The sequence below is a fragment of the Podarcis gaigeae genome (assembly GCF_964106915.1).
Source record: "Podarcis gaigeae genome assembly, chromosome: 7".
Classification (NCBI taxonomy): domain Eukaryota; kingdom Metazoa; phylum Chordata; class Lepidosauria; order Squamata; family Lacertidae; genus Podarcis; species Podarcis gaigeae.
In genome coordinates this window covers 3,742,094-3,881,915 of record NC_139683.1, presented here as the reverse complement: position 1 = coordinate 3,881,915, position 139,822 = coordinate 3,742,094, and the positions used below count along the sequence as shown (strand labels likewise).

The 139,822-nt window shown below is 46.0% G+C and overlaps 4 protein-coding genes across 4 annotated transcripts; 3 read left to right on the top strand and 1 right to left on the bottom strand.

Moving 5' to 3' along the window:
* The first annotated feature begins 59,246 nt into the window (after nt 1-59,246).
* PSCA (prostate stem cell antigen) lies at nt 59,247-69,354 on the top strand. The gene is made up of 4 exons (XM_083749502.1): nt 59,247-59,370; nt 62,935-63,064; nt 66,970-67,077; nt 69,060-69,354. The coding sequence occupies exons 2-4, from the start codon at nt 63,013-63,015 to the stop codon at nt 69,272-69,274; spliced, it is 375 nt and encodes a 124-aa protein (XP_083605628.1). The 5' UTR covers nt 59,247-59,370; nt 62,935-63,012; the 3' UTR covers nt 69,275-69,354.
* Nucleotides 69,355-85,938: 16,584 nt separating this feature from the next.
* Nucleotides 85,939-90,825, top strand: LOC310849019 (ly6/PLAUR domain-containing protein 2-like). The gene is made up of 3 exons (XM_083748739.1): nt 85,939-86,128; nt 88,540-88,659; nt 90,550-90,825. The coding sequence occupies exons 1-3, from the start codon at nt 86,077-86,079 to the stop codon at nt 90,759-90,761; spliced, it is 384 nt and encodes a 127-aa protein (XP_083604865.1). The 5' UTR covers nt 85,939-86,076; the 3' UTR covers nt 90,762-90,825.
* A 2,153-nt stretch (nt 90,826-92,978) lies between these two features.
* On the top strand, nt 92,979-105,025 carry THEM6 (thioesterase superfamily member 6). The gene is made up of 2 exons (XM_083749470.1): nt 92,979-93,777; nt 102,723-105,025. The coding sequence occupies exons 1-2, from the start codon at nt 93,268-93,270 to the stop codon at nt 102,834-102,836; spliced, it is 624 nt and encodes a 207-aa protein (XP_083605596.1). The 5' UTR covers nt 92,979-93,267; the 3' UTR covers nt 102,837-105,025.
* A 7,303-nt stretch (nt 105,026-112,328) lies between these two features.
* On the bottom strand, nt 112,329-120,524 carry LOC310849292 (ly6/PLAUR domain-containing protein 2-like). The gene is made up of 3 exons (XM_083749497.1): nt 120,222-120,524; nt 116,462-116,581; nt 112,329-114,367 (listed from the first exon to the last, which is right to left on the bottom strand). Exons 1-3 carry the CDS (start codon nt 120,271-120,273, stop codon nt 114,156-114,158), a joined length of 384 nt encoding a protein of 127 aa, XP_083605623.1. The 5' UTR covers nt 120,274-120,524; the 3' UTR covers nt 112,329-114,155.
* Between the last annotated feature and the right edge of the window lie 19,298 nt (nt 120,525-139,822).

The window sequence follows — 139,822 nt, the reverse complement described above, 5'->3', positions numbered from 1 at the left end:
GCTGGAGGGGAGGTTGGCCAAGAAGCAGAGCTGAGATAGGCTGCTGAAGAAGCCAGGGAGTCTCCCCCTCTGTGGTGACCAGCTCCCCTTCCCCTTGGTCTCCTAAAACATGCAGAGAAATTAAAAGAGCAGCGCAGTGATTGGTTGTGCACAGACACAGTTTGTGACAGATTGGGGATATCACCAGAAAGGATAAAGCGCTCATCTCACTTTACTGGCTGAGGGAGCCAGCGTACAGCTTCCGGGTCATGTGACCAGCATAACTAAGCCGCTTCTGGCAAACCAGGGGAGTGCACGGAAATGCCATTTGCCTTCCCGCCGGAGCGGTACCTATTTATCTACTTGCACTTTGACATGCTTTCAAACTGATAGGTTGGCAGGAGCTGAGACCGAGCAACAGGAGCTCACCCCGTCGTGGGGATTCGAACCGCCAACCTTCTGATCGGCAAGTCCTAGGCTCTGTGATTTAACCCACAGCGCCACCATCCTAGATGGCTTCAAAGGACGACTAGGCAAATTTGTGGAGGAAAGGGCTGTCGGTGGCTTCTAGCCCTGATGGCTGTGGCCTGTCTCTAAAGCTGGAGGCAGCAATGCTTCTGAACACCAGTTTCTGGAAGCCACAGGAGTGGAGAGTTTCCCTTGTGCTCAAATCCTGCTTGTGTGTTTCTCACAGGCATCTGCTTGGCCACTGTGAGAACAGGACGCTGGACTAGATGGGCCACTGGCCTGATCCTGCAGGCTCTTCTTATATTCACAACCTCTTGCAGTGACAACATGTCCTCAGCTGGCCCTGGATTGCCTCAGAATTATGAGCAGGCATCCCGTGTTTTTGTGTGTTAGTGTGTGTGTGTGTGTGTGTGTGTGTGTGTGTAAGCAGAAGAGAAAATATTTGTTGTCGCACTTGCTGCATCCGAAGTCCATTTTTCTTCCTTTTCTCCGCCGCTTCCCCACTGGATGCAGAAGCGATTTGATTTACATTGTGTTTAATGATGATGTATTGGTGTTAATGTCTCTTTGGCAGAAGCCTGGGAAATTAATTAGCATAGTGCTTGCTAAATGGAACGATGACGGTTTGCTGGGGCTTTTGTTCTCCTTTTCTGCCGGCTCCTTTGATCATCCGTTGTTTTTAATCTCATCATGATTCTCATAACTTTCCGGAATTAATCTTGCATATAGATTAAAGCTCGACGCACATTACTTGAGGCCAAAAAAAATATAAAAATGGTATTACCTATTAAGAGGCAGGAGGAGAGCGTGTGCACAAGTGACAAAGACCAAGCGCATTAAAATGTACGGTTTGCTGTCGTGGAGCCAGCTCAAGGTGGATCTGCCCCGTTAATTAAGGAATGGAAGAGCTTGGCTGCAGGATCAGACCAGGAGCCCATTAGTCCAACATCCTGTGTTCTCACAGTGGACAACCAGAGCCAGTGATGGCCAGGATCTGGAGTGGCTTTAGAAGAGGGTTCGAGAAATTCATTGAGGAGAAGACTACTGATGACCACCAACCATGGTGACTAGGCTCAGTCTCCACAGTTGGAGACAGCAATACTTCTGAATGCCAGACCTCCAAGTGTCCCTATTTTCCAGGAACAGTCCTAGATTTATAGAAGCCGTCCCGCTTTCTGATTTGATCCTAGAATGCCCCATTTTTCCTTAGGACATCCCTATCTTCATCTTAAAAAGCAGAGACATCACCTTGCCGACAAAGGTCCATATAGCTAAAGCTATGGTTTTCCCAGTAGTGATGTATGGAAGTGAGAGCTGGACCATCAAGAAGGCTGATCGCCAAAGAATTGCTCTTGAATTATGGAGCTGGAGGAGACTCTTGAGAGTCCCATGGACTGCAAGAAGATCAAACCTCTCCATTCTGAAGGAAATCAGCCCGGAGTGCTCACTTGAAGGACAGATCCTGAAGCTGAGGCTCCAGTACTTTGGCCACCTCATGAGAAGAGAAGACTCCCTGGAAAAGACCCTGGCGTTGGAAAAATGGAGGGCACAAGGAGAAGGGAACAACAGAGGACGAGATGGTGGGACAGTTTTCTCGAAGCTACTAACATGAGTTTGACCAAACTGCGGGAGGCAGTGGAAGACAGGAGAGCCTGGCGTGCTCCGGTTGGTCCATGGGGTCATGAAGAGTCGGACACGACTAAAGGACTAAACAACAACAACAATTTTCATCAGAGAAATATTGCAGCGTATGGAGCCAAAGAGATAAGGAACTATACAACCTTTAGAAGACATCTGAAGGCAGACATGTATAGAGAAACTTTTTAATGTTTAATGTTTTATTGTGTTTTTATATATGTTGGAGGCTGCCTAGAGTGGCTGGGGCAATCCAGTCAGATGGGCAGGAAATTATTATTATTATTATTATTATTATTATTATTATTATTATTATTATTGTTATTATTATTATTATTATGGACGTCCCTATTTTCATCAGAGAAATGTTGGAGGATATGACTTAGATGGCAGGCCACAGGCCACACACTTATTCTCTAGCAACTCACTGCCACTTCCACCCACCCTGCCCTCACCCAAACCATCCCTATTTTCATTGGAGAAATGTTGGAGGGTATTTTAACCTCCGTGGAGGTTTTTAAGCAGAGGTTGGATGGCCATCTACCATGGATGCTTTAGCTGAGATTTCTACTTTTCAGGGGGTTGGACTAGATGACCCAGGGGTCCCTTCCAAGATTCTATGATTCTATGAAATACCAGTTGCTGGAAACCAAAAGAAGAAAGAGGACTTTTGTGCTCAGATACTGCTTCTGGATTTCCCATAAGTATCTGTTTGGCTGCTGTAAGAACAGGATGCTGGACTAGACAGGCTATTGGCCTGATGTGGAAGTAAAACATAACCATTCAGGACTGCAAGTAACCTCTGATTTACACATGGGGCTCTATCATTTCCTGCATAGCCTCTGTTTCTCCCCATTGATCATTGCATTGCTGACATCGCCATTAACACTGCTATCAAGCCCAAGAGCTCACGTGGCAGTGAAGCATCACGTTAAGAATACACTCATCAAAATAATAAACTCAGCCAGCACGGAGTCCGGAAGGTGGGTCTAAGAGGGAATCAATATGTTTTTGAAACAGTAATTGTGAAAAACGTATTTGTCTGTAATAATAATGCCATAAATCAGAAGGCTGAGCCGAAAGGAGGAGGAAGAGCGTGGAGGAAGCCAGAAAATCAATTTCCTTGTCTCCAGTCACAGGTGGCCAAGGCTTAGATGTTATTTCTGGCTCGTAAATTAATCTGGGTTGGGATTTTTTATATATATATATATAAAAGTTTGGGCAAGAGGAGGGAGTGTGAGAGAGGGAGGAGTGGAGAGTGAAATTTGAAATATGGCAAGCAATAAGTCCCTGAAATAATAGCATTCCTCTACTGTGAGATGAGTGGGACGTGGGTGGCACTGTGGGTTAAACCACAGAGCCTAGGACTTGACGATCAGAAGGTCGGCGGTCCGAATCCCTGCGACGGGGTGAACTCCCGTTGCTCGGTCCCTGCTCCTGCCAACCTAGCAGTTTGAAAGCACGTCAAAGTGCAAGTAGATAAATAGGTACCACTCTGGCAGGAAGGTAAACGGCGTTTCTGTGTGCTGCTCTAGTTTCGGCAGAAGCGGCTTAGTCATGCTGGCCACATGACTCAGAAAAAACTGTCTGTGGACAAACGTTGGCTCCCTCGGCCTGTAAAGCAAGATGAGCGCTGCAACTCTAGAGTGGTTCGTGACTGGACTTAACTGTCAGGGGTCCTTTTTACTGTGAGATGAGGATGAAGGAGGCGTGGAGTTTTAGCACTTCTGAGCTATAGGAGCCCACCGCAAGGGAACTTGTGCACAGCTGCTGTTGGTGAGAAAAGCTTCAGACTCTGCATGCAGCAGACAACATAAAAGGTAAAGGGACCCCTGACCATTAGGTCCAGTCGTGGCCAACTGGGGTTGCGGCGCTCATCTCGCTTTATTGGCCAAGGGAGCCGGCGTACAGCTTCCGGGTCATGTGGCCAGCATGACTAAGCCGCTTCTGGCGAACCAGAGCAGCACACGGAAATGCCGTTTACCTTCCTGCCGGAGCGGTACCTATTTATCTACCTGCACTTGACGTGCTTTCAAACTGCTAGGTTGGCAGGAGCAGGGACCGAGCAACAGGAGCTCACCCCGTCGCGGGGATTCGAACCGACGACTTTCTGATCGGCAAGTCCTAGACTCTGTGGTTTAACCCACAGCGCCACCCGCGTCCCTAGCAGACAACATGGGTGGTGTCTAAAACAGCCTCCGCCAACTTGGTGCCTTCCAGATATTTTGAACTCCAGACTCCCAAGTCAGAATGACCAGTGATCAGGGATGCTGGGAATTCCAGTTCAAAACATCTGAAGGTTGCCAGGTTGGGGATAGGGTGCTCTAACATCTCCCAGGCTTTTGAGGGTTTTCTTCAGAGGGAAGTCAGGTAGCTGGTGATGGGGAAGAGCCGTCTCTGCTCCCCAGACCACGGAGGGCAGCTGGCCATCAGAGCAGGAAAAATTAGATGGCCACCAACTTGGATGGCTTTAAAAGAGAATTGGACAAATTCATAGAGGGCTATTGAGGGCTACCAGTCAGGATGGCTCTACTCTGTCAACATGGTTGGAGCAGAAATGCTTCTGAATACCAGTTTCTGGAAACCACAAGATGGGAGAGGGCTCCTGTGCTCAGATATTGCTTGCTGATTTCCCACAGGCATCTGGTTGGCCACTGTGGGAACAAGATGCTGGACTATGGAGGCAGAAAATGGACATTGTGGCTAATAGCCATTGGCAACTGTATGAGTTTGACCACCATCTTTGAAAGTCACCCATGTTGAAAAGGACATTTGAAGTGCAAGTGCCACATTCCCCATGGTTCATGGGTAGTAGGGGGGGGGAGAGTGTGGTGTCTGTAGGGTTGGGATGCGTCCGGGGAGACGGGGGGCATTTGGCAGGCCCACAGCTGGCTCCAGCCCTCCGGCCGCCAGCCAGGCGAACTCCAGTCTCCCTTGGAACAGCATCAATCAGCGACTCATAGCTTCAGAAGCCTTCAGAAACTTGGGCACGCTCTAATCAGCAGAGTGAATAACTCTTCACAACACAAGTGTTGGACAGAGGCATATGCAAGCATTTATTCAACAGCAGGACAAAGGAAAAACATGTCTGCTTCCCTTCGTGTCCAAGCAGCAGCAGGAAGCACAAAACAATACACAAACGGAAGTTCCCAGCAGACTGTGCTGGAATGTAAACAGACACGTGACACACAAGAATCCACATATCTGCTCCTCTTAGGGTGGAACAGAACTGTATCCTAACATGTAGTTCAGCTTTCTCAATATACCATATTTTTCCGTGTATAAGGCAATGGTTTTTTATTATGGAAAAATGCTATAAATTGGGGCTCGTTTTCTACACGGATAGTGCATAGGGGGCTCGGGTGATTGTTGGCAGCTGCGAGCAGGAGATTGTGAGCAGCGATTGGGCAGCTGATTGGTGGCTGCGGCAATGCCTGCTGACGATTGGCTGCTGCTGTGGCAATTGGGTGGGCTTTTGGCGGGCATACGATTGGTTGTGTTTTGTTTTGCGAGGTGTACAATAGTCATTGGCGTATAGGTGGGCGAGTGATGATCATTGGCAAATCCCCCCCCCAAAAAAAAAGCTCAACAACCTTGGGCAATCTCCCCCCATTTCCTTCATTTAGGGTCCCAAAAAATAGGGGTTGTCTTATACATGGGGGGCGTGGTATACACAGAAAAATGCGGTATACTTTCAGTGTTACAGTTTACAACCTGGCGCACGCACACTCAAAAACACATTAAGCCTTGCAGCATTCGAGGAACTTTATTAAGAATAAGTTTAATTATGATAAAAATGTGTATTGGCAATAAGTAATATGAATTTGAAATATGGAATAGGCGGGAGGTTGGGTCTTTAGTGTTAAGACCAATAGATGTTTTATTATTTGCTAATTATGTGTCTATGGTTATTCTTGTGTGTAATTTGGTATTTGTGTTCTATTTCTTTTTTTCTTGTTGTATCAATGTCTAAATAAATTCTAAAACAAAAAAAAATAAAAAATAAAAAAACCACACACATTAAGCCTAAAAGTGTGAAAAGGCCCACTTGTCCTCTCCTGAGATCCACGTGACTCAACCCTACGCATGTCTGCTCAAAATCCCCACTTCATTAAATGGGTCTTGCTCTCCAGTAAATGCTTTAATCAAGTTGCATGTTTGTGGGCCCAGGGTTTGTTCAATGACAGCCATTTTCCAGCTCAGAAGCAAAATGCCAAAAGGGAAGCGAAGCAGACATGAACACAAATAAATTACCCACAAATGAATTACCCCAACCCTGAAGGAAAACACACTCAAGGTATTTCTGGAATTCGCACAGAAAGCACTTCCCGTGGTACTAGGATGAAAGGGCTGTTAATAGCAGTAACGACACTCTGTACAGCTGCTTCCATTTAAACACTCATTAGTGCTACAATCCCACTTCTTTTACTAAATCAATATTTCCATCCTGTTATGGGCTTTTACCAAGCGAGAAAGGAATGAGTCAAATGGCAGGTCCTGAGAAAATCAACGTATTTTACCTCGTCTAAAACTTAGGGAATTGGATAGGATTCCATACACACACAAACAAATACAATTCACCTTACAAAGTTTGTTCTAAGTCTGGTCAGTGTGTGGATGAGGGATAGCCTTCCACGATGGATGGATGGATGGATGGATGGATGGATGGATGGGTGGACAGAAAATTTTCTCTATCAACTTTCCACATTCCATGCATCATTTTACAAATTTCTATTGCAACACCTCTTACATGTCTTTTCTCTAATCTAAAAAGTCCCAAACATCGCAGTCTTCCTTCATAAAGGAGTTGCTCCGCTCCTTTGATCATTTCACCTGTCCATTTCTGAACTTTTTCCAACTCTGCAATATCCTTCTGGACGTGAGGCAACCAGAACGGTCCATGATATACTGATGTCTTACTTTCTTCTTCTTCTTTGGCCATCCCTCGTAGCCAAGTAAGATAGTCTTCCATAAACACGGTCTTAACAGTGAGTCCGTAAGTGACTGTGGAGGCCAATTCTGGATCCACACGTGCTTCCACAGTGGGGACATAGGTTTCCGGGTGGAAGTTGATCATGGTGTGGATTTGCCAAGCGTGCCTTAGCACGTTTTTCTCTTTCATCCAGAGTTTGAGCGTCTCCAAAGTCAATGACACCTTTGGTAAAGGCTGTTCTCCAACTGGAGCATTCACAGGTCAATGTTTTCCAGTTGTCTGTGTTTATACTATTTTTTTTTTAGATTTGCCTTGAGAGAGTCTTTGAACCTCTTTTGTTGACCACCAGCGTTACGCTTTCCATTTTTAAGTTTGGAATAAAGTACAGTGGTACCTCGGGTTAAGTACTTAATTCATTCCGGAGGTCCATTCTTAACCTGGGACTGTTCTTAACCTGAAGCACCACTTTAGCTAATGGGGCCTCCTGCTGCTGCTGCTGCGCCGCCAGAGCACAATTTCTGTTCTCATCCTGTTCTTAACCCGAGGTACTATTTCTGGGTTAGCGGAGTCTGTAACCTGAAGCGTATGCAACCTGAAGTGCCTGTAACCTGAGGTACCACTGTAGTCGCTTTGGAAGACGATCATCAGGCAACCGCACAACATGACCAGTCCAACAAAGTTGATGTTGAAGAATCATTGCTTCAACACTGGTGATCTTTGCTTCTTCCAATACACTAGCATTAGTTCGCCTGTCTTCCAGGCTGGGTCACATAGTCTTGGGTAAAAGAGGAAGAAGAAGAGGAGTTTGGATTTGATATCCTGCTTTATCACTACCCTAAGGAGTCTCAAAGCGGCTCACAGTCTCCTTTCCCTCAATCTGTGAGGTGAGTGAGGCTGAAAGACTTCAAAGAAGTGTGACTGGCCCAAGGTCACCCAGCAGCTGCAGGTGAAGGAGAGGGTAATCGAACCTGGTTCACCAGATTACGAGTCCACTGCACTTAACCACTACACCACACTGGCTACTTACTGGGTACATAGAATCATGCATGAGCCTCACTATTTGGTGCTTGGAACAAGGTGTGTGTGTGAGTGTGTGTCTTTGTCTTGCTTCAATCATTGCTTGAGATTCCAGGCCAAAAATTCCTCCCTGTACACTTCATTCCACATTCCCTCAGACTTGTTGGCTTTTAAAACACATTAGTGACATTCAGCGTCATTTAAACAAGAGGAAGCTGCAGAGGTGAACACTACAGAAATAGCTTTGTCAGAGAGCCATTCAAACTCCCACTAGATTTTAAAAGGGGGGTGCAAAAAAATAGGAGAGCCCTGCGCTAACGACAATAGCCAGGTCTTCTGCAGTGCCCATGACAACCGTTCTGCTGTCTACACTGACTGGCAGAAGCTCTCCAGGGTTTCAGATCCAGTCCTTCCTGGAATTTGAACCTGAGACTTTCTGTGTACAGAGTAGTCCCTCTACCACTAAGCTATAGCAACTGTCAGCTGGCTACCCACTAGAGAAGGGAGGTGGAGATGCGTTGCCCACAAAGTCATCCATACCAACTGTCTTGCTGTCGTGAACTTTGATTGAGGTTGAATCCTAACAAGACAGAAGTACTGTTCTTGGGGGACAGGAGGCGGGCAGGTGTGGAGGACTCCCTGGTCCTGAATGGTGTAACTGTGCCCCTGAAGGACCAGGTGCTCAGCTTGGGAGTCATTTTGGACTCACAGCTGTCCATGAAGGCGCAGGTTAATTCTGTTTCCAGGGCAGCTGTCTACCAGCTCCATCTGGTACACAGGCTGAGACCCTCCCTGCCCTTGGACTGTCTCATCAGAGTGGTGCATGCACTGGTTATCTCCTGCTTGGACTACTGCAATGCGCTCTATGTGGGGCTACCATTGAAGTTGACCTGGAAACTGCAATTAATCCAGAATGAGGCAGCTAGACTGGTGACTGAGAGTGGCCGCCGAAACCACATAACACTGTTCTTGAAAGACCTACACTGGCTCCCAGTACGTTTCCGAGCACAATTCAAAGTGTTGGTGCTGACCTTTAAAGCTCTAAACAGCCTTGGTCCAGTATACCTGAAGGAGCATCTCCACCCCCATCATTCTGCCCGGACACTGAAGTCCAGCACCAAGGGCCTTCTGGTGCTTCCCTCACTGTGAGAAGTCAAGTTACAGGGAACCAGGCAGAGAGCCTTCTCGGTAGTGGCGCCCACCCTGTGGAACGCCCTCCCACCAGATGTCAAAGAGAAAAATAACTCCCAGATTTTTAGAAGCCATCTGAAGGCAGCACTGTTTAGGGAAGCTTTTGATGTTTGGTGCATTACAGTATTTTAATATTTTGTTGGAAACCACCCAGAGTGGCGGGGTATAAATAAATGTATTATTATTATTATTATTATTATTATTATTATTATTATTATTATTATTATTTCACTGACTGAACATTGTGTGGACGTTTGTTACAGTGAACTCTCAAGAGTTAACCAAAGCGATTCATTCTGGCACAGTCCCGGGAACTCTCTTCCAGTGTTTGGTGATTTCTGTGCAGCGAGATTTATGTGAAATGGCTTCTATTTTTAGAGCTTCCCTCCAGTGATCCATCTACATTATAGTACCTCTGGGCGTTCAGGCCATAGATTCTTAGATTATGAGCGAGCTGACATCTAATCTGCTAGTCTAACTATTTTGGAGATAATACCCACCCTCCTTCTCTTCTGTTCCACCTGAAACTAGCTTTATTATTAAGTTCCGCCTCGTTCCTAGGGGAACTCAGATGCGTTTGACGGCTGAGCCCCTGGGTGCTTGTTGCTTGTCTATTAGCTCACAACCTCTCTAAATCTTCCGCTTTAATTATTGCCTCCCGCTTTCTCTCCCCTCCTTCCTTTCTTTATTGACATTTTCACTGGAGGTTCATCTGCCAGATGGTGTCATCTTGCAGTGGGGGGGGGGGAATTACACCTCATTTGCTATCATTCAATCCCCAACAGAGAAAAACCTTGAATAGTGTCAAAAGGGAAATATGGAGCGCATCTTGGTGGTGGTGGCGTCCCAAGTCTTTGGCCAGGTGTGTAGTGTAGTGAATTTTAAGCCACCCTGTGGAGAATATGGTTACAGTGGCAAAAAGAACAGAACCCAACACTGGGGAAGAATGGTTAGGAATGATGGAGAAACTTGAAAAGTCTGTGTACAGATGGCATGATCTATGCCTGGTGGGGATGGTGATTGTGAACTGGTGGGATTTACAATGCTCTGGGGTCGGCCGGAGGCCCTCTCAGTCCCACTGACCTTTCTGAGCGTCCTCCTGGTGAGCACAACTCTGGAATGGCATGTCCCCTCATTCCAGTGTGCCCTTCAGCGACATAAACCAGCTTGATTTATGCACACTAATCTTCTGGCATTGCACAGCAAGAAGAATGAACCATCCGTAGATCTAAACAATGTTTTATTTACACTATATACAGACACAGAACCATGACGCGCTCTCTCATCCAGCTCCGAGAGAGAACCGGCAGGCAAAAGTGAAAGTACAGTGGCACCTCAGGTTAAGTACTTAATTCATTCCAGAGGTCCGTTCTTAACCTGAAACTGTTCTTAACCTGAAGCATCACTTTAGCTAATGGGGCCTCCTGCTGCTGCCGTGCCGCCGGAGCCCAAATTCTGTTCTCATCCTGAAGCAAAGTTCTTAACCTGAAGCAGGATTTTTGGGTTAGCAGAGTCTGTAACCTGAAGCGTATGTAACCTGAGGTACCACTGTACCTTACAAAGTACATACAGATAGGACTGTATCCAGTTCTCACACTCAGGGATGTGAATTACACCGATCACCAAATGCAACCTTGGAGGAGTAATTTGCTAGACCTTTGCTGCCAGCCATGACAGAGCTCTTGCCGGGATTTACCAAGGAACAACCCTATAGCTGTTTTCTCTTCACAGGTATATACAGAGGGCACAATTTAAACTTTTGTGCTCTTTCAGTGTACACGTAGCCCGCCCTACTTTTTCCAGGTATTTTTGTTTCCTGGGCTCCCGCACCTGTAATTTAGGGTGGAGGTAATTTTTGTTGGAAAACTAGCCCCCTCGGGAGAGGCTGGCCCCTCTCCCAGGCTCCAGGGGCTTGTTTGCCAGTGATCTACCCTGGCTGGCATCCCGGCAGTCCAGGAAGATCTTGATAGGCGGCACCTCCCTGCTTGAAAGGTGCACACCCCCTTTCCCTTGCATGCCAGCAGGAGAAAGAAGATAGTCAGAAAGTCTATTACATCTCTACTTTATTTCTGACTTTACAACTGTACAAAAACATGTCCGTTCACTCAGACTTCTCCGAGCGACTACGTCAGACTTCCTTCACACAAGCAACAGGAAGGTCTCATATTACACTGAGAACAAATCTCTGAGAAATCCCTGGAACATCCTGTCCCACGGTCAGCTCCATCATGTGATGTAAATATCCAGCAGCTTGTTCGCAGCTGCGTAGTACTCATATCTCAACAATTGTCTTCTTAAACGATTTCCCTACAACTACAAGATCCTGCAATTTAGCGATTAAAGAAGTCCTTAAAACGGACAGGCTAATGAAAGACTCTTACGCTAGCTCCTCCCGGCTTGCACAAATGCAAAGGGCAGATTGGCTATACAATTTGCCTGCTCAGACCAAGGTCACTTCTAGATGACTTGTTTACTCACCCTGACTTGGTTGTAGGTGTTTGTGGCATATGCATGCTATTCTGCGTTCTCCTGTGCCTTTTCCCATCACTTCCATTATTGCAACATATCCCAACTTTGGGGGAATTCACAGTTTGCTGTGAATGAGATCTAAATCAACTTTAATTGCACCATCTGGTTTTGCCAGCATGGGACTGAATCCTGCTTAAAAATAGCAACAGTCCAGAAGCACCCTTGGGAAGACCATGTGCTTTTTTATACTATTCCTTCCTTTTCGCTGTGACTTAGAATATACTAAACCGTTTTTATTTGTGTCATTGGAAAGACCCTGAGAAGCAGTGGCGTAGCGTGGGTTGTCAGCACCCGGGGCAAGGCAAGTAATTTGCGCCTCCTAACCCGTGGATTTGCGCCCCCTAACCTGTGGATTTGCGCCCCCTAACCCTACCCCCCATATGTTGTGCCCGGTGCGGCCGGGCCCCCCTGCACCCCCCACGCTACGCCACTGCTGAGAAGATAAGAAGAGCTGGTTGCTGGATCAGACCAATGGCCCACCTAGCCCTGTAGGATGTGAAACACAAAAGCAGTCAAGTACAACATTCCTAGAGTGAACATGTTTACACATGGGGAGGGATGTTTGTCCAGCCAGCAGGTAAACTTCCTGTTTCCTTCTGGGCTGGGACAGACTTCCTCTGCATGTGACTAGAGGTGGGTGTGGCCTCACCTGTGCAGGTAATGACAAAAGCACAGGGCAGGGCAGCCCTCTCTCTCTGTATGACTACTTGCATCAAAGAAACAACATCTACTGAGCCAAAGATGCCCTCTTGGCTTCCAGCCAAGAGAGGACAAAGGGACTGTCTTCTTATAAGAGAGATTCCAAGTGTATGTTACATTTCTAAGCTAAGTCTGCCTTCTGGGATCTGATTGTGAACAGAATGCGAGTAAACTCTTTTTATACTTTTGTAAAAGACTGTGTCGTCTCTTATATTTTATGAGGGAATAAGGGGAAATACCAGAACAGTTATTATAGAGGCTTTAGTGAGCCTGAGCAAACACAACCGCTGCAAGTTTAAAAGGGGGAATGTTACTCTGCTGAAATTGTGGAACTTGTTAACACAAGTTGGATAAGGATATAATCAGACAATATATCCTCTCCTGCATCCCTGAACATTCCCACAAGCCCAGCATCCAGGGGCAAACCAGATGCCTCAATAGGAAACCAGCAAGCAGGATTCGAACACTTCTGAGCTTTCCTACCACTGGTATGCAGAAGTGCCTTAAACCATGGGGCCCAAGCACAGCTAGTAGCCACCAATAGCCGTCTCCTCCAATAATTTGTCCAACGCCCCACTGATTACAGCGGAACTCAATTTCAGGTTTTTAAAGAAACCACCAATTCAGTTGGAATGATATATAGATTTTCCAAATGAAAAAAAATTAGTTCCATTTGTTACACCGGCTATTAAATTTCAAGTGTGTTCATTGATTCCTTGGCTCTTTAAACGGAACACACAGCAGCACAATTTGAAACTCTCCCATATTTCGAAACGCTTTCCATGCAACAATTTTGCTTTCACGTGATAAAGCCGATTGGATTTTCCCTTTATAAGCAAGTTAATATGATGTGATTTGGTGCACAGACTACAAAGACCCGCAGTGCCGTTTTAAATATTATTGCCGCGACGAAACAATGTCTCTGTCGCCTTAAGCCTTTTCTCGTCGTTTTAAAGAGCTGAGCTTCAGCAGTAGAAGAATGGAAGGAAACCAGCCAGACATTGTGCTGAAATGTCCTCAAAAGTTTGGAAGAGATTCAAGTGGGGAAAGGAACAAGAAAAGGATTGTTTCAGCTGTATTTAAATGTCTAGGGCTCCAACTCCCATCAGCCTCAGTCAGCATGGCCAATGGTGAAGGATCATGGGACTTGTAGTCCAAGAGGACATGTAGGGCAGTGGTTTTCAACCAGTGCACCATGGCACCCTGGGGTGCCTTGAATGATGGTCAAGGGTGCTGCGGGCAACACTGCTCTCCGTCCCTCTTTCCTTCCTTCCCTCCTCTGATGACTTTAAAACCATCTATCAAAAACCTCACTCTTGTGGCCAATCCCCACAACACCTACTCACTATGGGCCCCACTAAAGCAAACAGTCTAATTGGTCAACGTCTAAAAGATATCGAGCATCAGAACAACCTGGCCACTATAAGGAAATTCTGCCCATGGTATGTTCATATTCCACCTCTCCATTTTCATTCTCTGGCCCCATATCTGCACAGACTTATTATCCCAAAATACAGACGTGCTTTTACACTTGCAAGACTGGATGTTTTGCCATCTGCCGTACTTGAGGGTCGATTCCAAAAGATCCCACCTGAGAAACGTCTTTGCACCTGTGGAGATGGTAGCACCGAAACAGTGGCACACGTCCTCCTTTCCTGTGCCCTCTACAAAGACCTGAGGAACAAGATAATCACCCCACTCGTACTCACCATCCCAGGGCGCACAGCCACTGCCACAATGTCCTTTCTTCTATCAGATCAAAATGAGCAGATAACAGCAAAGGTTGCTAGGTTCATAGCAGAGGCAATCAGGATTTGTTGTTGTTTAGTTGTTTAGTCGTGTCCGCCACTTCGGGACCCCATAGACCAGAGCACGCCAGGCACTCCTGTCTTCCACTGCCTCCTGCAGTTTGGTCCAACTCATGCTGGTAGCTTCGAGAACACTGTCCAACCATCTCGTCCTCTGTCGTCCCCTTCTCCTTGTGCCCTCCATCTTTCCCAACATCACTTTTCCAGGGAGTCTTCTCTTCTCATGAGGTGGCCAAAGTATTGGAGCCTCAGCTTCAGGATCTGTCCTTCCAGTGAGCACTCAGGGCTGATTTCCTTAAGAATGGAGAGGTTTGATCTTCTTGCAGTCCATGGGACTCTCAAGAGTCTCCTCCAGCACCAGAATTCAAAAGCATCAATTCTTCGGCGATCAGCCTTCTTTATAGTCCAGCTCTCACTTCCATACATCACTACTGGGAAAACCATAGCTTTAACTATATGGGCCTTTGTTGGCAAGGTGATGTCTCTGCTTTTTAAGATGCTGTCTAGGTTTGTCTTTGCTTTTCTCCCAAGAAGCAGGCGTCTTTTTAATCAGAATAAGGGCCACTAACTGATGAGCAGATAAGAGCAAAGATTGCACAGTTCATAGCTGGGGCAATCAGAATAAGGGCCACTAACTGACTGCTGATTCAGGACTTTAAATTGTGCTCTTATATCAAATTTCCTTTTCTCCGTATACTGTAATGTTTTACTGTTGCTATGGCCATTGGCTAATGCGAATAAAGTTTTATCTATCTATCCTCTGATGCCCTCTTCCCGCATCTCTGTCTCCCAAAGGTTTGCTGCAGCAGCCCTGGTTACAAGCTCCCCTGTGATGGCCTGGGAATCCGATTCAGAGGCTGAACCGGAGGAATCCCAGTCTGTACAGGGGAGCTTGCACAGGAGGAGTCTGCACAGGTGGAGTGCTCGCCTTAAGGCCAGGAGAGGCGGGTCTCCTGGGAGCCGGGGCCGCCCCTGGCCTCAAAGAAGATAAAGGCCAGTCAGCCCGGTCCCAGGTGGCGGGAGCAATGTCGTTGAAGAGCTGTTTCGGCCAGCATCCAGTCCTGTTTCCCCAGAGTTCCTGTCCTTGCCCGGCTTCCCGCTGTGGAGCCCGAGGAGGACTGTCTGCCGACCCTCAACTCAGGTCCTGGACCTCGCCCCACGGTAACCTCCCCCCTGGACCAGCACATCCCCAGGCGAATGGTGCCTCTGGGGCTGGCCAGGGGGTGCTGGTTGCCAGCGAACAAGCTGGTGAGGAAGCCCAGCCAACCACTCCGCCAGCCATAGGTGTTGGGAATGGACAGACAAGTGGGAAGCTGGGCTGATGGGCAGCGCTGACCTTTCTTGAGCTTTCTGTGTGCAATGCCTGCCTGGGAGTGGAGTGCCGATGCTGAAGGGGAGCCGTTCCGCTATGCAGGCCTGGCAGTGCCTGTTGCTGCCCCTTCTGCCTGCTAAGGTAAGTATACCAAGAAAAAAGCACACCAAGAACTCAGGCCAATATAAGTTTCAATAGTGGGAGTGGTCCCTACTCACATATCAATTGTCAATTGTAACAAAAACTAATCCACTCAAAAGTATGTATTCTGACAAGGATTACAAACTCAAATAGAGATTACAAACTCAAACTCATAAGGATATGTATATCCAATTATGGATTAGAAACCAGTAAGTTCATGTTAGTCCATAGTCAGATTCGATATGAAGGTCTTACTTTCAATCATTGAGCAGAAGTCGGAAGTCAGTGATTGATCAGAAACCAGGACTGGGCCCTGTTTCAATGTAGTCACCTTCATCAGCTAATTTTTAAAGGGTCGTGTAAGTTTGAAGAATCCGTACAAATATATCCTGTTATTTTCTACGTTTCTCAGAGATAACAACTACGTGTGGGTAGATCAATGTGTATCTTCACGACCTAGGACCCTTGTACCTACGGCACCGCCTCTCCCAGTATGCCCCACGGAGAGCCTCAAGGTCCATAAATAGCAACACCCTAGTGGTCCCGGGCCCTAAGGAAGTTAGATTGGCTTCAACCAGAGCCAGGGCCTTCTCAACACTGGCTCCGGCCTGGTGGAACGCTCTGCCTCATGAGACCAGGGTCCTGCAGGATCTGATTTCTTTCTGCAGGGCCAGTAAGACAGAGTTGTTCCGCCTGGCCTTTGGCTTGGAGCCAATTTGATTCCCTCCCTCTCTCTCTCTTTTCTTTTTCCTTTCTCCTCCTGTGATGAGGCTGCATTTTAATATTTTAATGTTTCAATATTTTAATGTTGTATTTTAATCTTGTTTTTAAGTTGTATTCATTCAACTTGTTTTGATTATTGCTTGTTAGCCACCCAGAGCCCGACCTTGGCTGGGGAGGGCGGGGTATAAATAAAAATTATTATTATTATTATTATTATTATTATTATTATTATCATCATCATCATCATCATCATCATCTTGAGCTTTTCTGTACGCACAGAAACTTATATTGGCCTGAATTCTTGGTGTGCTATTTTCTTGGTATATTTAATAACAAGAACTCCAACTTATTTAATGCTAAGGTAAGTAAGCTGCTGCCCTCATGTTCACCTTTGGCCAGTCTCCGTTGGGCTGCTAAGACTGGGGGCATCCTCTTCCCAGGCCCCCAGGTGGAGGCGTGAGGAGGAACCACTCTTTGGGGCAGAGGGGCAGTTCAGAGATGAGGAGTGGTGGCAGCGGCTGCCTGAAGGACCCCCAAAGAGAGGGGAGAGGAGAGGAGGTTGGGGGAACACTCCACAAGAGAGGGTGTTTGAAAAGGGGTGAGGAGCTGCCAGTTCTGCAGGCAAGGGGTGACCTAACTGGGCTCCCGAGTCCCACAGAGGTGCCACAGAAAGAATGTAGTTGATCAAGGGCATCGTGGACTCAGAGGTTGAAAACCTCTGCTGCAGGGACACAGTTAAGCCACCCCTTTGAAAAGAGGCTACAGGTATCTATTGGTCAAAGCGGAAGAAACTGAAATTAGCAGATTCGCTGATCCCTATCCACAACACACGCTTTACCACAGAGGTGATGTTAAGTTGTGGGTGAACATATCAGATGACACAGCGATTCTTCAAACAGTTCTTGTTTATTCACAGGCCAGAACAGAACTGAACTGAAAGGTTCAGCCAGCCTGCTTATATTGAGCTCCACTAGAATGCAACAGTAACCATTTTCTGTAACTATCCAATCACTGAAAGTCACTTTTTATCTCTTATTTGCATATGTGGACCTATCTACAGTATCCCCCTGCTGGCCCAGGGTGAGAACTTCAGTACATAAAAGATGACTCCTTACCTCTCTCGCCCTGACCTAGTCACCTTGATCCATGCGACGGTCACCTCCAGACTGGTTTATTGTAACTCGCTCTACGTGGGGCTGCCCTTGAGACTGACCCAGAAACTCCAGCGGGTGTAGAATGCCATGGAGAGACTATTTACGGGGTGTTCGCCGTGGGATCACATTCATCTGGTGCTATACCGGCTGCACTGGCTCCTGGTGGAGTACAGGATCAGGTTTAAGGTCCTGGTTTTAACCTTTAAAGCCCTATACAGCCTAGGACCCTCGTACCTACAAGACCGCCTCTCCTGGCATGTCCCACGGAGGACCTTATGGTCTTCAAACAAAAACATCTTGGAGGTCCTGGGCCACAGGGAGGTTAGGCTGGCCTCAACCAGAACCAGGGCTTTTTTGGCCGTGGCCCCGATCTGGTGGAACGCTCTGTCACAAGAGACTGGGGCCCTGTGGGACTTGACATCTTTCCGCAGGGCCTGCAAGATGGAGCTGTTCCACCAGGCCTTTGGCCAAGGCACAGTCTGACCCCCTCCTTAGGTAATCCTCACAGAACTCTAGCCCAATGGTTGCCATTAATTTGACTCTGAATTTATTTTAGAATGAACTGATTTTAGAATGTATTTCAATTAACTGATTGTGATTTTATGTAAACTGTGTTACTTTTACTGTTGTTAACCACTCTGAGCCTGGCTTCGGCTGGGGAGAGCGGGATATAAATAAAAATTTATGATGGTGATGATGATGACATAAAATCATAAAAAGAGCCTGCTGTATCCGGCCCACAGCCCATCAAGCCCAGAATCCTGTTCTCACAGTGGCCAACCAGACGCCCATTATGGAAAACCAGGAATCAGGACCTGAATACAAGTTCCCTCTCCCCTCTTGCAGCTTCCAGTAACAGGTACAGTGGTACCTCGGGTCAAGTACTTAATTCGTTCTGGAGGTCCGTTCTTAACCTGAAACTGTTATTAACCTGAAGCACCACTTTAGCTAATGGGGCCTCCTGCTGCTGCCACACCGCCGGAGCCCAATTTCTGTTCTCATCCTGAAGCAAAGTTCTTAACCCGAGGTACTATTTCTGGGTAAGTGGAGTCTGTAACTTGAAGCGTCTGTAACCTGAAGCGTCTATAACCCGAGATACCACTTTATTCAGAAGCAGAGCAGAGCCCTTTGTAGCTAATAGCCATTGATAACCTTCCTTGCCGTGAATTTAGCTAATACTCTTACAATACAATCTAGGGTTAATATCAGAATTCTCAGGGGCTGCTCTCTTTATCCAAGCAGAAATCTGGGATTCAGTAATATATTTGACATTATCTGAGATTCGTGCAAGCGTGGATTCTGAGTTATGCCATATCTGCAGCTAGGCAAATTGTTACACAAGATTAGAAATAAAGGGTAAAGGGGACCCCTGACCATTAGGTCCAGTCGTGGCCGACTCTGGGCTTGCAGCGCTCATCTCACTTTATTGGCCGAGGGAGCCGGCGTACAGCTTCCAGGTCATGTGGCCAGCATGACTAAGCCGCTTCTGGCGAACCAGAGCAGCGCAAGGAAACGCCGTTTACCTTCCCGCTGGAGCAGTACCAATTTATCTACTTGCACTTTGACGTGCTTTCGAACTGCTAGGTTGGCAGGAGCAGGGACCGAACAACGGGAGCTCACCCCGTCGCGGGGATTCGAACCGCCGAGCTTCAGATTGGCAAGTCCTAGGCTCTGGGGTTTGACCCACAGCGCCACCCGCATCCCTTAAGATTAGAAATACTTACCTCTTATATAAACGTTGCATCCCCAAAAGTAAGCAGATGCATCGATGCATGCAATTTCTCTTTCTTATAACTGGAAAACCTGTTTGGTCCCTGAACTCCTGGCTGCCCATCACTGCTGTACAGTGTGCACATATTCTGCTCTTGTTCCTTTAAAAAATAACTGAAGAGGGAGAGCAATTCAGTCCGCTATTCCTCTCCTGCACACTGGAAATAATCGCATATAATATAAGTGCCACTGAGTGCAAATTTTTATCATAAGCATTTGTAATTTAAATTAAATCTGCAAAGGGAGAGTCGGCGGCAATGATGGGAAGAAGGAACTCGTAGCACCGAACTGTTCATTTCAAGCCTGTTATGTGTTTCAGCAAGACCGATAACATTTTAAATGTGAACATTGTTCCAGAGCCTTGTATAAAAATTAAAGCAGCTTAGCATTCAAGACTCCCTAACTGCTGGAATCGAGTTATTCTTGACAATGGAAAAATCAATTGGCATTCAAGTTAAAAGAGAGAGGAGAGGAATAAACAAAGCAATTAAAGACAAGGGGAACCGTTTGCATTCTGGCTGCAAATGATGATGACTGCCTCCCCCGTTGCTCTATTCTCCCTCCCCAACTCCCACCATCCTTCCTGGTGTCAAGGACCGACCAGTATATCAGCTGGCCTAGGGCTAACTTTTAAGGCATTTAATCTGCATCTGCCTGTTTCCAAAAAGAGATATGTTGGGGCTCAAGACAGAAGAGGAAGAGGAAGAAGAATTAGCCTTCTTCTCCAGTGGCAGTGAGTTCCACAGATTAGCTATATTCAATGCATGAAGAAGTACTTTCTTTTATCCATGATTAATCTTCCAGCGAAATGGAGGCAGTGAGAGATTTTACTTTCTTGGGCTACATGATCACTGCAGATGGTGACAGCAGTCACGAAATTAAAAGACGGCTGCTCCTTGGGAGAAAAGCAATGACAAACCTAGACAGCATCTTAAAAAGCAAAGACATCACCTTGCCAACAAAGGTCCGTATAGTTAAAGCTATGGTTTTCCCACTAGTGATGTATGGAAGTGAGAGCTGGACCATAAATAAGGCTGATCACCAAAGAATGGATGCTTTTGAATTATGGTGCTGGAGGAGACTCTTGAGAGTCCCACAGACTGCAAGAAGTTCAAACCTCTCCATTCTGAAGGAAATCAGCCCTGAGTGCTCACTGGAAGGACAGATCCTGAAGCTGAGGTTCCAAGACTTTGGCCACCTCATGAGAAGAGAAGACTCCCTGGAAAAGACCCTGATGTTGGGAAAGATGGAGGGCACAAGAAGAAGGGGACGACAGAGGATGAGATGGTTGGACAGTGTTCTCGAAGCTACGAACATGAGTTTGACCAAACTGCGGGAGGCAGTGGAAGACAGGAGTGCCTGGCGTGCTCTGGTCCAGGGGGTCACGAAGAGTCGGACACAACTAAACAACTAAACAACAACAATCTTCCAGCATTCTGCTTCATTGCATGTCCACAAGTTCCAGTGTTTGGAGACGGGCGTGGTGACTTTTTTCTACCCGCACTTCACTTTTTTAAATGCATCATTTAAAATTTCCTATCATGTTGCCTCTTAACTCACCTTTTCTCTAAGCTAAAAAGGTCCAAATGCTTGGAGCTGGAAGTGGCCTTGCCAGGCATCTAATCCACCCCCACCCAACTCAATGCAGGTGTTCCAGAGTCTAGAGCAGCGGTTCTCAACCAGTGGGTCCCCAGATGTGGTTGGACTACAACTCCCATCATCCCTGAGCTCTGGCCTTGCTAGCTAGGGGTATGGGAGTTGTAGTTCAACAACATCTGGGGACCCACAGGTTGAGAAAGGCTGGTCTAGAGCAGTGTTTCCCAACCTTTGGTCTCCAGCTGTTTTTGGACTACAACTCCCATCATCCCTGACCACTGGTCTTGCTAGCTAGGGATGATGGGAGTTGTAGTCCAAAAACAGCTGGAGACCAAAGGTTGGGAAAGGCTGGTCTAGAGCAAGGGTGGAGAATCCTTCCAAATGTTGCCGAACTACAACTCCCATCAGCCCCAGCCAGCATGGCCTAAAGGACTCATTGGACTGCCTTAGGCTGTGTCCTGCATATTTAGAGGCCTCCGGAGTCTCAATAGGTTGAGCCTGCAATGCCTGTAATTTGTCACAAGATGTCACTAATGTGCCATTTGCACAGCCGACAACTTTACGTCAGTTCTTGGTAGCAAAGTTAAGCATTTGCTCAGCGTGTCCTTCCTTTGTTTTCTAGGAAGGGGAGAAAGGAATTGAAATATACTCGGAGTCGAGAGTGGATTTCATGCTCTTTATTCAGCTCATAGTGGTGAGGAGGAATGGAAGTTCCCCCAGAATGTCTGCTTTATATACATTATTTAAACAATGGGCCCCACGTGATTGGCTAATTCCAGGACTCACCTATAGGCCAATCAGGTTGTGGATTCACTTCCACCTGGAGCTGGATTGGGTGGCTCCTGTGGACCAATCAGACTGCTGCATTCTGAATCCTATTGTTCTAGGACCAATCAGACTGCTGCATTCTGAATCCTATTCAACTCAGTACATAACAGGAATCATTCCACTTCTGTTTAAGGAAAGAATTAGTTTTTACACAACCAAGCAACAGGAAGAAAAAGCCAACACTGAGTACCTAGATGAGAAGACCTTTTATCAAGGCAGAATCCTCCGAAGGCTGCTAATCAGAGGCATTTTTCCATGAGTGAGTTGTAAAACAAACAACTAGTGCCCTGTGGGATACACAAAAGAGAACCAAACCCACATGGTTCTCCCCAATTATCATTCACCTTTTAGTATTCCAGGCACTTAGTAGGAGTCTCAAATAGTCCCTGACAGAGATCCATTGGCTTCTATCCACCTCCTTGGTTAGCCCTTTGAAGAGAGCAATTAAAGTCATTGCTAACTGCCTTTCAGCACTTTGGAGATCAGCTGAAAGGTTTTGTGCCAAGATCCAAGTCTCTGTCATCCCCTCCTTTTTTTCTCCCTTCACAAGCATCTCCTAATGGTTGCAGGAATTCTTCCCTAGTTTAATTAATCCTGAATAATTGGGAGGGACTATCAGACCCAAAAGAAGCAACCATCCCTTTCAAATTTAAAGCCTGCTTATAATTGTGCTAACACCTAGCCCTTTCCTCTTCCCCATTCATTCATCTACCACTCAACTCTAGTTTCCCCTCATTTGTCTAAAGCAGGGGTCAGCAACCATTTTCAGCTGTGGGCCGGTCCACCGTCCCTCAGACCATGTGGTGGGCCGGACTATATTTTGGGGAGCGGGAAATAAATGAATTTCTATGCCCTACAAATAATCCAGAGATGCATTTTTAAACATTCTACTCATGTAAAAACACGCTGATTCCCGGACCATCCGCGGGCCAGATTTAGAAGGCAAGTGGGCCGGATCCAGCCCACAGGCCTTAGGTTGCCTACCCCTGGTCTAAGTAACGAAACAAACCCCCATGTTGCAAAGAGAACGTCAGCAATGTCTAGGCAGCACAATGACCATGTACATATGCAATAAACAATATTTTATAGAATTCCTTCAAACCAAAACAAGTCCAAAATGAAATCTTTAGTCTCAAAGCCTCTGAAAAATCTTTAAATGAAGTGAGGTACCAGACTTTGTACGATGACAGACAAGCTGTGAAGCTTTGTGTATTCAGCAGATATGATGTCCAACACTGAACAGTGATTCCGGATAAAGACTACTGTTTCGTCAGCGTGGTGGGAGGATACAGAATTGCTTCATAAACTGAAAATAAATTTTTACAGACGATGACCTGCGTGCATCACTTTACAAAAATTATAAACTATATTACAAACAGTAATGAAAAAGGGTACATACCCCATCTTATTTTGAATGAATGAATGTAAATGAAAATATCAAATGCTGTGGAACAGTGCTCATGTAATAATGTAGTCACTGCTAAAGGTAAAGGTAAAGGGACCCCTGACCATTAGGTCCAGTCGTGACCAACTCTAGGGTTGCGGAGTTCATCTCGCTTTATTGGCCGAGGGAGCCGGCGTACAGCTTCCAGGTCATGTGGCCAGCATGACTAAGCTGCTTCTGGAGAACCAGAGCAGTGCACGGAAACGTCGTTTACCTTCCCGCTGGAGTGGTACCTATTTATCTACTTGCACTTTGACGTGCTTTCGAACTGCTAGGTTGGCAGGAGCTGGGACCGAGCAACAGGAGCTCACCCCATTGCAGGGATTTGAACCACCGACCTTCTGATTGGCAAGTCCTAGGCTCTGTGGTTTAACCCACAGCGCCACCCATGTCCCTGTAGTCACTGCTACCCCTGGTCGAAAGCAAGAAGGAGAGGATGAATCCTTTACCGCAGTATTCAGAATTCCCTCCAGCAAACCCCAAGGCCCCAAATTTAATCATGACTCCAGGAGCCCATGATTCCAGTCATTGTTACAAGCTGCTTCCATCCAGAATCACACACACACATCACGGAACGGTGTGAGAAGTGTTGGGACATTGAAAGTGACTCCAAACCAAGAGCCGCATCTTGTGCTCCCAGTGGCTGACCAAATACCAATGGGAAACCAGAAAGCAGGACCTGGGCATAAGAACACACACACCCTCCTCCTAGCATTCAGAAACATCGATGCCTCCAACTGTGGAGGCAGAGCTTAGCCTTTATGGCTGTTGTTGTTGTTGTTTAGTCGTTTAGTTGTGTCCGACTCTTCGTGACCCCCTGGACCAGAGCACGCCAGGCACTCCTGTCTTCCACTGCCTCCCGCAGTTTGGTCAAACTCATGCTGGTAGCTTCAAGAACACTGTCCAACCATCTCGTCCTCTGTCGTCCCCGTCTCCTTGGGCCCTCCATCTTTCCCAGCATCAGGGTCTTTTCGAGGGAGTCTTCTCTTCTCATGAGGTGGCCAAAGTACTGGAGTCTCAGCTTCAGGATCTGTTCTTCCAGGGAGCACTCAGGGCTGATTTCCTTCAGAATGGAGAGGTTTGATCTTCTTGCAGTCCATGGGACTCTCAAGAGTCTCCTCCAGCACCAGAATTCAAAAGCATAAATTCTTCGGCAGTCAGCCTTCTTTATGGTCCAGCTCTCACTTCCATACATCACTACTGGGAAAACCATGGCTTTAACTATACGGTCCTTTGTTGGCAAGGTGATGTCTCTGCTTTTTAAGATGCTGTCTAGGTTTATCATTGCTTTTCTCCCAAGAAGCAGGCGTCTTTTAATTTCGTGGCTGCTAGTAGCCATCAATAGCCCTCTCCTCCATGATTTTTTTTTTAAGCTACCCATGTTGGTGGCCATCATTGCCTGCTGCTGGAACAAGGTCCACAGTTTAACTAAGCATTGCAAAAAGTTGAATACAACCACAATAAAACATCAGTCCGGAGAGGCACTCAATTGTGGGGGAGGAGGGGAGAGATGCAGTTTGGAGTTTTGATGACAACAACCTTGTGCGGATGCTGCAAAAGACAAAGAGCACTGATCTTGCAAGCAACACCCAACTAGCAGCTCCCTTGGAAAAGGGGAATGGGCTGGCTGGTGATGGAGACTAATGGCAGGGAATGGGGAAGACCCCTGTGATCTATCAAACTTCCACTGAGATTACCTGGAATACAGCCCAGTCTCGATTCAAAATGTGCCCCCAAATTTAAACAAATTCTTTTGGAATAATTTCAGCAATAGCTTCCAAAAGCATTCCTTTTAACATGGGGGCCCTGTTCTGCCCAAGAAATTTGCCCAGTTCAGGATTTTGATTTTCTGTCCGTGAGTCTAACACTGTATCTCATCCTTTGTATTATCCAGTTCTTTGACATTTATTGAAGACTTTTTTTGCAAAAGCCTTAGCTGAACAACAGATGCGTTAAGAAAAGAAGAAGCAGCAGCTCTATTCTATCTAACGTTCCCTTCCCTTCTATTCACTTTAAAATAAACAGTTTTAATCCACTGGCTCTCTTCTAGAAAATCCTTAAAGAAGATTTGCATTGTGCTTTTAATTAATTTAGATAATTAATTAATATGTCATTGTATGTGCAATAGTTCAGCCTGGAAAGCGTGCCCACACAATAACGTACTTCAGCACAACAGCAAAAGACAGAAGCAGCAAAGTACACAGAATTCACTCAAGACTGGCAACCCACAAGACCCCACTCAGCTCCAGATCAAGAAGCAAGAAATGCTGTTTCAGAGCTTGAGACTTTTCTTTGCAGAGTTTCCCAGTGTTCATTAGTAAAAGACATTCCATTTTGGTTTCATGTAACCCACAAGATGTCTGGGACCTAAAAGCCAGCCAGACTGGGCGGCCACAGGATGCTGAAGGGAACTGGGAGCTAACAGCAGCAGGATTTGCCTGCAGGAAGGAGGAGGTCTCAGACCTGTGGAGAGCTGTATAAAGGTAAAGGTAAAGGGACCCCTGACCATGGCCGAGGGAGCCGGCGTACAGCTTCCGGGTCATGTGGCCAGCATGACTAAGCTGCTTCTGGCAAACCAGAGCAGCGCACGGAAACGCCGTTTGCCTTCCCGCCTGAGTGGTACCTATTTATCTACTTGCACTTCAACGTGCTTTCGAACCGCTAGGTTGGCAGGAGCTGGGACCGAGCAACGGGAGCTCACCCCGTCGCGGGGATTCAAACTGCTGACCTTCTGATCGGCAAGTCCTAGGCTCTGTGGTTTAACCCACAGCGCCACCCGCAACCCTGTAGAATCAAGTAATCAATTCAGTTTAGGTTTCGGAAGGGGCCATAGGGCAGAGCAGTTGCTTTGCATTTGAAAAGTCCAGGGTTCAGTCCCTGGAATTTCCTTGTAGAGCTGGAAGAACCCTGGAAGAACAGTCACTGCCGGTCGGAGCTAAACGAACCACTGGAGACCCAGGGTGGTGTAGTGGTTCAGAGTGGTGGACTCGTAATCTGGTGAACCAGGTTCAATTCCCCGCTCCTCCACATGCAGCTGCTGGGTGACCTTGGGCTAGTCACGCTTCTCTGAATTCTCTCAGCCCCACTCACCTCACAGATCCTGAAGCTGAGGCTCCAAGACTTTGGCCACCTCATGAGAAGAGAAGACTCCCTGGAAAAGACCCTGATGTTGGGAAAGATGGAGGGCACAAGGAGAAAGGAACAACAGAGGACGAGATGGTGGGACAGTGTTCTCAAAGCAACCAACATGAGTTTGACCAAACTGCGGGAGGCAGTGGAAGACAGGAGTGCCTGGCATCCTCTGGTCCATGGGGTCACAAAGAGTCGGACACGACTCAATGACTAAACAACAACAATCATATCTCCTTTCAGTCTCCTCTTTTCCAGACTAAATATACCTAGCTCCTTCAACCGTTCCTCAGAAGGCTTGGTTTCCAGACCCTTGATCATCTTGGTTGCCCTCCTCTGCAAACCTTCCAGCTTGTCAACATCCTTCTTAAATTGTGGTGCCCAGAACTGGACACAGTATTCCAGGTGTGGTCTGACCCATGCAGAATAGAGTAGTACTGTTACTTCCCTTGATCACGACACCAAACTTCAGTGGATGCAGTCTAGAATAGAATAGAACAGAAAGTACAGAAAGAATGGGAAATCTTTAAAGTATATTTGGAAAACTATTACAATAACAAATATCTCCTGGCAGAAATAGAATGAACCTTGTAAAACAACAAACATAATGTTTTTTGATATCTGATGAAAACAAAGAAAGAAATATAACAACTTGGAACTGTGTGTGAAAAAAATTGTAGAAATAATAATACAATGAGTCTAATCAGAAGTTAAACATGTTTGTCTTGCTTTGAATTTTTCTTCCTGTTTTCATTTGTTTTTTTCCCCCTTCCCTTCCTCTTCTCCTTCTTTTTTCCTTTTTGTGTTTCTTTTTTTGGTCTTCCCTTTTTTGATACGTTAAGAAAAAGACGAAGAGAGAAAAGTGTATTATGGAAAACCCCAGCAAGTTAAAAGTGATGTTGTATAATTATTAGTATTTATAAAATGTTAAAATTGGTTAATTGTAATGATTTGATGTTGCAACTACTGTGGTGGTTTTTCCCCCCTTTGTTGTTGTTGAACTCTAAATAAAGTTTTATTCTGTTAAAAAAAAAATCATCTTGGTTGCTGTCCTCTGCACACCTTCCAGCTTGTCAACATCCTTCTTAAATTGTGGTGCCCAGAACTGGACACAGTATTCCAGGTGTGGTCTGACCATGGCAGAATAGAGTGGTACTGTTACTTCCCTTGATAAGGACACCATACTTCACTGGATGCAGTCTAGAATAGATTGGGGGGCTGCTGCATCACACCGGTGACTCATCTTGTTGTCTACTAAGACCCCTATCTCCTTTTCACATGTACTACTGGCAAGCCAGGTGTCCCCCATCTTAAACTGGTACATTTGCTTCTTCCTGCCTAGGTGCAGAACCTTACATTTGTCCCTGTTGAAATTCATTTTCTTAGTTTGGGCCCAGTTCTCCCCCAACACACTCATACATATCTCATTCACAATGGCAAAGGGTCATAGCTGAGGGGCGGAGAATCTGATTTGCGTGTTGAAAGTTTCACACTTAGCATTCCTGAGTGCAGGGCTTGCTTTCAGTGCTGAGTGCAAGATTTGCTTCTGGCCATGAAAGCAGAACAAACATTTTCTTTGGGTGGCTTCCATACCTTGCATGGCTTAAAAAAAATAATAATCAATCAATACCAGTTATGAGCCCTTGGATTTGATAAATGAATTTGGAATAAACCAGATTTGGAAAGATAAAGTTTGGTTTGGTTTGGAAATGGGGGGGTTGGATTAACCCTCCCATGCAGGAATATTTGGACTCTCTGAGTCTGGTAATGGGCCGTCAGATGTTTGGAGTGGTGGGGGCTCTTAATTTTGGAGGGAATCTGAAACAGGTGTTTAAACATCACATGGAGTTTTGTCCGGACTATGGAAATGGGGCTGATCCGCTGAAAAGGGTCAAAAACATTACTAAGCTGGAGTTCCCACGAGTGAAAGGAAAACATGAAGAAGAATCGCGGGGGGGACATGGAAGAGACTTGAGGGCCTCGGACATAAGGGCACCAGGTTAATGCGCTAGATTAATGGGACAAAAAGGACTGACAAAATCTGGGACCAGGAGGAAGGGATGCTGGATGAAGCTTGGACTAGTTTACATTCTTTTTTTCTTTTGTCATTAGGACTGTTTTAAAATAATTGATGAATGTTAGAAAAATGTTGAAATGGAACTACTTGGCTCTAGTAAAAATGTTTTAAAGAATTAGGTTAATGATATGGCTATGAGAAGTTGATAAAAATAAGATTTAAGTTTTAAGTTCTAAGGCCTGCTATAAGACAAGATGAAAATAGATTAAGATAATGTAAGAAAATGTAAGGACAAAATATTGTGAACTATGGAAAGGATTTGCTGTGATAATTATTAACCAGGACACAAGAAAGTGGAGGAGGAAGAGGAGGTCAAAGAAAGAAGGTAATGAAAGTTGAAAATTTGAGAATGATGGATGTATTTTTTTTCCCTATTTTTCTCTTTTTTTTTCTTTGCCATATATTTTTGTATGTTTTTTCTTCTTTTTTATTGTATTTCTTTGCATATGCTTTTTTTTCTTTTTTCTGCATTTTGTAAACTTATGTTTTTGGAAAATTTCAATAAATATATATATATATAAAACCAATACCAGTTTGTATAAAATAATGCATATAAACTAACCTAAGTCTAAGCAAGAGAAATAATGGTGCCTAACACAGAAAGTAAAAAGCAGTATACCAAAAAAACCCACCTGCTTCAGGTATATCTATTTCCGAAGTACCAATGATAGAAGAGTGGCAGATGAAGATGGTGGACTTTGCAGAACTGGCGAACCTGGCAGGAAAAATCTGAAACCAACAAGATCAAGTATTCCAAAAGGACTGGAGTAAATTTATACGATATCGGAAAGATTATTGTAATCAGTTAACATCACTAGCAGGGTTGTCTGAAGATTTGTAATGAGAATTTTTCTGCCTTTCTATATACATTTAAATTTTGAGCTGTTTCTTTATTGAGTGTAATTAGAATTGGAAAACATACAAAATGCAATGATACAAAGGTTAATTACGAAAGCCATGAGGTGGGAGGGAAGGAAGCTGATAGGCTCTAAGGAATCAGGGCAGTAATGTGGATAATGACGACGATATGAATGTATATTAATTGGAATATAGATATTCATATATATATATATATATTTACAAGACCGTCTCTCCTGGTCTGCCCCGCAGAGGACCTTAAGGTCCATGAACAACCATAGTTTAAGGGTCCCGGGCCCTAAGAAAGTCAGATTATCCTCCACCAGGGCCAGGGCCTTCTCAGTGGTGGCTCCGACCTGGTGGAATGCTCTGTCCCAGGAGACTAGGGCCCTCCAGGATTTAACCTCCTTCCGTCGGGCCTGTAAGACAGAGCTATTCCGCCTGGCCTTTAATTTGAATTCAGCCTGATCTTTTATTTCCCTTCTCTTCCCTCCCCCTCCGCTTTTATGAAGATCACCCACTCTGAGACCCCACAGCTAATTCTCCCCTGGCCTCCTAACTGGCCTAAGTTGGACTAATTTAGCCAGCTAGCCCTGGTGACTATCTAATGCTTATTAGATGGATTTCCCCCAAACTGAGCCCGGTTTTCTGAACCAGGAAGAGCAGGGTATATATAAAAATTTATTATTGTTGTTGTTGTTATTATATACAAGTATATCTATTTCCAACAACTTGGACCCAAAGGTCAATCTCCATACATTCAGGGCCCCTACCCTTTCTGTTCTGAATATTCAGCTTCAATGGACACCCCCAAATTCCAGTGCGAACCAGAAAAGAACTTTTCTCTATGTACTTTCTCCATGTCACACATAACATACATTCATTTCTATCATGTCCCCTCTTGCCCATAGCAAGGGAGCTGCTCCATCTTCAAACAAGCAGTTGGGAAGGTGGAGAAGTGTTTCCAGCTCAAAACTTCAGTTGCCAGTGCTTTTCCAGTAGGGGAATCTCTTGCCTGACATTTCTCATTAACACCTGGAGAAGGTGTGTGAGGAGTGCTTATTGGGCGCATCTTCCCTTTCCATTTCTTGGAAGGAACTTAGATGAGACGGTGTCAAGGTGGCTGAGTCCCCTGCTCCACGACCCTTTGCTGCGAGTGACAGGTAAGTGTTATAAAACTTATCAGAGCACGGGAAAATCAGCCGCAGCCCAAATCTACACAGAGTCACTCACTCGCTTGACAATGGGGGATCTTATTCAGTCACTTTATCACCTTGGTAGGTCTACCAGTGTCACAGCAGCAGATCACATAAAAATGGAGATATATGGCTGGCACTGAGCATTGTCCCTGTGACAGCGGGCATCAAATAGATCTCAATGCAATTACCAGTGGCATGCAGACAACGTGGTGCATACGTCCTCCGATTGTCCTGTGACAATGGAGCACATCAGTGAGCAGTTAGAGAAGTTTCAGGCTGAAAGATTTGCATTTGCAGACCCAGATTTTATTTCCTGAAGCTATCGAATCTTTGGCCCCCATTCTGGAATGCAGTCTAGATTTGGGGTGCCCCAGGCAACCTCTCCAGCATCAAGCTGAATCCATATCATAGCCCCTTGCATTTGCAAGACAGTACCGGGCTGGGGTGTTTTTTTGCAAATTGCAAATTTGTCAGTTTTCGCAAGTGGCGCATTTCTGCTCGTGGAGCACATTGTAAGGTAAAGGTAAAGGGACCCCTGACCATTAGGTCCAGTCGTGGCCGACTCTGGAGTCGTGGCACTCATCTAGCTTTATTGGCCGAGGGAGCCGGCGTACAGCTTCCGGGTCATGTGGCCAGCATGACTAAGCCGCTTCTGGCGAACCAGAGCAGCGCACAGAAATGCTGTTTACCTTCTTGCCAGAGCAGTACCTATTTATCTACTTGCACTTTGATGTGCTTTCGAACTGCTAGGTTGGCAGGAGCAGGGACCGAGCAACGGGAGCTCACTCGTCACCGGGATTCGAACTGCCGACCTTCTGATCGGCAAGTCCTACGCTCTGTGGTTTAACCCACAGCCCTCTACATCTGTTTATAATATGCTACATGCCACTGGGAAGTCCAAGCAAAAGTGTGAGGATCTACATGTTGTTTGAAATGTCCTTTTTATTATTTACTCAGGTCTCTGCATTTGCACACTTGCACAGACAGCAAGGTACAGACAGTAGGTACCTTCCCCCACCCACCCACAAACACATCGTTTTCTCTTACCCACTGAGTTTCAAAAAAACCCATCTTTGATCCCCTTATTTTCAGAAGCCCCTTTGGGATGAAATTAAAGATCATTTGAGATCATTCAATACCAGCATGGCCTGAGACAACAACAACAATAATAAATTTTATTTATACCCTCACCCTCAGGGCGGCTAACACCAGTAAAATTACAATAAGAATTTTTAAAAAAAACCAATTTAAAATACAGGTTAAAATACAGTGGTGCCTCGCTAGACGAAAAGAATTCGTTCCGCAATTCTCTTCGTCTAGCAGTTTTTTCGTCTTGTGAAGCAAGCCCATTGACAGCTTAGCAGATTAGCGCTACAGCTGTCAAGCGGCTTCCAGCGATCAGCTGTTAAGCGGCTTATCAGCGGAACAGCTGATAAGTGGCTTAGCGGCTTAAGAAAAGGGCGAAAAAAGCGAAAAAAACCCGCGGGAGGATGCAGGATTTTTTTCGTCTTGCGAAGCAACCCCATAGGGGAATTCGTTTTACGAAGTGCCTCCAAAATGGAAAAGCCTTTTGTCTAGCGGGTTTTTCGTCTTGCGAGGCGTTCGTCTTGCGGGGCACCACTGTACAATTTAAAATGCAGCCTCATTTTAATAGTAGCCCATAGATCAAAACCAAAAGGGGAAGGAAACAAAGGTCAGACCGAGTCCAAACCAAAGGCCAGGCGGAACAGCTCTGTCTTGCAGGCCCTGCGGAAAGATGTCAAGTCCTGCATGGCCTTAGTCTCTTGTGACAGAGCGTTCCATCAAGTCGGGGCCAGTACTGAAAAGGCCCTAGCTCTAGTTGTGACCAATCTAACCTCCTTGAGGCTCAGGACCTCCAACATGTTGTTATTTGTGGACCTTAAGGTCCTCTGTGGGGCATACCAGGAGAGGCAGTCCCGTAGGTACGTGGGTCCTAGGCCTTCAGTATCTACTTCTGCCAATAATAATAATAATAATAATAATAATAATAATACCACACCCATCTGGCTGGGCTTCCCCACTAACAAAGCTCTTTCCCCATCTCCCAGGCACCTGCAAGCCCATTAAATTGTCAGCGGAATGGGTGTAAGGGTGGCAAGGTGCTGGGTGGCTGGACCGAAACCTTTTCGGAGCCGGATACTGTTTTCTTTGATGTGCATCAATGTGCCTTTCCTCTTCCTGTCCCCATCCCTCCCAGAGCTTCCCCCCGCCCCTTCCATTCCAAGCCCTGGGTCTGCTAGGTAATTACACTGCTGTCGAGCCCCCCCCCCCAAAAAAAAATCTATTATGCACTCCTTGTAAATAGCTCACCGGGCCTAACTGCTCTTGATTTATCCTAATAGCCTGCGAGGCCTTCATTTCCATTCTTCTGTTTAGAAGAAAGAGGAACGAGTGAGGAAGATTGTAATTTTAGTCTAAGCACACTATTAAGAAACCTGTTCGGAGAAGATGGTGGTTCGTTCTCACCCCCCACCCCACCAAAAAAACGCAAGCAAATGTCTTCTTTTTAACGGGCACAGATATTTCATCTCCTCGTTTCCTCGCTCATAAGGAATGAAAGTTCTTGAAAGCGATGGGTTCTCTCCTGCACACCTCTCCAGTAATTGCAGAGGAAGCTGTTTGCTGTGCTGCGTTTTTTAGAGCGAGTTTAATTGTCAAGGGGGGTGTTTGCATCCTCGGTGCTGGCAGGTTGTTTGACTAAATCACCCTGCTTGTCCCAGAAAAGAACAATCACTAGGTTTCTGCTTCCCCCACAGACACAATATTTCATGCCCCTGGCTCCTAAACACCTCCTTCTCTCTCAAAGCATTGATTAAGGAGACGGATGTGCCCTCCATCGCACTGTAGAATTCAGGATAATTCAGGAAACCAGAAGTCTCTCCATTTGGGAAGGGGAAAACAGCTCATATTTTCATTGATTACATTTATATCACACCTCTTTTCTCTCTCAGGAGCTTGAAGCGCTGTACAGTGGTACCTCAGGATAAGAACTTAATTCGTTCCGAAGGTCCGTTCTTAACCTGAAACTGTTCTTAACCTGAAGCACCACTTTAGCTAATGGGGCCTCCTGCTGCTGCTGCGCTGCCGGAGTGCGATTTCTGTTCTCATCCTGAAGTTCTTAACCTGAAGCACTATTTCTGGGTTAGCGGAGTCTGTAACCTGAAGCGTATGTAACCCGAGGTACCACTGTACGGTACGAGGTTCTCTCCCTCCTCATTTCACCCTGCACGACAAGCCTGTGAGGTAGGTTAGGCAGAGAGGCAGTGACTGGCCCAAGGTCACCCAGTGGAGATTTGAACCCTGGAGTCCTGGGCCTGGGGGTAAACCCAAGCAACAGGTCCAGAGTAGGTCCTGAATCCAAGGGTTCTGCAAGGCGTCTGTCCGACAGAGCCAATACAGGGCACAAGGCAGGGAACCAGGCAAGGTCAGGCACAGGGCCTCAGGCAAATTCTAGCAAACAGCAATGTGCTCCCGCAACCTGGGGCAGGGTCTGATAGCCTTTTATCTCTCTCAGGGTAATGGCCAGTCCTGATCCCCTGGTGACTCACTTCCCTGTCTCGCCCAAAGGTGAGCACTCCTCCTGCGAGTACTCAGGTCTCTCCTTCTCTCAGACCTTAGTCTCTGCAGCTCAGGAGACATCGGTGGGTTACTAGACCCAGAGGCTGCCTCAGCTCCCCTGACCCAACCGGTAGTGGAGCAGCTGTAAGTGATGGCCCAGCTGAAGGCAACGAGATAATCCCCGCATCTGGAGCCAGGGCAGGCTCAGGCCCCTGACTCAGCCCAGCTGGTGTTTGTTGCAGGGGAACCTGTGCAGACTGGGACTCTTCAGAATCAAGCCCCAGACTAGGTTCAGATGCCGCCTGAGGCAAAGGCTCCGGTGCGGACTGAGACTCCTCTGGTTCCAAGTCCGAGTCCCAGGCCATCACACCTGGTCTCCTAGGTCTGACACTCTGCACCACAGTGCACCACAGTGTCTGGATATCCCTTTATCAGAAGTTGGAAACCTGTAACCGTCCAGATATTGCTGGACTGCAATTCTCATGGCCAATGCTTAGAGATGGTCGGAGTTACAGCCCAGTAACAAATAGAGGGCCTCAGGTTCCTGATTCCTGCTGCAACCTCTCTTGGTATAATCTTCTTTCTTCGCCATGCAAAACCTCTCCATCCTTTTGAAGCAGAGATGAATCAGCTTGGTTGGGTGGAATTACCAGAAGACCACAAACTGTGAAGGAGTTGTCCAGTGCTTGAAGGCACCTTTTCTCAGAAAGAGCCTATCCTAGATGTGAGATCCCTGCCTGGCCCCACAAGACCCATCATCGCCACCCATGACCATTGCCCATGCTAGCTGGGGATGATGGGAGCAGGAGAACAACAACACATGGGGAGTCACAGATTCCCTACCCTGGCCAGATCAGATTGAATTTTGATGTGACCCTCACTCCAGGTGCCATCAACTGTGGTTTGGCTTCCAGTTGCCAAATATGATGAGGTGATAAGGTCCTTCCAAAGGCTTTAAAGTTTATCATACTGTGGTACCTCTGCAGGTTAGGGCCATTCAGGCAGTAGACACGGTTAATCCTATACACACCCATACAAAGGCAAGGGCGCTAACTGGCTAGAAGCCCTAGAAATTGCTCCAACGCTGGTACACTCTCCGGCTATTCAGTAACTAAGGATGGGGCTTTACAAAAGCTGTGAGCATTTCTGCAGCCTCTTGCTCCTCCTTGTGGGCTGAGTCCATCTCTTTTGGCTCCTCCTAGACCAGGCATGTCCAAAGTTCATTTTGGGGGCCTAATCCAGCCCGCCAGTCAGTTTAATCCAGCCCCTGTGGCAGGTCATTTCCTAGGGTAAAATCCTAAAGAAAAACCTCAACAACTTCAATCCTAAAAGAAGCTCAACAACTCTAACCCTAAAAATTCCCAGGAACTTCAATCCTATAAAAAGTCAACAACTTTGGCCAGCCCTTTGGTCGGCCTCCACGACCCTTCACTTCATCAAATCTGGCCCTCCTTGAAAAAAGGTTGGACATTTCTGTCCTAGACCTAGGCTATGGGGGAAGTTTCTCCAGTTCCTGCAAGGTGGCCAGGACCAGTGAAACATCCCCTTCTGAGCTGACAGAGCTATTCCCAGTCTCCAATAGGGTGTCACAGTCTGGTTCACAGGCGATCGAAGTCCTGGCAGGGGACATCAGGGCCAGGGGCAAGATGGCAGGGTGGGAGCAGGAATGGGGGTCCAGAAGCCAGGAGTCAGGAGCCAAGAGTCCGAGGGTCAGAGAGCCAGGAGTCAAGAAGCCAAGGGTCTGAGGATCAAGAAGCAAGGAGTCAAGAAGCCAAGGTTCAAGGATCAGGAAGCAAGGAGCCAAACGCAGAAGAGCAGGGAACGTGTTGCTGTGGCAAAGAGCCAAAGAGAAATGCTGACCTTATATCCCTTCCCGGCTCTTGCTACCAGGTGCTGTGAGTTACCAGTCGGCCTCACCTGCGTGGCCGCACCTTGCCTCTTCAGAACAAACTTAGGGAGGCCCAGTCCTGCAGAGTCCTATTGGCCACAGGGCCTGGCTCTTGCATGCACTCCTGACATAGTGGTAGAGTGGGTGTGTCCCAGAACAGCTCTGCCAAGCTTGGAGAGCAAGGCAGGGATAGAGAAAGACCGTGTGGGTGGCTTCCATCAAAACGCCGGACAGAACAGGTTGAAGAAGTCCTCCCTTTCCAGAACTTTGCTGGCAGATTCCCTGACTCCCAGTGGATTGGATCCTATATGCTGCTGGTGCCCTCCCCTGTGTTCTCAGCTAACCCTCCATCTGCATTCTCCTGACTCGGCCAGCCCATGGCAAATTGTTCTTGCCAAAGGAGTCAATAGCTCCACTCATCCTTGGTTCCTCTTCCTTCTCACAGTGTGTTGTGCTTTGGCTGAGGGGAATCATAGAATCATAGAGTTGGAAGAGACCACAAGGGCCATCGATTCCAACCCCCTGCCAAGCAGGAAACACCATCAGAGCACTCCTGACATATGGTCGTCAAGCCTCTGCTTAAAGACCTCCAAAGAAGGAGACTCCACCACACTCCTTGGCAGCAAATTCCACTGTCGAACAGCTCTCACTGTCAGGAAGTTCCTCCTAATGTTTAGGTGGAATCTTCTTTCTTGTAGTTTGGAACCATTGCTCCGTGTCCGCTTCTCTGGAGCAGCAGAAAACAACCTTTCTCCCTCCTCTATGTGACATCCTTTTAGAGACAGAGCTCAAACAGGATGCAATGTGAGGTACAGTCCCTGGTCCTTGACACCATGTTTGCTCCTGCAACACCAGCTTCTCCATCTAGCTTGGCTTCAGGACCTTCTGACTGCCCACATGCCCCCAACACACATTCATGTACTCCAAACCATATAATGCATCGGGTGGCATAGCTGTGCCCCCAGTCTGAAATCCTGGAGACCTGCTAGCAGTCAGTGTTGACAATACTGAGCTAGATGGAACAAAGGTCTTAAGAACATAAGAATAGTCTGCAGTGGCTCACCTGGTCCAGCGGCATGATTTATAGTGGTCAGCCAGAGGCCTGTGGGTCTGACTCTGTGTCAGTCAGCTCCTTGTATTCCTACTGAGTGCCTGGGCATTCATGTGAATTCTTTCTATACAACTCATGCAGGCGACAGAGGAGAGAGAGAGAGAGAGAGAGAGAGAGAGAGAGAGAGAGAGAGAGATAGCAGGTTGTCCTCCAAATCTTAAAATGCCTTTATCTTTATCCCGTTGGCCACCATTTCCTGTTGGACGATGTGAATCATTTTGCAATATTGCGGAGAAAGCCAATCCTTCTCTCCTGCCGTCCCCTATTTAATGAGCTCCCCTCTTCAGCTCGTTCATATTGTCATTTTCTGCATTTAGTCTGTTTGCTGACTCAGGGAGCAATCCGTCGCTGCAAAGACGTCCCCAGGGAGCCAGCTAGAAGAGACCCTGCTGTGCCGATCTGATAAAGGTGGGGGGGGGGTGGCACAAATTAGTTCCTGCAGCAAGGCACACATATTTACCTTCCATGATATAATTTGCTTTTCATATTCAGGCTCGCGAGTGCCCTCGATTTCCCCCCAGCTGTTTTGTAGTTAAAAGAACAGAAGAAGGAGCCTTGCAGTTGCATCAGACCAAGGACCCATCTCGTCCAGCATCCCATATTCACAATGGCCAGTCTGAAAGCATGACCTGAATGCAACAGCCCTCACCTCTCTTACTGTTTCCGACAACTAGCATTCAGAAGAATACGACTCTGGTTCTGGAGGTAACAGTACACATGACTAGTAGCAATGGAGCTCCTTCCTCCTTGATGAATTTGTCCACACCCTGGATTAGCATCTTCACTGACCCACTGACCACAACCCAAGGTCTTACGCCTGGTCAGTTGCCACCAGTTCAACGTTTCCGCGTGAGCCCAAGTGTGAGAATCACACAGGAAGTTGCCTTATGCCGAATCCAGCCATTGGTCCCTCAAGCTCAGTAAAGGAGATGCCAATGAGAATTGGACCTGGAACCTTCTCCCCCTGGGCTACAGCCCTTCCCCTGAAGTTCATAAGAATCTAGGACCAGCCTGCTGGATCAGGCAAAGTGCCAATCTAGTCCAGCATAGCCACTTCCACCCTTCGAAGGAAGTGGAGTTGCAGGCTTCACGGCCCCACCACGCACACGGCGGCTGGAGCCCAGCCCCGTGCGATTGGGGGATTCCCAGCCGCATCATCCCCTGGCCAGCCAATCAGCTGGCTTGGGGTGTGTGGCCTGCCCTATTAAAGCAGGACGCGGCCAGGGATCTCCCACTTTTGCCGCCCACCAGCTGTTCCTGCTTTTCCCACCCTCCCGCCCTATAAGGTTTTCGTTCCTTGACCTTGCTATGGACCTCGGTTGGTCGCCATTGAGAGGCCTGGTAGGAATTTTTCCACTTGGCATATTGGCACCAGCCACTTGGTTTTCACCTACCTTGTAGCAAATCGTCACAACTGCATTGTTGGCACATTCGTTGAAAGGTTACAACCAAACGAGAAAAGAAGGATATTTTTATATGCCGCTACAGCAGCAAGAATGCTTATTGCCAGAAAATGGAAGGGGGAAGGGATTTCAACACAGGGTGAGTGGCAAATAAAGTCATTTATTTGAAGGCAGCCCTGTTCAGGGAAGATTTTAATTTGTGACATTATAATGTATTTTTAATATTTGTTGGAAGCTGCCCACAGTGGCTAGGGAAGCCCAACCAGATGGGTGGGGTACAAATAATAAATTATTATCATTTGAATACATTGAGCTGGCTAAAATGACAGAAATGATTAGGAACTCAACAAGCCAAAAGTTCAGTAAGGAATGAGAGTGTTCTAAAAATCACCTAGAAAAACATTGTTCTCAGATAAAACCTTTACTATGCTTTGATTAATTTTTGCAAAAGACAAAACAGTTACTATAGTTAAATAAGTTAATACCAAGAAATGAAAAAAACATCTAAAGAAGGCAGTTAAGGAAAGGAAAGAATGACTCAAATTGAGGTGGTAGACGGCAGTCAACTCAAAAGACCAGAGTGCTTAGGTTTGATAATTCAGAATATTCATCATGGGTAATTGTGGGGCAGGAGAGAAATTTGGTTATTATGTATTTTTATGTATTTTTTTATTGTCAGTTTCAGTTTGAACTTTGGATGGAATCTTTCTGTGGATGTATGTAAAGCAAAATTCAGTAAAAAATATAATAATAAAAAAGAAAGGTTCCAAGCACACATTTTTGTTTTAAAATATATATATGGGGGGCAGTTTAATAATAAAAAAGCTTCAGTTTGCCTGAGTAGCATTCTTATCACCAGGCTTGCTGTTCTTCCCTGCTTCTTAAGTCACAAGAGGACTTTTGTGGAGAGGCAGGAAAACGGCACCTTTGCCCCTTCTCTATTATCTGTTTTCTATTATTCACAGTTTGAACTGTGCCTGCTCCCTCCTATGTACAGCTTTGCCTGCCTTTGGGTGTGTGCTTAAAGTATGTATGGAGCCGGAGAGCTTATAAGCAACAGAAGAAATGCTTCAGAGCTCGCCATCCCACAAATACCAAATGCATTTATCTTCTCCTGCAAGAAACTGAATTGGTAAAAGGGCATTCTTGACCCCGGGACGCGGGTGGCGCTGTGGGTTAAACCACAGAGCCTAGGACTTGCCGATCAGAAGGTCGGTGGTTCGAATCCCCAATCGGTTCCAGCTCCTGCCAACCTAGCAGTTCAAAAGCACATCAAGGTGCAAGTAGATAAATAGGTACCGCTCTGGCGGAAAGGTAAACGGCGTTTCCGTGCTCTGCTCTGGTTCTCCAGAAGTGGCTTAGTCATGCTGGCCACATGACCCGGAAGCTGTACGCTGGCTCCCTCGGCCTATAGAGCGAGATGAGCGCCGCAACCCCAGAGTCGTCCATGACTGGACCTAATGGTCAGGGGTCCCTGTACCTTTACCTATTCTTGACCCCAAGAACAGGCAAGTTCAGTGAATCCGATTGTCCTTTTGCAAAGGATCTAGATCCACACTTCTCACTGGTCAGAAAGGGAAATAGTGTTTTGTAGCTCTGCCATCAGGGCCGGCCTACAACGTTTTGCTGCGTGTGAGCAAAACTGAGCTGGAATCTACGCACATTTTTTAAAACGCTCTGAAAATGCTTTTTTAAAGCGTTTTTAAAAGTACATTGACTTTTCCATAAAGCTCACCGTCCCAATCTATATTGTTGTTGTTGTTTAGTCGTTTAGTCGTGTCCGACTCTTCGTGACCCCATGGACCAGAGCACGCCAGGCACTCCTGTCTTCCACTGTCTCCCGCAGTTTGGTCATACTCCTGCTGGTAGCTTCAAGAACATCATCCAACCATCTCATCCTCTGTCGTCCCCTTCTCCTTGTGCCCTCAATCTCTCCCAACATCAGGGTCTTTTCCAGGGAGTCTTCTCTTCTCATGAGGTGGCCAAAGTACTGGAGCCTCAGCTTCACAATCTGTCCTTCCAGTGAGCACTCAGGGCTGATTTCCTTCAGAATGGAGAGGTTTGATCTTCTTGTAGTCCATGGGACTCTCAAGAGTCTCCTCCAGCACCAGAATTCAAAAGCATCTATTCTTCGGCGATCAGCCTTATTGATGGTCCAGCTCTCACTTCCATACATCACTACTGGGAAAACCCTAGCTTTTACTATACGGACGTTTGTTGGCAAGGTGATGTCTCTACTTTTTAAGATGCTGTCTAGGTTTGTCATTGCTTTTCTCCCAAGAAGCAGGCGTCTTTTAATTTCGTGGCTGCTGTCACCATCTGCAGTGATCATGGAGCCCAAGAAAGTAAAATCTCTTACTGCCTCCATTTCTTCTATTTGCCAGGAAGTGATGGGACCAGTGGCCATGATCTTCGTTTTTTTGATGTTGAGCTTCAGACCATATTTTGCGCTCTCCTCTTTCACCCTCAATAAAAGGTTCTTTAATTCCTCCTCACTTTCTGCCATCAAGATTGTGTCATCTGCATATCTGAGGTTGTTGATATTTCTTCCGGCAATCTTAATTTCGGCTTCGGATTCATCCAGCCCAGCCTTTCGCATGATGAATTCTGCATATAAGTTAAATAAGCAGGGAAACAATATACAGCCTTGTCGTACTCCTTTCCCAATTTTGAACCAATCAGTTGTTCCATATCCAGTTCTAACTGTAGCTTCTTGTCCCACATAGAGATTTCTCAGGAGACAGATGAGGTGATCAGGCACTCCCATTTCTTTAAGAACTTGCCATAGTTTGCTGTGGTTGACACAGTCAAAGGCTTTTGCATAGTCAATGAAGCAGAAGTAGATGTCTTTCTGGAACTCTCTAGCTTTCTCCATAATCCAGCGCATGTTTGCAATTTGGTCTCTGGTTCCTCTGCCCCTTCGAAATCCAGCTTGCACTTCTGGGAGTTCTCGGTCCACATACTGCTTAAGCTTGCCTTGTAGAATTTTAAGCATAACCTTGCTAGCGTGTGAAATGAGTGAAATTGTGCGGTAGTTGGAGCATTCTTTGGCACTGCCCTTCTTTGAGATTGGGATGTAGACTGATCTTCTCCAGTCCTCTGGCCATTACTGAGTTTTCCAAACCTGCTGGCATATTGAGTGTAGCACCTTAACAGCACCATCTTTTAAAATTTTAAATAGTTCAGCTGGGATACCATCACTTCCACTGGCCTTGTTATTTGCAGTGCTTTCTAAAGCCCATTTGACTTCACTCTCCAGAATGTCTGGCTCAAGGTCAGCAACCACACTACCTGGGGTGTACAAGGCATCCATTTCTTTCTGGTATAATTCCTCTGTGTATTCTTGCCACCTCTTCTTGATGTCTTCTGCTTCTGTTAGGTCCTTTCCACTTTTGTCCTTTATTATGGTAATCTTTGTACGAAATGTTCCTTTCATATTTCTGATTTTCTTGAACAGATCTCTGGTTCTTCCCATTCTGTTGTTTTCCTCTATTTCTTTGCATTGCTCGTTTAAGAAGGTCTTCTTGTCTCTCCTTGCTATTCTTTGGAAATCTGCATTCAATTTCCTGTATCTTTCACCATCTCCCTCGCATTTTGCTTTCCTTCTCTCCTCCGCTATTTGTAAGGCCTCGTTGGACAGCCACTTTGCTTTCTTGCATTTCCTTTTCATTGGGATGGTTTTCGTTGCTGCCTCCTGTATAATGTTGCGAGCCTCCAACCATAGTTCTTCAGGCACTCTGTCCAGCAAATCTAAATCCTTAAACCTGTTCCTCACTTCCACTGTGTATTCATAAGGGATTTGGTTTAGATTGTATCTTACCAGCCCAGTGGTTTTTCCTACTTTCTTCAGTATAAGCTTGAATTTTGCTATAAGAAGCTGATGATCTGAGCCACAGTCAGCTCCAGGTCTTGTTTTTGCTGACTGTATAGAGCTTCTCCATCTTTGGCTGCAGAGAATATAATCAATCTGATTTCGATGTTGATTTTGATGCTGATTTCGATGGTACAAATAAAAAATTATTTATTTGTTGATTGATTGATTGATTGATTGATGATTATTATATAGATTGGGCCTGTTGACAAAGACAACAAGCCCAATCTATAGAATAATCAATAAATAAATAAATAATTTTTTATTTGTACCCCGGCCGGAGCCAGTCTAGTTGCCGCATTCTGGATTAGTTGTAGTTTGCAGGTCACCTTCAAAGGTAGCCTCACAGAGCGCATGGCAGTAGTCCAAGGTGCAGTAATAACAACAACAACAACAACAACAACAACAACATTTTATTTATATCCTGCCCTCCCCAGCCAAAGCTGGGCTCAGAGCGGCTAACAACAGTAAAATAATACAGCATTCTAAAATCAATTCATTATAAAATCAGTTCAAATCAAATGGATGGCAACCATTGGGCTAGAGTTCTGTGAGGATTACCAAAGGAGGGGGTCAGACTGTGCCTTGGCCAAAGGCCTGGTGGAACAAGTCCCACAGGGCCCTAGTCTCTTGTGACAGAGCGTTCCACCAGATCAGGGCCATGGCTGAAAAAGCCCTGGCTCTGGTTGCGGCCAGCCTAACCTCCCTGTGGCCTGGGACCTCCAAGATGTTTTTGTTTGAAGACCATAAGGTCCTCCGTGGGACATACCAGGAGAGGCGGTCTTGTAGGTATGAGGGTCCAAGGCCATATAGGGCTTTAAAGGTTAAAACCAGACCTTAAACCTGATCCTGTACTCCATGGGGAGCCAGTGCAGCTGGTATAGCACCGGGTGAATGTGATCTCGCAGCGAGGACCCCGTAAGGAGTCTCGCTGCGGCATTCTGCACCCGCTGGAGTTTCTGGGTCAGTCTCAAGAGCAGCCCCACGTAGAGCGAGTTACAATAATCCAGTCTAGAGGTGACCGTCATGTGGATCACAGTGGCTAGGTCAGGGCGAGAGAGATAAGGAGCCAACTGCTTTGCTTGGCGGAGATGAAAAAATGCCGCCTTTGTTATAGCTGCAATCTGCGCCTCCTGGAAAGGGAAGTGTCGAAGATTACACCCAAACTCTTAACGGACGGTGCTGGCACTAATTGCGCCCCCGCAAGAGATGGGAGTTGCCCCCCCATCCCATATCATCCCGACCCAGCCAAAGGATCTAAGGATCTAAGAGCCAGCATGGTGTAGTGGTTAAGAGTGGCAGACTCATAATCTGGGGAACCGGGTTCGCGTCTCTGCTCCTCCACAAGCAGCTTCTGGGTGACCTTGAGCTAGTCACACTTCTCTGAAGTCTCTCAGCCGCACTCACCTCACAAGAGTGTTTGTTGTGGGGGAGGAAGGGAAAGGAGAATGTTAGCCGCTTTGAGACTCCTTAGGGTAGTGATAAAGCGGGATATCAAATCCAAACTCTTCTTCTTCTACTGCGCCTGCCTGTCATGACACAAGCTGGGATTTGGGCAGACCAGCCTGGAAGCTGAGAAGCGAATGTCCCCTACTCCGCTGTGCCCCTGTCAGTCATACTTTGCTAACGCAGCCAGATGTCTGCCCTGCCCTGTGGAGTTATTCAATATTCTTCCTGGTGTTAAAAGTATCAGTTGAACAAAGACCCCCTGTTATTGATCATCTCCAACCTCTTTGGAGCCAATTACTTCTGCTTTTCTCTCGTAGCTGGGAGGCCTCGGAAGGATGCGCCAAGAAATATTCCCTGAGAAAATCGATGACGCGACGAGGGGGGCAGGAAAAGCTTGATTATTTGCAAATTGTTCATATTGTTAATCCGGCGCCCCGCTTCTCCCAGCAGAGAGGGGCTCCCGGGGAGCAGCAACGCTTACCCAGCTTCGGAAGGAAGCCGCCAGGGGTTTATTGGCATTTTGTAATATCAGAGTTTATTTGCAAATACACAGATTGAGCTTTGGTGGAGAGGCGCAGCATGGCGTGCCAAGAAACAGCAAATTCCAGGACCCCTCCAGACAACGGAGGATTTGCGGTCTGTGGAGTTCTGTGCACAGCCCTTTGGGGTGGGGGGGGGGGTTATTCATGCACCTCCGTAAATGTAACCATGTCCATAAATAAAGGTAAAGGGACCCCTGACCATTAGGTCCAGTCATGACTGACTCTGGGGTTGCGGCGCTCATCTCGCTTTATTGGCTGAGGGAGCCGGCATACAGCTTCCGGGTCATGTGGCCAGCATGACTAAGCCGCTTCTGGCGAACCAGAGCAGCACACGGAAATGCCATTTACCTTCCCGCCAGAGCGGTACCTATTTATCTACATGCACTTTGACGTGCTTTTGAACTGTTAGGTTGGCAGGAGCAGGGACCGAGCAACGGGAGCTCACCCCGTCGCGGGGATTCGAACCGCCAACCTTCTGATCAGCAAGTCCTAGATTCTGTGGTTTAACCCACAGTGCCACCTGCGTAGCTTAATGTCCATAAATACAGTGGAGCTAAATGCATAAGAATGAGAGTCAGAGTGGTGTAGTGGTTAGAGTGCTGGACTAGGACCTGAGAGACCAGGGACTCAGCTACACTGGCAAAGAAAAAACACTTTGTATGTGTTGTTTATGCCAACAAAGGTCCGTATAGTTAAAGCTCTGGTTTTCCCAGTAGTGATGTATGGAAGTGAGAGCTGGACCATAAAGAAGGCTGATCAACAAAGAATCGATGCTTTTGAATTATGGTGCTGGAGGAGACTCTTGAGAGTCCCGTGGACTGCAAGAAGATCCAACTGATCCATTCTGAAGTAAATCAGCCCTGAGTGCTCACTGGAAGGACAGATCCTGATGCTGAGGCACCAATACTTTGGCCACCTCATGAGAAGAGAAGACTCCCTGGAAAAGACCCTGATGTTGGGATAGATGGAGGGCACAAGGAGAAGGGGGCGACAGAGGATGAGATGGTTGGACAGTGTTCTCGAAGCTACTAGCATGAGTTTGACCAAGCTGCGGGAGGCAGTGGAAGACAGGAGTGCATGGCGTGCTCTGGTCCAGGGGGTCACGAAGAGTCAGACACGTCTAAACAACTAAACAACAACAATGCGTTGTTTGTGCATTCTAACACTGTGACACCAGATGGCGCTGAGGGGTTCCGTATTTGCTAACCTAATTTCCCATACAAAGTTTGCAACGTGTTTAAGTGAAATGCTTCTTTGATGTGTCTAGATCCAGCCCAGGGTTCAAATCCCCATTTGGGCATGAAACTCACTGGGGGACCTTGGGCCATTCACTGCCTCTCAGCCTACCTCACAGGGTTATTGTGGGGATTAAATGAGGAGAGGGAGAACCACGTACAGCACCTTGACTGCTCTGGTCAGACCTCACCTGGAGTACTGTGTCCAGTTCTGGGCACCACAGTTCAAGAAGGACACTGACAAACTGGAACGTGTCCAGAGGAGGGCAACCAAAATGGTCAAAGGCCTGAAAATGATGCCTTATGAGGAACGGCTAAGGGAGCTGGGCATGTTTAGCCTGGAGAAGAGGAGGTTAAGGGGTGATAGGATAGCCATGTTCAAATATATAAAAGGATGTCACATAGAGGAGGGAGAAAGGTTGTTTTCTGCTGCTCCAGAGAAGCGGATACGGAGCAATGGATCCAAACTACAAGAAAGAAGATTCCGCCTAAACATTAGGAAGAACTTCCTGACAGTAAGAGCTGTTTGACAGTGGAATTTGCTGCCAAGGAGTGTGGTGGAGTCTCCTTCTTTGGAGGTCTTTAAGCAGAGGTTTGACAACCATATGTCAGGAGTGCTCTGATGGTGTTTCCTGCTTGACAGGGGGTTGGACTCGATGGCCCTTGGGGTCTCTTCCAACTCTATAATTCTATGATTCTATGATTCTATGACATTCCGGGGGGGGGGAGAGATCGGGCATAAATACAATCAATCAATCCATCAATCAAGGGGGTGTATTTAATGCTATTACACTACTAAACAGCACTCTGCCCTGCACGGATGCTACTAGCCCAAAGATGGAAAGAACCTAAAGTCCCGAATGGCAAGCCAAACTGCTGGACTATGCTGAAATGGCAAAACTGACCAGGAAGCTCAGGAATCAAGAAGATAAAGACTTTTTAAAAAGAATGGGGAAAATTCATAACTTACTTAGACTGTTGTAAACAAATAAAAACGTTAGCTGGACTTTAAAAATAACTTGTAAAGAAATGAAAGACATGAACAGTTTAGAGAAATGAAAACTGTGGAGAATGTAATCATATGTAGTTTTAGAAAAATTATTTTAAGGACCCATGTAAGAGATGGGGGCAAGTCACAAGATTCAGAGAATCTCATGTATGGATATGTTAAAAGTTTTTTTCTTCTTCACTATTTTAAATTTGTTCTTGTAAAAACCAATAAAAAGAAGAAGTAGTTCAGGACCCAGCTCATTAGAGTACTTTTTGGTGAAGACCCCCGTTATGTGGAACTCCTTCATCAAAGTGGTGTGTCTGGTTCCATCTTCTGACAGATGCTGACAAGGCTTCACTTTACCCTGCCCTTTGCAAACCGAAGAATCTATTTTTGTGTCTTCCCTGAAATGTATTGAGGGTTGGTTTTGTGGCTATCGATGGGACTGTCCTTCACGGTTTTAATTGTGTTTCTGTCTGCTGCAACGTGCCCTGAGACTTTCCGGTGAAGAGCAGGGGAGAAATACAATGAATTAATTCCTACACAGATGCTTACATGCTCCATGTTCTAGTGCAGACCCTTTCAAAAAGCACAGGACATTTTCCCATGCTAAAGCCTTGCAGTGGCACTCCTTGATGCACATCAGCCCTGGCTCTGTGCTTCTATTACAGTACCAGGGGAGCGGGTGGCGCTGTGGTCTAAACCACTGAGCCTCTTGGGCTTGCTGATAGTAAGGTCAGCGGTTCAAATCCCCGCAACAGGGTGAGCTCCTGTTGCTTGGTCCCAGCTCCTGCCAACCTAGCAGTTCGAAAGCATGCCAGTACAAGTAGATAAATAGGTACCGCTGTGGCAGGAAGGTAAATAGCATTTCTGTGCGCTCTGGTACTGATCACAGTGTTCTGTTGCACCAGAAGTGGTTTAGTCCTGCTGGCCACGTGATCCGGAAAGCTGTCTGTGGACAAACGTCGGCTCCGTCGGCCTGAAAGCAATATTAACACCACACCCCATAGTTGCCTTTGACTGGACTTAACCGTCCAGGCGTCCTTTACCTTACCCTTCTTACAGTACCACAAACAAACATGGCAGAAGTATTGGGCATAACTGGCCCTATTAACATTCACTGGGTTGGAGTAGGTGAACTTTAGGTGCCCCCTGTTAGAATTCCTGCTCCATGATTGCAGTCATGGGATTGTTGTCTATCACATGGCGGTGTATGTTTTGACTCCACAGAATGGGAAGTGACGGAGACAGGATGTTTGTGTTACTGTGTTCCCTGAAGTGGGACGATTGTCCTTTGTTCTTTTTCTCTTTGCTGTCTGCTGCTAGAGAGAAAGGGAGCCATGTTGCAGTGCTCCGTGTGTGTTTATGTGTAAATAAAGTAGATTAGCCAAAATGCTGAGTTGCTGAGGTCTGTTACGCAAGCTGTGAAGATTCTGCGGATCTCTAAGTGTGCAGATGTCTGTTGGAATCGGTCGCTGTGATGTTCGGGCTGAAGAAAGCTTTTGAATCTCCTGAACGATCGACCAGGAGGGAGGGTCCTGACACCCCCCAGCTGGAACTCATCCCAACTCAGTGCGTGGCATTGCAAGAGCTGTGAGCCTTGACTCGGCTATCCATCAGCATTTCCATTCATTCAGTTGTTCCAGTGATATATGCATTTGCCAGAGCTTATTCTCCTGAATATTGTGAGATGGAGAGATCAATTACTGGAATTCAGATGAGTCTGTAAAGCCATTAGCTCTTCTGATTTACAGTGACTGCTCTAAGTTTTTCTTCTCCTTCTACATCAACTGTGCAGCCTTCAAATCTCTAGATCCTTCATTCCACACACTTTATGCAAGCTGGTTGGGCTGGAGTCAAACAAAAATCCTTTTTGCATTTCCCTGACTCCATTACATTTCCCTGTGTCCAGTTCTGGGCACCACAATTTGAGATGGATGTTGACAAGCTGGAATGTGTCCAAGATGATCAAGGGTCCAGAAACCAAGCCTTATGAGGAACAGTTGAAGGAGGTGTCAGGAGCTCAGCTTACACTCGAGTAGGACCCTGGCAGAGACACATGCCCGACTGGCATGTTCTCTCCCTCCCGGTCGTTTATTCAGGAGGTTCAAAAGCTTTCTTCTGCCCAAAAATCACAGCAACCAATGCCAACAGACACTGGCACACTTAGGGATCCGCAGAGTTCCTAAGTTCGAAAGTACGTCAAAGTGCAAGTAGAAAAATAGGTACCGCTCCAGCGGGAAGGTAAACAATGGGCCCCACGTGATTGGCTAATTCCGGGATTCACCTGTAGGCCAATCAGGTTTCAGATTCACTTCCACCTGGAGCTGGATTGGGCGGCTCCTGTGGACCAATCAGACTGCTGCATTCTGAATCCTTTTGTTCTAGGACCAATGAGACAGCTTCCTTATGGATCCTATTCAACTCAGTACATAACATATATACAACGGAAGTTCCCAGCAGACTGTGCTGGAAGTAAACAGACATGTGACATACAACAACTCCACATGCCTGTCTTAAAGGTGGAATGGAACTATATCCTAACAGGAAGAAGGAGTGAGTGAAGATTGACATCATGAACAAGGGGGAAATAATAATAATAATAATAATAATAATAATAATAATAATAATAATTTATTTATACCCCGCCCTCCCTGGCCAGAGCCGGGCTCAGGGCGGCTAACACCAATAAAATTTCAGTAAAAACATAAGAAAAAAAGAAGAAAACAATTTAAAATACAGGTTAAAATGCAATTTAAAATGCAGCCTCATTTTATTTTTGCAGAAATAAAGATCTGCATTGGGAACAAGGGGTGGAGGGAGACCAGCAGCACCTCCTGTTCAGAAAGAGACCATTGTAGAGGCGGCATTGATGGATGGCTGCCAAGGAGCTGGCATTTCTGACTTCGTGTGTGCCGTAGCTTTTGCTGCTAGCAAGGTAGCAGCAGCAGCAGCAGGCGATGTATTCCTCCGAAGAAGGTCTTCTGCCCCTGTGGATCGTGCTGCCTGAGGCAGTGACCTCATCTTACTTCACAGGTATGCCAGCCCTGGGTATCAGCCTCTTCTGGCTGCGGCTGATGGGAGCTATAGTCCAAAACTTCTAGAGAGCATCAGTTTGGTGGCGGCAGCTGCAGACCTTTAACTTAACAAGTTTGCCTTTCCCCCGTGTTTCCTTAAAGAGAGGCATGTCTGCTTTGGAACGAGTGTACATTAAAAGAAAAAGATGCAAATATCACGGGGGCATGCCTAGCGGAGGCTGGCTGAGATCCTGCAAACAGATTTCCCACCCCCCACCCTTCCTCCCTTTCTTTTGGCAACCGAAAGGAGCGCAGCTAATTAGCAAAACGACAAAAAATGTCAAATGTCTTTTTGATGCGCTGTTGCTGCCAGGGCTTTAAGAAAACCCGTTTTGCTGTTCTGGATCGCAGCTGGCCCAGGAAGGGCTCTGAGGGGGCAGGTGAAAGTGCAACAGCACCACCTTTTGGGGAAGTACCGATCCTGCACCCTTCTCTCTGAAGGATGATTGTCACCGCAAGGTGTGAATGCAAAAATCATGAGTTCTTAAGATCAAAAGTCACCAAATCAAAGGGCTCCCAAAGTGTGTCATAATGAGCCTTCCCACATCAAGGAGGGAGAAAAATGAGATTGAACCTGCAAAGTGTAAGGGATACATCATGTTAATGACATGGGAGGAGGGAGGAAATTCAATTCAGGTCACATTTAAAGGCAACTAACTAATGGGCACTTGCCAAAAAAACAGGCAACCCAAAAGACACTCATCCTCCCAAATTTGCACTTCCTCAAATTTTGCAATGGCAAGCGAGGTGTACAACAGTGCATACACTAAAGCGTGCATAAAATTGCATATAATGGTGCCAATCACTTACAAAAATGCATGATGTTTAGGGGGGAAATTGCATTGCAACAATGTGTATGTTATGCAAAATTGTATACTCAGCCTGTGAATAGCAAAGGAGAAATCTAACACTAAAATGCTGATGAAATTTTGGGAGGCTGAAATTTTTTGCAACAAAAAAAAATTAAATGGAGGCAGTGGGTGGAACTTAAAAAATAAGAAATGGAGAGTAGCCAAAACTGACAACACACCTGTGCTCAGCATTTGCAAAAAGGACACATTGGCCAGCTTGAACTGGGGCATTGTGCAGTGCAAAGCAGAACAGATACAAAGAAGACCTGCAATGAAAACATTCATTTTGGGAAGACCACATTTTCATCTTAAGAGTTCATGAATCATAAATTAAAAGAGAAATCTTCATTGTCTGCATTAAGTCTGGTCCCTGCTTGCAGGAGTTGATAGCCAGATCATCCTGGCAAATACAAGAATGAGTGCCCTGATCTTTTCTGTAACTATTAGGGTTAGGATGTTAGCTCTTCCTTCCAGGTCACTTGTGAAATAACAGCTGTACCAGAGTCACAAATAGCTCATCAGGGGGTATAAAAAGGTAAAGGAACCCCTAACCATTAGGTCCAGTCATGGCTGACTCTGGGGTTGCGGTGCTCATCTCGCTTTACTGGCCAAGGGAGCCGGCGTACAGCTTCCGGGTCATGTGGCCAGCATGACTAAGCCACTTCTGGTGAAACCAGAGCAGCGCACGGAAACATTGTTTACCTTTCCGCTGGAGCAGTACCTATTTATCTACTTGCACTTTGACGTGCTTTCGAACTGCTAGGTGGGCAGGAGCAGGGACCGAGCAACGGGAGCTCACCCCGTCACGGGGATTCGAACCGCCGACCTTCTGATCAGCAAGTCCTAGGCTCCGTGGTTTAACCCACAGCCCCACCTGCATCCCATCAGGGGGCATATTTTATATTAAACATATGCCAGCTGTACTAATGCCACGATTCATAGGAATTGACCATGTATAAAAGTCCAGGCTAGCAGCCATCATTACATTATCCTGTTACTAACTGCAAAAAGTTCATCTGTTTTCATATGAATTGGTTGCTGAAGGGTGAGAGGGAGCTTTTATCCAAACTGTGCTAACATGAATTTCCTAGTATGCAGTTGACTCCCTCCTGCGAAATCCTGCTAATCTGGAGGTACCCTAAGTGAATTTCCTTTGCATCCATCACCCACTAAGATTTCTTCCTCCATACTAAGCAGCAGATCCTGTTGCCAAAGAAACCACACGCTGCGTTTTCTGCTCTTCTGCTTTTACACATACATGTGAGAAGGTGGCTCTGCAAATGCCATGTTTCCATTTTGGCACCCTAAATAAGCTGCTTCGTCTTCTGTCTTTTAATTCTAATAAACCGCTCCTGCTATTCCTTTGGAAAGGCATTGAGCTCCCAGATTCTTGTGAACAGGGTGCCTTTTCCCAGTGATGCACAATGACTCAATGTCTTTGGTAATCCCATATGCATGTTCAGGTTGAGCGTGCAAATGCACGTGTGCATTTCGACCGACCCAAAGAGAGATGCTGTGCTTCTCAAAGCCCAGGACTGATACAAACCACAATTGAACTCTAAACCAGAGTGATTTGTAGAAGCGTCTGACCCTGAGAAGGAGGGGAGACAAGCTTGCCGTTCGACTCAGCAGACCATACCAATAATTGGAAAGGAGGGGAAGGAGAGGAGGGGGAATCTGTGCATAGCTGCAGTGAAGTGTAGCCTTCTAGAAAATGGTGCAGTGGGGACATCTTGAGGAATCAAGAGATTATTACACTGCCCTTTTTTTGCAGTTATTCAGCTGCCCATAAGTTGTTGAGGGTGTGTTGTAGGCACCAATGCTTCTAAACTCCAGTAGCTGGAAGCCACAGGTTCAGGGCCAGATTTAGGTTTGATGAGGCCTTCAGCTACTGCAGGTAATGGGGCCCTTTCTATGCCCAGCTGTCCTTTGTCAACGTCGCTGGTTTTTTGTGCTGAATATGTAAAAGATAAAGGGACCCCTGACCATTAGGTCCAGTTGTGACCGACTCTGGGGTTGTGACGCTCATCTCGCTTTACTGACCAAGGGAGCCGGCGTACAGCTTCCGGGTCATGTGGCCAGCATGACTAACCCGCTTCTGGCAAACCAGAACAGCGCACGGAAACACCATTTACCTTCCTGCTGGAGTGGTACCTATTTATCTACTTGCACTTTGACGTGCTTTCGAACTGCTAGGTTGGCAGAAGCAGGGACCGAGTAACGGGAGCTCACCCCATCGCGGGGATTCGAACTGCCGACCTTCTGATCAGCAAGCCCTGGGCTCTATGGTTTAACCCACAGCGCCACCCGCGTCCCTTTGGAAATATACACCCAGGTGTTTTTTCCTTGAAATTTTTGGGGGCCCCCAAGAGAGTGGGGCCCTAAGCTATAGCTTGTTTAGCTTATACGTAAATCTGGCCCTGCACAGGAGGGGAGAGAGCTCTTGTGTCTGAATGCTGATTTCCCATAGGTATCTGACAGGTCACTGCAAGAACAGGATTCTGAGCTAGATGGGCCATTTGCCGCATCCAGCAGGCTGTTCTTTTGTTCTTCTGGGAACATCCAGACGATCAGTATTTAGCAGGAAGGTTCCAAGCGCACACTGGAAATTTAGGTTTGCACAGTTCAGGTGGATTAAAGCACTGTTGCTCTAGAGTACGTGTTCTTATCAAATATACTAGATATATATATATATATATATAGCTCAGTCAGTAGAGCATGAGACTGTGGAGGAAGAACTTTAGAATCATAGAATCATAAAATCATAGAATCATAGAGTTGGAAGAGACCACAAGGGCCATCGAGTCCAACCCCCTGCCAAGCAGGAAACACCATCAGAGCACTCCTGACATATGGTTGTCAAGCCTCTGCTTGAAGACCTCCAAAGAAGGAGACTCCACCACACTTCTTGGCAGCAAATTCCACTGTCAAACAGCTCTTACTGTCAGGAAGTTCTTCCTAATGTTTAGGTGGAATCTTTTTTCTTGTAGTTTGGAACCATTGCTCCGTGTCCGCTTCTCTGGAGCAGCAGAAAACAACCTTTCTCCCTCCTCTATGAGAAATCCTTTTATATATTTGAACATGGCTATCATATCACCCCTTAACCTCCTCTTCTCCAGGCTAAACATGCCCAGCTCCCTTAGCTGTTCCTCATAAGGCATCGTTTCCAGGCCTTTGACCATTTTGGTTGCCCTCCTCTGGACACGTTCCAGTGTGTCAGTGTCCTTCTTGAACTGTGGTGCCCAGAACTGGACACAGTACTCCAGGTGAGGTCTGACCAGAGCAGAATACAATGGCACTATTACTTCCCTTGATCTAGATGCTATACTCCTATTGATGCAGCCCAGAATTGCATTGGCTTTTTTAGCTGCTGCATCACACTGTTGGCTCATGTCAAGTTTGTGGTCAACTCCAAGACTTTGAATGGAGAAACTTAATCAGGCAAGGCCTTCTTCCATCTGCCTTCTCAATTTGTATTGTATTCTTTTATGCACCATGGCTTGCCCTTGTTTTATTGATTGTAGTTTAGAAATTATTTAATGTACAGTGGGACCTCTGGTTACAAACGGGATCCGTTCCAGAGCCCTGTTCGCAACATGAGCAAAACGCAACCTGTGTCTGCGCATCTGCGCGGGTTGCAATTCACCGCTTCTGCGCATGCGTGTGACGTCATTTGCACATCTGCGCATGCACGAGAGGCGAAACCTGGAAGTAACCCTTTCCGGTACTTCCGGGTCGCCGCGGAACACAACCTGAAAATGCACAACCTGGAGCAAACGCAACAAGAAGTATAACTGTAATTGTTAAGAGTGGATTTCTGTTTAATTTGTATATGCTGATATTTAATATTATTCTATACTATTCTAATGATTGTTGAATGTTACTTTATCTGATGTACCGGTAGGTTGCTTATTATGTTTTATTATCACATTTTTTGTATTGCATTAGATTGTTATGAGGTGTACATTCTTTGCTTCTTCAGCTTGTAAACCGTCTTGGGTATTGAAAGATAGAAAGATGGTATATAAATTAAAAGTGTTGTTGATGATGATGATAATCTCAAGGTTGTGAGTTTGAGCCCCACTTTGGGCAAAAAGAGTTCCTCACGGTCCCTTCCAATTCTACAATTCTACAGTTGTAATAAATTCCATTAAAGAGTGTTACTTTCTGCCTCTGTCTCTCTCTCTCAATTTAAGAGTTCTTAATAGTGTGTACAGTGGTACCTCTGGTTACAGATGCTTCAGGTTACATACGCTTCAGGTTACAGATGCTTCAGGTTACAGACTCCGCTAACCCAGAAAGAGTACCTCGGGTTAAGAACTTTACTTCAGGATGAGAACAAAAATCGTGCTCCTGCGGTGCGGCGACAGTGGGAGGCCCGATTAGCTAAAGTGGTGCTTCAGGTTAAGAACAGTTTCAGGTTAAGAACGGACCACCAGAACGAATTAAGTTCATAACCAGAGGTACCACTGTATTGCATTTAATCTTCACGGTGGATTTGGTTAGACTTAAAATAGAACGGCTGCATGCCAGACCTCCTCAACAGTGCTCACCTTCTGAACGACCCGTTCTGGTGGGAGAAGCTAGACCACCTTTCACCCACATTGGAAAAAGCTTTACAACAGGATCGCCAGATTCTCCCCAAATAGCCAAATGGGGTACCAGAAAGCAAGGGCAGCATAGGTTAGATAGGAGCAGCTGAAGTATCTTTCCACAAGGGCCAACATTGATGCCGAAATCCAGCATCACTTGAGCTCTGCGAGTGCGGCTTTCTCCCAACTGAAGTGCAGAGTGAGGACCGGGACATTCGCTGGGAAATCAAAATGCTTGTTTACAAAGCTATTGTACTCCCAACCTTACTATATGCTTGTGAAACATGGACCACTTATAAACGCCATCTCCAGCTACTCAAAAGATTCCTTCAACGGTGTCTCCCAAAAATTTTACACATCACTTGGGAAGACAGGCAAACTAATACCAGTGTACTGGAAGAAACAAAGATCACCAGTATTGAAGCAATGATTCTTCAACATCAACTTCGTTGGACTAGTCATGTTGTACAGATGCCTGAGGATTATCTTCCAAAGCAACTACTCTATTCCGAACTTAAAAATGGAAAGCGTAATGCTGGTGGTCAACAAAAGAGGTTTAAAGAATGTCTCAAGGCAGATCTTAAAAAATGTAGTAAAAACACTGACAACTGGGAAACACTGGCCTGCGAGAGCTCCAACTGGGGAACAGACTTTACCAAAGGTGTCATGGGTTTTGAAGACACTCGAACTCAGGACGCAAGGGAGAAACGTGCCAAGAGGAAGGCACGTTTGGCAAACCCTCACTATGATCAACTCCCGCCCGGAAACCAATGTCCCCACTGTGGAAGGGCGTGTGGATCCAGAATTGGCCTCCACAGTCACTTACAGACTCATTGTTAAAACCATGTTTATAGAAGACAATCTTACTCGCCAAAGAAGAAAGACATAGGAGCAGTTGAAGTCTCTGTCCCTATGGCTGGGTCTGAGGACACAATGCTAGGGCTGTCACCATAGAAACTTGCTAAGCTGGTGTCGGGCAGAAGCTGAGAAGACTGAACATTCTGGAACAGCAAGCAGCCGGTGTTTATATTGTTTTGCATCGAGGGTGGAAGCCCTTGAGAAGATTCTGGCAGAGGAATCTCAAAAGCCAACCTCAGAGCTGCAGCCTTGATGGACACAGGACTTCAGAGACAGTTCAGGGGGGGAACTAGAGACACATGTCACATCTGAATGTCTCATTTTGCACCTGTTTCGCCCTGGCAGTCCAAGTAACCAAGAGGCCACTGTTCGCTCCTGATGGGGCCCTTTTACTGGGGCTTGCAGGTAGCACACCCCCAAAATAGTTTTCCGGGCTTCTTCTAATCTCGAAGCCTTGATGCGTATACTGATATTCAATTTCATAGAGAATACTATTTCTTGACTTAAGCTTAAGTGTGCCTCTTGAATACTGGGACTGCTAGGGCGAAACGGTTTCAAAATGGCGGCACCCTGTCTACAACTTCATTAACATCCATCTACATGTATGCCACAAATGCTGCATGGATTTTATTAGCCAAAAAATGGAAAACGCAAGAACTACCAACAGTAGAAGAATGGCAGATGAAGATGATGGAGTTTATGGAGCTGGCTGATCTCACCGGGAGAATCCGCGACCAGAAAGAAGAGGAACATCAAGAAGACTGGAAGAAATTTAAAGATTTGAATAGATATTGTAATATTAAAGATATGTAACCACTTGAAAGAATCAATTAGGCCTAGGATTAAACTGGAATTAAATTTATAAATAAGAAAATATACGATAAGGAAAGTTATGTAATATGATTAGGACTGTGATATGGTCTTTTGAAACACTGATATTAGAAACTGCTACATATAATTACTAAGAAATTCAGATGGAAGAGATTCGAGGAAGTCAAATACTATGTTTATGAAGATGGATGGTACTTAATTTTAATTAATTAAGTGGTAGTATGTTGTATGTATCTTTTTTTCTTTTTTCTCTTTTTCTTTTATTCTTTGTTTGGTTTTATTATTGTTAATCTTTTTTCTTTTTTACTATGTTTATCTACTGAAAATAATAAATGTTATTTGGAAAAAAAATCCATCTACAACTTCACTAGCATCTCTCAGTATTGTGAACAACACCGAACTTACCTTTTGTTGGTATCTTCATGAACTTACCTAAAAAGATAAAGAAAACAAAAGACTGAGTTAAGCAATTGGAAAACCCATTGGAACCAGACATTATAAGTTCATCTGAGGTTGGGTAGTTCACAAGTCTCTGTGGCTTTGCACAAGCTTTTGTATTTTTCTCAGAAGATTAATAAAGAATGTATAATGATTTTGGTAATTACTGTGTGTATATTAGTCGCCAACGTTTTGCATGAATCGTACTACTGCCTCCAGTGGCAGCGAGTTCCACAGTTTAACTCTGCGCTGTGTGAAAAAGTCCTTTCTTTTTCTCTGTCCTGAGTCTTTCTGCGTTCGGCTTCACGAATCTTCACCACTTCCAGAGTAACATTTTTATATGTAACTGTTTGTTTTTGTGGTATTTTTGTTTAAGTTGTCTGCGGGCGCTTCAGTTTTTTGCACACCGCTTAGGAATATTTTTAATAGATTAAGCTGTATAGAAAGCTATGAAGCAGCATAGAAATTAAATAATGTTGTTGGCACCCATCTGTCTCAGGAGGCGGTAGAGGAGAGCATCTTTGAAGGTACAGTCATACTGCTGAAAGTCAAAGTGTCTCTTTCGTATTGGTCTCTACAGCCGCAGCTTAACCATGCAAAGTTTTATAGACATCTATCATGTCACTTTTATAGACTTCTGTCATGTCACTTCTTCTTCATATTTTCTCTGAACTAGGAGCTCCCAAGTGTTCCACATCTTTCCACATAGAGGAAAATGCTTTGACCATTTGGCTTGTCCCTTTCTGAATTCAGAATATGCCCAAATTACAGAATCCAATTTTACAAAATCCAAGAAGAAAGCACCAAATGGATACTCCTAAGAATCTTGGGGAACAAGAGCTAAGAAAAAGTGAGACAAAAACAAGACAACTCCATCAATAAAACTAAGCTTTAAAGAAAAACTAAACTAAACAACAGTTAGAATATCCAATTTATCCAAATAGCCTAGTCAAACAAACAGGACCGCAAAGAGAATAGATATCGCAATAGCTCCCACCTAATCTTTTGCATGGCGAGTTCCCACCCCACCCCCAAGGTGGAAATAAAGACACATGACACAATTATTATGGTTAATGGGTGAAAAAAGGCCACAACTTTATTGGTTACAGGTGATGAGCAGTACTGGCTTAGGCATTGGTCCTAAATGACTATATCCGACTCCAGCCCGTCTGGGAAGTCCGGGAAGGGTTAAGCACCAGTAGGGGGAGTCCTGCTGATGCACATCAACTAGGAATTCCCCCGGGGTCACCGCTAGGGGCGTGTCTTAGGCCCTCACCTCCATTGGCTTCGGACAGGGCCACGCCCCCCGGAATCCTTTACCAGACTACCCTTCAATATGTGGGGCAGGTGATAGCGCTTCCTCCCCTCTTCCATCTACAGAGCAATACTAATGCCTAACCGCCAATACCAAGAAGGTTGTGACGATTTGCTACAAGGTAGGCGAAAACCAAGTGGCGGGTGCCAATTTGCCAAGTGGAAAAATTCCTACCAGGCCCCTCAACGGCAACCAACCAAGGTCCATAGCAAGGCCAAGGAACGAAAACCTTATAGGGCAGGAGGGTGGGAAAAGTAGGAACAGCTGGCGGGCGGCAAAAGAGGGAGATCCCCGGGCGCGTCCTGCCTTAAATAGGGCAGGCCACGCCCCCAGAACCAGCCGATTGGTCAGCCAGGGGGGGATGCGGCTGGGAATTCCCCCAGTCACGCGGGGCTGGTCTCCACCCACCACGCGCGTGGAGGAGGCATTAAGCCCACAACCCCACCTCCTCCTAAAGTGGAAGTGGCTTTACCTGAAGCAGTGGAACCTCTCCACAGAGACAGGAAAATATATCTCATTTTGAATGCTGCTCGGCTGCTTAATTCTTTTTTTCTTTTCTTTTTTTGAGAAAAGCAGAGAAATTTAATACCGGGCCAAACAAAGAAATGTGGAATCGGGGGTGACTCAGTGTCGATGTTGTCGTAGATTCACACTTTTGCACACAGTAAAAAGTGGACCAGGCTTTGGGCAGCACCTGTGCCCTGGCTGCCTGATGATCCAGGTAGCAAGTATTTATGACACTTCACCCAGCGCTGATGTCAAATCCTAGCAGGCTGCTGAACCAATAGGACTCGGAGCCCAAGAAGGACCCTCCTTTGCAAGACAGACAAGCCATCCAATGTGTGCCCAGTAAGTCGGCCGGATTCAGCCGTAGTTCAGTGGTAGAGTCCCTGCTTCTCCATACGGATGGTCTGTGGTTGAATCCCTTGTCTCTCGAGTTCAAGGATCAGGGCCAGAAAAAAAAAACCTTCTCTGGCTCACTAAAAGAGGATAGTATAAGGGGCAGTATTGTAAAACTTGCTTTCCTGTTCTCTCTGCGTTGCTGTTCTGAGTTACAGGCAGCTGCAGCAACCTCCGGGTCTGGGTGTGAGTTCAGGAAGCCCCCGGTTCAAATCTTACCTCACGAGCCTCAGCCTTCCATCTGTAAAATGGGCGCAGCGTTGCCAAATTTACAGGGCTCTGTTGCAAAACGTAATGGGTGGGTAGAGCTTTAAAATAGGCTATGGCGATTGATGATGTTGGTGATCATAGCTCATCCATACAGGTCTGCTGCCATCGGTAGAGCCACAAACAAAAGCAGCTGCAACACAAGGATTATTACTGCCTCTATTATTGTTTGCATTGCATAAATATTGACTCTGTGTTCTAAAAAGCCAAAGTGGTGTTTACAGCTATGAGCTTAGAACGTCGTCAAAATCCTTCACCGAGGGAGACCCAAATTTGGCAGCAAGAAAAAAAACGGATCTCCGTAGCACATGCAAATTGAGCGAATGCGCATAATTTCACTCGCGTACTTTGCTCAACAAATTTGCAACATTCATTCAGCTTCTATGGGTAACCTCAGTGATCATGAAAGGCTGGGAACATGAGTAGACCTGCATAGAATTGCACTGTCAATGCTAGAGTAACAGAGCAACTAAATAATAATAATAATAATAATAATAATAATAATAATAATAATAATAATAATAATAATTTATTATTTGTACCCCGCCCATCTGGCTCTGCTTCCCCAGCCACTCTGGGCGGCTTCCAACAGAATATTAAAATACAGTAATGCATCAAACGTTAAAAGCTTCCCTAAACAGGGCTGCCTTCAGATGTGTTCTAAAAGTCTGGTAGTTGTTTTTCTCTTTGACATCTGGTGGGAGGGTGTTCCACAGGGAGGGCACCACTACCGAGAAGGCCCTATGCCTGGTTCCCTGTAACTTGGCTTCTCATAGGAAGGGAACCGCCAGAAGGCCCTCAGCCCTGGACCTCAGTGTCCGGCGGAACAATGGGGGTGGAGACGCTCCTTCAGATATACTGGACCGAGGCCGTTTAGGGCTTTAAAGGTCAGCACCAAGACTTTGAATTGTGCTCGGAAATGTGATTAGACCTGCATAGAACTGCACTGTCAGTGTTAGAGTAACAGAGCAATTCAACAACAACAACAACCTTATGCCAGACTATTGCAGGGCGCAGGTGGCGCTGTGGGTTAAACCACAGATCCTAGGACTTGCCAATCAGAAGGTCGGCGGTTCGAATCCCCACAACGGGGTGAGCTCCCATTGCTCGGTCCCTGCTCCTGCCAACCTAGCAGTTTGAAAGCACGTCAAAGTGCAAGTAGGTAAATAGGTCCCACTCTGGCGGGAAGGTAAACAGCATTTCCGTGCGCTGCTCTGGTTCACCAGAAGCGGCTTAGTCATGCTGGCCACATGACCTGGAAGCTGTACGCCGGCTCCCTCGGCCAATAGAGTGAGATGAGCGCCACAACCCCAGATTCGGCCACGACTGGACCTAATGGTCAGGGGTCCCTTTACCTATGCCAGACTATGTAGAGCTAGAACAAGCAGGTCTTGCTGCTAAGCAGGGATAGGTTAGGACGGTGCCCTAAAGGAACCCTTGGTCTCATCTGCTACATGTTGTTATAGAGCATTGCTTAAGAACATAAAAGAGCTTGCTGGATCAGGCCCATGGCCCATCTAGTCCAGCCTCCTGTCCTCACAGGGGCCAAGCAGATGCCTCTATTGGAAAACCCACAAACAGGATTCAAGCACAAAAGCTCTCTCTCTTCCTCTGATTTCCAGCAACCGGAATTCACAAGCATTGCTTCCTTCGACGGCATGTTAGCATCACGACTAGCAGCCTTTGGTAGCCCATCGCTATCTTTTAATTTGTCTTTTAAAGCCGTATAAGTTGGTGGCGATTTCTGCTGCCTGCAGAAGTGAGTTCCATAGTTGAACCATGCACTCTTTGTTTCTAAGATTCCAACACACTTCCAACCATATTTCCCCAACCTTAATAATAATAATAATAATATTTTATTTATATCCCACCCTCCTCCCCAGCCAAAGCTGGGCTCAGAACGGCTAACAACAATAAAAGTAACACAGCATTCTAAAATCAATTCATTCTAAAATCAATTCAAAATCAAATTCATGGCAACCATTGGGCTAAAGTTCTGTGAGAATTACAGAAGGAGGGAGTCAGGCTGTGCCCTGGCCAAAGGCCTGGTGGAACAACTCTGTCTTGCAGGCCCTGCGGAAAGACGTCAAGTCCCGCAGGGCCCTAGTCTCTTGTGGCAGAGCGTTCCACCAGATCGGGGAAAAAGCAACTTCATCATAAAGTTTTACCAAGCCCCTCCATTAAATATCTCCACAGTTGCTCCTTTCCTCAAGTACAGTGGTACCTCAGTTTTCGAACCTAATCCATTCCAGAAGACCTTTCTGAAACGTTCAAAAACAGAGGCACAAAAGGCGGTCCGCAAATTCAGAGGAGAAAATTGGGGGGGGGGGAACGACTTCAGCAGAAGCCGTTCGACTTCCGGGGCATGTTGGAAAACAGAAGCATTTACTTCCAGGTTTTTAGCATTTGAAAACCGAAACGTTTGGCTTCCGAGACGTTAGACAACCAAGGTACCCCTACTATAAACTTGATTTCTTTAAAGGAGAAAAAGAAAGTCTGAAAACGGACATTCTGCAACAGCTGACTCCTGGCTCAAATCCTGTGGCTTTTTCAGAGTGTGTGGCGTCGTGGCAAACATGCCGTGATTCCACATGGTTTGTGGCAGGGAGTCTTCAGCTGGGCATTGCAGGGGTTGGACTAGATGACCCCTGAAGTTCCTTCCAACTCTACCGTCCTATGACTGTATGCAATCCTCCTCTTGGGTCCAAACAGCTCTGTCTCCTTTGGATACCAACTCCTGATGGCAGCATGTTAGCAGCAAGGCCTGTGGACTTTGCACTGCTTGAAGGTGTCTTAAGGTGTGGAAATAGCTTTCAGGTATAGATAAAGCTTAACCTGTTCTGACTTAGATGCCCTCAGGCATCCTCCAACCCTAAGCTCAGATTGAATTTGGCGGCTCATAATTGGCATCTATGAAAGCCAACAGACCAAGGTATGCCGGTCTGGGTGGATAAAGCGAGTGTCATCGCTTAGACATGTGAGCAGGAGAAATCTCACCCGCCCTGATCAAGCAGGGAAGGGACCATTTGCCCAAGAAAATACCCACCACACCCTATGCCCACCTCATTTTTCATCTACTTAGTTCCATTGCTGTGCTCTGAGTTGCCTAAGGGCACCGCAAGGGCAGGCAGGGAACTTCTGTTTGGAGAGGAAGGTTTGTGATGCCTCACATTCCTGGTGAGAAGAAGCCCCATTGGTCCTGCCAGAAGCTGGACATGACCCTCCCAGTCTCATGTGGGCCAACAGTTACTTTTCAGAGTATATAAAGCAACCCCCAGAAGTGAGGATGTTCTATTCCCTGCGCGACAAAGACATCCACCAGCGATGAAGGCCCTTCTGATCTTCGTGGTGGCCGGGAGCTTCTTCATGCAGCCAAGTAAGTCTTTCAGGTGGTCTTTCTGCATTCTGAGTGTATTTCTTCTAGGAAACTTAGCTCTGTGAGCTGTCAAAACCTTAATTCAGAAGCCAACCAGAGCCAGTGGAGTGGAGTGGAGTTGTTAAAGCTTCAGACTAGGACCTGGGAGTTGTTGTTGTTTAGTCGTTTAGTCGTGTCCAACTCTTCGTGACCCCCTGGACCAGAGTACGCCAGGCACTCCTGTCTTCCACTGCCTCCCGCAGTTTGGTCAAACTCATGCTGGTAGCTTCGAGAACACTGTCCAACCATCTCGTCCTCTGTCGTCCCCTTTTCTTTGTGCCATCAATCTTTCCCAAGATCAGGGTCTTTTCCAGGGAGTCTTCTCTTCTCATGAGGTGGCCAAAGTCTTGGAGCCTCAGCTTCAAGATCTGTCCTTCCAGTGAGCACTCAGGGCTGATTTCCTTCAGAATGGAGAGGTTTGATCTTCTTGCAGTCCATGGGACTCTCAAGTCTCCTCCAGCACCAGAATTCAAAAGCATGCATTCTTCAGTGACCAGCCTTCTTGATGGTCCAGCTCTCACCTGGGAGACCAGGGTTCAAATCCTCAGTCTGCCATGAAGCTCATTGGGTGACCTTGGGCCAGTCACTGCCTCTCGGCCTAACCTACCTCACAGGGTTGTTGTGGAGATTAAATAAGGAGCGGGAGAACCATGTGACCACCTCGAGTTCCTTGGAGGAAAAGGTGGGATATAAGTGCAATAAATAAACGGATTGATCAATTGATCAATCAATTGCATTGCATTTATATTCCATCTTTTTTGTTCTCCAAGGAGATCAAAGTGGCAAAAATGGTTCTCAACCTCCCCATTTAATGCCCACAGCAACTCTGTGAAGTGATTTGGGTTGGGAGACACAGACTGGAATCCAAGATGAGCTTCACAATGCCCAAGTAAGGATTGAAACTCTGGTCTCTGGTACTTGGAAGGTAAAGACCTCCAAAACATAACTTAAACGAGTTTGCTCCCACAGCCCTTATTAGGGTTATTTCCTGTTAACATTCCCCAAGCATTCTCTGAAACTTGGACTCTTAATCAAACCTTCGAGACGGGAATTTTACACATGCCTCAAATGTCAATATTTGCCAGAGTTTTATCGTTTGGCGTGCAACGGAATTTGGCATGTTACGGTCTTTGATATTTGGCATGCCAGAAATTACTGTGTTAGATTCTTGGCACCAGAGATGGGGTAGGAATTCAATTCGCTTCACATTGAAAGGAGAACCTAACTAATTTGCACTTTCTGAAACAATCTGTGGACGGAAATAGAGCCATCCTTCAAAATCTGGAGAAATGCAGTTCTCCAGCCAAACAATACATTTTTTAAAAAAGCAGACTAAGGTAAGGTGTGCATAAAAATGGATATATGCAGGAATTTGGGAGGGGGGATTGTGCTGTCCTGCTTGCTCTGCGTGCCACAATATCTCCCCACCCACCCCAGGCCTCCCTTTCTCTCACCAACAGCTTCCCTCAAAAATGACAATCATATCTCTTCTCCTCAACTTCTGAACCCACAAAGGGTTCTGATATCTTCCCTAGCCTCACCCCCTGGCCACCCTCTCTCCCACCCAGAGTTTTTCCCAAAGGACAATGATGTCTGCACTCTCTCTCTCTCTCTCTCTCTCTCTCTCTCTCTCACACACACACACACACACACACACACGAGCCTTCCTCAGCACCAGGAGAAAGAGAGGGAGGAGAGCCCGCCTTCTAGCTGGTCACAGCCGCACCTCTTCTTCCTCCCGAGGTGACCCATTCAAGCTCTGAGGTATATCCTTGCAAGAGCCTGCTCCTAAGTCTCAGCTCAGGCCTTGTGCCTCTTGCCCCTCCTGGTGGCTCAGACTGTCATTACAGCGTGACAACGATCTAGTGCAAACATAGTATAGAGGGAAGCGATATTCAGACATTCATTCTATTGGGGAGGATTGGTTTGAAAACCTATGTGTGCTAGGTTTAAAATTGCATTGTGAAATGTGCGTATTTTGGCAGAGGTGTCCAGTGCCCTAACACACAGGAGCCAAGCCAAAGAACTTGTCAAATGATTTACCCCTGCTTCCCCTTAACTGTGTCGTTTCCCCTGGTTTATTTTTTGATTATAAGATGGTCAAGGGACGCTCCTATCCTCTTGTACTCATGCAAAGCACTAGGGACACTGATGGGATATGTATCAATTAATAAATACTAAGGTTCCAGGAAGGATGTAAAATTGTTCTTGAACTCTCTCTAACATCTCAGATATGGAAGCTGACAACTGTCTGATTTTGATGGCCTGTAACCTTAAAACAGTTTACAAAAAAAGGGGGATAAAACAATCATTAGGAAGAACTAATGAAGAACTAAAACCTAAACATTAGGAAGAACTTCCTGACAGTAAGAGCTGTTCGACAGTGGAATTTGCTGCCAAGGAGTGCGGTGGAGTCTCCTTCTTTGGAGGTCTTTAAGCAGAGGCTTGACAACCATATGTCAGGAGTGCTCTGATGGTGTTTCCTGCTTGGCAGGGGGTTGGACTCAATGGCCCTTGTGGTCTCTTCCAACTCTAGGATTCTATGATTCTATGATTCTATAATCATTAAGAACAATTGACAACAGTAATTGAAGACTTTTGAAAAGTGAACATAACAATAGAGGGGAAAACAGCTTAAAACTTGCACCAGTTTCCTAAACCTCTGGTAGACTTGCCCAGTGCTTTTTTTCTGGGGGGGATTTAGGGGTACGCATACCCCCTTAAACATTTTGTGAATCTAACTTTGGCCTCATTAAGGGCCAAATTTTCAATATGAGTTGGAAAAGGAGAGTACCCCTAAACTTTTTTTTTATAAAAAAAAAAGCACTGGACTTGCCTAAACAAAAAAAGTTTTTAACAGGTTTCAAAAAGAGTGCAGTGAAAGCACTTGCCTGGTATTATTTAGTGAGCACTGATCCTTAGTATGAATCTTACTTACATATTGTGTTGAAAAATATCGGCTGATGGAGACTATTACGAAACAGTAGTATCATTCCAGAGACACTGTCCTTTTGAGGCTTTTGAGACATCTTCCGCTGAAACTTTTGAAAGACTCTTGAGAGAGTTTACTTTTGAAACTTCCGAAAGGCTATTGTGAAACTGTCCTTAGACTTCTGTTTTGAGCACACGGCTTGGCAGTCCTCGTTACCGCACTGTTATACTGTATTGTGCATATGAACTCTGATTGGCTTCTTCCTATAATTGGAATGATATCATTATTCGATTATATATTCTCAACTAACTATTAGCCTACGTGTTGTGTTTGTATTGTTGTGATTGGTTCTTGTCAAAATTAAAAATACCTAAATACAGATTCAACGTGCTGCCATCTGCCTTATTGCAGGGCAGATTTGAGGGTAAACCATACGCGGAACGAGTCTGCCCCTGCAGCTTGATGGAGGTAGAAACTGTCTCTCATGCAAAAATCTCCAAAGGAATCCAAACTTCAGTGTCTAAAATCCCTGGTAGAGGACAAGGATCCTGAGATCACGTTAAGGGTAGCCAAATTCTGTGTGATTGCCATAAAACTTAGGGAACAAGCTGTGCTATCATAATGATTAAGGTTTTAAATGATAATTTTAGGTTATATATTAGTGACTAAGTTTTAATTTTTTAACTGTTGCTATATCTGTATTGTCCCTGTGATACCTGATTGCAAATTCAAATGTATCTCCATCGTGTTTGAAGACTTCCTTGATATTATATGTGGGCTGGAACTTGTCTGTGACCGAAATAATAAAATTCAAGATTCAAGGTTCTTATTGCAACACAGGGATTTGTTTTTGCTATTAATAGGCAGGCATTTCCAAAGTGTAGCTTTTTCAGTTTGTTCCTTTCCCCCATTAAACCGTTTCCCTCTCTTATAGCTGGTTCACTGAAGTGTTACACCTGCAACACCCAGGTCAACAACAATAATTGCAAAGGACAGCAAAACTGTGATGGAATTGGACAAGTATGCAAAACAGATGTCATTGGTAAGACCATTTCTTAGGTGCCCTTCTTCCTCTGTTGGGTTTGTTATTCCTTCCTCTGTTCCTCAAAAATCGGAACCAAACTGATAAAAAATCCTGCTTTCAAAGTAAACCTCTATGTCCCCTTTTTAATACAAAAGCAGCAAGAAAGGCAATTCTTTCTCTGTGTCCTTTGATTTTCGCTATTCTTATTTTCGCAATTATATATATAAATAATCATTTTTATTAATTTTACGTTGAAGGCAGCAATGCTTCCAAATACAGTGTTACCTTGGTTTACAACCATAATCCGTTCTGGAGGTCCGGTTGTAAACCAAAACAGGTTGTAACCCAAGGTGCGCTTTCGCCAATGGGGCCTCCCCCCAAAAATAGGTTGTAATCCCAGAAAAGGAACACGCACTTCCAGGTTTGACGTGGTTGTAATCCAAAATGGTTGCAAACCAAGGTAAGGTAAAGGTAAAGGGACCCCTGACCATTAGGTCCAGTTGTGACCAACTCTGGGGTTGTGGCACTCATCTCGCTTTATTGGCCGAGGGAGCCGGCGTACAGCTTCCGGGTTATGTGGCCAGCAGGACTAAGCCGCTTCTGGTGAACCAGAGCAGTGCATGGAAATGCTGTTTACCTTCCCGCCACAGTGGTACCTATTTATCTACTTGCACTTTGAGGTGCTTTCGAATTGCTAGGTTGGCAGGAGCAGGGACCGAGCAACGGGAGCTCACCCCGTCGCGGGGATTCGAACCACCGACCTTCTGATCGGCAAGTCCTAGGCTCTGTGGTTTAACCCACAGTGCCACCCGTGTCCCCAAACCAAGGTACCACTGTACCATTTGTCAGAAACAGCAACTGGACAGAAGAACACTCTTGCTCTCCAATCCTGCTTGCATAGCGCTGCCATACGTCCAGATTTTCCCAGCCATTACCGGGATTTCAAATTGATGTCCAGAGTTGATTTCCGAAAGGCGCCGCTTTGTCCCGGATCTTAGACAAGTCAATCAAAAAATTGCATTTATTTGGCATTTTTGCAAATAAAAATAGCTCAACAATTTGGGGGGTTCCCTTTAAAAAGTTCAACAATTATGAAATTAATGGACTATTCAGAATTAGACAAACTGATAGGAAGGTTTCAAAACCTGCGGGACCAGAGATTCTTAGAAGACTGGAGTAAATATTTGAACTATTTGAAAAGCAATTGTCGTAAACAGATTATGCTAGTAGGACTGCAAGAAGTTTTGTAAGGAGGACTATGTGAAATATTGCAAGGAAGACTATGAAGAGAATTATTAGTTAAGGACAATTAAAAGTAACAGAAGAATTAAGAAATGCAGATTAAGTGATAAAGAATGGAAAATCTTCAGAGGTAGTTGATGGAAGTCTAAAATATTGTATAAGATAAGAATGTATGTTAAATGACTGTTGGAAATGATATGTTAAAAAAATGCATTAAAAAAAGTTCAACATTTTTGGGATTTCCTAAAAAAAAAAAATCGGGTGATTTCGGGGTGTCCTTTTTTTACTTTTTGGAGTGGATTTCATGCTCTTTATTCAGCTCATAGTGGTGAGGAGGAATGAAAGTTCCCCCAAAATGTCTGCTTTATATACATTATTTACACAATGGTCTGCACGTGATTGGCTAATTCCTGGATTCTCCTGTAGGCCAATCAGGTTTCACCTGGAGCTGGATTGGGTGGCTCCTGCTTACCAATCATACTGCTGCATTGTTCTAGGACCAATCAGACTGCTGCATTTTGGATCCTATTTTTCTAGGACCAATCAGACTGCTGCATTTTGGATCCTTTTCAACACAGTACATAACACCTATGAATCTCTGATCCCGCAGGTTTCGAATCCTTCCTCTTAATTTATCTAATTCTGCATCGTCCATTAATTTCATTTGCCATTCTTCTTTCGTTCGGTGATTCTTCTTGCTCCCATTTTTGTGCCAATAATATTCTTGCTGCTGTTGCTCCCGATCTTCTTCTTCCCAGGTGTCGTGGGCCTTTTCAACGTCATCTCGAAAGAATGTACCGCGTCCTGTGATCCTTACTTCAGCGACTTCAAGGTGGGAAGAAGGAATGTCTCCTGCTGTTCCACCGACCTCTGCAACGTCAACGGAGCCTCCGACTTCAAGATGGGTTACATCCAAGTGACCTTGGCCCTTTCCGCCAGCCTTGCCTGCATCCTTCTCAGAAGCAGGCTCTGAGGAGAGGGCTGCCTGTGTAGCTGTACAGAAGAGAAACCAAATCTAGATTCTTTCCCACTAAAGTGACATTCGAAACCTTATAGATCTGTTGAACAGCACTGACCGGTCTCTGCTGCTGCGAACGTGGGTGTCTTTATAGAGTTACTTATTAGGGATTATGGGAGTTGCTGGACACACCCAAACCCCATTCCGGTGTAGGGCGTAGATGTTGGCCAACTTGATGATTCTTCAGGTGTCCTAGCAAAGTACTAGAAAATAGAATTGTAGAGTTGGAGGGTCATCTAATTCAACCCTCTTCAATGCAGGAATCACAGCTAAAAAAAACCCCTCTGTTTGGAAACCTCCAACGAAGGAAAGGCCATCACCTCCTGAGATCCATTCCACCGTCAGACAGCTCTGTCAGAAAGTTCTTCCTCGTATTTAGTTGAAAATCTCCTTTAATTGCAATTTTTGAATCCATTCGTTTGAGTCCTACACTCCAGAGCAGCAGAAAACAAGCTTGCTGCGTCTTCCGTATGACCGCTCCATAGATTTTTGAGTATCATACTAAATTTCAATAGATTTTGGCTGATGATGTCCCAGTTTTCTATAACAAGCAGGGCTGTCGCCAACACTTTGCAGGCTCAAAAGCTAGGCGTTGTGCAGTCAAGTTAAATGCCACTTCTGAGTGATGTTGACAGACAGGAGTATTTGAGAACCAACCTTACACTTGGGCAGAGATGATCTTACGTTCTGCTCACCTTGTGAGTGAGCATGTGGTCTAGCGACAGAGCTGTCAAAAGCTGGGTTTTTAAAACGTTGTCGTCTAAAAAAACTCCCAACAGCCTAGGAGGCAAATCATCATACCTAGATGTTGCGGCTCTAAGCTCTAAAATATTCGGAAACCGCTCCCCTCTAGCAAAGTTTCCAATAGGATTAGGGTAGGAAACTCATTTGTGCGTGATCTCTGCTGCTTCAGACTGCAGGAAGTTAGATGTTGAAATTGTTGAATGAAACTGGGAACTGACTTGTCTGTTTTGAGTCTCGGATCCATCCTCTTCAGGAAATGCAATGGCACGCAGTGCACTTTCGCTGCGTGGTGCTGAGTCATTCCGCTTCTCCAGGATACAGCAGCTTTTCTTCAGCAGCCATGTGTCTGTGTGTAAGGATTTATCAGCATGGCAGTACAATGGTACTTATGGATCATAGCTGTCAAGTGTCCCTTATTTGGCGGGACAGTCCCTTATCCCAGCGCTATGTCCCGCTGTTGTCCCTTATTGATGAGGCTTCATTTGGCTGCTGGCTGGGCTTTCTGCCTTTGGCTCAAAGGTGCTCAGAAGCTGAACATACCTGTGCCCGGAAAATCCCTTATTTTGGCTGCTGATCCCTTATTTTCGAGGCAGCTGGTCCCTTATTTTCAAATCTGTAAGTTGACAGCTGTGTTCTGGATGCAAAAAGGATCCATTCCAGAACCCCGTTCGCATCCTGAAGCAAACGCAACCCGTGTGCGCAGGTCGCGATTCGCCGCTTCCATGCATGCATTTGACATCATTTTGAGCGTCTGCGCATGCGCGAGCGGCAAAACCCGGAAGTAGCACGTTCTGTTATTTCTGGGTCGCCGTGGAGCGCAGCCCAAAAACGCTTAACCTGAAGCATATTCAACCCGAGGTATGACTGTAAAACTCTCATACACAGCTTCTTCTATTCTGCGAAGCTTTAATGGACAGCAGCAAAACAATAAGTCAGCCAGGAGAGAGCGACGACATGTTGCCTTTCCTTTGCAGCCAAAACAGAAAGTGAGAGTAAGTTCACAGTCGTGGGAACAGGACGTCATTTCCCTTGAGCTATTAACCCTGTAAGCTCTGGGACTCCTCGCGGAAATGCCCCTTCATGGAGGATGAGAACATTGGAAGAGCCTGTTGCATCAGGCCAGTGGTCCATTTAGTCCACCATCTTCTTCTCACAGTGACCAAGCAGATGCCTCTATTGGGAAACCCAGAAGCAAGATCTGAGCATAAGATCAACACTCAACTGATGTTGTAATGCATTGCTATCTCTATGGAGGCAGAGCAATAGCTAGCAGAGGCTCAGGACTCCTGAGTCCCATGGGGAACTCCCAGAATGGGATGGAAAGGGAAAACTGGGAATCAATATTTCACAGCCGTGGTGATGGGGTTAAGGGTTTTAGGCAGTGGGGATTCTGGGAAGGAAACAGGCAAGGCAGGAAGGGAAGGAGGGAAATTTTAAAAAAGGAGGTGTGATTAGGGATGGGAGACGAATTCAATTCATTCTGGATTTCAAGGCAAACCTACATAATTTGCCCTTTTTGGAACAATATAGGAGCTGAAATACAGGCAGCCTTCAAAGGGAGCACTTTGCTGGATTTTGCAACATGGGTGTCTAGCTCAGCAATGTTATACTGGGATTAATATAAATAGGGTGAGATGTCGATACAAATGCATCTGCTGGTGAAAATAACTTACAAAATTGCAAGGTTGTGAAAATTGTTCTGCAAACACGTGAAAGTCACATTAAAAAGGCTTGTGAATTTTCATGAGGAATTAATTGTATAGTTGGGTTTAAGATTGGGAAAAAAGAGAAAGCGGGAGAAAGCGAAATTGACAGATTAACTGCTATCCCCACAGCATGGTGGGCTTCCTTGCACCCTTTTGGCAACCTCTCCCCAAAACAAACAGGCACCCTAGATAAGGAATAAGAAGAAATTAAGCAGTTTTCATATTATCAGGTTTTGACTCCCTGCTCAGACATTACGCTTGATCCTGTGTTGTGTTCCTCCTTCTCTGCATTTGTATTCTTAGTTGCAAACTACCGAAAAGCATCCTACCTTTATGAGCGGCGTAGAAAACCTTTATTTAAAAAAGTAATAAAGAATAAGATTTCGAAGGATCTCTACACACTGAAAGTCGTGACTGTTTTCCTCCAACGTATCCCTAAGATGCACACACTTCAACCAACTCACTGCACCCAAAACTCTCAGAGCTTTCCTACAAATTCAAAAGTTTGCTTTGAGCAATTTCACTATCTTCTCCCTAGCTCATAGGTAGGCAAACTAAGGCCCAGGGGCCGGATCCAGTCCAATCACCTTCTAAATCTGGCCCGCGGACGGTCTGGGAATCAGCGTGTTTTTACATGAGTAGAATGTGTCCTTTTATTTAAAATGCATCTCTGGGTTATTTGTGGGGCATAAGAATTCGTTCATTTCCCCCCCCCAAAAAAAAAAAAATAGTCCGGCCCCCCACAAGGTCTGAGGGACAGTGAACCGGCCCCCTGCTGAAAAAGTTTGCTGACCCCTGCCCTAGCTGGAAGTTCTCAGCACTGACACAATGTGATGAGCCTAATAGTTAGAGAGACATTCCTGGCTATCTGGAGAGTGCCTCCTACCATTAACTCCCATTGATGAACCATTAGCTGTTATCAAGCGATTGACCTTTGAAAGGATGGCCATCTAGCAGCCATAAAACCATTTGGCCTGTGATCATAAATAGCTGCAAAGGAGGGTGGATTGGGGGAGGGCATTCCAGGAGACCAAGATGTTCCCCTTGAGGGCACTGGGTCAGCAACCTTCCTATTGCAGAAATTTAATGTTAGGATCCTTGAACTGGGTTCCAGAGTTTGATCTGGAAGCTCCACAAAACATCCCTTTTTTACTGATTCTTAGAAGTGTGTCTCTTGCCGGGTGTACAGTGCAGTCGGAACAAAGGAGGTCATGCTTAACACAAGCTTTATGGCTGTTGAAAGATACGTGCACACAGCTTAATGCAAGCAACAAAAGGATACAATCACACAGGCATGCGAAGAATGAACAAGAGGAATTTCTTATGCAGCAGAGATTAAAAGTAGTAGGGGTAACCTGTCAGCCAAGGGTCTTACACATGGGTAGGCAAACTAAGGCCCGGGGGCCGGATCCGGCCCAATCACCTCCTAAATCCAGCCCATGGACAGTCCAGGAATCAGCGTGTTTTTACATGACTAGAATGTGTCCTTTTATTTAAAATGCATCTCTGGGTTATTTGTGGACACGGGTGGCACTGTGGGTTAAACCACAGAGCTTAGGACTTCCCGATCAGAAGGTCGGCGGTTTGAATCCCCGCGACGGGGTGAGCTCCCGTTGTTCGGTCCCTACTCCTGCCAACCTAGCAGTTCGAAAGCACATGAAAGTGCAAGTAGATAAATAGGTACCGCTCCGGCAGGAAGGTAAACAGTGTTTCCGTGCGTTGCTCTGGTGTCACCAGAAGCGGCTTAGTCATGCTGGCAACATGACCCAGAAGCTGTACGCCGGCTCCCTCAGCCAGTAAAGTGAGATGAGCACCGCAACCCCAGAGTTGGTCACGACTGGACCTAATGGTCAGGGGTCCCTTTACCGTTAAGGAGTCTCAAAGCGGCCAACATTCTCCTTTCCCTTCCTCCCCCACAACAAACACTCTGTGAGGTGAGTGAGGCTGAGAGACTTCAGAGAAGTGTGACTAGCCCAAGGTCACCCAGCAGCTGCATGTGGAGGAGCGGAGACGCGAACCCGGTTCCCCAGATTACAAGTCCACCTCTCTTAACCACTACACCACACTGGCTCTGTAATACATAACCCTCAAGCAGGTCCTGAGTGGAAGAGCCACTTTCTCCTCCTGTAACGTCCTGCAACTGGGATCCAGTAGTGTTCCAGCCTCCAACCATGGAGGCAGAGAATAGCCACCGTGACTGGTAGCTGGTGAGACCCTCCGACTGGGATTCATGCTGGAGATGCAACCTGCGATCTTCTGCATACGAAGCAGGTTCTACCACTGCAAAGTCCCCAAGTTCCCCAGGAAAACCAGGACATCCCATAGATAGATAATTTATTAGGGTCAAAGACCAGCTCTCATAACACAATAAAAACAGTGTTCCTAAAAATAAAATATACAATCAGAGCAGATTGCAGCAATAGCTCATGAGTTAAAATTGAGATATATACATATACCTGTGCAACTGAGATTTGGGCTACCATGAAAATTGACCCTAAGGCACCCCAAAAGGTCACTTCAGCATTTCCCTAGTAAGCTATTTTATTCTAGAGGATGATCTGTGCCTACAAATCTGGGCACAGAATCTGGCCACCAGCCAGGTCATCTTGTGATCTTTGCCTAAAACATCCCATATTTCACCACGAAAGAACGGCTGCCATTTTGCTTGCCACGATCTTGCACGATTTCATGACGCAATTCTTCCCCAAGGAAAGCTTGGGGGGCTGCAATCTCAAGCGGTGCCCCAAAAAAGGGACGTGGGTGGCACTGTGGTCTAAACCACACTGAGCATAGGGCTTGCCCATCAGAAGGTCGGCGGTTCGAATCCCCACGACGGGATGAGCTCCCGTTGTTCGGTCCCTGCTCCTGCCAACCTAGCAGTCTGAAAGCACGTCAAAGTGCAAGTAGATAAATAGGTACCACTCCAGCGGGAAGGTAAATGGCGTTTCTGTGCGCTGCTCTGGTTCTCCAGAAGCGGCTTAGTCATGCTGGCCACATGACCCAGAAGCTTTATGCCAGCTCCCTCGGCCAATAAAGCGAGATGAGCGCCGCAACCCCAGAGTCATTCGAGACTGGACCTAACAGTCAGGGGTCCCTTTTGTTGTTGTTTAGTCATTTAGTCGTGTCCGACTCTTTGTGACCCCATGGACCAGAGCCCGCCAGGCACTTCTGTCCTCCACTGCCTCCCGCAGTTTGGTTAGACTCATGTTGGTAGCTCCGAGAACAATGTCCCACCATCTCGTCCTCTGTCATCCCCTTCTCCTTGTGCCCTCCATCTTTCCCAACATCAGGGTCTTTTCCAGGGAGTCTGCTCTTCTCATGAGGTGGCCAAAGTCTTGGAGCCTCAGCTTCAGGATCTGTTCTTCCAGTGAGCACTCAGGGCTGATTTCCTTCAGAATGGAGAGGTTTGATCTTCTTGCAGTCCATGGGACTCTCAAGAGTCTCCTCCAGCACCATAATTCAAAAGCATCCATTCTTCGGCAATCAGCCTTCTTTATGGTCCAGCTCTCACTTCCACACATCACTATTGGGAAAACCAGAGCTTTTACTATACGGACCTTTGTTGGCAAGGTGATGTCTCTACTTTTTAAGATGCTGTCTAGGTTCCCTTTACCCTTTACCTAATCTCATACCCTAGGATCCCTTTACCCTTTACCTAATCTCATGAGTTCCCCCAAAATGTGCATTCTTGAGCATTATGCCCACCCCCCCCAAAAAAAAAAAACACTTGCGGGGGAGGAAGCACAGTGCAAGATCACAGCAACCCAAATGGCCGCCATGTTGTCATGATAAAAAACGGGAAGATGGCGCCCAGGAAGATGGTGTCCTGGATTTTGGCTTTAAAGTGTTGGCTGCGGTAGTCAGTACTGATCCTGCACTGCAAGGGGTTGGACTAGATGATTACAGGTGTCCCCTCCAGCCCTGTGATTCTATGAGAGACAAAGGCTCTGACCTTGCATAAGGCAGCCTTCCTTCGTTGCAGCCAAATTTATCTTACCTGTCAAAGCAAGATATTATTTCGTACGGCTTGTTACCCTTTAACATTTCCCCATGGCTCTTGATTAGTCACGCAGACACCCTGGATCAAGACTTCAGGGTCCAGTGACTTTGTCGCCTGGTGCAGAGTCTCAGCAGACGGTCTTACGCAAGTGCAGAGGGCTGCAGGCGTTCGTGGGTGGCGATGCAAAGGGAGAGGCGACATTCTGCTTGGGCGGCTTGGAAAAACACCAGCCGGCCTGCAACACCCTGCCCCAGGGACTGCATCGTGGCCCCTGCCTCGTCACCCAAACAAGAGGAAGAGGGTTCTATTGTTCCGCTTAATTCTCCCTGCCAGAAACCGAGAGCTGTTTTACGAACGCCTGGTGAAAAGAGAGCCCTGCCCTTTCGTTACGAAACCAAAGCACTCATGAAAGCAAACATTAATACCCCCAGAGGGAACATTAAGTCCAGAGCTTTGTTTTCCCCCAGCCAGAACTCACCAGAACTCAGTTCTGGCACCTGTCAAGGTAGGCACCATTGCCATTGTAGAAGAACAACGGAGGCGTTCATAGAGAGTTCTTGCACCTCTTTTTCTAGAAAAATAGCACTGATTAAGTCCCTTTCCAAGCTCACATAGAGAGATCGCAGAAATATCGCTGCATTGAGTGGACAAGGCCAAGAGCTGGCCAAATGCTCAAGAAAGCAGTTTCTGTATGTGCTATTGTGATGGCCTGGGACTCGGGCTCGGACTCGGAACTCAGTCTGCACCGGTTCCTCTGCCTCAGGCACCATCTGAACCAAGTCTGGGACCTGATCCTGAAGAGCCTCAGTCTGCACAGGTTCCCCCGCAATAAACTCCAGCTGGGCCGAGTCAGGGGCCTGAGCCTGCCCTGGCTCCAGATGCGGGGATGATCTCGTTGCCTTCAGCTGGGCCATCACTCACAGCTGCTCCACTACCGGTTGGGTCAGGGGAGGCTGAGGTGGCCTCTGGGTCTAGTAACCCACCGATGTTGCCTGAGCTGCAGAGACTCAGGTCTGAGAGAAGGAGAGACCTGAGTACTTGCAGGAGGAGTGCTTGCCTTCGGGCAAAACAGGGAGGTGAATCACAGAGGGATCAGGACCAGCCACTACCCAGACAAAGATAAAAGGCTGTCGGACCTTGCCCCAGGTTGCGGGAGCAACATTGCTGTATGCTAGATCTTGCCTGAGATTCTGTACCTGTCCCTACCTGGTTTCCTGCCTCGTGTCCTGCCTTGGCCCTGTCAGACTGACTCCTAGCGGAACCTTCAGATTCTGGACCCATCCTGGACCACATTTCATGGGTTACCCCCGGGCCCAGCACAGCTATGGAGGGAAGTGAGGGGCAGGTGGAGCTTGTCAGCCTGGGAAAGGAGCCCATCTAGAAGAAGGAAAACTCTGATCCTCAACCTCTGCTGCATTGTAGGGTATCTTCAGGAGAAGAAAAGGCTAAGGAGTAAACGCTGTACACATCCAGAGTGGAGTCCTTAAGGCTGGATGGCACCTTGTATGCCTCCTTCCAGCAACTCCTGCAGCCAAGCTGGTGCCAAACATTTCGCTCTGCTTTCCTTTGGACCACAACAGAGAGGCAGAGAGGGGTGAGGGTTTATCGCCTTGGCAGCCCAGGACCCCCCCCACACACACACACTCTGCCCAGGCTTCACCCTCGGTGATGCACTCCATTGTCTTTTGAGTCAGACAATGCTGCCAACAATTGCTTTAGTTATCTCCTGCTTGGGCTACTGCAATGCACTCTATGTGGGGCTACCTTTGAAGGTGACCCGGAAACTACAACTAATCCAGAATGCGGCAGCTAGACTGATGACTGGGAGCGGCTGCCGAGACCACATAACACCGGTCCTGAAAGACCTACATTGGCTCCCAGTATGTTTCTGAGCACAATTCAAAGTGTTGGTGCTGACCTTTACAGCCCTAAACGGCCTTGGCCCAGTAGACCTGAAGGAGCATCTTCACCCCCATTGTTCAGCCTGGACACTGAGGTCCAGCGCCGAGGGCCTTCTGGCAGTTCCCTCGCTGCGAAAAGTGAAGTTACCAGGAACTAGGTAGATGGCCTTCTCGGTGGTGGTGCCCACACTGTGGAACACCCTCCCACCAGATGTCAAGGAAATAAACAACTATCTTACTTTTAGAAGACATCTGAAGGCAGACCTGTTTAGGGAAGTTTTAAATGTTTGATTGCGCTTTTAATATTCTGTTGGGAGCCACCCAGAGTGGCTGGGGAAACCCAGCCAGATGGGTGGGGTATAAATAAATTATTATTATTATTATTATTATTATTATTATTATTATTATTATTATTATTACCAGTAGTAGTAGTAGTAGTAGATCTTTTCACCTCTCTCTCCTTGTCCACCCGCCATCACCCGAGGCCCACCTTCAAAATTATGAGCAACCTTCAAAACCCCCAAAGTGGAAGAATCTGCCTTTCCCTCGAAGCCACTGCCTTATATTCCCACACATACAGAGACACAAATGTGTCATTGTCATTCCTTTTGTTTCCAAGGTTCGGGCACAAGTACAGCAGAGGTTGGCAGCACAGAAATGCAGGTGGGAAGGGGGTTGCAATGGAGTATCCTGGCAGTGGGCAGGGCTGACTGACTGGAACGTCAGGCGGGAGCAACCCACATGAGAGCATGGTTTTATAGTTTTAAAAGCTGGTGAGTCAGGTCAACCATGGATGCTGTTCCCATCATCACCCGTTCCCAATTGACAAGTACTGGGGCTGAAGGGGACATTCTGCTCTGGAAAAACACTAGGTGGACTTCTCCAATCCATAAACCACGGGCTGACCTGAGTTTAATGGACCTGTTTCATAACTTTCCCTCAAGGCTGCTGAGATAAGGCAGGCGTTTCAGGACCCCAGGACCTGAGAAATTATTACCTCTGATAATGCAGGAGGGTGGTTTTTTCCCCCAGAAGACAGGGTTTACGCGATTTCCATCACCAAATCTTTACAGGAGCCGCTTGCATTGTGTGTTTGGATCGCCTGCTCAGCGCTCAACATACATGCGAAACTCAGAAAATTAGAATATGGTGGAAAAGTTCATTTATTTCAGTAATTCAACTTAAAAGGTGAAACTAATATATGAGATAGACTCATGACATGCAAAGCGAGATATGTCAAGCCTTTATTTGTTATAATTGTGATGATCATGCTGATGAAAACCCCAAATTAACAATCTCAGAAAATTAGAATATTAAATGAAATCAGCAAAACAAGGATTGCAAATAGAGCAATACTGGACCTCTGAGAAGTAGAAGCATGCATATGTACTCAGTGCTTGATTTGGGCCCCTTTTGCATCAATTACTGCCTCAATGCGGCGTGGCATGGATGCTATCAGCCTGTGGCACTGCTGAGGTGTTATGGAAGACCAGGAAGCTTCGATAGCAGCCTTCAGCTCTTCTGCATTGCAATCCAATATTGCTCTATCAGCTGTACGCCATGTTCATCACAATTAGAGCAAATAAAGGCTCGACACATCTTGCTTTGCATGTCATGAGTCTATCTCCTATATTAGTTTCACCTGTAAGAGCAGCAATCTCCTTCCTGTGGTTTCCAGCAACAGGCACTCAGAAGTGTTGTTGTGGCACAGCAGAACCATCAAACTGCACAAAATGTGGTGGGTGCAAACATGCCTTTTAGCTGACTGTATACTGTATACTGTTATCTTCTCACTCGTTCTTGGTTTGGTAGGAATTATGGCCTATTCATGAATGTGTCCACCCACCTGTCAAATGTGGTCCATTGGGTGGGGTGGGTGGAGAAGGTAAAGATCTGGGTCATTGCACAGATCCAGTCTCCCCAACCCTGGATTAAAGGGTTTAGTGAACGGCTCAAGCAGAAGAAGTGGGTTTTATTCATTTCAACCTCCGTGATCAAGCAGCGATGTGAAGCAGTCTTTGAGCTATCCCAGATCAAAGTTGCTAAGGACCTTGCAAATGAATAGGTAAAGGTAAAGGGACCCCTGGCCATTAGGTCCAGTCATGACCGACTCTGGGGTTGCGGCGCTCATCTCGCTTTATTGGCCGAGGGAGCTGATGTACAGCTTCTGGGTCATGTGGCCAGCAGGACTAAGCCGCTTCTGGCGAACCAGAGCAGCGCACGGTAATGCCGTTTACCTTCCCACCAGAGCGGTACCTATTTATCTACTTGCACTTTGACATGCTTTTGAACTGCTAGGTTCGGGGCCACAACCGAAAAGGCCCTGGCTCTGGTTGAGGCCAGCCTAACCTCCCTGTGGCCTGGGATCTCCAAGGTGTTTTTATTTGAAGACCGTAAGCTCCTCTGTCGGACATACCAGGAGAGACGGTCCCGTAGGTACGAGGGTCCTAGGCCACATAGGGTGTTACACAGAGGTTCTTCCAGAGTTGGAGGAATGAAGGCAGGGGCGCAAGAAGTGGGGTGCGGTCCACCCCAGGTATCATCCTTGAGGGAGGTGGCAAAATGGTACACCACAGGGGTCAGCACTTACCGTAGGGCCTGGCCTGCAGTGCGCCCGAGCCACACATCTCTCCTGGGAGTGACATGGTGGCCAGGCAGACTCCATGGGCAGCTTGCCGCCTTGCCCCTCTGGGCAGAGTACCATGGCACCCCAATGAGCGGATCGTCATAGCACCCTGGAGCACGAAGCGCCATGGAGCCCCCATGGGGGGGTCGCTCACGCCTGTGGGCAATGTACCCCGCCCCAACGGATCCGGGTGCCAGAGCAATTAGCTACGCCCCTGAGTGAAGGTCAGAGGCAGGGATATAAGAGCATATCAGGGAAGGGAAATGTGAGCGGTGGGAGCCAAGAAAAGTGCTGGATACAGAAGGATCTAATTAATCTCAAGAATGCAGTAAGAGTTTGTTGGATCAGGCCGATGGGCCATCTAGTCCAGTATCCTGTTCTCACAATGGCCGACCAGATACCTCTTTGGGGAAACCAGCAAGCAGGATTTGAACTCAAGAGCACTCTCCATATGGCTTCCTCTTACCACTGTGCAATAGCTAAGATAAATTCCTGCAGGCTCCATAGAGTCTCGATTTATATTGAGTATTCACAGTACAGTCATACGTCATGTTACGTCCGCTTCATGTTACGTTCTTTAACATTACGTCCGTGGCGATCTGGAAGTACCAGAAAGGGTTACTTCCGGGTTTCGCCGCTCGCGCATGCACAGATGCACAAAATGACGTCACGCGCATGCACAGAAGCGGCGAATCGCAAGCCATGTGTGCGCAGACGCACCGCTGCGCGTTGCGTTCTTTTCATGTTGCAAATGAGCCTCTGGAACGGATCCTGTTCGCAACCAGAGGTACCACTGTAGTGCAGTAATTTCCCTTCTGCATCAGTCACAGCAGCCAACAGGGCCAACTTACCCATAGGCGCTAGGGGTGCGGGGCACCCGGATGCCAGGCTCTCAGGGGCACCAGGCTGAGAGTCCAGTGCCAAGATTTGGAGATTGAAGAACCAGGCCAGCCAACAGCCGCTGCCGAGCGGCGCAGAGCCCATCAGAACACCGCAGGCTTTTCTGCTGCGGGCACTGAGGCCGCCGGCCAGCTCGGCCTTCCTGCGCGCCTGGGATTGGCAGACCGTCAAAAGGCCCACCCAGCACACGCATGCTGTTCACACGAGGCATGCAGCTTCCCTCCCAAGCCTCTGCAGGGATTGCTCTCCACCCGTAGCGGCATGGGAGAGTGTTGTGTTGTTGTTGTTGTTGTTGTTGTTTAGTCGTTTAGTCGTGTCTGACTCTTCGTGAGCCCCTGGACCAGAGCACGCCAGGCCCTCCTGTCTTCCACTGCCTCCCGCAGTTTGGTCAGACTCATGTTGGTAGCTTTGAGAACACTGTCCAACCATCTCGTCCTCTGTCGTCCCCTTCTCTTTGCGCCCTCCGTCTTTCCCAACATCAGGGTCTTTTCCAGGGAGTCTTCTCTTCTCATGAGGTGGCCAAAGTCTTGGAGCCTCCGCTTCAGGATCTGTCCTTCCAGTGAGCACTCAGGGCTGATTTCCTTCAGAATGGATCGGTTTGATCTTCTTGCAGTCCATGGGACTCTCAAGAGTCTCCTCCAGCACCAGAATTCAAAAGCATCCATTCTTCGGCAATCAGCCTTCTTTATGGTCCAGCTCTCACTTCCACACATCACTACTGGGAAAACCATAGCTTGAACTATACGGACCTTGTTGGCAAGGTGATGTCTCTGCTTTTTAAGATGTTCTCTTGGTTGTGTGCCTCCCCCCAAACAACTCTGAGCTGCCCCCCTAAAAGATGCTCAACAACTTTGGCCTCCCCCCCAAAAAAGTAAAATTGGGGGCACCAGGCAGTTTTTTGCACTCTGGCGCCGCATATGCTAAAGACATATGGAGAACTGATCTTAACACTCTGAACTGAAGCAGACCTTGCATGGATGTGACTTGAATCTGTACCGTAAGGTATTTCCCAAGCCCATTTTGATGCCATGTGTACGACTGCATGCAAGACTTAACATCTGTACATGCATTCCTCCCAGAAGACAACACTTGGTTGCTCTTTTTTAAAAAAAATAAAATATAAAGTTTGTTTGTTTTTTTAAAAAATTATTTTTTACCAACAACCAAAACACAAACAGTGAACCCCCCCCCCCCGACGGCTGAAACATTGGATATACAAAATCAATAATAACATATTCATACCATATGTATAATTTTATATACGTTAACACTCCTCCATCCACAAGGTTTATTTAACTTTTAACATTTTAATTACCCCAAATTGTTCACACCTACCCAAATAATTCAGTATCTTCTCAAACCTATCCTCCTCTTTCTCACTGACCTTAATCCCTTTCATTCTGTGTATCTTCACAGTTAGATATTCTAAAATTATAATATTATTCAGTTTTTTTCCTCCATTGGTTCACCCCTAACTCACCCCTACTTGGTATAACCTGTCTGGCTGCAGTTACCATCCATTTTGCCCATTTACATTCCTCTTTTGTTTTTAATTCGGTGCTACTCAGACTAATAAGAACCATTAATTTAGATATTCCCACTTTCCTACCAAAACAATTAAATTTGTAATGAAAATTTTAAAAAATTCTTGCAGGCTCTTTGCTGCTCTGCATATTTTCGGTGGAGATTGGACAAGAAGTTGCTGCGGACTCCAGTCTGCTGCACTCTGAGCCAATTACCTGTTGGTTTTGGGGACATGAATAACCGTGAATCGGCATAAGAACTTGCTGCGGACTCCAGTCTGCTGCACCCTGAGCCAAGCACCTGTTGCTTTTGGGGACATGAATCACCGTGAATCGGCACAAAAATTAGGCGTTTTACAAAGTCACCCAGAAGCGCTTGTAAAAATATTGAACGTCGTGAATCATTGTCCTCGTAGCGGCATGTCGCTTTGGGTTTAGGAGAGGCCGTTCACAGCAGATGAGCACCAAAAGCCTTGACAAAAGGACAGGTATTTGTGAGAGAGGTGTGCCCCTCTCAGATCACCCTGCCCTGACAAAAATGTACCCAAAAAAAGGAGTTTTTTCTGGCCTGAGGCCTAGGAAGGTGTGTCGTTTCGAGACAAAACATTTCGAGAGAAACTCAGCCAAGAGCAAAGAATAGTTTTCCTTTTATTCCCAGCGTCTCCCCATCTTGGCCCTTAAAGATTGACTAGCGCTTAGGATGGAGTGATTTATTACCGTACAACAAGGCTGGGGGAAAAGAGCAGCGAAGAAATATAAAACACCAGCAGAGTTTAAAGGCCCTGGGGAAATGGAATAAAAAGTCTGCTGTGCTTAAGGCTGCAGTCTTAGTTACACATAGGAGCATGCCGCGTACACCCACGTTGTTATCGTTAATAATAATAATAATAATAATAATAATAATAATAATAATAATAATTTATTTATATCCTGCCCTCCCTAGCCGAAGCCGTGCTCAGAGCGACTAACAACAATAAAAGTAACACAATTTACATAAAATCACAATCAATTAATTGAAATGCATTCTAAAATCAATTCATTCTAAAATCAATTCAGAGTCAAATTAATGGCAAACATTGGGCTAGAGTTCTGTGAGGATTACAGAAGGAGGGGGTCAGGCTGTGCCCTGGTCAAAGGCCTGGTGGAACAGCTCTGTCTTGCAGGCCCTGTGGAAAGATGTCAAGTCCCGCAGGGCCCTAGTCTCTTGTGACAGAGCGTTCCACCAGATCGGGGCCACAACCGAAAAGGCCCTGGCTCTGGTTGAGGCCAGCCTAACCTCCCTGTGGCCCGGGACAAGGTGTTTTTGTTTGAAGACCGTAAGGTCCTTCGTGGAACATACCAGGATACGTATGTTGTTATTGTTGTTGTTGCTGCTGCTGTTGTTTATTGAATTTCTATAGTGCCCTATACCCGCAGGTCTGAGCTGCCTCTGCCACAGTGGGAACTTGCCAATGAAAATTTCTCCTGGTTTACCAGCAGACTGCTAGGTTCTGTACACATGCAAAAAACGGTCACAAAGCTGGAAGGCTTTAAAAGAGGATTTGGTGAATTCACGGAGGGGGAGGGGACTATTGCAAGGGGTTGGACTAGATAACCCTCGGTGTCCCTTCCAACTCTACAATTCTGTGATTGATGGCTACCAGCCCCAATGGCTATGCTCTGCCTCCACAGAAGGAGGTAGCAATACTTTGGAATCCCAGTTTCTGACGGAAAAAGATATAAAACAAACTGTGTGATAAAATCAAGACAATAGAAAAAGTAGAATGAGAACGATTGGAAGACTTTATTGGATAAGACATGATGTTGTATAAATATCTGGTGCTTTTAGTTGTTATTTTCTTTTTCTTTTCTAGTTACTTTTAAACTTTTTGTACTTTTTTGATGCGGAGAATTCTTTTTTCCCCCTCCTTTCTTTTTTCTTCTTCTTTTCTTTTCTGTGCTTAACTTTGTTGTGCTTACCTTTATTGTAAGATTGTATTTTAAACCAATAAAGATGTATTTATAAAAAGAAAAAGAAAAGGGAATCCCAGAGGAGCTGATGGATGCTTTTGTGCTTAGATTTTACTTGGGGGTTTCCTCATCTGGCTAGCAGCTGTGAGAACAAGAGACAGCTCTTCTTGTGTTCTTATGTACACAGGCTCTGATTTTATACTGAATTGTCCAACTGGGTGTTGCGCTCATCCCTTCGAGATACTTCTGCCACCAAAAGCCCACCTCTCCTCACCAAACCCTCATCTCCACATTTCCATCCCTCGAAACTCGACTACTGATCGAAGTCTCTGTGGGCTCTGATTTTGTACAAAACTGACCCATCTGCATTCACCACCTGGAATAATAATCTTAATGGGCCAATATTTTCAGAATATCGCCTCTACTCAGCATTAACGAGGCTGCATTAATAGAGCGTCTCATTTCAGGGGCCGAAACTTAGCATTTGCAAATTTCTTCTTGCAAAACGTGCCTTGGGTTTCGAGGAATTCAAATCTGCTTTTATTTATTTATTGTTTTTGCACAATATCTAGCTTGGTTTGACGAAGAAGCACAGAAACAGCTTTCGCAAAACGAAAGACTTTTACTTTTCTCTCCTGAAATGTCAGGCGAAACCCTAAATATAGATCAATCAATCAGCAACAATACATAGCTGCAAGTACTGGGGCAATCATTTTCGATGGTATCTGTGCAATTTTACACACCAAGCAAAACGAAATGACATTGATTTGACCAAAATAGGCCAAAGTCATGCTACCAGTTTTTAGCACCCCTCATTTGAGGAAGTGGAAAGGTGAAAAATTCACCAGTATCGATAACCCTCACCACAAATGGTTTTTGCACCGTCAGAAGCCCAAGACCCCAGCAGACAAGAAGGTGCGTCAGAGATATAGCTGTCAATGTTTTCCTTTTTTTAAGGGAAATCCCCTTATTACGAATAAGATTCATCGCAAGAAGAGGGAAAAGTTGACAGCTATGGGACTCAGAGAGGACTGTCTGCCCAGATTTCCAACAATGAGCTCCAGGTAACCCTTCAGGTCTACTTCTGTCCCAGATCAAGCCTGAGTGCTTTTTTTCTTTTCTTTTTTTTCTGACTGACACCTCTCTGTTCCCTCTTGTTCGCTCCTGGGCATGTCCCTAGAAGAATAGGGTGGAGGGTGGAGGAGGTGTGGCTGCAAACAAAGGCATATCTTCTTCTCAGCGACTGAGAGAGCCCTTTCTCCTTGACAGCACAGCTGAGCGCAGGACAGGAAAAGGGCTGTGGCCAGGTATATAATAAGATCCCAACAGAGCCCAGCAGGGACTTGGAAAGGGGGAAGAGGAGCCGCCTGGGAGTGTTCAGAAGCCCTCCAGAGTTTGCCTGCAAGGATGAAAGTATTCCTGGCTGTTGGGCTGGCCTTCCTGGCATCCTTGCAACTTGGTAAGATTCATTTCTATCTCGGGGGGGGGGGGGGTTGCCGGTGGCTTGGCTGTGAAACTGGAATGATTGTGTGAAGGAAAGAGAAGCTGAACCCTGCCCTCAAGGAGGTGTCGTGGTCGGTTGTGTCCACCCAAGGATTGAGAATCTGGAGCTGCACTCTGTACAATCTCAGGGGTGCACTGCGATTTCTTAAATGGCGTTTCCGTGCGCTGCTCTGGTTTCACCAGAAGCGGCTTAGTCATGCTGGTCACATGACCCTGAAGCTGTACGCCGGCTCCCTCGGCCAGTAAAGCGAGATGAGCGCCACAACCCCAGAGTCGTCTGCGACTGGACCTAGTGGTCTTTACCTTTACCTTTACGATTTCTTAGAAATCGTGGAATTGTAGAATTGGAAGGGAACCAACGGGTCTTCTAGCCCAGGGGTTAGCAACCTTTTTGAGCAGGGGGCCGGTCCACCGTCCCTCAGACCATGTGGTGGGCCGGACTATATTTTGGGGGGAAAATATGAACGAATTCCTATGCCCCACAAATAACCCAGAGATGCATTTTAAATAAAAGGACACGTTCTACTCATTTGAAAACACGCTGATTTCCAGACCGTCCGTGGGCTGGATTGAGAAAACAATTGGACCCCATCCAGCCCTCGAGCCTTAGGATGCCTACCCCTGTTCTAGCCTAATAATAATAATAAATTTTATTTATACCCTGCCCTCCGCGGCCAGAGCCAGGCTCAGGGCGGCTAACACCAGTAAAATTACAATAAAAACATAATGGGGGGGACCAATTTAAAATACAGGTTAAAATGCAATTTAAAATGCAGCCTAAGCACCTTCAATCCTGAAATCACATCTAAAGTGGGAGGGGTGGGTTGGTTATTGGTTTTTTCCCGTCCTTGTTTTCATTATGTATTTCGTGTTTTTTATCTTGTATTTCTGTAGTGAGCCACCCTGAGATCTACAGATATACAAATAATAATAATAACAACAACAACAATAGAATTGACAGGGCTCAACCTTTTTTGTGATGCTGTTGGGTCCTCATAACTAAGTTCTTGATTGGCTTCTGTGACGGGGGAATTAACAAAATTAATTATTAGTCGTAATAAGTACTTTCAGTCTCTCATTTGACAGAGGGGAAGAACATGGGGTTGTAGCCGGTGTTAGTCCTACTCAGAGTAGACCCATTGGCATTAATGGATGTGCTCCACCTGGAATGATTAATTTCAGTGGTTCTACTCTGAGTAAGTCTCCATGGCATGATCCCATGGTTTCTTGGTGCTTGATGTCTCAGGATGAAAGACAAAGGAAAGCTTCAACTTACGACTCATGAATCAGGGCTCACTAGATAGATCTGTCCAGGACGCAGGTGGCGCTGCGATCTAAACCACTGAGCCTCTTGGGCTTCCTGATTGGAAGGTCGGCAGTTCGAATCCCCGCAACGGAGTGAGTTCCCGTTGCTTTGCCCCAGCTCCTGCCAACCGAAAGCACGCCAGTGCAAGTAGATAAGTAGATACCACTATGGTAGGAAAGTAAATGGCGTTTCCGTGTGCTCTGACTTACGTCACGGTGTTCCTTTGCACCAGAAGCAGTTTAGTCCTGCTGGCCACATCACCCGGAAAGCAGTCTGTGGATAAACGCCGGCTCCCTCGGCCTGAAAGCGAGATGAGCGCCGCAACCCCATAGTCGCCTTTGAGTGGACTTAACCATGCAGGGGTCCTTTACCTTTACCTAGATCAGCCTTTCTCAACCTTGGGTCCCCAGATGTTTTGGGACTACAACTCCCATCATCCCTAGCAAGGCCAGAGCTCAGGGGTGATGGGAGTTGTAGTCCAACAACATCTGGGGACCCAAGGTTGAGAAACACTGACCTAGATAGATTTATAGCTCAGTGGTGGAGCAGCTGCTTTAAATGCAGAAATTCCTGGGCTCATTCCCCTGAATTTCTAGGTAGCACAGGGAATAGAAACCTTCCTGAAACCATGGAGAGCAGCTGCCAGCCAGTGTAGGAAATATTGAACTTGATGCAGCAATGTGGTTTGACTCAGTGTATGGCAGTTTCTGACAATCCTTGCAGCGATTTGGCACATTTATTTTTTTTTAATTTTTTTAAATAAATAAAAAATATTTATTAAAGATTTTCAAATATAACAAAAAAAGAAAAACATCCAAATTTAAGGCCTTATTTTCATTGGCATCTTTCCAGGACTTCCCCTCCCCTCCCCCTCTTGTATTCCAATTCTTTCAAATGAATTCAACAAATTCTTACCCCCAATTTTAAACTTATTATCATTGACCCAATTTAAAAATTTGGCACATTTAATGGTTTAGTGCAGACAGAACCAAAGCCCCTCCGCCGGAGGTGAAAACGCAGTTCCAGGGCTGATACGCCAATTCCCTTTCCTCCTCTTACAGGGCTCTGTTTGCAGTGTTATACCTGCCAAGACCCCACCGACCTCAGCAACTGCCTGACTTTCGTCAACTGCTCCGCAGACAGCACACACTGCAAGATAACGGTGCACTCGGTGGATTCAGGTAAGGACGTGGGGACGCAACCAAAACCGTGGATCACCCCCCCCCCGCCAAACAGGGGCACCCGGGTTTCGAAGCGCAAATCCCATTTGGCCATTGGTTGCACCGGCTGTTGCGTGTTGTATCCCAGAACCCTGTGGAGGGGGCGCCAAGTTGGCAAAGGCTGGTCTAAAGGGACCCTTTCCTCTGTTCCTGCATTGGCCTTTTATAGAATCGTAGAGGTGGAAGGGACCTCCAAAGCTCATCTAGCCCAACCCGCTCCAAGCACAGTTAAAGAATCACTTTCACGATTTGCATTCAAAATCACTGGAACTCGGGGTATCTTCCTTGATCCTGCAGCCACTGGCTGCATGCAAGTGATCCACTCTGGGCAGGATCTGTTCATCTCAACAGAAGAGGGCGGTTTCACGAACTGTGTTGCCTCCCTCCTTTGAAGGCAGTGGGGTGTAGTGGTTAGAGTGTCGGACAGGGACCTGGGAGGCGGGGGTTCAAATCCCCACTCACTGGGTGACCTTGGGCCAGTCATTGTCTCTCGGCTTAGCCTACCTTGAAGGAGAGTTGTGATATAAATGTAATGATGTTAATTACGACACTGGTTAAATAAGAAATCAAGACGGCAACTTTTTACAAAAGAAAGGGGAAATGGTTTATTGAATATTTACAAAAAAGAAACAACAACCTGTAAACAGATAAGCACATGGGCAGGATTATTGTAATAACCTGCAGTTATTATATATTTGGGACACGGGTGGCGCTGTGGGTTAAACCACAGAGCCTATGAGTTGCCAATGAGAAGATAAGTGGTTCGAATCCCCGCAATGGGGTGAGCTCCCGTTGCTCGGTCCCTGCTCCTGCCAACCTAGCAGTTCAAAAGCACGTCAAAGTGCAAGTAGATAAATAGGTACCGCTCCGGCGGGAAGGTAAACAGCATTTACGTGCACTGCTCTGGTTTGCCAGAAGTGGCTTAGTCATACTGGCCACATGACCCGGAAGCTGTAAGCCAGCTCCCTCGGCCAATAAAGCGAGATGAGCGTCACAACCCCAGAGTCGGCAACAACTGGACCTAATGGTTAGGGGTCCCTTTACCTTACCTATTATATATTTAAAGCAGATGAATAAACGGTCAAATTAAGTTAATTTGGATATGCGGGAAATATTAAAAATAAATTTAAGGAACCGTAGAAAGAGGGAAGTCAGGTTCTAAAATGTTGAAATGAAGGTAAAATTATTGAAATGTATAAAACTGAAAATCATAAATATAAAAAAATATGAGACTGGAGCACTACAGGAGCTTGTAACAGGGATGTAAGAAGCTCTAAGTGATTAATTAATCAATTTATATAATTTAGGCCCACTTGTGATTTGCACCCCTAATATTCAAGCTAGGCACACATGGCCTTGACAACTGAGCCAGCACGCACCTGGGATGCTTTCGCCAATGCACCCTTATCTCCATCTTTCTCTGCCTCCCCATTCCCAAGGGAGTATCACCGTCCCAAACTGTGGTGTGCATTGCATTCCAAGGTTGCAGAGAGATTTCTAGCCATCAGGAATGCATCCCCTATTAGCTCCTGTTTATTAGCTGACCTCGGATAGGTCATCCAGGACATTTGGCAAGCTGTCAGCTAAACAAAGAACAACCTTCCAACATCCCTAACAATAGGAACCAGGAAATTTCATAAAATCACAGAATTGTAGAGTTGGAAGGGACCCCACGGGTCATCCAGCCCAACCCTCTGCAGTGCAGGGATATTTTTGCCCAACGTGAGTCTCGAACCCATGTCCCCGAGATTGAGAGTCTCATGCTCTACCGACTGAGCTACCTTGCTTTGAAGAACAAGGCAGCATCACTGAAAAGCCTCCCTTCTCCACCTTCTCTCATTCTCCCTCCAGGATACCCCTTTTTCGGAAACATCACCGTCACCAAATCCTGCGCCAAAAACTGTGTGCCTTCGGAGCCAGATGGGATCGGTGAAACTCGCCCAGTCTACTGTTGTGACACCGACCTCTGCAACATCGGCTCCGGGCAACAGGCCAGAGCCGCAATCTCTGCCACGGCTTTTATAGCTACCCTCACTTTCGGCCTCTTGTGGACCAGACTGTAAGGCTTCAAGAAGAGGGCGGGTGGATTTTGGAGGAACATCAGCCAGGAAACAGAAGAGGGAAAGGGGGGGGGGGATTTGGCCATGTAATCTAGAGCAGGAAAACTTCAGCAATTTCCAGACTGCTTCCAAAGGTTTGTTGCTGTTCTCCCTTCAAACGGACGTCAAGGGGTCAAGAAAACTTCGGGGGAATAATTGCACAAGAGAGTGGATATCAGGGCTGTATAATCATCACCCAGCACACCTTCAGCCTGTAACCTGCTTAGCAGTTAAAAACGCTAAAAATTATTTTAAGGAAGGCCTACCCTACAGGGTTGTTGCGAGGATGGGCCAGATCAGGATTGCAAAACCATTTTGCATGCCTAGAGTGCTAGATGTCCTTAGCAATAAATAAACAAGGGTGGTCATATGCATAGAAATTTGCTTCCTCCCTAACCAAGTGATGTGATTTAAATATCAATGAAGGAAACAACATTTTGCAATCTGATTTCTGGAAGAGAAGGATTTCTGAAATAGGAGGTTGTGACCGGGACGCTCCAGGTGTCCCTGAAAAGAGATGGAAGAATTGTTTTACAGGGTGGGCTTGAGATGGCAGGACCCCTGAACCCGCAAGTGGGGTCTGAGCCCCTCAAGTACAGCGTAAGAGGGATCATTCGGGAGACGGGCGATGATTGAAAACTGAGAACGGTTTGCAAATAAATAAATATCTTTCTGCTCCTACAGCACTTGCCCCTTTCTTGTTGCAATGCTGTTAGCATTTGTAAACAGATGTTTTAGTGTACCTTATTTGTTAGAAATGGCTGTTTTAAGGATTTAAATAAAAGTGTTTTTTAAAAGAATCCCATCTGTCGATCACATTATGTTCTGTATCCATCGTCACACACACAACACATTCAACATTCGAACATATTACTTAATGTAACCTCTCCACTGAGAAGATGGAGCTATTGATATAACAAGGTCTTGATTTTGGTCATTAATATTGTTAAAGAAAAGGGTCCACGTTTCTTCATTTCATTTCAATTCTTATATTTCCATGCAAACCTTATGGAGGCACAATTACTATTCCGTTTATGAAATCCTGTGTTTCAGAAACATGACTTTTCTTCCCCAGTCTTCAACAGGAGTGCTTTAGTAATACTTATAATTCTAGTTGTTTTAACCTGCTGTTTGGCGTCTCTTGTCTCCCTGCTCTTATTCTGGCTTGTTCTTATAATTATTGTATCTTGTAAATTGTATTTTTAGCTATTTTTAAACTGCTATTTTATGCTGCTTTTTACTCACACGAGTCACAAAGCAGCTTACATACAGTGAATGATAACATCGTAGCACATCACAATCACAACATAAATCATATAAAACAATTAACAAATCATCAGTAAAACAATGACAAGAATCATCAGTATTTATTTTTATTATTTGTTTGTTGAATTTATATACCTCCCTGTACCCAGGCATCTCAGGGTGGTTTGCAGAAAAGATCGCAATATATAAAATAAGAATAAAAACAATAACCCAATAACCCCCCCCCCAAAAGAGCCACGTTTTAAAAGGGTATAGGATGTCAATCAGGTCAACCGAAGGCCTGGTTAGAACGGAACGCTTTTGCCTGGAGACTAAAGGTGTATAATGAAGGCGCCAGGCGAACTTCCCTGGGGAGAGCATTCCACAGACAGGGAGCCACCGCAGAGAAGGCCCTGCTCTTGTGTTGCCACCCTCCGGACCTCTCGAGGAGGAGCCACACGAAGGAGGGCCTCAGAAGATGATCTCAAGGTTGAGAACTTTAAAGCGTTAAGACCAGAAGGTGGAAAATATGAAAACAACGAGAAGAGGCAGGACTGAAGATTTGGAGATATGCCTCAGAGGTCCCAAAAAATCAATAATTACCATTTGGATTACAAGTTAGTCTTTTTTTAATTTTAGTTTCTTGTTTTTAATTGGATTATGATGTGGATATGTTGACTGGCTGTTTTTACTGGAAAATCAATAAAAATGATTTTTTTAAAAAGAAGATCTCAGGGTCTGGGTAGTAAAACAATCACCTTCTATTAACAACGTAAGTAATAATTTAAAAAATGGCTAAACAGCACAAGCACAAGAAAAGGCATATGATAAATTTCACAGATAAAAAAATTCCTGGAAGGTGTCTCTTTGCATGGCATTTAACTGTTGAAAAAATAAAAATAATGATTTTGCAGAGAGCTGGCGGCGCGCAAGGGGGAGCTGTCCAGCAGACTCGTGCAAGCGAGCAAGCAGCATCATCGTTACATAAGGCCGGCCGAGGAAGACGCTGAACCTGCGCAGGAAGCCGGAGAGGCGGCTCCGCGCGCAATGGAGGAAGAGGGCGGAAGACGGCGGAAGGAAGAAGAGGAGGAGCCGTGCCGGTGACCTTCGCTCCCCGGCGCCGGCTTTGCAAGACGGCTGCAAGCGCAGCTTCCCGCCCGCGCTGCCCGGCGTCCTCTGCAAGCACCGCCTCGACGGCGCGCCCAGCTCTTCTTTCCTTTGCGCCATGGCGGAGCTGGCGTGGGCTCTGGGGGCCTTGGCCGCCCTGTTCGCCCTGCTGGACGGCTGGTACCTGCTGCGGGTGCCCGTGACGCTGCTGTACGCGCGCTGGGCGCTGCCCACGGTGTGGGACTTGCTGGAGGAGCAGAGCTTCGCCAGCCGGGTGCTGCCGTCGGACCTGGACTGCCTGGTGCACATGAACAACGCGCGCTACCCGCGCGAGGCGGACCTGGCGCGCCTGGCGCACCTCACCCGCTGCGGGCTGCTGCGCGCTGTCCGGGGCTTGGGCGCGCACACGGTGCTGGCCGCCTCCACGTGCCGCTACCGCCGCTCGCTGCACCTGCTCGAGCGCTTCGACGTGCGCACCAGGCTGCTGGGCTGGGACGCGCGCGCCTTCGTCCTGGAGCAGCGCTTCGTGCGCGCACGGGACGGCTTCGTGTGCGCCGTGCTCCACGTCCGGCTGCACGTGGTTGGGGCCAGCCCCGCGCAAGCCGTCGAGATCCTCTGCCGCAGGAAGGTGAGTCGGAACGGGCGAGGGAATGAGCTTACCCAGGATTTGGGTTCTTGGAGGGGCAGCCAAAGTTGCTGAGCTTCTTTTGGGGTTGGGGCAGAACCTCAGGTAAAGGTAGACTGACCATTTGGTCCAGTCGCGGACAACTCTGGGGTTGCAGCACTCATCTCTCTTTATTGGCCAAGGGAGCCGGCGTACAGCTTCCGGGTCATGTGGCCAGCATGACCAAGCCGCTTCTGGCGAACCAGAGCAGCGCACGGAAACGCCATTTACCTTCCCGCCAGAGTGGTACCTATTGATCTACTTGCTCTTTGACATGCTTTCGAACTGCTAGGTTGGCAGGAGCAGGGACCGAGCAACGGGAGCTGCCCCTTCACTGGGATTCGACCTTCTGATCAGCAAGTCCTAGGCTCTGTGGTTTAACCCACAGCGCCACCCACGTCCCTAAACCTCAGATAATGGAGTACGTTTCAGTGATATTTGTGGATTTGCCCCCCAAACAAAATCCTGCAACCCCCCCCCAAAAAAAAAATAGAAATCCTGGCTACGTCCATGTGCTAGGGCAGGCCAAGTGGGTGCAAACATTTTCTTCAGATCCTAATAATTCACTAAACCTAAACATTTAGCAGGGACGCGGGTAGCGCTGTGGGTTAAACCACAGAGCCTAAGACTTGCTGATCAGAAGGTCGGCGGTTCGAATCCCCATGACGGGGTGAGCTCCTGTTCCTCAGTCCCAGCTCCTGCCAACCTAGCAGTTCAAAAGCACGTCAAAGTGCAAGTAGATAAATAGGTACCACTCCGGTGGGAAGCTAAACGGCGTTTCCGTGCACTGTTCTGGTTTGCCAGAAGCAGCTTAGTCATGCTGGCCACATAAGCTGGAAGCTGTACGCCGGCTCCCTCAGCCAATAAAGAGAGATGAGCGCCGCAACCCCAGAGTCGGCCACGACTGGACCTAACGGTCAGGGGTCCCTTTACCTTTACCTTAAACATTTAGCACTGTTGTTTGTTTGTCTTATTGAATTTATATACCGCCCTTTACCCCCGGGGGTCTCAGGGCAGTTCACAGAATAAAATCAAGATATAAAACCATAAAATACCTAATAAAAATAAAAACAACAACCCAGTAGGGCCCCCCCCATTTAAAAAAACTCACTTTAAAAGGGCATAGGATGTAAATCGGATGAGCCAAAGGCCTGGTTAAAAAGGAACGTTTTTGCCTGGCGCCTAAAGGTTCATAATGAGGGTGTCAGGTGAACCTCCCTGGAGAGAGCATTTCACAGACAGGGAGCCACTGCAGAGAAGGCCCCGCTCTCGTGTTGCCACCCTCCGGACCTCTCGAGGAGGAGGCACATGAAGAAGGGCCTCAGAAGATGATCTCAGGGTCCGGGTAGGTTCATAGGAAAGAGGCGGTCCTTGAGGTATTGCGGTCCTGAGCCATTTAAGGCTTTACAGGTCAAAACCAGAGCTTTGAATTGTGCCCGGAAACTAATTGGTAGCCAGTGCAGCTGGGCCAGGATCGGTGTGAGATGCTCAAACCGTCTTGCCAGTCCAGTGAGCAACCTGGCCGCTGAATTCTGCACCAGCTGAAGTTTCCGAACTGTCTTCCGAGGCAGCCCTACGTATAACGCCATGCAGTAGTTCTGTCACAGTATTTTCACTGTTTCACTTGTTTCTTATATTGAATTATACCGTATTGCAATTTGGGATTCTATGGAGTGCAAACTGCAATACGATACAGTGCAATATATAAGAAATGGAAGTATAATTAGAAATCGTATAACATCTGGAGCAGTGCATTACAATGGTAGGGAAATCAGCAGATTCCTAATTTCTTAAGCTCTTCTGCTTGGTCTCTGCTTTGATATATCTGAAGAAATATATTGCAGGTCCCTTTGTTGTTGTTTTGTCATTTAGACATGTCCGACTCTTTGTGACCCCCTGGACCAGAGCACGCCAGGCACTCCTGTCTTCCACTGTCTCCCGCAGTTTGGTCAAACTCATGCTGGTAGCTTCGAAAACCATTTTGTCCATACATCAATACTGGGAAAACCATAGCTTTTACTATACGGACCTTTGTTGGCAAAGTGATGTCTCTACTTTTTAAGATGCTGTCAAGGTTTGTTATTGCTTTTCTCCCAAGGAGCAGGCGTCTTTTAATTTCGTGGCTGCTGTCACCATCTGCAGTGATCATGGAGCCCAAGAAAGTAAAATCTCTCACTGCCTCCATTTCTTCAAATTCACTATTCAGGGAGACTTGGGGAATAGTAGGCCGGTTGGAATGGTTTTTACAGAACCTCCCAAGTGTGCCTATTTTCCAGGGACAGTCCTGGATTTACAGAAGCCGTCCCAATTCCCGATCTGATCCCAGAATATCCTGCTTTTCCTTAGGATGTCCCTATTTTCATCAGAGAAAATGTTGGAGGGTATGGAATTATGCAACCCCTGAGTCAAGGAGATAACAATACAATCTTCCCTGTTTAGGGAAGTTATATAAAAACATAACAAAACATTAAAAATTAAATATGTTGGAAGCCGCCCAGAGTGGCTCGTCAAATGGGGGCGGGTTATAAATAATAAAATTATTATTATTATTATGAAATAGGATTTCCCAATTTTCATCAGATAAATGTCGGTCGGTACGTTTCTATGATTCAGAGGTGACAAATTTTGGCCTCCCACAGAGCACCATATTTTGAGGTGACAAATTTTGGCCTCCCACAGAGCACCATATTACGAAAGATTACCACTTTGGGTGGCTTCCAACTTAACATAAAAACATAATGTTATTATTTATTATTATTTATTAAATTTGTACACCGCCCTATGCCTGCAGGTCTCAGGTGCAGTTCACAGGATAAAAGCACAGTATAAAAACACAAAATACATAAAATAAAAGCAGCCTGATAACTCTCCCCTTCCCCAACACATTTAACAAGGGGCAATGGATCACAGTTAACCAAAGGCCTGGTTAAAGGTGAATGCTTTTGCCTGGCTTCATTACTGTATAAAGCTATACAGTGGTACCTCAGGTTACATACACTTCAGGTTACAGACTCCCCTAACCCAGAAATATTACCTCGGGTTAAGAACTTTGCTTCAGGATGAGAACAGAAATCGTGCTCCGGTGGCGCTGCGGCGGCAGCAGGAGGCCCCATTAGCTAAAGTGGTTTTCAGGTTAAGAACAGTTTCAGGTTAAGAACAGACCTCCAGAACGAATTAAGTTCTTAACCCGAGGTACCACTGTACAGATGTTTTCTAAAGATTGTAGAGTTACTTATATCCTTGGCTCACGGGGGTCACATAACTCCACTGCTTTTTTTTCTGGTGGGACGCAGGGGTACGCATACCCCTAAACATTATGTGAATCTAATACGTTTCGCCTCATTGAGGGGCATTATTTCAATATGAGTAGGAAAATTAGAGTACCCCTCAACATTTTTTAAGAAAAAAACCACTGCATAACTCCATAACCTCCGACATATGCTGTCCAGGGTTGTAAAGACTGTGGAGAGAATAATTGAGTGCATTCTTCCCACCTTGGATCAAATCTATGCTTCCAGGTGTCCTAAGAAAGCTGCAGAGATAGCGCAGGATAGTGTGCACCCCGGAAATGATCTCTTTCAGCTTCTGCCTTCTGGAAGAAGGTACAGGGACTAAGACTAGCCTCCTGAGAAACAGTTTCTATCCAAATGCGATTTTGGTTTTAAACGCAGTGTAAGGTATTCTCTAGGGACACGGGTGGCGCTGTGGGTTAAACTACAGAGCCTAGGACTTGCCGATCAGAAGGTAGGCGGTTTGAATCCCCACAACGGGGTGAGCGCCCGTTGCTCGGTCCCTGCTCCTGCCAACCTAGCACGTCAAAGTGCAAGTAGATCAATAGGTACCACTCCGGCGGGAAGGTAAACGGCGTTTCTGTGTGCTGCTCTTGTTCGCCAGAAGTGGCTTAGTCATGCTGGCCACATGACCTGGAAGCTGTACGCCGGCTCCCTCGGCCAATAAAGCGAGATGAGCGCCGCAACCCCAGAGTCGGTCACAACTGGATCTAACGGTCAGGGGTCCCTTTACCTTTACCCATCCCATTGGAAGGCGGTGGACTCTCTTTGATCCTGTTCTCACACTGCCCAACCACCTGCCCCAAAGGGAAACCTGCAAGCAGGATTCAAGCACAAAAGCATTTTCTTTCCTCCCGTGACCAACGACTCGTAGTCAGGAGCCTTACTGTCACCAGTGAATCTGAATGCTGGAAGACCTTTATCTCGGTTAGCTACCGAACTGGATTTTAAATTACTTTTATTTTTACATATGAAAGCATTCTTAATTGTTCTAATTGTGGAACCGGGTAATTGTCTTTTACTGATGATGCTTTTTATTGTGAAACTGTCTCCAGATATTCTATGGAAAGGGAGTCATAAATGGAATTAAATAAGATTCAGGACAGACAAGAGGAGGTACTCCAAGAATGGTTAATCTATGGGAATCTCTTTTTTTATATATAATAATATTTATTAAAGTTTCAAAAAAGTTACAAAAATGAGAAAGGAAAAATGAGAAAAAAAGAGAAGAAAAAAGCAAAAAATACAAAATACAGAAAAGTAAAAGCAATTAAAAACATTTCCCTCTTTCCATGTCTTATCTTTCATTTACTTATTTCCCTGACCTCCTCACACCTCCCTTTTTTGTGTTCTAGTTCAATTAAATATTCCAGGAAATCCTTTCCAACTTGGTTTTTATCCTAATAGTTTATCCTAATGTAGTATCATTTTACATTCTCGTCTTTCAACAATTAAAGAATCAATTTTTACCTAATCTTTTATATCATTTCTGCTAATACTGCATTACTTCATTCCAACATCCTTCTAACATTCCTGAATTTTACAATGTTTCTGTAAATAAACTTTAAATTTCCTCCAATCTTCTTCCACCAACTCTTCACCTTGGTCTCGGATTCTGCCAGTCATCTCTGCCAGTTCCATATAGTCCATCACTTTCATCTGCCATTCTTCCCGGGTGGGTAAATCTTGTGTCTTCCAATACTTTGCAATGAGTATTCTTGCTGTTGTTGTTGCATACATTAAAAAAGTTCTATCCTTCTTTGGCACCAACTGGGCCGACCATGCCCAGGAGAAAGGCCTCTGGTTTCTTCTGAAAGGTATATTTTAATACCTTTTTCATTTCATTGTAGATCATCTCCCAGAAAGTCTTAATCCTTGGGCATGTCCACCAAAGGTGAAAGAAAGTACCTTCAGTCTCTTTACATTTCCAACATTTATTATCGGGCAAGTGATAGATTTTTGCAAGCTTGACTGGTGTTATGTACCACCTGTATATCATTTTCATTATATTCTCTCTTAAGGCATTACATGCCGTAAACTTAATACCTGTGGTCCATAACTGTTCCCAGTCAGCTATCATAATATTATGTCCAACATCTTGAGCCCATTTAATCATAGCTGATTTCACCGTTTCATCCTGAGTATTCCATTTCAACAGCAAGTTATACATTCTTGACAGATTCTTAGTTTTAGGATTCTGTTTCCAGTTTTGATTTCGCCACCTGAAACCCAATTTTCTTATCCAAATTATAAACCTCCATTATTTGATAATAATGAAGCCAATCCCGTACTTTGTTTTTTAATTTTTCAAAACTCTGCAGCTTTAATCTGTCTCCTTCTTGTTCCAGTATCTCCCAATATTTCGGCCAATTGGCCTCCATATTGAGCTTTTTCAAGGCCCTTTGCTTCCATTGGTGACAACCACCTTGGAGTTTTGTTTTCAAGCAAATCCTTGTATCTTGTCCAAACATTAAACAGTGCTTACCTTATCATACCACAAGTATGCATGCCAACCAAATACATTATTGAACCCTTCCAAATCCAATACATCAGTGTTTTCAAGAAGTAGCCATTCCTTCAGCCAACAAAATGCATCTAACTCATAATAAAGCTTAAGGTCTGGCAGGGCAAAACCACCCCTTTCTTTAGCATCAGTTAGTATTTTAAATTTTATTCGGGGCTTCTTGCCCTGCTAATCTATGGAAATCTCAGCCGCCCAGAGTGGCATGCGCGAGTGAATTCAGCTGAGCCAGGGCGGAAATACGGACTGTCTAATATAAAGTTTCCATCGATCTCCTCAGACAATTCAACATGCATGGAGACATAAGAAGAATTCTTTTCTGTGAATTTGTCTAGCCCTCTTTTAAAAGCTGGTGGCCAGCATTGTCTCTTGTGGCAGGGAGTTCCATAGATAAAACTATGGAAACACTTTGTGCTGATTCCTCTGCAGTGGGCAGGACCTGGGACTGAACAACGGGAGCTGACTTCGTCACAGGATTCGAACTGCCGACCTTCTGATCGGCAAGTCCAAGAGGCTCAGTGGTTTAACCCTCAGCGCCACCTGCGTCCCCAATGGGAAGGGTAGAAAGGCCATAATTATTACAAGCACGGCTGCGCCATTAGGATCCAAACATGCTAAAATCCCGCTGGCCTTTTTTTTTAATGTATACAGTCGTATCTTGGAAGCCGAATGGAATATTTATGTATGCAACTACGGCGGCAAGGTTATTGATTGCCAAAAATTGGAAAAGCAGCAGCGTCCCAGCTAAAACAGACTGGTTATCTAAAATGATGGAATACTTCCATATTGCTGAACTAAACAGGGAGGATAAGAGGAGATATGGTACAAAATGTGAATAAGGAGTGGGCTATCTTTAAGGAATACATCAAAATTTGTGTGGAAAAAGTAGAATTTCTGACAGATATTGAGTGAATCCAGAAAAGGATTAGAGTGAAAGAAGAGTAAAGTCAAGGTAGAAGAAGAGATTAAAGAAATAATGAAATGCGTTTAAGCTAGTTGGAAAAATAAAATAGCGTAACAAGAACGGCTGGAAGTCAAGTCACTTGGTGGGTGTCTGTGGGGTAGCAGTGTAGGTATGTTGATATGTACAGTATAGGTAGGTATTATATAGAGCAATGTAGGTATGTTTTATGTTATGAAAATAAGGTAGTGTGTTGTGTATGTGTATTGTGTAAATGTATACGTATGTGTTTTATATGTTAATAAAATTATTTTTTAAAAAGGAAGTTGAATGGAATCCTTTCCGGAAGTCCGTTCGACTTCCAAACATTCGGAAACCAAAGCGTGCCTTCCGTTTGGCTGCAGGACGCTCCTGCAGCCAATCAGAAGCCCCGTCGGACGTTTGGGTTCCAAAGTACATTCACAAACCGGAACAGCTACTTCTGGGTTTGCGGTGTTTAGGAGCCAAAACGTTCGACTCCCAAGACGTTTGGGATCCAAGGTTACGACTGTATTTCTAAAACTGCCAGTTTTTAATTGGAACATTTTCAAGGAAGTGTGTTCTTGACACCTGATTCCATCAGCATTTATAACGCACGTATTACGTTTTGTGTAAGGAGAAATTGCATTAATAAGGCTCTTGGAAGATGCTCAGGGGAGAATACCATTGCATGCTCACTCTTATGCGCATGTCCCCATTCTACCCATGTGTAAGTTGCTTTGTCCCAGTGGATTGACAGGATTCTGCAACATAGGAGTATAGAAACAGCAAACAGTCTTGTTGTTGTTTAGTCGTATCCGGCTCTTCGTGACCCCCTGGACCAGAGCACTCCAGGCACTCCTGTCTTCCACTGCCTCCCGCAGTTTGGTCAGACTCATGCTGGTCCCTTCGAGAACACTGTCCCAGCATCTCGTCCTCTGCCGTCCCCTTCTCCTTGTGCCCTCCATCTTTCCCAACATCAGGGTCTTTTCCAGGGAGTCTTCTCTTCTCATGAGGTGGCCAAAGTCTTGGAGCCTCAGCTTCAGGATCTGCCCTTCCAGTGAGCACTCAGGTCTGATTTTCTTCAGAATGGAGAGGTTTGATCTTCTTGCACTCCATGGGACTCTCAAGAGTCTCCTCCAGCACCAGAATTCAAAAGCATCAATTTTTCGGCGATCAGCCTTCTTTATGGTCCAGCTCTCACTTCCATACATCACTACTGGGAAATCCATAGCTTTTACTATATGGACCTTTGTTGGCAAGGTGATGTCTCTGCTTTTTAAGATGCTGTCTAGGTTTGTCATCGCTTTTCTCCCAAGAAGCAGGCGTCTTTTAATTTCGTGGCTGCTGTCACCAAACAGTCTTACTACGCCATAAAGACTTAACAGGCAGGGTGGATTTGACTTCTGACAAAACGAGTCTTCCAATCACTCGCATAGCTGTCAACGTTTCCCGTTTTTTAAGGAAAATTCCCTTATTCCGAATAGGATTCCTCGTAAGAAAAGGGAAAACTTGACAGTTATGAATTCTCATTGTGCTGTTTATACTGTCTTTTTCCCCGCACAGTTTTATATTCTTTAATATTGTTCCCATCTACTCCACAAACGGTATTTGTTGTGTTTACAAGTATCACTCAAGTTCTGCTAATATGGTGTGGTTGGTACAATATGATCTTACATAATCCTTAAATATTCTCCATTCTCCAAATATTTTCTGGTTCAATACTCCTCTAACTCTTCCCGTCAGTTTTGCTAGTTGTAAATATTCTAACATGAGTATCTGCCAATCCGTAATTGTCATTATTGTTTCGTTTTCCCACTTCCTCGCCACAAGAATTCTTGCTGCTGTGGTGGCATACATGAACAGCGGTCTTATGTCTTTCTTAATTTCTAATGGTAAAATGCCTAAAAGAAAGATCTTGGGGGGGGGGGGTTAAAGGTAAGTCTGAATAATTTCTTAAATTCATTATAGATATTATCCCAGAATTCCCTAATGATTGCACAAGTCCGCCACATGTGGTAGCATGACCCCACATCTATAACAAATCGGTGACCCTCCTTTATGCATTTTCGTTAGTTTCAAGGCGGTAAATTCATAGCACGCTATAACCTTAGGGAGAACATCATGAAGATGTTATATAGATGGCATAATATCTCCTTCTTTCTCTGCTCTCTTATAGGTGGAGTCTCCTGAACTTCCTGAGGAAATACTACACTGGTTGAAATACAACGAAGTCAACAGCCAAAAGTTACGGGCAGAGAGCGATTTGCAGGAAAACAACAAGGAAGAGTAATGGGATACCTCAAACCCGTTACGACCTCGGTGCAGGATCCTTCCTACGGAATCTCCGAGGATTATTAAGACTCCCCTTTTCAGCTACCGTGAGAAATACAAAGTTCTTGCACTGCAGCAACAACCAAGCCAGCCAATTTGATAGTCAGCCCCAAAGGATTGGGACCACGCAGAGCAATCTTATGGTTCTACCCTGTCAGCAGCCGTACACAGGGAAATAATGTCACGCCAACCCAACCGTAGTATAGCACTGGATTTAGTCCTGTCCTCATCCACTGGGCATTACTCAAGAACAGGAATGCCGTCCCCCTGTTCTTAACCTGTTCTTGTTTACGAAAGCCAGCCCTGATAGTTCTGTGGTGACCATCACGGCCCAGAAAACTTAGGAGAGATGTGTTTTGGGTCTATGAAACAGGAACCCAGTTGACTTTTTGATTTCAGATCACCACAGATCCAGGGCTCTGCAGAAACCAAAGTATAAACGGGCAACCTAAGTCTTGCGGGGAAGCCTGGGTTGTCGTCTGCTTACAAACTGGAGCCAGTGACGTTGCTCTCCAGATGTTGTTGAACTAAAGCACGCCTCGTTGGCCAGGCTGATGAGGGTTGGAGTCCACAACATCTGCAGAGCATCATTTTGGCTTTCCCGATCTACTGTGACGGATCTGCTGCCATTTTGCATTTGCACACGGCTGGCTTCATGCAAACGCTTGAAATCAGAGGTGGGGGGGCCTGTGACCCTCCAGATGTTCCCGGGACTACATCTCCCATCATCCCAGGCCATCGGCCATTTTGGCTGGGGCGGATAGGAGTTGGAGCTCCAAACAAGATCTGGAAGGCCACAGGTTCCACATCCCTCCAGTGTTTAATGGAAACAGGTGTATATCCATCAGAGTCCAGGTGGACCACACAAGACCTTCAACTCTTTCTGCTGGAAGGTCACGCAGGCCTCCTAGCAGAAAGAGTTGTTCCAGGCAGGCCCCACCCGTGCCCCTGGCCAGCTGATTTTTCTGGAAGTGGTTAGCTCAGGCTTCCTCAAATTCGGCCCTCCAGTTGTTTGTTGGCCTACAACTCCCATGATCCCTAGCTAGCAGGACCAGTGGTCAGGGATGATGGGACTTGTAGTCTCAAAACATCTGGAGGGCCAAGGTTGAAGAAGCCTGACTTAGCTGAAAGGGAATTCCGTGTAGCACATCCGATTCCCACAGCCTTGCATGAACTAGCACCAGTTTAATACAGCAGAGACAGTCAGGGTTTGATGTTCACAGCACCAAATATACAAAACAGGCACAGACTTATTTCATTCTACATGGTTCTTCTGTTCCAGGGAGATTTCCCCCCCGTACATCTGGTGAACCAGGAGGAAACCAGCGTGGTTTAAAATAGCTTTGAGGAAAAATTGTTGTTTGTTCTTTATTGTTACTGTATTTAATTATTCGGTGCTGAAGATTGGTTGGTGGTTTTCAAAAGGGGTTGTTTTACTAAAAAGTTAATCTAGTGGGATAGAAAGATCAACCATTTTGCACAGGAGGGAATCAGCACTGTCTTCAAGTCTTATTTATTTAACTTATTTTCTTTTGCACTGATACGTTGCTTTTTCCGTTCAAGGCGATTTGCAATCTTGAAGCGAGAGCTTGCAGCCCAGCGGAGGGAGGAAAACAGAGAGGAACATGATAAAAATTGGGTACCGGTTCCTGCACAATTTAATCAATTCCGTACTGACCACAGAGGGAGCAAGGTTTGGGAGGAGGAGAGGGATGAAATTGCAGTTGGACCAGTTTCAGCTGCATAGATTACGTGGGCAGGTGAAATTTAGGCAGCAAGTTACCCCAAGGACGGCTAATGTTGTTGCCCTGCAGATATTGCGCTATAACTCCCCATCACTCCTGACCAGCCGCCATGTTGGCTGGGGGTTGGTGGGAGTTTGGAGCAAGGCTAGGGGACACAGTTTGGTACAGCTGAGTTCGAAAATACAACTTCAGGCATGGTCTCCCAAGCTCATCTCCAGTTGACATGGAAATGACATGAGATCTCCCCACACACAAAAAAAGTGCTTGAAAGTCATTCTTCCAAGCTACTACATTTATAAAAATGTTCCTTGCCAGTCCCCCTCCTACTGTGGTACCTTCAACGAACAGTGATCAGTTTTACATGTAACGTAAATGCAGCTAAATAAATATGGGCTGGTGCTACCGTGTTTGTCTTCTTTGTTCCTATTTTGGGGGGTTTCCGGGGCAAATTCCACCATGTTTCACCCATTTGCACCTTTTTGCTTCTCATCAGGTTTGTGGAGTTAAACTATGGAACTCCCTCCCACAGGATACAGTGGTGCCCCCCCCCCGGCGTGGGTGGCTTTAAAAGAGGATTAGAACAAATCCAAAGTCCAACCTTGTACTTTGGGCAAATCCAGCAGCCAAACTGGCACCAGACGTCTTGCTCTGCTTTCCTTTGGACCACGTTGGCAGAGGGCGGGGGGTGTCTGCTCTGGGTGTCATCCAGGGGGTGACTACTACTACTATTATTATTATTAATAATACCCCAGCCACTCTGGGCGGCTTCCAACAAAACATTAAAATACAGTAATGCATCAAACATTAAAAGCTTCCCTAAACAGCTTTTCAGCTTGCCTTCAGATGACTTCTAAAAGTCTGGTAGTTGTTCTTCTCTTTGACATCTGGTGGGAGGGCGTTCCACAAGGCAGGAGCCACCACCAATAAGGCCCTCTGCCTGGTTCCCTGTAGATTTGATTCTCACAGTGAGGGAACTGCCAGAAGGCCCTCGGAGCTGGACATCAGTGTCCGGGCAGAACGATGGGAGGGGAGACACTTCCCCCCACACCAGGTGCACGGCATGGCTGTCACTCCGGGCGCCGATGAAGCTAGCTTCGCCACTGTACGGAATTTGCAACCATAGGATAGCTTGGGTGGCTTTAGAAGGGAAATAAACCATTTGTGGCAATAGATGGAAAGGGCTGCTTTGAGACTCAAGTGGTGAGAAGTGGGGTACACCAATTAAAATAAATAACAAGTGCCTGCTAGCTATGATTTTTATTCTTTGCCTCCGCAGAGAGGCAACTGTATTCCTCCGAGTCTTGGTTACTGGGGAAACAGGTGGAGAGAGGGCTGTCATTGCATTTTAAATAAAAGCACACATTCTACTCGTGTAAAAACACGATTCCCAGACTGTCCGTGGGCCAGATTTAGAAGGCGATTGGGCCAGATCCAGCCCTTAGTTCGCCTACCCATGCCTTAGTTCAGGGGTCAGCAAACTTTTTCATCAGGGGGCCGGTCCACTGTCCCTCAGACCATGTGAGCCAGACTATTGGGGGGGGGTGGGAATGAACGAATTCCTATGCCCTACAAATAACCCAGAAATGCATTCTAAATAAAAACACACATTCTACTCATGTAAAAACACACTGATTCCCAGACCGTCTGTGGGCCGGATTTAGAAGGCAATTGGGCCAGATTTGGCCCCCTGCCCTTAGTTTGCCTACCCATGGTCTAAATGGAGTAAATTAACAGGGCAGGGAGAGTTTTGGGGGAGAAAGCGTGGCTCAGACTTGCTCTGCAAAGCCCCATGGTGCTGCATTAATTTGATTGCAATGATAACTTGGAGAAGACGCTGCCTAAGCTACTTGTGTTCTTTAGGGGAGCTGAGCTCTGTGCTTTGCAGCCCGAATAACCACTAGAGGGAGAAACTCGCAGCTGCAGTTTGAATGCCAGAGACCTCTGCATCCCCTCTCTGGCGTGTACAGGAATGCGCACTCATGTAGACACAGCCTAAACACGAAGAGCCAGGATTATTGAACTCTAACAGGGGTTTCTGAGATTGAGCAAAAGGTGCAACTGGAAAATTAGTTTTGCGTCACTGAAGTGTGTTGTGTCAGCGCAGCAAATCCGCTTTTTCAAAGGACTTTTCTGCAGCTAGGAAAGTGACTGAAATGCCCTGAGAAGCGTGAGAGGAACAGATAACATCATATGTGGGAAGATGTATAAACACAGCACAAAGGAATCAAGATGAATGCTCAATGTTGTATAACCTGCCCATAACCGCAAATAGATGCTCAGCAAGGCGTAGTCTCACCTCCATGTAAGTATTGTGCAAGCAGAGCAGGATAAATGCTCAATAAATTGGTTGTTTGGGTGAGTCCAGAAATCCACACTGCATTCCCAATGTGCTCTTAGTGGAGTTTCTGTTGTATTTGATCTGCAAACTGCAGTTAGTGCAGGATGCTGCAGAAATTAATAATAATAATAATAATAATAATAATAATAATAATAATAATAATAATAGAATTTATATACCGCCGTATACCTGGATGTCTCAAGGCAGTTCACAGAACAAAATCAAAATATAAAACAACCCAATAACGACCCCCCCCCAAAAACCCCACATTTTAAAAGGGCATCAACCAAAAGCCTAGTTAAAAGGGAACATTTTTGCCTGGCGCCTAAAGCCCCCCCCCAAAAAAATTTAAGGGGGAAAAAACTGGATGTACATCTCCAAAATATAAGATAAAAACCAGATAAAATAAAACTTACATACAAGCAACCGTGTTTTGTGTTGTGTAGGCTCCTATGATGTAAGTCATGGGCCCCCAATCATTTTAAGTTTCAGCTTAATAATATACTTCTTCTTAATTGTATTTCAGTTCAACAATTACTTTGATAAAATATGTATTTTATTATGTACAAATGGCTTTAGATACCTATTAGGTCCATAAATTACCATATAGCATATATTCAACACAAAAAAACAGCGACAATTTGTTGTTGACAAAGGACAGCTGGACATAGAAAGGGCCCTATTACCTTCAGTAGCTGAGGGCTTCATCAAACCTCAATCCGGCCCTGGTCCCATGCTTCATTGTTTTGCACTGAGAAATTTAACAACAGCTGCAAAGGTTGCTCTGTCCCAAAAAATAAACTTCCAAACAAGAAATCTTTTCTGCACACTCAAATGTTCACTGATCTCACCTGAGCTCTTGCAGGTGGGACAGTCTGTCAGACCAAGCAATGCAAATAGAAGGTTGGTCCACAAATGCGCAAATGCTCTTTCACAATGCTTAATCCGGTGGATTTAAATGCACATACTTCTGTCATTAGACACCGGAGAAAGAGCTGGGACTACCAAAAGGACAGTTATAAAAGAAGGCTTAGCAGAGGGTGAGAACGACATGCTTGAGGCAGCAAGAATAACTGCTGTAATAAACGGAAATCTACCTTTATTCCCTTATGGGGGACACAAGAGCCCTTGTGGAGTCCTTTGCAGGTTCTCCATCGGTCAAAGAAAATAACAGAGGCCAGTCAGAGAATATTGAGAAGCAAAGCAGCTAGTAAGTCTGGTCTTTATTAAAGTGTTGCAACAGGGTGCTCCCTTCACACACAGGAGAAGGAGGACGACCCCGAACAAAGGTGTGCCCGCCCTTATATAGACCCCTGGAGTCCAAGACCACCCCTAGAAACATCATACATACATCACAGAAAGGGCGGTCTACAACAGAAATCTGAGTGCGTTGTTTACCTCCTGTCTGGCAGGTTACCTGTTAATGCTTACTTGATTGGATACCCTGGGGAGGCTGGGTAAATACTTAGTTCCTGAGCCAGGTCACAGGCTCACCCTTTTCATACACAGACATACCCTTAAGACAGGATTTGTGAAGGAAAAGACAATGGGGAGGCTTTTCCATTTTCCTTGACCTTGCAGAGAAATCATTTGGTCAGTTTGAGAGTCAAAATGGTTTCAGGGCTGTTTTCCTGTGCTGCTTCAGACATGTGGTTTATATATTTATGTACGTGTTTGCTTGGTACATTTATGAACATTTATTATATATATATACGTGTGTGTGTGTGTGTGTAAAAGGTAAAGGGACCCCTGACCATTAGGTCCAGTCGTGGCCGACTCTGGGGTTGCGGCGCTCATCTCACTTTACTGGCCGAGGGAGCCAGCGTACAGCTTCCAGGTCATGTGGCCAGCAGGACTAAGCCGCTTCTGGCGAACCAGAGCAGCGCATGGAAACGCCGTTTACCTTCCCACCGGAGTGGTACCTATTTATCTACTTGCACTTTGATGTGCTTTCGAACCGCTGGGTTGGCAGGTATAAATAATAAATTTTATATATATATATATATATATATATATATATATATATATATATATATGCTTTCGTAGATTTTCACGGGTACAGGAATGCAGGTTTTGGTGTCCTCGGGTGTCTTCCCGTGTAAAAGTTGGGGTGTCTAGGCGACGTTTCGACGAGGTCTCACTCGTCATCTTCAGGCTGGTGCTTTCGGCTTCTTGTTACTGGAACAGAGCGGGATCTCAATGTTTGAGTTCCTATAAATACTGTAGAGGGGGTGTGGTGTCTAGCCTCCAATGTTCTGGGCAGAGAGGAAGTTCCCAGGCTAGTGTGCCTTTTCTTCTTTTGTTCCTTAATTACTTGAGAGATACCTTGAGTGATTTCTTGAGTGATATCCTGAGTACCACTTAGGTGGGTCATTAGGTGTGGATTAGTTGCTAAAGTCTTTGTGTCTTGACCTCTTGAACTTTGTGAAGAGTTTTCCTGAGAAGATGGCTGTATTGCACTTAGTTGTGCTTTGGCTTGGCTTCGTGTATAGGGGCGAGCTGTGGTTTTGTGGCTTGTGTCAGCCAGATCTGTGTAGGGATTGCAGGGGGGTGCAGCATCCGGAGGTGCCACCATGGATTGGCTACTGGATGGTGTCAGTAATTCATCTGTGGAGAGGGTCTGGGTTTGGGTCTTAAGGGTCTGGGTTTGGGTCTTTTGTTCCTTAATGCAATTAAGGAACAAAAGAAGAAAAGGCACACTAGCCTGGGAACTTCCTCTCTGCCCAGAACATTGGAGGCTAGACACCACACCCCCTCTACAGTATTTATAGGAACTCAAACATTGAGATCCCGCTCTGTTCCAGTAACAAGAAGCCGAAAGCACCAGCCTGAAGATGACGAGTGAGACCTCGTCGAAACGTCGCCTAGACACCCCAACTTTTACACGGGAAGACACCCGAGGACACCAAAACCTGCATATATATATATATATATATATATATATATATATATATATATTATTATTATTATTATTATTATTCTCCTGCAAAGCAGGAATCTTTTGCCACAATCCTGTGATTAAGAGTCTTATGCTCTACCAACTGATCTGTCCCAGGTCATCAGTTCTTCGGTGCAAAGCAGACAGCGGCATCTTGTTAGAGCTGAACAGCAGTTTACAGGCAACTAAGCTATTGAATTAAAGAATTGTAAAAGGGACCCTAAAGGGTCATCCAGTCCAACCCGCTGCCATGATACCTTCTTTATTGCAACTCTGGCTCACGTTAACCTTATGGAGATGCAACATAGGATTAAATAGAGTAAGTTCCCTTATACCAAGTCAAAGTACTGCTCCATCTAACTCAGAACTGACTGGCAGCTGCTCTCCAGGATTACAGACAGCGGACATTCCCAGTGGATCTATTACAAAGGAAATCTCATCTCCAACTATGTACAGATATCTAATTTCAGGCTTTCTTGTTAATCCTGCCGTCTTGGACTTCATTCAAACCAAATGTCAGCTTTCTCAACAGCTGGGAAGTACCTTCAGCATTTTTGTGGGAGATTAGCAGCCTAATCTAACAATGCATATTTTTGCTAGTTAGCATGGGAAGGGGTTAAGACAAAAGATCTGTGTTGCTGATAGGCAGGCACTCTGACCATAGAAATGTCGTTGGTAGAGAGGGTTCTGTATGATGTCATTTCCCCTCCTATCTTGAGCGGGAGGACTCAGATAAGAAATTACTGTTCCTCTTTCCTCGCTCTCTTTTACCAGCTATGGGAGCAGATAGCTGCTCCAGTCTCAGGCACATGCCTGAACAGCTTATACTGTAAATATAAGTATTTTGTCTCCATTTAATTTTCTGCTGTTGCTGTTAATAATAATAATAAATTTTATTTATACCCCGCCCTCCCCGGCCAGAGCCGGGCTCAGGGCAGCTAACACCAATAAAATCACAGTAAAAACATAATGGGGGGGGGGGGAGAGAAAAAAAATTAAAATACAGGTTAAAATGCAATTTAAAATGCAGCCTCATTTTAAAAGTAGCCCATAGATCAAAACCATAAGGGGAGGCCAAAATAAGGGTCAGACTGAGTCCAAACCAAAGGCCAGGCGGAACAGCTCTGTCTTGCAGTCCCTGCGGAAAGATGTCAAGTCCCGGAGGGCCCTGGTCTCTTGTGACAGAGCGTTCCACCAAGTGGGGGCCAGTGCTGAAAAGGCCCTGGCACTAGTTGCGACCAATCTAACCTCCTTGTGACTTGGGACCTCCAAAATGTTGTCATTTGTGGACCTTAAGGTCCTCCGCGGGGCATACCAGGAGAGGCGGTCCCGTAGGTAAGTGGGTCCTAGGCCAATGCATGAGAATGCATGAGAACCAATGCATGATTATCAGTAAGTAAATCATAATTTAAACTTACTTCGCAGTCTGTTGCCTGATTCTTTGTTAAGCGAGGCAAGAAAAGAGGGAGCCAGCATGAGTTGCAGCTGGAGTTACTTTAAGGAAGTCTACACAGCCTATTTCTATATACTTTCCATTTTTCTGCTAAGGATGGGAATTTAAACTCTGCTCAGTTTATGTTCAACCCACACACGGCTGCCGGCCCAATCGCCTTCTCAATCCGGCCTGCGGACGGTCCAGGAATCAGCATGTTTTTACATGAGTAGAACGTGTGCTTTTATTTAAAATGCATCTCTGGGTTGTTTGTGGGGCATAGGAATTCGTTTATTCTTCCCCCCCCCCAAAAAAAATATAGTCCGGCCCCCAACAAGGTCTGAGGGACAGTGGACTGGCCCCCTGCCGAAACACCTGGTATAGGCTCAGTAAGGAAAGCTCAGAGGGCAGCAACTGAGCCATGGCAAAAGTGAAAACTGTGAAGGACATGACAAAACACGAAACTTAGATTGCCTCTGGACTGTCAGTGTTTTGCGCGATGGATTAAAATCTTGATCTGGGAATGAAGTTCTCTGCAATTAAAGTGGGTGATTGTTCTCTGATGCAACAAATCCATCTATACGCCAGCCATCTTCAAATATCTCAAGGGCTGTCCCATGGAAGATGGAGCAAGCTGGTTTTCTCCTGCGCTGGAGGGTAGGACTCGAACCCATGGCTTCAAGTGAAAGGAGATTCTGACTAAACATACGGAAAAGCTTTCTGACAGCAAGAGCTGTTTGACAGCGGAACGGTCTCCCTCAGGAGGCTGTGGACTCTCCTTCCTTGGAGGTTTCTAAACAGAGGTCAGACGGCCATGTGTCCTGGATGCTCCAGCTGAGATTCCTGCATTGCCGGGGTTGGACTAGATGGCCCTCAAAGGTCCCTCTATTACAATTCTATTAAATTCTCTACAATTCTATCCAGTCCACTTTTACATATAAAAAAAAGAGATTTTGTGGTTAGGAAACTGATGAAATCACGCACGAAACAGTGTGGGATAATTTCCTGATCAATGGGAATTTTTTATTATTTATTCGGTTTACATCCTGCCCTACCTCCCGAAGGAGACATATAATCTATCTACACAAGTAAATCAGGATGGATTGCTCATTGTTGTATAAGCTGCCTGCAAACAGATTGCGGTAGGCATTCGACAAAAACGGGGGCACCGTGTAATTTCAGCATAAGCGTCGTGCAACAAGTTAGGATAAATGCTTGATAAAGGGGAGAGGGTTTCTGGAGAGGTTCTTCATGCATAAAAAGAGAATCATGCAAAGCCCGTCCCCAATGTCTCTACATGCAACGGATCCATTTCAGACAGCCTCACATTGAGAAGGAAGATTTTAAGGGGATTTTAAGATGAGTTCTGGTGGCTGCTCTCAGAATCCTGCCTGGCTATTGGGAGCCGTGATCAGGTGTGCATAAAGGCACATCTTTAAGACTAAGTGTTCAGCCACACTTCCACTTGACCTGCATTTTTATTGCATTCTGTAGCGATTCATTTCCCCAGGTCCGGGAGATTTTCTCGATGCTCCGCAGCTGGGCCTTGCGAAACTCTGACCTTAATCTTATCGGATGCACAGAAAATCCAAAGAAGGGTTTTTCTGCTAAAGGAGCTTCAGTGCAGCGGGCAAGATAGGGTTTTCTCAAGGCACAGTCATGGAACAATGAGAAAAGCTCTCAGACCCGGGGAGGAATTACTGTATTTTTCACTCCATAAGACGCACCTGACAATAAGACGCACCTAGTTTTTAGAGGAGGAAAACAAGAAAAAAAATATTCAGAATGAAACAGTGGATGTATGATTTTTGTGGTTCATGCTGTGGCCACAGACATGTGATCTGATGGTGAATTTGGGGTGACCCAATGCAAAAATCCTGAAGATCCATGTGGATCCATGCTTTGTAACCATGTTTTTGCGCCATTGCGGCCCCACGAAACAGTGGATGTGTGATTTTTTTGGTGCAGGCTGTAGCCATGGACATGCTATGTGATCTGATGGTGAATTTGGGGTGACCCAATGTAAAAATCCTGAGGATCCATGTGCTTCTACCTCCCCCCTCCCAGGCAGCCTCCTTTATCTCTAGCCTCCCTTATCTCTCTCCCCGATGGCAAACAATCATCGGGTTTGTTTCAACACCCACTTTCCTCTTTCAAAAAAAAAAAAGGCATGATCTGCTTTTTGCCCCTGGGCAATTCGGCTCCAGCGACCACGCATTCACTCCAGAAGATGCACAGACATTTCCCCTTACCTTTTAGGAAGAAAAAGGTGCGTGTTATGGAGTGAAAAATATGGTAACTAGAAAACAATATGATAAAAATACAAGTCATGTGAAAGTCTTGCTGCCTTTCCCTGGGGAAAACTGCTCTTTAGTCCTCAATCAGAGACAACAGCCATTTGGGTTTTCCATGAATTGCTGTTTGTTCTGATTTAGAGCTAAAGAGCAGGTTTTCCCTGGGAAAGGAGTGGGGCAAGGGGGAAACTGCTTGGAACTGTGTTTTCTAAACATGGGATGAGCCACGAAAGGCAGAATCAGAGACAATGAGCTGAGCAAAGGGCTGACTGGCACCCCCAAAATACTTAAGCATCAGGTCTCTGATTCTCTTTTCAGCCAGGAGGAGCAGGCCAGCCAGCATTTTTCACAACGCAAAGCATTTTCACCCCCCGTTTTCTTCGCCTGATGAGGAGTCTGCAATTGCAGGAGGAGAGAGAGGTACACAGCCCGACTGAGATAGTGAAGCCAAGCGGGGCTTGATCAAGGAGTTGTTGTCGTTTGCACACACACATACACACACACCAAGATCTTCTGCCTTTGCCTTCTGAATCACAGCCCAGGCCGGAGGAGGATGAAGAAGGAAGCAGCTGAGGTCCCCACCGTGATGTAGCTGATCTGAATGCTGGCTGCCCCATCGTGGTTGCAAAGATCCGTGTTGCAGCAGGTCACCGGGCGAGTCAAGCCAATCCCATCCACGTCGGACGGAATGCACCTCGAAGAACAAGACCGCGTGACGGTTGAATCGCCCTGGAATGGGTACACTGCAAATACAAGTGGCAAGAGAGATCAGTCCCTGTCGTCCACCCCTCTCCGAAATCCACCACGGTGCAGCAGGTACACGGTCCTCTATGCCTCCCCTGTGCAGTTGTGAATTTTTGCACAACTGGGAAGTAGAGGCTGTGGATACCCTGCCAATGGGGTAAGGGAACAAGGGGGTTCAGAATCTCCAAATCATGCATTGCAGGGGATCGGGGTCCTTCCAACTCTGCAGTGCTAGGATTCTCTGGGGAAAGACCTGGAGATCTAACTCTTGCAGAGATAAGAAAGCACCTCATCAGACTGTGCACCAGCGAGGAGGTGGTTTGGAGGCTGGGTGGGTATGTTGGGAATTAGAAGACTGTATGAGAAGCCCACCTGAGCACAGCAGCAATGCAGACCCCCACCCTCATTCCTCACAGCTGGTACGGTAATACTGGCTCCAATAGTAGGCCTTTGTGGCTAGTAGCGATTGATATCCTGCACCAGATGATTCTAGGTCCACCATGTCCTCCCCTGTTGATAGCCTTATATCTAGACCATTTATATAAGAAGAAAACTGCTGGATCTGGCCAAGATCTGCACACACACAACCAGTCCAGCACAGCTGAATGTTGGAAGATTCAGGGCAGATAAGAGAAGGTCCTTCTGCACACAGCACAAACTATGAAACTCATTCCCACAGGAGGCAGTGATGGTCACCAATCTAGATGGCTTTAAAAATGGATTCGGCAAATTCATAGAGGTTAAGGTAAAGGTAAGGGACCCCTGGAAGGTTAAGTAAAAGGTGACTATGGGGTTGTGGCACTCATCTGGGTTTCAGGCCAAGGGAGCCGGCGTTTGTCCACAGACAGCTTTCCGGGTCCTGTGGCCAGCAGGACTAAACTGCTTCTGGCGCAATGGAACACCATGACGGAAACCAGAGCGCACGGAAACGCCGTTTCCCTTCCCGCAGCAGTGGTACCTATTTATCTACTTGCACTGGTGTGCTTTCGAACTGCTAGGTTAGCAGGAGCTGGGACTGAGCAATGGGAGCTGACTATGTCACGGGGATTTGAACCGCCGACCTTCTGATTGGCAAGCCCAAGAGGCTTGATGGTTTAGACCACAGCGCCAACCACGTCATGGAGGAGAGGGCTGTTGATGACTACTAACTATGATGCCAATGTCCTGCCTCCACAGCTGGAGGCAGCAAGGCTTCTGAATACCACTTGCTGGGAACTGCAGGAGGGTAGCTTACTCATGTGTGGCTTAGAGCCCTCATATTTACGGGACTGCCTCTCCTGGTCTGCCCCGCAGAGGACCTTAAGGTCCATGAATAATCATAGTTTAGAGGTCCCGGGCCCTAAAGGAAGTCACACTATCCTCCACCAGGGCCAGGGCCTTCTCAGTGATGGCTCCAACCTGGTGGAATGCTCTGTCCCACGAGACCAGGGCCCTGCAAGATTTAACCTCCTTCCGCTGGGCCTGTAAGACAGAGCTATTCCGCCTGGCTTTCAACTTGAACTTAGCCTGATCTTTTATTCCCCTTCCTTCCCTCCCCCTCCCCTTTTTATGAAGATTACCTGGTCTGGGATCCCACAGCTAATTCTCCCCTGGTCTCCTCGCTGGCCCAAATAGGACTAATTTAGCCAGCTAGCCCTGGTGATCATCTGATGTTTATTGGATGGATTCCCCCCCCCCCCAAAAAAAATGATTTTTGAATTCTGAATTTATTGTTATTCATGTTTTATACTGTTTTTTGTCGCATCAATTAAGCGTTTTAAATTTGTTGTTAGCCACCCTTGAGCCCAGTTTTCTGAACCGGGAAGGGCAGGGTATAAATAAAAATTTAGTTATATTTTGTTATGTGTTCGAATCCTGCTTGCAGGTTTCTCACGTCCATTTGCCCGGCCCCTGTGAGAACAAGGATGCTGGATTGAGTGAGCCATTGCCCTGGTCCATCAGACTCTTCTTATGTTTCTAGCCAAATGCCAACAAGAGAACTCCACAAACAGGACTTGAGTTCAACCACGCTCTCCCATTTGGGGACCCCAGCCCAGGTGTTCAGAGTCAGGCTCTCTCAGAGAGTGGAAGGAGAACACAGCCAAGTCTCTCACCTTCTTCACGCGAGTACATGGTAGTCTTGCACATGGTCTCATTCTGCAAGCAGTTGTCCACCTTCATGCATTTTACAGCCGTTATCGGCTCCGGGCAAGAATAACACCGCAAAGCCTGGGCTGTAGGGGAAAGGGTGAGAGAAAAATCTTTACTAACACGACTTGCCCGCAGGTCTACTTTCTTGCTCAATACTCAAACCTGTTTCCAATTTTGAGAAGCTGAGAGCCAGCTTAGAGGTCCCTTTAATTGTGCAGTTTTCTTCTATTTCAAGATATCTGTTTGGGGAGGGGGTGCCTCAGGACCAAGGTAAAACAAGGGAGGGACGTGGGTGACGCTGTGGGTTAAACCACTGAGCCTCTTGGGCTCGCCAATAAGAAGGTTGGCGGTTCGAGTCCCCACGATGGGGTGAGCTCCCATTGCTCAGTCCCTGCTCCTGCCAACCTAGCAGTTTGAAAGCACGTCAAAGTGCAAGTAGATAAATAGGTACCACTCCGGCGGGAAGGTAAACGGCGTTTTCGTGTGCTGCTCTGGTTCACCAGATGTGGCTTAGTCATGCTGGTCACATGACCCGGAAGCTGTACGCCAGCTCCCTCGGCCAATAAAGCGAGATGAGCGCTCCAACCCCAGAGTTGGCCACGACTGGACCTAATGGTCAGGGGTCCCTTTACCTTTAAGACAAGGTAAAGGACCCCTGAACGGTTAAGTCCAGTCAAAGGTGTTTATGGGACTGTGGCACTCATCTCGCTTTCAGGCCGAGGGAGCCAGCGTTTGTGTCATGTGGCCAGCATGACTAATCCATTTCTGGCACAACAGAACACTGTGACGCAAGCCAGAGCACACGGAAACATCATTTACCTTCCCACCGGAGCGGTACCTATATATCTACTTGCACTGATGTGCTTTGGAACTGCTAGGTTGGCAGAAGCCAGGACAGAGCAAAGGGAGCTCATCCCGTCGCAGGGATTCGAACCGCCGACCTTCTGATCGGCAAGCCCAAGAGGCTTGGTGGTTTAGACCACAGGACCACAGAGCATGAGGAGAAGATATTTAGCTCTTCCCTCTCCAGCCACGTTTCCAAGGAAGACTCCCACGCCCACTTCTACCTGTGCTGTGTTTAGCCTTAGGAGAGGAAATTCCCATTGGAGCAGAGGTGAATGCCCATTTCAGGATATTAGGCAAGGAAGACATGGCAGTCAATGTATGACGTCACTCTTTCCAAAAGGCAAAATGAAAGACAAGAAGATACACTGGGTTTTGGGGTGTTACCAAAAAGAAAAAAAAACCCTCCAAAGCTTACAAATTTATGTGCATTTTCAGCACTTAACGTCAGCTCCTAACGTCATAGGAACATACGAACCTGCCTTACACAGAGTCAGCTTAGTGATGGCGCATCTAGTTCTGTATTGTCAACAGGCCAGGAAAGGGTGTGGCTCTCTACCAGATTTGTGGGACTACAACTCCCATCATCCCTCGCTGGCCAGGCCTGATGGGAGCGTTCACTACATAGCTGTCAACTGTCCCTTATTTGGCGGGAAACTCCCTTATCCCAGCGCCTTTTCCCGCTGCTGTCCCTTATTGATGATGTCCCTTAAATTTCCTGGGTTTCAAAGGAAGCAGCTCCTCTCCCTCCCTCCCTGCCGGCCAGGGAGGAGGGAGGCTCCAACTGTGTTGCTTGGCTGCGTTGCTCACCCAATAAGGAGTCTAAGAACGACTGGGGGGTGGACCTTGCATGCCTTGTGCCTATCAAATCGGCCACATTGCCTGGGGACTCGCCTTTGCTCAGCGCTTCCCAGCGGAGAGGTGACGGTGGTTTTCCTTGCTGCATCCCCTTTGCCGGTTGCTGCGCTGTGGGAACCACCGCTTGAGGCTTCGTTTGGCTGCTGGCTGGGCTTTCTGCCCTTGGGTCGGAGGGGCTCAGAAGTTGAACATACCTGTGCTGGGAAAATCCCTTATTTTGGCTGCTGATCCCTTATTTTTGAAGCTACTGGTCCCTTATTTTCAAATCTGTAAGTTGACAGCTATGGTTCGCTAATGAAATGCACATTTTATGCACACTTGTTGCGTAAGATACTCTTTTTGTGCATGCTTTTTGAGCACTGTACATGCACTGCAAAATCCAGAGAAATGCATAACTTGACTGCAAGTTGCATTCTTGTCTACAAGCACATTTTGGAGCATTGGACTTGGACCAAATGAATCCCTTCCTTGTTCTGAACACCGAGACCCCGTAAGGTGGACACAGATAAAACTTAGCTTCACCAGGGTCGGGTATGGTTTGGATGTTGTTAAAAACAAACTTTTTTAAGCATTCCATAGCATCTAAAGATAATGCAGAGAGATCAGGTGTTTCTTGGCGGCCTTAGTGAGGATTTCCAGCTGGCCAACTCTGTCCACAGCACTTGTAAAACCCAATGGTTCCTTGCAGATTTACATAACAGCTGCCACCCAGCAGAAAATCTGTGTGCCAAGCTCTGAATCAGATCGTTAGAGCTGCTTCGTTTGTGGTTTGTGTGGACAGGATTTTATTACTCTGCTGGTTTTTATTGTTCCGTAAGCTGCCTTGCACACTGGATGAACCGGAGGCTCCTAAGAACGTCAAAGGAAAAGGCTACCCAAATCTCACACAAAATGCAGCATAAAACAACTTAACTCAGGGGGAACTTGCATTTCAGTTCACATTTACAGACCCTCCTATTGCCCCTATTTTCCAGGGACAGTCCCGGATTCACAGAGTTTCTGATTTGAGGCAAAAATTAAAAAGAAAAAGAAAGGGCTGTAGCTGAGTGGTAATGAGAGCATCTTCCTCAAATGCAGAAGGGTCCACGTTCAAAATCACCAATAGTCTGCTCTGCCTACTAAAACAATCTCAGCAGCGTAGATGCAATCTCTGTTCAGAGCAGCAGCAGAGAGATATTGTCTTGCCTCTATGAAAACACTAAGGGATCTGCAGGGCCAGATCAAGACATTTTGCTGCCAGAGGTGAACCAGAAAAGGCTTTCCTCCTCTTAGCCGAGGGTTCCCATATTCCAAAAAGTGAATATCCAGACGCAAAAGTTGTTGTTGTTGCCCAAAGTTGTTGAGCTTTTTTTTGTTGTTTGCAAACTCTCAATCAAAAGCCATTAAAGTTTTTGACCTATTTTTAAGAAAATTCACCAATATCTACACTTCTGACATTCCCCTAACCCAGAAATAGTGCTTCAAGTTAAGAACTTTGCTTCAGGATGAGAACAGAAATCGTGCAGCGGTGGCGCAGGGGCAGCAGCGGGAGGCCCCATTAGCTAAAGTGGTGCTTCAGGTTAAGAACAGTTTCAGGTTCAGAACAGACCTCCAGAACGAATTAAGTTCTTAACCCGAGGTACCACTGTATAGGATCGGTCTGCAAACCCTATTTAACTTAATGGGACTCTAAACCACTAAACAACCAAGTTCCGAGGGAATGCAGACTGACTTTTCTTCCAATGAGAGCCCCCTGCCTTGTGAGGGAGTCCCTTCCGCAACTCTTACCCTCAGAAAACCCTTCCTGGTGTTTAGTCTGAGTCTCCTTTCCTACGATTCGAAGCCATTGGTTCAGGTCCTGCCCTCCAGAACAAGAGAAAACAAGCTTTCTCCATCTTCCATGGGACAGCCCTTCAGATATTTGAAGATGGCTCTCCTAGCACCTCTCAGTCTCCTCTTCTCCAGGGCTAAACATCCCTCAATTTAACTCTCAGCCAACTGAAACATCAAAAAATGGATCTGCGTAAATAAAAGGGGCCTTACCAAACTCAGCACACCAAAGAGTAGCCAGCAATGCAGTAAGAAACACCTTCATGCTGCTTCTTGAGCAATGCCTCACGATCTCAGCATTCCAGTTTTGCCGGTCGACAGCCCGGACAAAGGCAGAATTTTGATTCTCTGCCTTTTACTCTCTCGGCAATGGTGGGTTGTTGTTGTTTTTTCCCCAACCTATCATGTCCCTCCTCTCTGAAATAATATTGTGCCGGGGAAAAAACAAGTTCCCTTTCAGTCTGGAGAGGATTAAGCTACCTGAAACCAAAAGCAAACACACCTGCCTGGTTTATTCTGCCCCACATCTGCTAGGAATCTGCTACCTAACCCCCCAGGGGTCTCTCTGAATTCCTGCTCCACCTTGGGGAATTGGTTTCTTTGCCTTTCGGTGATCCACACAGACATTTGTTTTATGCTATATTAATTTTAAGAAGAAAATAAGGGAATTTGGGGGGTATAATATGCAACGAACTCAAAAAGATGTTTAAAATCTCTTTTGTAAAAAACAGGAGCATCACTGCTGCCAATTGTGGAGAAAGAAGATATTGTTATAGATTGGGGGAACTTCCTCCCAAACCCTAGAAATTAATAAATGGTAGGATTTTGACTAGCTGGGATAGGGATGAATGTACAAGCTGCAGAACTGTGCCAAAAAAGGAATCCCTGGGCTGGCTTCTGCAAACCAGCTAATCTGTTTTGTTTTGTTTTTTAAAATGATTTTTATTGATTTTCAAATAAAAACAGCCAATCAACATATCCGAATCATAATCCAATTAAAAATAATAAACTATTTTTTTTTAATGACCAATTATAGTCCAAATTGCAATTATTAATTTTTCTGGGCTCCTCATAATCTGGACCTTTGAAGCATATCTCCAAATCTTCATTCCGGCCTCTTCTCATTATTTTCATATTATCCGCTTTCTGATCTTAACACTTTAAAGTTCTCCGTCCCTGGCTCTACAATTCTCAGTAATGGCAGAAATCATATATCCTTTTGTCTGTCGAATACAGCTTTATTTGTGTATATATAGTTTTTCCACTGTCTATTTGCCAGCACATCTTTCCCTGACTCCATTCCAATCTTCCAATCCAGGCTGTTGTCCAAGCTTTTCGTTTGAGATTTAATAACATAGTAGCTTCCACATTGTTAATAATAATAATAATAAATTTTTATTTATATCCCGCCCTCCCCAGCCGAAGCGGGGCTCAGGGCAGCTAACAACAATAAAATAATACATTCTAAAATCATTTCATTATAAAATTAATTCAAATCAAACTGATGGCAACCATTGGGCTAGAGTTCGGTGAAGATTGCCGAAGGAGGGGGTCAGACTGTGCCCTGGCCAAAGGCCTGGTGGAACAGCTCTGTCTTGCAGACCCTGCGGAAAGATGTCAAGTCCCGCACGGTCCTAGTCTCTTGTGACAGAGCGATCCACCAGATTGGGGCCACAGCCAAAAAAGCCCTGGATCTGGTTGAGGCCAGCCTAACCTCTCTGTGGCCTGGGACCTCCAAGATGTTTTTGTTTGAAGATCGTAAGGTCCTCTGTGGGACATACCAGGAGAGGCGGTCCCGTAGGTACGAGGGTCCTAGGCTGTATAGGGCTTTAAAGGTCAAACCAGTACCTTGAACCTGACCCTGTACTCCACCAGGAGCCAGTGCAGCTGGTATAGCACTGGGTGAATGTGATCCCACAGCGAGGACCCCCTAAGGAGTCTCGCCGCGGCATTCTGCACCCGCTGGAGTTTCTGGGTCAGTCTCAAGGGCAGCCCCGCGTAGAGCGAGTTACAATAATCCAGTCTGGAGGTGACCATCGCTTGGATCACAGTGGCTAGGTCACGGCGAGAGAGGTAAGGAGCCAACTGCTTAGCTTGGCGGTGATGAAAAAATGCCGCCTTTGTTATAGCTGCAATCTGCGCCTCCATGGAAAGGGAGGTTAAGTTATTACTGTAAATTGTTAAGCATACTGTTTGCAATAATGCAATGAATATGAGCTGTATTCCACCGATATAAGTCATTTGGCAATCAATCAGCCTCTCAGAGACCACACAATCCCCCCCTCCGGGCCCTAGAGGGGGCGCTGCTAGACATCCATTCAGCCTTCTCTCTCGCTCATAATGAAAAACTTCTGCAAACAGCTGCGATATATATTGTCCCAAATTGTTATCTCCAGTCATTGCAAAGTCAGCCAGCAAATATTTCCTGCTTCTCTCGAAAAGGGAGGAATTCTCATTTTTCCGTGCTGCGTCATATTAACAAGCACCATCTTTGTTTTTTTCTTTTCTTTCAAGTCTAAGTAAACCTGCACAGTTGAATGCTTAATTATAAATAAAAGTCCATCTGTACTCTTTTTTTAAAAAAAAAAAGTTCCTTAATGAGGATTGGCATTGAAAACAAATTGTAGATGTTAAGAAGAGAAAAAACACATACCAAACACCTCCGTAATCCACACGCCATGATAAGAATCTCTTTGAAATCCGAGCTTAAACACCAGGAACTGTACAGTTCTGCAGGTTTTTGCTTAGTCTTCTTCGGTCCAGGCTGTGTCTGTTTATTGTCCAAATCCAATCATTTTATCAAACAGATATTTCCGGCTATGAGAATGACATCAGAGAGTGTCGTGCTCTGGGACCCAGTGTCCTGCCGCTTGCACATTGATGCAAGCTGACAATCTCAGACAATCTGCGGCTCTGCGAGACAGTCCTCCCCCACCCTGGGGAGTCTGCCAGGGCTAATTACCCCCATATCAGGCCTGAATAACCACCATGGCTGGGATCCAATCATATGGGAGTCAGCCATTTCCCACCGCCAGAAACAGGAAGCCCTACCAGCTAATCTGTTGGTTGATGGGCCATCCAAGAGGAATCCTTTGGCCTGGGGACAGAGGTTTCCAAGGTGAAGGGGTGTTTCTTTAAAGTGACAGGAAAAGAGAGTTTTTAGCAAGGTGTTCTGGGAAGGAGGAGGAGGAAGAGAGACCAAGATCCATCTTGGGCAGGCTGGCAGAAGGCTGGCTGGGAGATATGCCTTTGACCCCAAGGACTGCACAAGCCCTTCTCAAAATGACCATGCTGTAAGATCTGGACTCCCTCTGTGCAGACTGAAGGTGTAAATAGGGGAATAAATGATATTTCTTAAAGCCAGAACGTCTCTGCCACATCTTCAGTTCTCCAAAAGAACACAGGACCTGGGTGAGTGCCTGGAACTCCCTTAAATATTGCAGAGTGTGAGGATGACACTCAATTTTATAAAAATATCCATGGGGTTAGTTGATGGTCTGACTCAGTCGGCAGCAGTTTCCTACTCACCTAAAATTCTTACTGGTTTCTTTGAGAGGTTTTCGTGAGTATCCTCAGCACTGCAAAAGCAAACACCAAGCACTCGCTTTCCCTTTTTGATGTTTCTCGTGAAAAAGTGACTTTGTTTTAAATAGCCCTCGGTGGTCCAACTCACTTCCAGTTGCCCTCATTTGCGTTCAGTCATCGTCATGCAGCCAAATCGGATTAAATATGTGTACTGGAATGTGGGGGCAGGGAGCCACACCATCAACTTGGGTATTTGAAATTCCACTACCTGCCTTTGAAGAAGGAATGGACACTACTAGGGTTGAAAAGTCAAGAGCATCCCAGATTCTGAAATTTCAGGGCGGAAACCTGAGAACTAAGGATGCCCCAGGCAAGGGAGGTTAATTGGGAAAGGGGAGCGGTGGAGGGCAGATTTCAGAGTGCCTATACTATAATTTGTCCATGGAGTTTTCTTGGCAGGGATACTGGAGCGGCTTGCCGGTTCCTCCTCCAGGTGGATCACGTTTGGTCAAAACTCTCCACTATGACCTGTTCATCTTGGGTGCCCTGCTCGGCATAGTTCATAGCTTCTCTGAGTTATTCAAGCCCCTTCGCCACGGCAAGGCAGTGGAAGACAGAAGTGCCTGGCGTTCTCTGGTCCATGGGGTCACGAAGAGTCGGACACGACTAAACGACTAAACAACAACAACAGACTATAATTTGCTGCTGGTTCTTCCTGGAATGATAATTCAGTGGTGGGGTTGCAAGGAAATAAAGAAGTTTTGGGGAATATTACATGAGGAACTTAAGAAAATGCTTTAAAAACCCTTGATAAAAAATCCCGAAGCTTATCTGTTAGGGTTGGTGGGCAAAGACATACCACATATGAAAAAAAATCCAATCTTTTTATATGCAACAATAGCTGCCAGGGTAGTGATTGCTACTAAATGGAAATCTCAGGACATACCAACAAAGGAATAGTGGATTTGTAAATTAAGTGAGTATATAGAATTGGCTGGACTGCAAGAAGATCAAACCTCTCCATTCTTAAGGAAATCAGCCCTGAGTGCTCACTGGAAGGACAGATCCTGAAGCTGAGGCTGCAGTACTTTGACCACCTCATGAGAAGAGAAGGCTCCCTGGAAAAGACCCTGATGTTGGGAAAGATGGAGGGCACAAGGAGAAGGGGTCGACAGAGGACGAGATGGTTGGACAGTGTTCTCGAAGCTACCAGCATGAGTTTGACCAAACTGTGGGAGGCAGTGGAAGACAGGAGTGCCTGGGGTGCTCTGGTCCAGGGGGTCACAAAGAGTCAGACACGACTAAACGACTAAACAAGAACAACTCTCAGGTCCTAGTCTGACGCTTTAACCACTCCACTCCACTGGCTCTGGTTGGCTTCTGAATTAAGGTTTTGACAGCTCACAGAATTGGCAACAACATAGAATTGGCAAAATTAACTTCAATTATAAGATATCAATCAAATCAAAAGTTAAGAATGGAGTGGAAGTATTTCGAAGATTATATGTAAAAATATTGTTCTAAAAATGACATGTAAACAGGCTTACAATAAAAAATGTAAGCAATAACAAAACAAACAAAGAAAGAAAGAAAGAAAGAAAGAAAGAAAGAAAGAAAGACCAGAATTTAACAAAAATGATTTATTATAGAATGCAAGGGAATAAAGGTAGAAAGAAATATACAGAAGTTGAATTGCTGTAGAGGGTGGGTGACGGGTTTTGTATTTAAGTGTATAGTTATGGAACTGTTATAGTTTAGATATTATATTTTATGTGAGGGAATCATTGGGGATTTTGGTTATTATGTATATACGTTAAGTTTCAATAAAGATCTTTTAATATGTGTGTGTGTGTGTGTGTGTGTGTGTGTGTGTGTATATATATATATATTTGCTTTCGTAGATTTTCACGGGTACAGGAATGCAGGTTTTGGTGTCCTCGGGTGTCTTCCCGTGTAAAAGTTGGGGTGTCTAGGCGACGTTTAATTTTGCAGATTCCAAATTGCTCTTTAACACGGAACATCACCACAAGAGAATAATCATGGAAGCCATCGAGATAGAGAAACACCCTCACAACATGAACAAGCGTGACGACACATCCCGCTTGCCAGACATCTGGAAATTAGCCCTCCCCACAAAAACTGACACCAGATCCAGAGGCACACAGAACGCCAACACCAATCAACCACACCAGACCCAAACCCAGACCCTCTCCACAGATGAATTACTGACACCATCCAGTAGCCAATCCATGGTGGCACCTCCGGATGCTGCACCCCCCTGCAATCCCTACACAGATCTGGCTGACACAAGCCACAAAACCACAGCTCGCCCCTATACACGAAGCCAAGCCAAAGCACAACTAAGTGCAATACAGCCATCTTCTCAGGAAAACTCTTCACAAAGTTCAAGAGGTCAAGACACAAAGACTTTAGCAACTAATCCACACCTAATGACCCACCTAAGTGGTACTCAGGATATCACTCAAGAAATCACTCAAGGTATCTCTCAAGTAATTAAGGAACAAAAGAAGAAAAGGCACACTAGCCTGGGAACTTCCTCTCTGCCCAGAACATTGGAGGCTAGACACCACACCCCCTCTACAGTATTTATAGGAACTCAAACATTGAGATCCCGCTCTGTTCCAGTAACAAGAAGCCGAAAGCACCAGCCTGAAGATGACGAGTGAGACCTCGTCGAAACGTCGCCTAGACACCCCAACTTTTACACGGGAAGACACCCGAGGACACCAAAACCTGCATATATATATATATATATACACACACACATATTAAAAGATCTTTATATATATATATAATTTTCTGCTGGTTCTTGCCAAACTAAAACTTGCAGGCTACATGCACAATCTTCTTGTTAACTGTTTTTATTGTTAAAGGCTGTCTCGCTCACCTGGATATTTAACCCTCCACTTGCCAGGAGGGAGCCAGGCAAAGATGGAGGCTTCAGTTCTTGACACTAGGCAATAATTTGATGCCAGCTCCTACCTGTCTGAAGCTTGAAAGCTTCGGGCACTGTCTTCTTATTTTAAAAAAATAATAATAAAGAAATACAATGTGTTTTCTTCTACCTGGGGATTCAAGCCCTCCCACTGCTACCTGGGGGCATCAGTTCGGCCCTAGAGGGGAGGTCTGGCAACCCTACTCTTTCAGGGTTGAAAAATGTTTCCTTCTCTGGTTGAGTCACCCTAAATCTGCTGTGCCTTTACTGAGAATTTTCAGAGATTTGGCCTTTCTTGTTCTACAACTGCCAGAGGGCAGCTTTTTGCTGCACCACAATCATGGTTTCATAACATTTAGCCTAAGGCTTTTATCCTGTGTACCCACGGTTTGGGAATAGTGCCTTGCAGTGTAAAGCTGCTTTGCTGCATCTCATGCCCAGCGATAGCTTCCTGGAATCCTGTTAGTGGATACGACGAATCATTTTTACTGAGGTGGTACGGAAAGATCAGAGCGGATCAGTGGCTTCCCAGTGCAAACAGAGCTTCAAATTTTGCAGAGGGATTTACTGTCAGTGTTTGAAAAAGAAAAAGTTCTGACCTCCTTTTTACTCCTTTGCCTGGTCCTCAGACCTTAGTTGGCACAAAAGAGTCTTTTTGAAAGTGTATTTTTGCAGAGTATTGCTGCTTTTATTCTTAAAAAGTCTTCTTCTCCAACCACGACCGACAGCTTTTACACACACCAAACACAACCAGCTTTCTACCATCCAACCAACCCACACCCAACACTAACACTGACCACTCCATATATACAGGTACAATTTGGTGAAAGGTTGCATGAGTGATTGTAGGCCGCTGACTCATGCTGACTTACGGTAGTTCTTTTAGCATTACAGAAATAGTGGCCAATTTTTAGCCGTGACATAAGCATCCCCAATTCCCTCAACCATTCCTCATCAGGCTTGGTTTCCAGTCCCTTGACCATCTTGGTCACCTTCCCTGTGTGGGATGTGATACATAAGTAGCAGTCAAGTACAACATTCCTTGTTTTCCTAGAGTGGACATGCGGGGGAATGTTTGGTCCAACCAGTCGAAAACTTCCTGTTTCCTCCTGGCTGGGATATACTTCCTTTGCATGTGACTAGAGGTGGGCGTGACCTTACCTGTCCAGGTAACAAAAACACGAGGCATGTAGCTCCCTCTCTCTCTCTTTGACTTCCTCCATCATTGGAGCAACTTTTTAGCTAGAGGTGCTCTGCTGGCTTCCAACAGAGGACACTGAGATTATCTCCATATGGGATAGATCCACATTTATATACTTTGTAACTAAGTCTGCCTTTAGGGATCCAAATGTGAACTGAATGTGAGTAAACTTCTTTTATATACTTTAAACAAGATTGTGGCATGTTTATTCTTTTAAGAGGGATAAAAGGGAACTAACCAGGAACCTAATCGTTAGAGATTTACACAAGCCTGCAACCAGTTATTCGCTGGGGAATGTGAAACTCTTCTAAGAAAAGGCACTTGCTAGTACAAGTTAGGAAGCATATTAATAAACAATATATCCTCTCCTGCCTCCCTGAACATTCCCACACCTTGCACGACTTCCAGCTTGTCAATATTTTTCTTAGACTGTGATGTCTACAAAACTCCAGGTGAGGTCTGACCAAGGCAGAATAGAGTAGTGCGATGAGTTCCCTTGACCTGGACACTGTACTTCTGTTGATGCAGGCTAGAATAGCATTCACTTTTTTTGTTGCTGCATGACTCTGCTGACTCCTGTTCAGTTTGTGGTCTGCTAAGACCCATAGATCCTTTTCATCTGTGCTACTAGTAAGCCAGTGTGAGGACCTCTTTGATTTGGGCTTTGTTTTCTTGCAATGAAAATCCAGATATTAGTCCAAGACACCATCTAGGATATGGTCCGTGTCAACTGTTCTGAACACGAAGGGCCGGCCGGGCAGGTTTGGAAATGCCCCGGAAGTGAAATGCCCTGGGAAGGTGTTCACATTTGCAAACCCGCGACGGAGCAGTTCGCCGTGTGAGTTGACGGCTAGGAAGATGAGAAAGGCCCAGCCCTGAGCCTCTTAAACAAGCGCAAGAGTGAGATGACCCCAGAGGAGCTGCAGAAGAAGGAGGAGGAAGAGTTCAACATGGGGGCCCTTTCTGTTCTCACCCAGTCCATAAAAAACAATACTCAGGTGCTAATCAACTGTCGAAACAACAAGAAACTGCTTGGCCGGGTAAAAGCCTTTGACAGGCACTGCAACATGGTGTTGGAAAACATTAAGGAGATGTGGACAGAGGTGCCCAAGAGTGGGAAAGGCAAGAAGAAATCGAAACCTGTCAACAAGGAGTGCTACATCTCCAAGATGTTCCTGCGTGGAGAACCCCCTAATAGGCTGTCAGCAGCATAGCTGTCAAGTGTCCCTTATTTGAAGGGACAGCCCCTTATTCCAGCGCCATGTCCCACTGCTGTCCCTTATTGATGGATGTCCCTTAAATGATGTCCCTTAAATTTCAAAGGAAGCAGCTCCTTTCCCTCCCTCCCTGCCGGCCAGGGAGGAGGGAGGCTCCAGCTGTGTTGCTTGGCTGTGTTGCTCACCCAATAAGGAGTCTAAGAACGACTGGGGGGGGGGGTGGAGCTTGCATGCCTTGTGTGTGGCCAGTTAATGCAAGGATTTTTGAATGCTGGACGCCATTTTGTTGCACGTGCTGCTGCAAACTTTGCAGTGCAAAGCCAGGCCAGGGAGCCATCTTAAGTTGAGGCTGCATAGGCCTTGTGGTGCATGTGATTCAGATTCTATTCAGTTGAACCTCTGGTTACAAAGTTAGTTGGACAGTGTTCTCGAAGCTACCAGCATGAGTTTGACCAGACTGTGGGATGACAGGAAGACTGGAGTGCCTGGAACAGGTGAGGCTGCAGGTCCCTTATTTGGCTGCTGGTCCCTTATTTTCAAGCCTGCTGGTCCCTTATTTTAAAATCTGTAAGTTGACAGCTATGGTCAGAAGGCTGTAGGTGCTCGAGAGCCTAGTCCAGCAAAGAGCTGTCTTCTGGGTAACCACCAAGAGGCCGTTATGGTGCGCTGATGGCTTTAGCCAATAGCATCTTCTTATCATTTACAAGTATTTTTGACCTACAACTGCTCACTACCCCGATGAAGGAAAATGCAAGGCTTCTTGCTATTCATAGAGCTGGCTGATGAATTTTCCAATCCCCAGTCACCTGATTATATTCATATATGTTGCCTGATGACCTTTTCTTTTGTAATAAACATTTTGTTAAAATCCTCCAAAAAAACCAAAAACCTGTTCTGAACACACCTTTCCACAGAGATGACAGGCAAATTCGCCCGCAGAGAGCTTTAGAAGGCCCACGAAAACAGCATCTCTGCTGTCATTTTCTTTTACCAACAGTGTGAACTAACATGTGCAGTCAGGGTATTTTTCTCATATTGAATTGCCCAGAACAATACGATTTTGGTAAGACTTGGGCGGTTTCATGCAACTTACCTGAAACTGGCTGAACGGTGAATTCCTTCTTCTTTCTTCCCCTTTGCATGACTGCTGTTCTTTTCCTCTTCTGATTGACAGGAGCTTTACTCCTCTTGCTTATGATTAAGTACAATAAGGAAGGTGGAGACACCTGGGCAAAAAATGAACAATTCCCAGAGTTCCCTGTGAAGACGGATTGATTGTAGAACCACTCTGGGAATGGTGCTTCCTTGAAGGGAATGGAAGTCTCCCAAGGACTCTGAACACCCTGAACAAACTACAGCTCCCAGAATTCTTTGGGGGAAGCCATGACAGTTTAAAGTGGTATCATAGTCAGGGCCGGATTGGGGTTTGATGAGATCCTAAGCTATTGAAGGTAATGGGACCCTTTATATGTCCAGCTGTCCTTTGTCAACAACAAATTGCCGCTTTTTTGTGTTGAATATATGCTATATGGTAATTTATGGACCTAAAAAGTATCTAAAGTCATTTGCACATACAGAATGTAGGCACCCTATATATAGAAATGAGCAAACCAGTGGTATTTTAGGGAGCAGGCTAGCAGGCGGAGCCCATTGCTTATATCCTATATCCTTGTGCAAATTAATTGAAACAAAGCGTATTTTCTCTCTTACTCGTCATCCTGTGCTCAAAACAAACACGAAAAGTCAGTTGATCATTATGGTGTCGGAAGCCTGCAGCCAATAGGAGTGATGCACTCGCCACAATATATTGAGGTTCCACGAAAGAGAGTTATTCTAGAGCTGGAAAAGAGGTGTCCTGATGGTACTGGGATATTGCAACAGGACCTAGCCCCCTGTCACACATCGAAAGTGGTGAAGGAATTCATGTAAAGGTAAAGGTACCCCTGCCCGTACGGGCCAGTCTTGACAGACTCTGGGGTTGTGCGCCCATCTCACTCAAGAGGCCAGGGGCCAGCGCTGTCCGGAGACACTTCCGGGTCACGTGGCCAGCGTGACATCGCTGCTCTGGCGAGCCAGAGCCGCACACGGAAACGCCGTTTACCTTCCCGCTGGTAAGCGGTCCCCATTTATCTACTTGCACCCGGAGGTGCTTTCGAACTGCTAGGTTGGCAGGCGCTGGGACCGAGCAGCGGGAGCGCACCCCGCCGCAGGGATTCGAACCGCCGACCTTTCGAGCAGCAAATGCAGGTACTTGATTGGCCAGGGAATTCCCCAGACGTAAATCCCAATGAGAATTTGTGGACTATATGCAAAAGTCGCCTCTGTGCTGTAGACTGTACGACTATGGAGAAGCTCATTCAGGCACTGATTCAAGTGTGGTCCAGGAATCTGAAAATCAACAGTGACTGTTCGAAACCACAGTGGTACCTCAGGTTACATACGCTTCAGGTTACAGACGCTTTAGGTTACAGACTCCGCTAACCCAGAAATAGTACCTCGGGTTAAGAACTTTGCTTCAGGATGAGAACAGAAATTGTGCTCCAGTGGTGCTTCAGGTTAAGAACAGTTTCATGTTAAGAATGGATCTCTGGAACGAATTAAGTACTTAACCCAAGGTACCACCGTACTAATCGTACTAATCCAGAATATGGCAGCTAGACTGGCGGCCGCCGGGACCACATGACACCAGTCCTGAGAGATCTGCATTGGTTCACAGTCCGTTTCCGAGCACAATTCAAAGTGTTGGTGCTGACCTTTAATGCCCTAAACGGCCTCGGTCCTGTATACCTGAAGGAGTGTCTCCACCCCACCATCCAGCTCAGACACTGAGATCCAGCGCCGAGGGCCTTCTGGCAGTTCCCTCATTGCGAGAAGTGAGGTTACAGGGAACCAGACAGAGGGCCTTCTTGGTAGTGGCACCCACCCTGTGGAACACCCTCCCTTCAGATGTGAAGGAAATAAGTAGCTATCTTATCTTTAAAAGACATCTGAAGGCAGCCCTATTTAGGGAAGTTTTTAATATTTAATGCTGTATTATTTTTAACACTCGATTGGAAGCCGCCCAGAGTGGCTGGGGAAACTCAGCCAGATGGGCGGGGTATAAATAAATTATTATTATTATTATTATTATTATTATTATTATTATTATTTCTGTAGCTGCAAGACCACTCAGAATTCAGAACTGGGGAAAAGCAAAAAGAAGCCCCTCAGATATATGTGACAAAAAGCTTTTATTAGCAGTTTCTGAAAAACTCACACATCATTTAAAAGTACAAAAAGGCGATGCTGGTTCCAGAAGAGTTTGCTGCTATTTTGTGGCCATTCATTTCCTGAATGTCCAGCGATCCCCACAAAGCTCAGGTACTGAGCCATTTAACTTTTGCTTGGGGATGTTTATCATTTATCTCTCCTTTCTTCTGAATAACGATTAAAATCTCCTTGGAAGCGGTTCAGTCTTTTCATTACTCTTTTTTCTTTTGGCATCTTTGCAAGTTCTCAATACGAAAAGTTAAAAATAGAAAGTAGCCATGAGCTATCAGACATGACTTGATGGCCACAAGCTGACCCAAGCCTCTAAACTGTCCGCAGAAGTCCAGCTTTTGGTACATCAGTCTGCCACTGGTGGTACTAGACTTTAATCCCTGAAATAGAGTGTCCAGAAGGCAACACAGCAATAATAAAAAAATAAGGTACAGGGCCTTTTTGGTGGCGGGATTACTCTGTGTGCCTTGGCTAAAACTGGCCGCCGAGATAGACGACTTGCTTTCTGGGCAGGGGCTTCGCCTTAGTTCCGTTCTGCCCACCCAGGGTCTCAGTTCCTGGTCAAATCAAAGCTCTGATGACAACCAGCACCACCAGCATAAGCATGCCAAACCTTACATTCACTGTGCCGTTGCACCTGTCCTCTTGACAGCAGGTGAAAGTAAACAGAGACGGCCAACTAATCTTGGCGATCAAGCAAGTGTTGGAGCAGCGTTGCTCCACAGCATAGCCGGTGGAAGAGGTTGTTTCTAAAAGGGAAAGGATGGGAAAGGGCCATGGTTAAAGGTAAAGGTAAAGGGACCCCTGACCATTAGGTCCAGTCGCGGATGACCCTGGGGTTGTGGCGCTCATCTCACTTTATTGGCCAAGGGAGCCGGCGTACAGCTTCCAGGTCATGTGACCAGCATGACTAAGCCGCTTCTGGCAAACCAGAGCAGCACACGGAAACACTGTTTACCTTCCCGCCAGAGCAATACCTATTTATCTACTTGCATTGGCATGCTTTCGAACTGCTAGGTTGGCAGGAGCAGGGACCAAGCAATGGGAGCTCACCCCGTCACAGGGATTCAAACCGCCAACCTTCTGATCGGCAAGTCCTAGGCTCTGTGGTTTAACCCACAGAAAGCAATAATTTTATTGTTCCATTGATTTTCGAGAAAAGGCAAGCAAAAGGCAACATAATAATGCATAACCTGGAGAAAGTGGAGAGAGACAGTTTTTCTCCCACTCTCCTAACCCTTGAATTCATGGGCATCCAGGGAAGATGAATGCTGGAAAACTAAGGACCAAATAAATAACATACTTTTTCATGCATCCATAGTTAAACTATGGAACTCACTTCCCCAATTTAGATGGCTTTGAAAAAGAATTAGACAAATTCATGGAGGAGAGGGCCACTGATGGCTACTAGGCGCAATGGCTACACTCAGCCTCCCCATGCTTACCAGTGTAACGCGTGCAGAAGCGATCTGTTTTAGAACAGTTCACAACAGTGTCACAACCAGAATATTTTGTTTCATTGCAGGTATAACATTCCAGGGAAGAAGCTGCAAGAAAGAAGCAACTTTTTAAAATAAAATAAAACGCACACAGTAAAGATGGGGGAGAAATCTCTCTTCGCTAGGACTTTCAAATGAAACAGGCTAAGTACCAGAACAACCTACTGTATTTTTCGCTCCATAAGACGCACTTTTTTCTTCCTAAAAAGTAAGGGGAAATGTCTGCGTCTTATGGAGCGAATGCCTCCTTTCTTTTAGCAAATGTTTTGTGCCACTGGGGAAGTGGTAATTCTGTATTGATTTGTTTTGGATGTTGCATGTGATGCCAATAAAGGTTTTACGATACAATACGATGTCCATGGCTACAGCCTGCACCAAAAAAATCACGTATCCACTGTTTCCTGGGGCTACAATGGTGCAAAAATGTGGTTACAAAGCACAGATCCACATGGATCCTCAGGATCTTTGCATTGGGTCACCCCAAATTCACCATCAAATCACACGTCTGTGGCCATAGCATGAACCACAAGAATCATACATCCACTGTTTCATTCAGAATATTTTTTTTTCTTTTTTTCCTCCTCTAAAAACTAGGTGTGTCTTATGATCAGGTGCGTCTTATGGAGCGAAAAATACGGTGACCAGGGATCCCCAGGTCTCTCACCAGTAGGTCTCTTAAGAGGGCATTTGAGCAACCAACCACGGGTGGCTGGCTGCTGGGTCAAACCATCCTTTCCAAGATGCCCACAAAAATCACAGAATTGTAGAGTTGGAAGGGAACCCCCACAGAATTGTAGAGTTGGAAGGGAACCCCCAAGGCTCATCTAGTCCAACCTCCTGCAATGCAGGAATTGGGGCCAAAGAATTCTGGACCGAGACCACATAACACCGGTCTTGAAAGACCTACATTGGCTCCCAGTACATTTCCAAGCACAATTCAAAGTGTTGGTGCTGACCTTGAAAGCCCTAAACGGCCTCGGTCCTGTATACCTGAAGGAGCGTCTCCACCCCCATTGTTCTTCCCGGACACTGAGGTCCAGCGCCGAGGGCTTCTGGCGGTTCCCTCACTGCGAGAGGCCAAGTTACAGTGAACCAGACAGAGGGCCTTCTCGGTAGTGGCACCTACCCTGTGGAACACCCTCCCACCAGATATCAAGGAGAAAAACAACTATCTGACTTTTAGAAGACTTCTGAATGCAGCCCTGTTATCAGGATGTTTTTAACATTTGAAATTATACTATGCTTTTATATGTGTTATAAGCGACCCAGAGTGGTTGGGGAAACCCAGCCAGATGGGCGAGGTATAAATGTGTTGTTGTTGTTGTTGTTGTTGTTGACAGATGGCTTCTCCAACCTTAAAAATCTCCAATAATGGAAATCCACCACTTTCTGAGCTGGTCCATCCCTCTATCGAATAGCTCTTACCCTCAGAAAGTTCTTCCTAATGCTTACTTGAAATGTTCTTTCTTGTAATTTGAATCCATTGATTCAGGTCCTGCCCTCTGGAGCAGCGGAAAACAAGCTTGCTCCATCTTCCACGTGAAAAGCCCTTCAGATACTTGAAGGTTGCCATCCTTTCACCTGTCAGTCTTCTCCTCTCCAAGCTAAGGAGGTTGTTCCAGCAGCAAATGACCGTCATGTCAAAGACTCACCCGTTTTAGTCCACAAGATGGTGGTCAACAGTAGGACAGGAAAAAACTTCATTATTTTGCGTTTTCCTCCACCGCTAGGATGAAGCAGCCTGCCTTGAGGAGTCCCCTTTGGTGCATAAAATCATCACGTCAATAATTAAGCCAGGAAATACAGTGGTACCTCTGGTTGCGAACGGGATCCGTTCCAGAGCCCCGTTCGCAACATGAGCAGAACGCAACCTGCGTCTGCGCATAGGTCGTGATTCGTCGCTTCTGCGCATGCGTGTGACATCATTTTGAGCATCTGGACATGCGTGAGTGGCGAAATCTGGAAGTAACCCTTTCTGGTACTTCCAGGTTGCCTTGGGACGCAACCTGAAAAGATTTAACCTGAAGCAAACGTAGCAACAGGTAGGACTGTACAGTTGTACCTTGGAAGTCGAACGGAATCCATTCCGGAAGTCCGTTCGACTTCCAAATCTGTTGGAAACCAAGGTGCGGTTTCCGATTGGCTACGGGAAGCTCCTACAGCCAGTCGGAAGCAGGGCCAGACGGTCGGGTTCCAAAGAACGTTCGCAAACCAGAACACTCGCTTCCAGGTTTGCGCCGTTCAGGAGCCAAGGTGTTCGGGATCCAAGCTATGACTGTACAGTGGTACCTCGGGTTACATACGCTTCAGGTTACAGACTCCGCTAACCCAGAAATAGTACCTCGGGTTAAGAGCTTTGTTTCAGGATGAGAACAGAAATCGTGCTCCGGTGGCACAGCGGCAGCAGGAGCCCCCATTAGCTAAAGTGGTGCTTCAGGTTAAGAACAGTTTCAGGTTAAGAACGGACCTGCGGAACGAATTAAGTATTTAACCCGAGGTACAACATTCCTTGAAGTACAACATTCCTTGAAAAGCTAGAGAAGACACGCGAGGGAATGTTTGGTCCAGCCATTCGAAACTTCCTGTTCCTCCTGGCTGGAGCATCCTTCCTTTTGCATGTTACAGATGGTGGGTGTGACCTAACCTGTCCAGGTAACAAAAGGACAAGTCACGCAGCACTCTCTCCCTCTTTTTGACTTCCTTCTTCGTTTGACCAGTTTTTAGCTAGGACTGCTCTGCTAGATCTCAGCTAGCAGAAGCACTGGGATTATTCCCCCACATGGAGTAGATCCACACGTACATATTTCTAACTAAATCTGCCTTCCGGAATCCAACTGTGAACTGATGTAAGTAAACTTCTTTTATTGACTTAGATTGTGATGTATTTATTCTTTTAAGAGGGATTCATGGGAACTTATCAGGAACGCACAATTCAATCTGAGACAGACTGAATTGTATAATTGTGAGAGGCTCATATGAGCCTGCAACCAGCTATCTGCTGTGAATGTAAAAGGGGCATGTAAACTCTACTAAGTAAAGGAACTTGCTAGCACAAGTTAGGAAGGATATTAATAAACAATATATCCTCTCCTGCCACCCTGAACATTCCCACAGAAGCGTTGCCTTCATCACCGCAGGTGAACGCTGTATCACGTTGCTGCTGCTTCGTATTACCTGTCCTTATTACGCAGATTCAGTTTCTCTGCAATCCCCCTTTCCCTCTTTTAAAAGTAAAGGGACCCCTGACGATTAAGTACAGTCGTGACCGACTCTGGGGTTGTGGCACTCATCTCACTTTACTGGCCAAGGGAGCCGGCGTACAGCTTCCAGGTCATGTGACCAGCATGACTAAGCCACTTCTGGTGAACCAGAGCAGCGCACGTAAACACCATTTACCGTACCTCCCCGCCGGAATAGTACCTATTTATCTACTTGCGCTGGTGTGCTTTCGAACTGCTAGGTTGGCAGGAGCAGGGACCGAGCAACAGGAGCTCACCCCGTTGCGCGGATTCGAACCACCGACCTGATTAGCAAGTCCTATGCTCTGTGGTTTAACCCACAGCGCCACCCGCGTTCCCTCTTTTAGCACACCTTAAATTCCCTCATCATTCAAAAGTCTGACCACCTCCCTGGCTGTTTTCCTGCTTCTAAAGTGTCACAATAATTTTTATTATTGGAGATCACTAGTTGCTGCAGACACCAAAAGGGACGGATATTTCCATCAAGCCCCTACTTCTTAGTTTCCCTGCTAACCCCTAGGCAGAATCGGCGCATAAGAAGTGGGAACAGACAATTGCATATTCTGAATTAACAGTGGATGCCCGAAAACTACCTTTTAGTCAAACAGCAACCCCACCTAGTGGTCCCTTTGGAGAGTTCTTCACAGGGACAAATTCTGCTACAGAATATTCCTTTAATATTCAGAAGTATTCCTTTACAAAAATTACACAGAATTTTATTCCTTTACAAAATCGCTCTTGTGGAAAGAGAAAAGTTTTTCTCATTCTCTTGAAGACATCCAGTGAAGCTGCATGTTTAGAAGATTCAGGACAGGGAAAATAAAAGGGCTTAAACTATGGAACTCCCTGCCACTGGAGCACACCCACTAGGACAGCTTTCAAAGAGGATTGGACAAAATCGTGGAAGAGAAGGCTTTCAGTAGCCACCAGCTAAGATGGCCATGCTGTGCCTCCAGTTTTAACAGAAATGCTCCAGGAAGCTTGAGTTCTAAGCTGCTGGGACAATTGAATTGAAGGTAGGCTACAAGTCCCCCCCCCCCAAAAAAAAATGGTATATAGTATTATAATATTAAAAGTAGAGACATCACCTTGCCAACAAAGGTCCGTATAGTAAAAGCTATGGTTTTCCCAGTAGTGATGTATGGAAGTGAGAGCTGGACCATAAAGAAGGCTGATCGCCGAAGAATGGATGCTTTTGAATTCTGGTGCTGGAGGAGACTCTTGAGAGTCCCATGGACTGCAAGAAGATCAAACCTCTCCATTCTGAAGGAAATCAGCCCTGAGTGCTCACTGGAAGGACAGATCCTGAAGCTGAGGCTCCAAGACTTTGGCCACCTCATGAGAAGACTCCCTGGAAAAGACCCTGATGTTGGGAAAGATGGAGGGCACAAGGAGAAGGGGACGAGAGGACGAGATGGTTGGATAGTGTTCGCGAAGCTACCAGCATGAGTTTGGCCAAACTGCGGGAGGCAGTGGAAGACAGGAGTGCCTGGCGTGCTCTGGTCAATGGGGTCACGAAGAGTTGGACACGACTAAACGACAAATATATTATTAAAATGGGTAGCCAGAGATCAACCTGCAGACAGGTTGAAATCTGCCAGGATTGCCTCTGCTCCCACCCCACCCCTCTTACCTGTCAGTCAGCCTTGTCTTTTCTGAAGACAGCCACCGCCAACACGCCCTCGAACAGGACTCGGCAGCTAACGTCCTGCTGGAACGGGGGGGGGGGGGGGGGCGGTAAGAAAAGCTCTGCCTGTTCCAACTATGTGTGTGTTTTAGCATCCTGGACAATGAAAGTGCAAGGGGAACAATTCCCTCCTGCCATCGTTGCAAGATGCTGAGGCACAGGGGGAGAAGCACAAGGGTGTCACAATGGAGACGGAACTATAGTTGGTGGAATGTTTGGAACGGATGTTGTCAGGAGGCAGCCGACCTCAGTGAGGAAACGTCAAGATCCCTGATAGATTCAGTTTTTATTTATTTTGACTAATCATCATAAATAAAGAATAAAAATGTGCACCCCACCACTGAGACCATTCCATTGGAACTACCCAACCTCCCAAAATTTCAATACCTCTTGCGATGGTTTGACCCCTTTCCGTTTTTCAACAGTACAAAATTCTACAAACTCCCTCCATTATCTCCTCAAAATCATTTCTCCTGCATATTCCCCATCTTACCTTAATGGCACATGTTAATTTATCGTTAATAGCTATACCCCACACCTCTTTATACCATTCTTCCATTTTATATTCTTCTTGCCCCTTCCACTTCCTGGCTTATATTAATTTGTGCAGCTGTCAATAAATCTGGGAGCAAGTCCTTCGTAGCCTGTGAACCTTCCACACCCATCGTAAATTGATAGGAATACTACCTCTGGACTTTTGGTCAGCCTTAACCCAGTGATTTCTGTTATCTCCTGAAACACCGATAGGTTATATTTATTTACTTTTGTAGACAGGAGTGCCTGGCGTGCTCTGGTCCACGGGGTCACGAAGAGTCGGACACGACTAAGCGACTAAACAACAAAGGTTCTCTAAGCCGCTTCCTCATAAAGAAAACATCAAAAGAGTTCTCGGGAACTGTACATGAAAAAGTATAATAAAAAGCCATTATTAAAATGGCCAATGGGCCTTAGGTTGCCGACCCTGTTCTACTCCCAACTCAAAATGGTTGCAAGTGAGCACAAAACTACAGTGGACAATCTTGATTATAAGGCTGACTTCAGCGTGTAGCTTTGCCTCCCTCTTTCTCTCTCTCTCTCCCACACACACAAACTGGACAAGGCAATAGCTGGCAACCAAGTTGTGACATTTGGTTGGTCCTAAGATATTGCCAGACCGTGATTTCGAAGTTCTTCCTAACGATCTAGCTGAGATTCCTTCATGGCAGGGAGTTTGAACAGAGGACTCTTGC

Excerpts from the sequence above, each read along its gene's own strand:
- PSCA (XM_083749502.1), top strand. The coding sequence starts at position 63,013 with ATGAAGGCCCTTCTGATCTTCGTGGTGGCCGGGAGCTTCTTCATGCAG. Across the intron at positions 63,065-66,969 it reads GAGCTTCTTCATGCAGCCAA|CTGGTTCACTGAAGTGTTAC; the intron begins GTAAGTCTTTCA and ends CCTCTCTTATAG. Across the intron at positions 67,078-69,059 it reads ATGCAAAACAGATGTCATTG|GTGTCGTGGGCCTTTTCAAC; the intron begins GTAAGACCATTT and ends TCTTCTTCCCAG.
- LOC310849019 (XM_083748739.1), top strand. The coding sequence starts at position 86,077 with ATGAAAGTATTCCTGGCTGTTGGGCTGGCCTTCCTGGCATCCTTGCAA. Across the intron at positions 86,129-88,539 it reads CCTGGCATCCTTGCAACTTG|GGCTCTGTTTGCAGTGTTAT; the intron begins GTAAGATTCATT and ends CTCCTCTTACAG. Across the intron at positions 88,660-90,549 it reads GGTGCACTCGGTGGATTCAG|GATACCCCTTTTTCGGAAAC; the intron begins GTAAGGACGTGG and ends TTCTCCCTCCAG.
- THEM6 (XM_083749470.1), top strand. The coding sequence starts at position 93,268 with ATGGCGGAGCTGGCGTGGGCTCTGGGGGCCTTGGCCGCCCTGTTCGCC. Across the intron at positions 93,778-102,722 it reads AGATCCTCTGCCGCAGGAAG|GTGGAGTCTCCTGAACTTCC; the intron begins GTGAGTCGGAAC and ends GCTCTCTTATAG.
- LOC310849292 (XM_083749497.1), bottom strand. The coding sequence starts at position 120,273 with ATGAAGGTGTTTCTTACTGCATTGCTGGCTACTCTTTGGTGTGCTGAG. Across the intron at positions 116,582-120,221 it reads TCTTTGGTGTGCTGAGTTTG|CCCAGGCTTTGCGGTGTTAT; the intron begins GTAAGGCCCCTT and ends TTTCCCCTACAG. Across the intron at positions 114,368-116,461 it reads CATGTACTCGCGTGAAGAAG|TGTACCCATTCCAGGGCGAT; the intron begins GTGAGAGACTTG and ends TTGTATTTGCAG.